We start from the raw sequence: 140,431 nt of genomic DNA, 5'->3' as shown, positions 1-140,431 counted from the left end.
TTCCTTCTCTGCACTGTTGTCAGGTGATGGGGACAGGGAGTGTGGAGGTAGCTGCAGGCTCTCTAACCACACAGCCCAGAGGCGCCCTTCACCATCTCTTTCTCTGCCTAAGGCTGAGGCTGGGATTTTTTTTTTTTTTCAGACGGGGTCTCGCTCTGTCGCCAGGCTGGAGTGCAGTGGCGTGATCTCGGCTCACTGCAACCTCCAGCTCCCTGGTTCAAAATATTCTCCTGCCTCAGCCTCACAAGTAGTTGCGATTACTGGCACGCGCCACCACGCCCAGCTAATTTTTGTATTTTTAGTAGAGACGGGGTTTCACCATGTTGGCCAGGCTGGTCTCAATCTTCTGACCTTGTGATCTGCCTGCCTGGGCCTCCCAAAGTGCTTGGATTACAGGCGTGAGCCACCTCGTCCAGCCTAGGTGTGTCTTTAAGGCCCTCCCTCCGCTCCATGGCTGCACAGACGTTGCTCTACAGCAAGACATTCCGCAGGGTCCACGGAATGCACAGCTGGGCCTGAGCAGAGGTGGTGAGACCTGCAGCTGACAGGGTCTATCCTGTGAGAAGGGGATTTCATACTTCAGTGATAAAACTTGGAGCAGGCCGGGCATGGTGGCTCACACTGGTAACCCCAGCTCTTTGGAAGGCTGAGACGGGCAGGTTGCTCAAGTCCAGGAGTTCAAGAATAGCCTGGGAAACATGGTGAAACCCCATCTCTCCCCAGAATACAAAAAAAAAAGCAGGGTGTGGTGGCGTGACTGTAGTCCCAGCTAATTGGGAGGCTGAAGTGGGAGAATCGCTTGAGGTCTGGAGGTGAAGGCTGCAGCGAGCTGAGATCCTGCCACTGCACTCCAGCCTGGGTGACAGAGTGAGACCCTGTCTCAAAAATAAATATATAAAAATAATAAAAAATTTAAAAAAACTTGGTGCAAACATAGACGGAGAGCTGAGAGTTGTCTGTGTGTCCTTCATTAGCACTGAACAAGGGAAAGAGAAGCAGACCAAACCCTGAGTGAGTGCAGAAGCAACGTAGAGACAGCCGAATCAGGAGGCACCTGGAGCTGGAGCAGGAGTCTTCCCCAGGCCTGGACTGGCTGGGGCAGGGTTGGATGTCCATGGTTGACTTCCTTGCACAGGGCTCACGGTCACTCTGTGGTGGGGCTGGAGTGGCTGGGGCAGGCTTGGATGTCTGTGGTTGACTTCCTTGCACAGGGCTCACGGTCACTCTGTGGTGGGGCTTCCTCTTCTTGTGCAGAATCCCAGGTGAGATCATCTCCTACAGAGACTGAGCCAGGTCTGTACACCCAGGGAATCCAGCCTCTCAGACACTAGTACTTGGACAGGTGGGAAAACGTATTGGAGCTAAAGACGGTGCACAAAGCGTTTTCAATCCCACAAGGGGGGAGGTGGGGGTGGCGGCATCCATGAGGCCTCCTCAGATGCCTATGCATCTTCAGCTTCCAGCAATAATGCAGCTTCAGCCACACACGTGCAGATGCTCAGCTCTCTTTCACACACACCTGTGCATGGCTTAGGACATTAAAAAGAGGAAACCTCTGGTATTAGCAAGGCTAATAAATTTGGAGCAGGCCAGGCATGGTGGCAGCAGGTTAAAACCCAGCAGTGTTATATGAATGTGCAGGTTTTCTGACCCAGGGAGATGTGGCCACCCATGAAAGGGGCAGGCACAGAAGGGTCCCAGGGCGGGAGGGCTAGCAGTGGCAGCGTGTGACCGTCACCCGCATGTGTAGGGAGTCGCAGGAATGGACGGGCTCGCGCAGCCTCCGAATGCTCCGTGGCCATTTAACCCCGAGGAACATTTGAAAGCACCTCCATCGGCGAAGGACTTAGGACAGTCCCAGAATGTAGAAAGTACAATGATGTCATTTGCTATCTGTATTTTGAAGGTTATTTGTGATATGTTGTGTGGCAACATTAATACAGGACAAAATAGAGAAAGCAGAGCTGTAAAAAGAAAAGCGATGATTATTTCTCATGGATAGAAGACAGAATCTATGTTTTAAAAAAGAAACATTTCCATGTCACATCATAAAATATCTAAACACACAGAAGAGCTGTAAAAAACACTTGAAAAAACAAATGTAAATCACAGTAAAAACTCTTGGCATGCAATGATGACTCAATAAAAATGAAAGTAAATGATGATAACACATTACATGGATCATTCTATAATATATGGGACCAAACACGTAAGTAAATACCTACACATCAATATTCGCATACAGATAGAGTTTTATACTATATATCTGAATAAAATGACTTGTCAAACATTGATGGGAAGCTCACAAAAGTTGATACTAGGCCATAAAGAAAATGTCAAGAAATTATCAAAACATACGTTGATAAATGTATCTAAATATAGAGTTTTATACTATATATTTGAAGAAAATGACTAGTCAAACATGGATGGGAAGCTCACAAAAGGTGATACTAGGCCATAAAGAAAATGTCAAGAAATTATCAAAACACATTGATCAATGTATCTAACAGTAAAATTAATGAGGAGTTTAGTAACACAATCTCAAAGTTTGTTTTCCATGGGAAGGGTAAAAACTTCAGTAACATTAGTTCAAATAACTGGTCAGGGAAGTACTATTTTTTCTGTCATGATTGTGTGTATACGGCTAATAGAGCATTTCTGGATATTTATTCTAACAACATATAAAATGTGATAATTGGCCAAAGGTATACTTTAAGGTACATTCACAGCCTTAAGATGAAAAGAAAACAGTATATTAATATCCTGTCAATTGAGAAACTTAGGGAAATAATGGAAAATACTGAATAAATCAGGAGGAAGGGAATAATAAGGATGAAAGAAGAAATTAATAAATTAGGGAACAACTGAATTTATAAACATTGATTGTGCTGTGTACTTTAAAAAATAAAAATCTGAATTTCCTAGGAACTCAAATCATAAAGCGAAATAAAACATGATAATCACATAGATGAGGGTGAAATGTATACATTTAAGCTGTATACAACTGTCAGCATATTCTAATAAATTAGGAAAAAAGTTCGATACATGTATGCTATTTCCAAAAACAGAAATGATCAAATGGGTTCCAGGAAATGGAATTCCCACAGGGCTCCCTCTGCCCGACTCCCAGGGCAAAGGGGAAGAGAGTTAGGTTCAGAGCTGACTGCCTAGAGATACTTTGTTGAGAAAGTAGAGAAAATGCCATGTTAAAATTGTTAGCAGGAGGGCTGTGCATGTCTAGGGTAAGCCATTGCCCGGCTCGTGGTGAAGGTCCAACACCTCTCTGTTGAATGAGTTGGGTAAGTGGATGGATGAGTCATGGTTGGCAGAAGGGACAATGTTTAGAAAAATCTTCACAGTGGATGGATTTGTGTGGGCAGCCAGTCACAGCTCAGGTTAGGAGCCCCTTCCCCGCTGCGTGGAACAGAGCTCACCCTGCTGCACTGCACCAGCCCAACTCTCCTCTCTGAGCAGCAGCCAGAATTAGAGAGGAAAAAAATGCCTTGGACCTTCACTGTCGAGGCTGAGAGCTTTGCTTGACCCCAGAAGGCATCGTGGCGACCAGGAATTGATCAGTTCTGCAAGGAGTGGTGTTATGGGTGGGAGGGACTGGAGGTGAGAGAACAGGAAGTAGCTGGGGAGGGGGAGGCAGAGAGCCCTCAGGGAAGCCTCCTCAGGGCAGGGGTCTGACCTGACCCTAAAGTTCTCCCCAAGCTCCACGTGACTCCACGCCCAGTCTGCGGGGACCTCGTCTACCCTGAGTTGCAGAGGGGACTCATTTCCAGGGCCTCTTTCTGTTTTCAGCTTCCCTTCTCTCAAGGGGACCTGTCTCTTTGGGCTCCCATGTAAATCTGCACCATTCACGATGCTACATTTGCATCTCCACCCATTGCATTTTTATAATTATTAGTTAATTGTTTCCCTAAAAAATAAAATGGTGAGCTACACGGAGGCAAATGACTGTGTAGTTTTCAAGGTTTCATCCCAGGCTGTCCCATTTATCCAAGCATTCACCTACTGTTGAATGAATGAGTGAATACACCTCCTTCCACCCTGGCCCTGGTCCAAGGTCAGCCCCGACAGTCCGTCAAGTAGATCATGTTCTTGGGACCTCAGCCCTGGGTGGGGTCTGGAGCCCCCACTCAGCAGGTGGGGAGTTTGGCGACTTCCAGATCTGATGTTCTATGACTTTCAATCGGGGTCTCCCAAAAAGTGCTTCACCATGTCCAGAAAGGCACAGACTAGGGGCTCAGTTGGAATTGCGGGATTCTTTTTATGACTTTCCTGATACCGAGCAAAGCATTGTTGGCGTTCAAGCTTTCTTAGAGAAGCCTATACGTGGCTTGATGCACACACCTGATTGCTCATTACCTGTGGGGTGGATTCCAGGGAGGCGGCCAGTGTGGGCCCCACACAGCAGATGGTCACGGAAGCGCCTCCCTTCCAGCTGGGCGTTCTCTAGTCCACCTCACTGGAGGGCTATTTGATTCCACCTCCTGGGTTGATGGATGCATTTTTGTGCCTTCAAGCTTTAGGGGTTGGGGTCTTTTCATCTTCTCCCATCTTGATCACTCATGAGAAGACCAGCCTAAAATTCACTCAGCCACGATAGAAAGACATTAGCACTGCTTTGTTTGCCCCACATCTGCCTGTGGAGTGAGGACGGCCCTGTGGCTGGCTGCCCGCTAAACGGTGAATGCTGCCTCCCCAAAGAGCAGAGACGCAGCCCCCGTACTCCCCTCCCTCACCTAGTGCCACCTCCCAGGTGCGATGCCGCTTGCCCCTGACGTGATGTGAAGGCGGATTTTCCCAATTTGTTATCTCTATTGCAGCTTTTCCAGGAGCACTTCCACCCGGGGAGGGCTGACACAGGGAGGCTGGGTCTGGGTGATAAATGAGAGACCACCTTCCCTCATTTGTCTTTGTTTCGTGTTTTTATTTAATGATAAGGGAAACTGGTCTAATACAGGATGGAGAAGGGAATAGCAGAGTCAGCACGCACTTCCACCTGTTCTACTTATGGCTCCTCCTGGCTGGAGCAGCTGAATTAGAAAGAGCTCCTTCTGCAGAAACACGGCTGGGAGCCGGGTGATTAATGTTGTACTGGGGAATCGCGAGGCAGGCGGCAGGGAGGCAGTCTTGTTAGGAAGAGCTGGAGCTGGGCCGGCTTCCCGCTGGCGCATCTCCCCACACTCCTGAAAGTAGCCTGCCGGTTCCCAGCGCCTTCTTGGGGATCCTGTTGGAACGAGAACCTGCTCACTTCCCCTAATCACCCGAGCACTCTTGCTGCATCCTGCTGTCCGCACTCAGCACCGCCACCAATCACAGGGAGTCCTGGCAGTGCTGGGGTTTCTGTTTCGAAGTGGTGAACTTCTGGAGGCTTCCCGAATAATTATTCTTCAGGCATGGCAGAGGAGCAGTTGAAGGGCTGTGTGGCCACACAGGCAGTGCTCGAGACTGAACGAGTGAAAAGCTGGACGCCGACTTTGCTTGGGCACAGTGATGGCGAAGCTGCCAAGCCACAGGCGTGTGGACTGAGGCTGAGGGTTTCTGGGGGGGGATCAGCGTGGCTGACATTCCCCCAGTTCTCCAGGGCGAGTGGGATGCTCTTTACTGTTGCCCTCGGAGAAAAAGGTAAATAAAACTAGGTTTCTCGATTTGCATAGTAAAAGTCGCTGAGTGTAAAGTTAATGCATTTCTAACCTGCAGGTAATTTCCACTCACTGTGAAGCTTCAGGCCACCGGGTCCTCCCCAGTTCTCTACTCCAGGGTGGGGAGGCCCCATCGCCAGTCCTCACCATGAGCATCCAGAGCCTCTTCACTGTCTCCCTGTGTCCTGTGGAAGCCACAGTGAGCCTTTATTTATTTGTTTGTTTGTTCATTGAGACACAGTCTTACTCTGTTGCCCAGGCTAGAGTGCAGTGGCACAACTGTGGATCACTGCAGCCTCCACCTCCTAGGCCCAAGGGATCCTCCCACCTCAGCCTCCCAAGTATCTGGGACCACAGACGTGCACCACCACCCTTGGCTAATTTTTATTTTATTCTTTGTAGAGACAGAGACTTGCTATGTTGCCCAGGCCAGTCTCAAACTCCTGGGCTCAAGCCATCCTCCCAACTCGGCCTCCCAAAGCACTGGGATTACAGGTGTGAGCCACTGTGCTGGGCAGGAATCCTTTATATAAAGCAATGATGTGGCCCCCTCTACTCAAAACTCTCCAGCCCCTTCCTTCCTTGTCAGGACACAGCCAGTTGGGTCTCAGGTCCTGGACGCTGTGCTGCTCTGGTCCCCTCGATCACTGGGCCCCAGCTACGCCCTCCTCTGTGGAGCCGGCAGGGTCCTCTCTGGTCCCCTCAGTCACTGGGCCCCAGCTATGCCCTCCTCTGTGGAGCTGGCAGGGTCCTCTCTGGTCCCCTCAGTCACCAGGCCCCAGCTACACCCTCCTCTGTGGAGCCATCAGGGTCCTCGCTCACTGCTCCTTCAGCTCTGTGCCTTGCAGGACCCCCGGCTCCACGCATCCTCCCCCAGGGCTCTGCCAGTCTTTCTGAGTGACTGCTTTCTGTCTCCTGAAGCCCAGCAGTCCTCCTGAGATGAGATTCTCACATAGACCTGGTCCAGGGGCCTCCTCCCAATCTCCAAGTGGGGTGGACATCGCTGCCCAGGGGCCTGGGAGAGCTGGGGCCGGTGTGCCCAGCGGGACACAAACCACAGTCAGGGGAGGTGGCTTCGTGACCGAGGTTGCACCCAGCAAGGCTGCTCCAGAGCCACAACCTTAATTACGTGCCCCAGACGCCAGGCCTGCAGCCTGTTTGCTGATGGTGACTGGAGCACCGGTTTCCAGAGCGTGGCTTTGGGTGTGTGTCCTTCTCACCCGTCAGAAGCTCCATCAGCATGGCCCAGCCTGACCTCCTGTGTGACCTCACATCGGGGGCTGCGGGATCCAGCACTCTGGCTGTTGTTCTCCCCTGGGACCCTTCTCCTCACACAGAGACCACGCTGGCAGGGCGGTCGGAGGCTCAGTCTCGGGAGGAGTGAGCGGGGCAGCACTCACCAAAGGACTCGGCGCAGCCAAAGCCCCATAGCCACCCCCAGACAAGGGAGGTTGCCCGGATGCCACCATGGCTCACGGTTCCCGGCTGGGCCCTCCCTTCTCTCTGAGCACCTTCCCAAGGCCACCCCACCCTCATCCACTTCAGAGTTTCAGCTCTGACCCCGCCTGCAGCAGCATGATGTCCCAGCAACACTCTCCAGTCACAACCCTGCTCCCCATCATATCCCATGGCTCACTCTTGCCTTCCACGCAGAGCGGCAGGGCCTCCTCCAGGCCTTAGTCCCTCTCTGCCACCCGGGCTCTGCTGAGACTGAGGCCCCCGGCTCTTGATCCTCTGTCCCCATGGTGGAACACGGACGGTTGGATCTATCCCCTGCCTGCACGTGAGGTCCCCGCCCACCCTGATCTATCCCCTGCATGCTCATGAGGCCCCCGCCCACCCTGTGTCTTTGCCGCTCAAGGTCGGCTTCTTTTCCCCTGGGGTCCAACCTTGGCCATGTCCACTCCACACCAGGACACCCTGCTTTGAGGCTTCTTGGCTGGGACATTAACTTTAGAGGAGTGAGCGGGAGGATGGGCTTAGAAGAGTTTCAGAAACACAGCACAAAGCAAGAAGTCAAGCACAAATGAAAATCTGGGTTGAAGGAATGGAGGGAACCTCAGGAAGGCTGGGAGGCCGAGAGGAAGGAGGGGTCTCTCCGTACCCTGCCCTCCCTCCCTATAAAAGTCAAAGGTCCTTTGGGGACTGAATTCATGGGATTTCCTTTAGAACAAGCAAGGTGAGGGAGGCTCTTTTTGGAGGCTGTTGGCTGAGTGAGTGCCTGAATTTCACCCTCACCCTCCAGCGAGAGGCGGAGCCGGGAGGACAAGCCCCCTCGCCCGTCACCCTCGCCTCATTCTCACAGACCTGTCTCTGGCTCCTGCGCGCTCCTCTCCGTGTGTTTTATTTATTTCAATGAAGGGACCCAGGCCTGGATCTGTCTGGTTTTTTTTTTTTAATTTTTTTTTCTTTTTGAGACGGAGTCTTGCTTTGTCACCCGGGCTGGAGTGCAGTGGCAAGATCTCAGCTCACTGCAAGCTCTGCCTCCTGGGCTTCCGCCATTCTCCTGCCTCAGCCTCCCAAGTAGCTGGGACTACAGGTGCCCGCCACCATGCCCGGCTAATTTTTTTGTATTTTTAGTAGAGACGGGGTTTCACCATATTAGCCAGGAAGGTCTCGATCTCCTGACCTTGTGATCTGCCCACCTCGGCCTCCCAAAGTGCTGGGATTACAGGTGTGAGCCACCGCGCCCGGCCCTGTCTCCATTTCTTGGAACCTTGAGTTACAAACCCTTTGGGGCACTTCCTGTGTGGGTGTGGGCAGGCCTGGGCTCCTGTGACCTCTGTGGAGTGCCCGTGTTTAGAATGTAACAGCTCCATCCATCCCCGCCCCACATCTGCTCAGCATCCACAGCTCTGCTCACAGGGCAGTGGCAGCAGGTGCTTCAGGGGACAGAAGTGACCAGAGGGCCCTTCTCTTTCGTCCTGTTCCACCTTCTAGTTTGTCGGGACTGGGCTCACGGGTGCCACCTCTGTATCACTGCACTGCAGACCTGGATGGAGGTTAGAGGAGAGGGGCCAGGCACACAGGACGAGCATCCAGACACTCAGAATGGCCGCTGGGAGGAGACGGACCAGGCACACAAGGACGAGCATCCAGACACCCAGGATGGCCGCTGGGATCCCCCGGAGGAGGTGGGCGGCTCTGGACCAGCCACTCTGTCCATCCTTCCTATGCCTCCTTCTCAGGGCTTGTGCACAGTGCAAAGGAGGTGCCACCACAGCCCTCGCCGGGGAAGCCTGAGCCCCATCCCAGGGAGACAGAACCCAGCAGAGAAAGAGGCAGCCCCAGTGCCAGCCAAGGGGAGTCCTGCACATGGAGGAACCCCAGCCTCTCTAGCAGATAGTCCAACAGCTGGGGAAGAGGAGGAGGCTACAGGGCTGGAGTGCCTACAGTCCTGGAAAGTCCACCTGCTCTAAGTCTCTTCTTCTATCCCCAGGGGAATGTGTCCTGGGAAAAAACATTTTGCATTGATACAATAGGAAAAAGTGTAAATTTACAGAGAGGCTGGGCAAGTGCTATCTGTGGAGTGCACCCTACTAATACTGTCAGGAAGGATGCTTGGGGGAAGCTGCGTTTCCCAAGGTCTGGCCTCTCTGGCTCGGACGGCAGGGTTCTTGGGGGACGTGTTCACAAGGCAACAGGTGCAGCTGCCTAATTTCCAGCCTGGGCAGGGAGGGGGTTGGCTGCAGAGATGGCACCAGTACCTGCGACCGGACAGATGGCCTCTGGGTTGGACTCTGCCCTGACACCTCTTTGCTGTCCACAGTTGCAAGACATGGTGTCGAGTTAATGTACTATTTATAATGCCGTATCATTACCAAGCTATGAGCCAGGGGACGCCTGGACCGAAGGTATGTGCCAGGGGACGCCTGGACCGAATACAGCAAGATAAGCAGTGGGTAGCACGGGACCGCCAGCATGGAGAACACACAGCCTCTGCTCTTCTTTGTCCATGCTCTCTCTGTGTGCGCCTGTGTGTAAGCAGCATTCCGGCTTCATTTGCAAGTTAGACCTGGGTGCATCGGTGATAGCTGCAAGGTCTGCTGGCGCGGCTTGACAGTTTGGTTTGATTCTATTCCTTTTTCAATAAAGGCAAAAGAAGATGCCTGTATTCTGGGTCGTCTGTCCTTATCTCCAGGACCATAGGGCAGGCACCATCCATCCGTCCACACTTGAAGGTGAGCAGCCTGCTCTTCCCAGCACCTGCCCCTGTGCATGCTTGCTGGTGTCTCCCAGGGAGGACCATGGCCCACCTCTAACCACAGCGTGCTCTGCCTATGTGGGGCTGACATCGAGCCCCTCCTGGAGAACCTGTCCACAGCCTGGGCGAGGCCACGGCTCAGAGCTCTCCTTTAATCTGCTACATGCAGATGAGAAGCTTGTTCTACTGCCAGGGTTGAAAAGAAAAAATAAAAGAACCAATCTCAGCATATTAGAGCCCAGGTTTGAGAAGAAAAAGACTTTGTACTTTCTTCAAGTCAGAATCGTTCTGGACTGTCTGGGGAGTCGGCCACACGCGATGCCCTCAGCCCCCACCGTGCCGATCGGTGGCACCATTGGCGCTTACAATCTGCCTCTGCCATGCCTCCGCGTGCCTCTTATCTCCCCAGCCAGCTGGGGCCTCCTCCAGGAGAGGGGCCTGGCTCACACTTTGAGCCCCAGAGAAGCAGAACATCTGTGGCCATGCACACCTGTTTCCCTGAACAACAGGGAGGCGTGCTCAGGGGAGCCGGGCTCCTGCGGCTTTCCCTCCACTCAACGCAAAGACAAGTCCTAGCTCAGGTCACGAGGTTCCTACGGAGCCTGAGCCCAGGGCAGGATAAAGGACGGGCCTGGACAGCCCCAGCACTGCTCCAAGTGAATTCCCGGAAGCAGCTGGGCAGTCACTGCACGTTTGACCTGCAGCTCCGGGCTCACGGAAGGCACCCAACATCCTGCAGGATGAATGACTGTGGATAACTCGGCTGTTACGCCCCATCAGGGGACCCATGTGTCTCCCCTTGCACCTGGGTTGGCCGCTGCAACCACAGGCAAGGCAGCTGCAGGCAGGGCCTCTTTCGTCATTCATTGACAGAAGCAGGAGCCACCAGACCACCAGAGAGGGACCTGGAGCTGGGGAGAGTGGTCTCCTATCAAATCATGATCGTCATCAGACCCAGGTGTTCCTGGCAATGGGTGGTGAACCCCGAGTCGTGGGTACCCCTGTTCCCACGCTGACTGAGCCGGTGTTGGTAAGGCCAGACTATCCAAGAGGGGCCCACATACTGGTGGATAAAGGAAGGTTCCCTGGCTTTCCTGCACTTGGAATTGAGTCAACGTGAAATGGAGAAGGCTTGTCATGTGGACCTCATGGCCAAGCTCTTCAGCTCTTGACATACTTCATGGAGGGAATGTCAGCAAGAGGTGACGGGAGGCTGGGGCTCCAGGGCTTCTCCCTGCCCTTCCTGTGAGGTGGGACGTGGGGGATTCCGCCGGGAGGCCTCACACCCAGAACCTGGGTGGAGCCCTCGTGCCTCTGGGCCATCTATGTTAGTGAGGCCTCCTTCAGCCGCCAGGGCAGCAGGGACCCTGGGACTTGAGCAGGGCGAGTGGACACAGAAGGCTATGCTGTCACCACGGGGGAACGAGACCACCCAGGGTCCTGCCACAGAAACAGTAATCCCTCCCCCCCTGACTTCACTGTCCCTGTCAGGGTGGATGCCGCGCTGCTTGGAGGGAGCCCTCCAATCCCGTCTCCACCTGACCTCACTCTCTTCCTCTCGGGGTGGATACCGCGCTGCTCGGAGGGAGGAAGCCCGGCTTTTCCTTCTCCCTGAGTTCGGCGTCCTCTCCTCCTTCCGAGACGGAGCTGGGACTTGTTATGTGTTGATGCAAACTTCCGGGAAATGCACAATCCACTGACATATTCAAGGGACTGAAGAGTTGGGGGGTCCCAGAGTGGGGGCTCTGCCAGCCTGCTCCGCGAGCTCATAGGTCCGGCCCCTCCCGCGTCTGCAGAGTCTGAGGTCCATACCCAGATTACCCTGTGGTCCCAGGAGTGTAGCTGATGGTGGATCATTTCCCTTCTAACCCAGGATTCATCAAAGCTCGTGGGTGGCCAAGGGCAGCCACGGGTGGCCGTAGGTTCTCACGTCTCTGTAGGGTCCCCCATCAGTGGTCTATAGGACGGGCCTCACTCAGGAATTGTCTGATTAGTTCTGAATGGGTCGATGTGGTTGAGCAGCTCCTGGTAGGAATTCTGCAGAGTGGTGTGTTCACTTCTGACTTCCTGGCATCTGCGGCCGTCCGGACAGGTTGTCCCACAGCACAGGGAAGCAGCAGAGCCTCAGGCCCAGCAGTGACCGCGATGTCTTCTCCCTGGAGAGGTCTCTTTTCCCTTCGTAATTATGACTCATCTGTAGGGTGACACCAGAGTCCAGGGGAATGACCTCCTTTCTGCCACTTTTCACCTGGGGTCTGCAGCAGCCCCTGATGATCTCTGCACAGCTGGACTCTCCCTCAGAGGCTCACATGTGTGACTGCAGTGCCACTGCGTCCTGCATGAATTAGCTGGTGTTCTTCTGAAGGGAAGACCCTTTTCTCCCTTCCTGTCTCCTTCTCTGCCTCGCTCCCTTCATCCTTCTCTGCCTCCCTCCCTCTCTCCCTTCCTTCCTTCTTTTCTATTTTCCTCTCTTATTGCTTTCTTTCCTTTTAAAAATGTTCCCAGTTTGGCCGGGCATGGTGGCTCACGCCTGTAATCCCAGCACTTTGGGAGGCCGAGGCAGGCGGATTACTTGAGGTCAGGAGTTCGAGACCACCCTGGCCAACATGGTGAAACCCAGTCTCTACTAAAATTACAAAAATTAGCCAGGTGTGGTGTCGGGCTCCTGTAATCCCAGCTGCTCAGGAGGCTGAGGCAGGAGAATCGCTTGAACTCGGAGGGCAGAGGTTGCAGTGAGCTGAGATCGTGCCATTGCACTCCAGCCTGGTGACAGAGCGACAGTCTGTCTCAAAAAAAAAAGTTCCCATTTTTATTACACTACGTTCTTGGGTATATTCTCATGTGATCTAACCCATTGCTGTCATATTTTTTTGTTCAAAATGGGCCAAATTTGGCCAGTGAGCACCTCCCTCGGGCCGGCTCCTGTGCCGTGGGACAGGGCCCACTTGTCCTTGGACACTTCTCTGCCTTCGGGAGCCGAGCGCTTCGGCTCACCTTGCTCTTCTTCTGGCCTAAGCCCTGGACTCAGCTGCTTCTCCAAGGAGCCCTCGCCGCAGTGAGCAGGACTGGCATCGATCGGCTGCGATCCTGGCACTCACTGCTTCTGCTCTGCCTGCCTGCTTTAGACCCTTTCGCTGGACAGATAGGAAAATGTATTTTGTAAAAAGCTCAACTCCAAGATCTCCAACTTCAATCCAACCCACCACAGTCTTCCTTAACTTCTTCACTCCAGAGCAGCATTTACTCAAGGGCTTCCAAGACACAGACTGCTTCTCACTGAAAACTTCACTCTCCCCCAGCCCCTGCTGAGATGGGGCCTTATCTCTGCCCTCAGGGAGGCCTCTGTAGTTCACGGTATCTTGAAGATGAGGTGGGATCCTCTAACTTATGGTTGTCTGGAAATGTCACTTTATCCAAGCACAGGGATACCCTCGTTTTTATCCTTTTCATATCACTTTGACCATGTTTTGTTCGCAACTCCCTCCTGTAACACAGACCGCAGAGGCACCGGTGAGCTCCGATGGAGGGAGGGCACACAGAAATGACTTCGTAGAGGACAGGCCTTCTGGGGAATGTGTACCCTTGAGTCACACAGGCATCAGAGGCCCCACCTGGACGCCCCAAACCAAGCCTTAAACAAGCCTGTGAATGGGAGAGCTCCGCCATAGCACCAGGCCCGGCTCCCACTGCCTCCATCTGCTCTTCCCAGAGTCCAAGCTCGAGACCCAGTGGCTGGACAATCAGAAATCCATGGACTGATGAATGAGGGCAGCATCATTCTGTTTTGATTGATAACCAGATTGGAAGATTCTTCCAGGAGACACACCTGGTACTGCAACTGCATTCCCTCCGAATCCGTGCCATCCCAAGGATGACGTAACTTTGATGGTTTGAGGCGCCCACCTTTGTTCTTGTTAATGTGAGAACCAGGTAGTGACCTAATTTGAAGAATTTAATTGAGACTGTCTCTTTGCTTTCTGCCCAGCCCTGTAGGCCCTGACAGCTTCTTATGTTTTCCCCTCTCTGACTCCAGCACATTACGCTGTGCCGAGTCAACCTAGATGTCTTTGATTTCTGATAAATGCCACTGGGTAGAAGTTCTGATTTCTACTGAAGGACGCAACTCTTTATCTCCATGACTCACATCTGTCCTTGGTAAGTCCTGTCCACAGGCCACGGCAGCCCCGTCAGCATCCTTAGAACCTCGTCCCTTGATGGGTTCTGCAGGACGCATGGCTTTGCGTGGCTGGAAGGAGCCACTGAGTGTCTGAGGAGTGCATCCAGAGCAGCAGAAAACAGAGGGCTTGCTCCATCATCCACGTGCTGGCCATTCCCCATGATGTTCAGCCCTGAGCCAATATCCCACGGTTAAACAAAGGGCTGGGAGCTGGAGAATCTCACATGTGAGGCTGCATGGGAAGAACCCAGGTCTCCGGGCAGCTGTGGTTGCAGGTACCTGTCATGCAGGGAGAAGCTTCGGTCTGAGGTCAATGCACAGAATCTCAGAACTCAAAGAGGTATGATATGGTGTGGCTGTGTCCCCACCCAAATCTCATCTTGGGTTGTAGCTCCCATAATCCCCACGTGTTGTGGGAGTGGCCCGGTGGGAGGTGAGTGAATCATGGGAACGGGTTTGGAGGGACCCAGTGGGAGGTGAGTGAATCACGGGAACAGGTTTGGAGGGACTGAGTGGGAGGTGAGTGAATCACAGGAATGGGTTTGGAGGGACTGAGTGGGAGGTGAGTGAATCATGGGAACAGGTTTGGAGGGACGGAGTGGGAGGTGAGTGAATCACAGGAAGGGGTTTGGGGGGACCTGGAGGGAGGTGAGTGAATCACGGGAATCGGTTTGGAGGGACTGAGTGGGAGGTGAGTGAATCACTGGAATGGGTTTGGAGGGACTGAGTGGGAGGTGAGTGAACCACGGGAATGGGTTTGGAGGGACTGAGTGGGAGGTGAGTGAATCACGGGAATGGGTTTGGAGGGACTGAGTGGGAGGTGAGTGAATCACGGGAAGGGGTTTGGAGGGACCTGGAGGGACGTGAGTGAATCACGGGAAGGGGTTTGGAGGGACCTGGAAGGAGGTGAGTGAATCACGGGAAGGGGTTTGGAGGGACCTGGAGGGAGGTGAGTGAATCACAGGAACAGGTTTTCCCGTGCTGTTCTTGTGATAGTGGATAAGTCTCACGAGATCTGATGGTTTTATAAAGGGCAGTTCCCCTGCACGGCTCTCTTGCCTGCCACCATGTAAGACGTGCCTTTGCTCCTCCTTCGCCTTCTGCCATGATTGTGAGGCCCCCCCAGACATGTGGAACTGTGAGTCCATGAAACCTCTTTCCTTCATAAATTACTCGGTCTCAGGTATGTCTTTATTAGTGGCATGAGAACAGACTAATACAGGGTGTATCATCATTTTTAATTTGCTCTCCACTTGATTATAATAGACAAATAAAAAATGTATATTTAAGGTATACAATGTGATTTTTGGTATATGCACACATTGTGTAGTGACTGCCACCACCAGGCTGAGTCACACTCTCATCACCTCCAGAGCTTTCTTTCACAGCTGTGTGGGGGATTCCGGGGATCTATGCTTGGCACATTTCAAGTGTCCAATACATTATTATCAGCTACGGCCACCCTGCTGTCCCTTAGAACCCCATATTGTGTTCATGCTGAATAACCAAAATGTTGCACCCTTCAAACCATATTTCCCTTTTTCCCACCTCCAGCCCCTGGGAACAGCCATTCTCTTCTCTGCTTCTAGGAACCTGACTTTTATTAATTCCACAATAAGTGAAATCATGCAACATTTTTCTTTCTGTGTCTGGCTTATTTTGCTTTATCTTAACATCCTCCAGATTATTCATGTTCTCACAAATGCCAGGGTTTCCTTCTGTTTTAAGACTGAATAGTATTCCCGTGCATGTGTACACGCATGTATGTCCACACACCCACTCTGTACAGAGTTGCAGTCGCAGTAGCAGCACTGATAGTCACAGCTGCAGTGACAGCGTCTGCTTTAGGCTGGCCAGGTGGCATCTGACAGTGGCAGCCGTGATCATGATGATTACACTGCAGCGGTGATGCCATTCATAGCAGTCATCGTGATCATCACATGATGGCCAGAGTGAGCGTGACGGCTGCCCTTTCCAAACCCTCCCGCGTGGCTGGTGTCATCCTCACTGACTGCACATGAGGACACACAGAAGTCCTGTGACTGGCCTGGGGCCATGTCGGAGGGTGTGGCTGGGGTCATGGCTGAGGCTGGAGGAGCTGCCGTGTGTGAGAGGCCAAGCCAGAACCAGCCTCCCAGTTACCCTGGGCTCTTCCCTCCTCCACCCACAGCCAGGGATGGCTGACTCCACTGCTCAGCCCTGAGGCTTCCAAGAACCTGTCCTTTGCACCCCATGTCATGAGAGTCACCTTCCAACCACCTGAGCTCCACTGACAACCCATACCAGACAGTGCTGGCCACAGGGCCCATGTATTCAGTCAAACATTACTTTGGATATTTCTGTGAAGGCTTGTTGTATATGGTTAACTCTTAAATCCATGGACTGGGTAAAGCAGATGACCTCCTTAATGTGGGTGGGCCTTGCCCAATCAGTTGAAGGATTTCAGAGGAAAAGACAGACCTCCCTGAGAAAGAAGGAATTCTGCCAGCAAGGCCTTGGGACCCCAACTGTGTGTCTCCCTGGGTTTCCATGTGAACAAATCTCTCTCCCCCACACATGTGAGTGCACATGCGCACACACACAAATGCACACACACAAATGCACACACACACAACCTTGCACACATGTTGTTGATTCTGCTTCTCTGGGGAACCCTCAATAACACACAATCTCACCTCTGTGAGAAGAAGGCTCCCAGGGAATGTCACAGAAACACTGGGTCATGGTCATAAAAATTCAACTCCTTAAGTCAAAGAAGGGAACCCAGGACCAGTGGACATGTTTCCAAACAAGGCTCAAAGATGGTTACTTTCTACTCAGCCCTGAGTGACCCAGGCTCTTCCTCACCCTCGACAACTGTTAGAATACCATGGAAGCCTCCCCTGCTAAAGAGGTGTAGACACACAAAGCACAGCACAGAGACACTCACAAACCACCTGGCCAGGGCAGAGGCTGGACTAGGACCACCATGTGATCCCTCAACCCTGGCCCAACCTTGTATCCTCCAGCCTTGGGGAATCAGCTGCTCCCAGCTCATGACTTTGTGTGTGGCCACACTTTGCTCACTGCAGAATCCCGGACCTGCCTTTGCCTCTGGGAGAGCTCTGCTGTCTGCTTCAGAGAGTCCAAGGGTCCTCCAGGACTTGTTTACTATGTGTCTCACAGTGCTCAGCAATGCTGTTCATTGTTTTCCTGACCACTCCCCACACTGAACTAAGAGTCCCTGGAGCCCAGCAAGCACGGCTACACAGAGAAGCTTAGAGAAGAGAAGGATGGATGGGTGGGTGGAGAGTGAAAGGATGAATGGATGGATAAATGGTAGATAGATGAATAGATGGAATGGTGGATGGTGGATGGATGGAAGGCTGAGTGGACTGATGATGAGTGGATGGATGGGTGAGTGAGTAAAATGATGGATTAATAGGTAGATGAATGGATGGATGGATAGATGAATGGTAGATAGATGGATGGATGGATGGATGGATGGATGGTGAATGGGTGGATGGGTGGATCGTGGATAGATTAATGGTGGGTGGACGAATGGTGGAAAGGTGGATGGGAAATAAATGGATGGATGGATGAATGGATGGGTTGATGGGTGCCTCCCAGAGGCACCATCTGTGGATACAAACACACTGGGGTTCGGCTTCAACAAGTGAATTTGGGGAGACAGAATTCAGTCCATAGCATTCAAAGAGGCTTTGTTCAGTGCAGAAGCCGTCCGAGTTTTCTGGTGACAAGGAAGTCCTAGAGCCTAGAGGCTGCTCCCCTCCCTCTGCTCCTCTGGGAAGAACCCACCTTAATCAGAGCTGTCTCTGGGTGTCCTGCCTCTCCGTTTGAGGAAAAGCTGGGATTCCCCTGGGTGTTCTAACGAAGAATGCAACGAAAGCACTGTGCGCTGTGAGCAGAGAAATGAGGTGACTAGGGGCAAACACGTCCACGGTGGGACGTGTCTGATGCGACTCGCTGGGGACGCGCCTCTCCCTGGGGACAGAGGTTGGAGGCTGTTAGCGGAGGACGGTGCTTCCAAGAGGGCTTCCTCATCCTGAAACCGGCCCTCTACCTCTGCACAGCGGCTCTGTGGGGATTTATAAATCCAGCTTTGAGTCTTCACTTGGAGTGAATCTGAGAACTGTTAGCATCTCTGATTTTGTTGCTTGATGCCAGGAACTAACGCTGACCTGAGCAACCCTTTGTTCAAAGAGATCCTTTGGGGCATTGGCTCCAAGAGGCATTTCTCTGCCTGCAGCTTCTCTTCTTTTAATCTGTTCTCTGCTGTAGAAGACAAAGCAAGGGAGAGCTGCTTTGCTAACGCTGGAGTTGGCAGTGGAACAGCTGGGCAAGAGCTGGGTCTCGGATGCCTCTGGCACGTCCATGGTGGTCAACCTGGCCAGCTGTGGCTCGGCCCCATCAAGTGGGGTGTGGGTGCCACATTGTTGGCATTCAAGATGGGACCCATGCCTCTCACTGCAGACACTTGCGGATGTGCACAAGGAACAGGCGCCGGAATGCTCCTGTGTCTCCCTGAGCACCTCACCACGGAGAATCCTACCCAGGCTCTGACGGCTCCACACTAGGGCTCCACGAGGTGTCCCTCAAATTACTGGCTGAGCAATGCCCCCAAAAGCAAGACTGCAAAGGGATAAGGAGGAAAAGCGAAGTGAGAAATGAAGTGAGGGGGCAGAAAACCCAAATAAGGGAAGCAGACATGATGGCCCGGCAGGGACCACGGCCCCCTGGGGTGCACGAGATAAATGACTTGGTGCAAACAAACAGGATGGTGCGTCATCCCCACAGCACGCCTCCCACGCGGCAGCGTCCACCCCTGTCCTCTCGCAATTCCAGTTCCTTCTGCGGCAGGCGCCGGAGGATGCTTCTGGCTGCCTGGATGCACCATGGCTCTCCCGCTCCATAGGGTAACGCCCAGCCGGTTAACTCATCACAAAGCCTCTGCCCACTTCCTGCCTTACCACCCTCGCCTCGTACCACGCATACAGCGTGGAGTCGCGCCGCCGTGGAGCAAGCGGAACTGTGACACTCGGCTTTCACAGGGCCAAGGTGTCCTCAGCCCCGTCCTGCCCCCGGAGTCCTCAGACCAGTGGGCTCCTCTGCACCCCTCAAGGCCCCTTCCCACCCGCCTGCCCCCAAAAGTCCTCTGCACCTCCCCCATGGGGCCCCCCTGTACTTGCTGCTGTGTTTCCCAGCCCTGTGCACAAATCAGCCCCGAGCTTTCCATGGGAGGGGCGGCCCCCAGGGCCAACGGGAGCTCCAGGACGTCCCTGATGGCTGACGCTCTCCTCTGGGTCACTGAGGTGACAAATGCTGGCCTGGGGGTTGGGAGAGCAGAGCCATTGTCCTGCTTTGCTGCTGGGCTGCTCTGAGCACTGAGTGTGTCCCTTCCCCTCCTAGACTTCGGCGTCCACGTGGGTCAGACAAGGTTGGGCCAAGGCCCCTTCACTGCCCTGTAGGATGCTGCTGGGTCTACAGCTGCCACTTGCACGCCTGCCGTCCTCCGGGGCCTCCTCCGCTTTCTGTGTGTGTCGTGCGGTGGGTGGGACCCCAGTGACGCCGCGGGCCAGTCCCCATTTGTGGCCTGTCAGCTGGCAGATGGAGCAGTGCTGAGAAAAATGGCTCCATTACCCAAAACAATCACCGTCTTCTCCTTTATACTTGACGGGAGACCCTCCTGGCACGACTTCTCTATCCACCCTGCTCACTCCTTGCAATAATCCGCTGGGTGGGAGTCGTCGCCTACGCTTTGCGGATAGGAAAGCAAAAGCCAAACGAACTAGAGCTCTTGCCGGGGTCTTCGCTTGGCCCCTGGGAACCCCTTATGGCCACTGCCCTCCTTTGAGGAATCTTTCCCCAACTGCCATAACCAGCGTCCTCTGCTTCCTCCGCCTCCCACCCCTCAGTTTGTTCTGTGCCTCTGCAGTCCTTGCTGTCGAAAATTCTTTGAAACACAGATGTGCCGACATGGCTCTTACGGCCTCTGCTCAGAGGCACGCCCCTTGGTGTCAGGAGACCCGGCTGTGTCCTTCTTGAGGGCTGCCCAGCTCCTCAGCCCTTGCCGGCCCTAAGAGGGCACTTAGTTGCTGTTTGTTGAATGAATAAGTGAGGGATATATGGATGAGCGTCCCGCAGCTGTGAGGGTGGGGCCTGGACTTGCACATGGAGAACCCTCTCGGTCGCCTGCCCTGTCCCCAGGGCGACGTGGTTAGCAAGGGGGAGCACGTGGCGCCGAGGGGCTCTCAATTGCGAGCTCAAGCTCAGGGTGGGTGCTGTGCGGAGAGTTCACAGGTGAGTCAGAGGCAGTCAGACGGGAACGTGAAGGAAGACGGTTCAGGGGCTCCTTCCACATCCAGGGGATCAAAGCCAGTGGCAGGGCCGGTAGGAGCGCCGAGCGTGGGCCTTGGCATCCTCACCCCTGTTCTCTGCTGCACTCCTGGCTCTGCCTCACAGGGATGTGGGAGGAGGTTGGCGCAGATGACGGGGGAAAACAGAATTAGGCTTGCTTTGCCCCAGACTGCTCTGGATTCGAATCCATCCGGTAACGATGTTGCCCCTGTGTGATCCTCAGGGTTTGGCCGAGGCGTCTTCCTGGGCCTCATCCCTGGCAGATGCATGGCCTGCGTGGGGCTTGTGAGTTCGCCCGGATGAGGGTGGAGCTGCATGGGTGATTCCAAGGTATTGACAACTTGTGAAGTCCTAACCCCAGGGCAGAAATGGCATTCACCTCGTCTGTGTCCTGCTGACCCTGATGAAAGCCACTGCCAAGTCATTGATCGCTGTTGACCAGTTCCTGGGCCCGTGCGCCGGCTGCTGGAGCTACGGAGAAGATTCCCCAATGATGAAGAAGCCATCGGCAGAGGGGCCATGGCTTCCTGCCCACATTAAGTAGTGTGGGAAGTCCAAGCCGCCCGGACATCCTGTGTGCACAGGGTCCTGTTGGAGTTGTAATCGCACATGCTTACCCCTGGGCCTGCATGCTAGTGGGGAAGAGCTGCCGGGAGTCCAGCTTCCCAGACCAGTCCTGTGGGCAACGGTCCCTCCTGATCCCTGAGCCTGCGTCTCAGGTGGTGCTTCTGCCTCGGCCTTCATTCATGCAGTCCAGAAATGGCCAGAAAGCCTGGGGTGCCAGAGCTGACAAGACAGGAACGCCACCCTCAGGGAGCTGTGTGGCAGCGGGATGGGGCCAGCCACGAAAAAGCTAGCACAGCAGCTGCAGCGTGGACGAGGGAGTGGCGAGGCCTGGTCAGCAATGGGCAGTGTCCTGTGTCCACTCGCTGGGCCGTGGGACCCAGATTCCTGGTTCAACACCAGTGCAGAGGCCGCAGTGAGGGTGTTTCTTGGACAAACATTTAAATCAGCCGACTTTGAGTGGAGCAGTTCAGTCCCCATGACATGGGTGAGCTGCCACCAATCCGTTGAGGTGCTTAAGACAAAAGGCTGGGGTGCCCCCGGAGGAGGGAACACTGGTTCCGGGTGGCCTCAGACTTGGGCAGCAGCATCAACCCTTTATCCATCCTGCCAGCTTGGCCTGCAGGCTGTGGACTTGCCAGTACCCCCTGTCACATGAGTCAATTTCTTAAAATCTCTCTTTCTCTCCATATATGGATATACGCAGAGAGGGAGACAGCCCCTTGCTCCCGGAAATTATCATATATATATGTATAAGATGTACTAATAGGCTTTATATCTATATGTAAATACATATATCTATGTACATATGTATACATTTACATATATCCATACATATATGCATACATTCACATATATGCATACATTTACATACATGTATACATTTACAGACATGTAGCATTTACATATATATGTAAAGCCTATTTGTACATCTTACACATATATATGTATAATTGTATACCTGTGCATGGGTGTGTGTGTACATGTGTGAGTGTGTGTGTGTGTAAAGCCTATTTGTACATTGTATACATATATGTATATTTGTATATCGGTGTGTGCATGTGTGTGTACACGTGTGAGTATGTGTGTGTGTGTATCTGACTGTCTGGAGAACCCTGATAAACACAAGGACTTTGGACAAAAGTAAATAAATCAGGGAAGTGGTGTGTGGGGTCAGGAGGGAGGTTAAACCCGGTGAGGGCAGAGAACCAACAACTACATTTGCAGCACAGACATCACTGAAGGCCTTGGCGAGCCCCGTTTCCATAGAGAGATGCCGGCCGGGCAGTGTGAGTCAGGAGAAGGTGGAGACGGGAAAAGGCTACCGACTACAGGCCCCTTTCTGGGCATTTTAACGTGGTGGGGAAACAGGAGCAGGGAGGTGGGTTGAGACGGAAGTGGGATCCACAGGGGCTGGAGGACCTGGGACAGTCCAGGGGTTTTGTGAGCAGTGGGCGGGCAGAGGCGGCTTCGCCCAGCCGGAGGTCCAGGAGGTGACTGGAAGGAGCTCAGCCACTGTGCCTGTTTGATGGACGCATGTCTGAGGAGAGGCCATTCTTGGAGCTGGAAGAACTGGGGGTCCTGTGTGCTGTGGCTGGGCCATCCCCCTACTCGGGTCAACCCCAGCTAGGCTCCAGGTAATCCCACATGTGCAGAGGGAGCCTGGGGTTTTGGGATGTGCTGAGCACTCCCCTAGGTCTTGCTGCAGGCACGACCCCGTGGCCCCATGCATAGGACCTTTAGGGTGGTGAGCCGTGGGGGGAGCCCAGGACCACACTCAGGTCTTCCTGCCACTGCACGTCACTGGCTGTCTCACACACCTCCTGTGTGCAGCTGGCACCAGCTCCTGATGGCTCACCCAGCCTCCCATTCCAGAGGTGGATCTGCTTCTTGGCTGGGGCAGGCATTGGCAGAAAGCTGGTATGAGGAAGAAGACAGCTCCCTCAAAACCAGCAGGGGGTACGGGGGGACGGCGGCCTCCACTACACTCAGGGGCTGGTCATGGGTCAGGAGGACAACTCTGCAGCCCAGGGGCAACACAGGCGGGGCCAGGGCACCCCCAGGGACACAGCTGGGACGGAAATTCCTCTTAGAGGGTCCACAGCATCTCCAATTGCATCTCCATGACTCAGGGACTCAGGCTCGATATCAGGAATGAGGACCACAGTGGGGTGACCCCGTGAGCAGACCTCTCAGGGTTAGGACAGGCACTGCCTGTGCCCTCCAGGAAACGTGGGGCAGGGCTGGAGCCTGGGCGGCTTTGCTGGAACCACAGAGGCTCCCAGGCAGTGTATCTCTGCCCTGCCCCGAGGCTGGACGTGGTCCAGGACACAGTTCCCATCCCTGAGCCCCAAAAAATGCTTCGACCAGCAGCAAAGACCACAAAGAGGATCACAGGATGCTTCCCTCGTTCATAACAGGGTCAAGGACAGGAGTCCCAGAGACAGGAGGCCACACAGTGCAGCTGATGAGGGCCCGACCTCCGGGGGGACAGAATTGCCAGGGATGGTGGCTTCCCGGAGAGAGTGGGAAGCCGGGCTGTGCAGGGCTCACCTCCACAAATTCTGAAGCCACAGGCAGGGAGCCAGGGTGGGTAGCGCCTGCCGTGGCCACGGGGCCGCCGAGGGCCTGGCGGGAGGAGTTAATAGATCGCGGTGGCGCTGACGCAGCCGAGCTAATGGATGGAAACACTTGGACCGTGGGCATTAAACAAACTCGTAAAACCCCCAAAACAAAAGCTGTGCTGAGCTTCCAAAGTGACTCGAACAAATAGCAAATACAAGTCTAAAAATATTGGAAAGCTTTTAAGGTGATTGCCCCAGAGGCCCCATCCGGCCGCTCCAGCCCTCTATAAAGACATTACGCCTTTTTTCTGACATCATGGTTTTCATAAGAAAACATTTGGCAACATTTCCCGCCACGGAGCTTATCATTTTAGGTCACTTTTGGAACGGAAGGTTGATTTTTAGATAATTTACGAAACAGCTGAGGGATGAGGCGTCCTTTTCATAATGTGGCCACATCCAGCACCTGCAGAGGGGCGCCCCGCTTGGCAGTGACCGCTCAGGTCCTGTCTTCTCATTAGCCCTTAGCAGGCAGCCACCCCCTCGCCCACACTGCACAGAGGCAGGAGACCAGGCGTTCTAGGCAGGTGCGCTGTGGCTGCTCCCACCATGAGCCGTTCCGACGCTGTCCCTGTGTGGCCTCACCACGCGGCCTGCTCCATCCCCTGTGGGGAGTCCAGCAGGAGCTGCTCGATGACTAGGGAGCCAGCCAGTGTCTCGGGCCCACAGAGGATTCAGGGGCCAGTCTGCCAAAGGAGCTTGGAGGATGTTAGCCAGGGTGAGTTCTCAGAAGCCCTGGGCCCAGCGGGGAGCTGGGTCCCCCTGACCCCTGAGCAGATATCGGTCAGCTATGGGAAAACTCAGCAGGACTGAGGAGTTAACTCTGAGGATTAGTCCCCAGGGGCCCTCCTGAGGCTGGGTTCCAGAGAGCCGGACTCTTTCTGGGCTTGACAGGTGAGTGTCCACCGTCCTGAGGGCCGGTCCTCATCCGTGAGTCCTGGAGGCCAGGTAGTGCAGGATGAAGGCTGTCTGTGTCCCTGGCTGAGCGGGTGGGGCCCCCCCAGCTCCCCCATGTCGGTTCTGTGGATGCTGACCAGCTTCTCCAGTGGTCAGGTTGAGATGGACGTCGTCCATGCCGTGATGTCCAGGGCTTGGGATCATCCCAGAGAAGTCGGTGCATGAAGGAAGGGGCTGTTGCTCTCCGAGGGCTCCTGATTCAACGGTGCAGAGACTGAGCTCGGATAAGCATCTCATGGAGGCTACAGCACCCCAGCAGGCTGTGGAGAGTCCACATGGGGCTGAGAGGGGAGAACTCAGCCATGGGCACCATGGGCAAGAGCCTCTGCACCCATCTGGGCCTGGATGGAGCTCACACTGGCCTCACTGTGGGGTCCTGGCTTTGTCGGCTTCCTGACACACAGGCCACGGACTCCACGTGATGTCACACAGCATCAGCATAGGGCTGGGATTCTGAGTGATGTCCCATAGTATCTGCACGGGGCTGGGATTCTGAGTTGGTTGATGTTTGCCGGTTCCTTGGCATCCCCAGGGAACTCGACACCTCAGAATCAGGGAGGGCCAGGCCGTCCCGGCCATTCAGCCTGTGCACCAGGCATGGTGGGTGTAGGTGCGTTTTCTCCCACCCCGTCCAGCTCTAGTGGCTTCCAGTTCTCCAGGGCAGCCTCAATTCACGACCTTGGGGAGCTTCACTCCTCTCTGACGGTGGCAATCCCTTCACCATGGTATGATAAAGCCACGTTCATTAAACACCATTCACTCTGGCCTTGGTGGAAAATCTACCTGTGCTCTCTTGGTGAATTCCTTAATGACCAGGCAGTGCCTACACCACCCAGACCCCTTCATTTGGTGGGGCTTGGGGCTGCTAGTGCATGAATCTTGGAGGTGAAAGATGAGATTGTTCACTCAATGGCGCCCCTTCTCTATCTCGCGGAAACGTTTCCTCACCCATCGAAACTCATCGCCCAAGACGCTGAGGTAGAAGCTTTATTTTTCCATCTCTTTTACATTCAATGATTCTATTCATTTGTAAGAGAAGTAAGCACACCACTCCAACAGTGGAGAAAGTCAGACTGATTAAACAGGTGTACCAAACACGTAAATGTTTTTGAAGAAGGAAGGGGCAACTCTGGTGAGCCCCGCAGAGGTGCACAGGACTGTTATGAGACAGCAGTGTCCAGTCCATCACTGAGGGCACAGAGCAGGTCCCCACCTCCCTCAGCCATGGCTGCAGCTGGGGCCCTTCTTGTGCCAGCCCCAAGCCCCCCACCGTGGCCTTCATACCATGCTGATGTGTGTGTGATGTTCATGAAAGGGCTGAAAAACAGGAGGGGCTCTTCCCACCCCTGCTGCATGTGTGTGTTTGTGGGGGGACGAGAGTGCTTGGAAATCTCCTGCCATAATAGTCCTCACTTTGCGGGCTCTGGTAATAAACGCTCTTACACTTAGAAGACCGATCAACTCAACGGTGGAAGTCATTTGATGGCTTTGCTGGTTCAGCTGGCTGTCATTCCAGGCAGAGTTTGGAGCGTCTAGGCCACACCCGTGTTCACACGCACACGGGCAGGGCTTGAGTTTCTCCACTTCCTGACACACTGGGCTAGTTTCACAGTCAAGCGGAAGTGCATTTTGGAAGGAGGATGAGTCTGATGAACTTTCAGAGCAAGGCACACGGGCTCATCTTCCTTAAGGTTCAATTGTATCATGAAAGAAAGTATTCACTTCATTCATAAAATGTATTTTCAGAGACTCAGGGGTAGCCTGAATTTTGAATACTCCTTCCAGCATGTGAGGACAAGGACAGAAGGCACAGTCCATGAACCAGATCTTGGGCCCTCACCAGGCACCCAATCTGCCATGGCCTTTATCTTGGACTTGCAGCCTCCGGAACTGGGAGTCATTAATTTCTGTTGTTTATGAGCCTCCAGTCTAGGGCCCTTTGGTGTAACTGCCCAAACGAACTAAGGAAGAGACCTTCTGTAAGGAAGATGTGTTCTGTCTCCCCATCAATTTATGCATCCAATTCTTGTATTGGATCAAATCAATGCCCCGTACTTGAGTCTGTATTGATACATTGGATCAATGGATAGCCCATTGACTTGACCATTTCTACACTGTATTCCTTTGTCAAGACAAACCAAGCCACTCCTTCAACACCATGCCTACAGATTGCCTCAGCCAAATATCAAATTTTATTGTTCACAAGTTCCACCTTCCACAAAACACTAGGACACAAACACAGTTCAGCCAAGTTCTTTGCCATCGTGTAACAAGGACAGCCGTCCTTCCACTGTCTGGTAATGTGTTTCTCACTCCCACTGGCACCTTGCCAGAGTGGTCTTTATGATCCCCATTTCTGCAGCCATTCTCCTCAGGGTTACTTAGATGCTCTCTAGGAAGGAGGGGGCTTCCTCCAAGCCCTCCTTTCTTCTTTCTGAGCCCTCATCAGGATGGCGTTTGAAAGTTCATTCAGGCCAACATAGGCTTTTTATTACATGCACTTCCAGACTCTTCCGCCTCTACCCGTCACCCAGTTCTAAAGCCACATCCACATTTTTAGGTACCTATTGGAGCAGCATCCCTCTCTCGATACCAATTTCTCTCTTGGTCTGTTTGGGTGACTGTGACAAAATACCATAGACCGAGTGGCTTATAAACAACAGATATTTATGTTTCACAGTTTTGAAGGTTGAGACATCCAAGACCCGGTTGCTGGCAGATTCATCATCTGGAGACAGCCTCCTTCTGGCTGTGTCCTCATGAGGTGAAAGGGGAAGGGGTCTCTCTGGTCTCTTTCATAATGGCAGTAATCCCACCAGTGAGGCTCCCTCTCATGACTAAATCACCTCCCAAAGGCCCCACCTCCTAATACCACCACCTTGGGATGAGTATTTCTAAGTAGAAATTTTGGGGAGACACAAAAACGTTCAGTCCACAGCAAATTTGAAATAATATATGGAGCTTCTCTCTGCTCCAGGAAATGAAGCTTAGCTTCTCTTCTCTATGTGTGAGCTGGACTTCCTGAGTTACTTCCAACAAATAGAGCATAATCCAACAAATAGAGAATCATTTAACAAATATAGCATAATCCAGGAAAAAATAACTACCGTGGAGATGCCTTCACCAGGGGCGAACGTCACGTCTCCTGTTTTGAGAGGCGGGGAGGCAGCAGGATGAGCCGGGCACTTTAACTCTGGTGTCTGTCCCCCCAAACACTCAACACCAGTACAGTTGCAGGAAAAACAGGCGCCCCAGCGGAGAGACATTTTGGAGCTACAGTATTCCTCACGATTGTTAACTTACTAAAAAAAAATTTTAGAAAGAAGCAATTACAGCCTGAAGAAGCTAAGGCGACAAATAAAAGTGATCCAGTCTCCCGCATGGGGTCCTGGAACAGGAAACCACGCATTCGTGCAAAAACTGCTGATATCACAGTAAGGCATGGGGTTTCTTTGACAGCAATTTACCAATGTAAATTTTTTCAATTATGACAAATGTACCCCATGATTATGTAAAGCATTAGCGTGGGATAGTGGGTAAAGGTATTCAGAAACTGTCTGTACTATCTTTACAACTTTTCTATACATCTGAAATTACTTTAAAGTCCATTTTATATTTTAAAAGGAATCCTGGAGATGTATGAAAAAGCGGTTGCTTTTCACAAGTATATCATGCTTAGCAGAAGCCATCAGACATAAAGAGGTCAAATATTGCATTTTTATTTAACTGGAATAAGTACATTTAGCATAAGGTGATAGAAATTGCATCAGTGCTTATGTGGAGTGGGGACAAGACTTGACTGGGAGGTAGCAAGAGGGAATTTCTAAGGGAGAAGGAAATGTTCTGTGTTTTAATTGGGTGGACATTACCTGGGGAACGAACTTTGACAAAACTCACTGAAGTGTACAGTTAAAATTGGTGCATTTCATTCCGTGTTAGTGAGACCTTGATAAGTTCAATTTAACAATGTAAAGCATATATTATATTATGACCAACTGGAGTTTATTCCAGGGAAGGAAGTGTGAGTTAACATTCAAAAAAAAATCAAAGTAATACATCATAGTAACAGAAGGTGTGAAGAAAAATCTCATGATTATCTTGATGGAAGCAGAAACAAATACTGATAAAATTCAACCCTTATTCATGACTTTACAAAATAAACACACTTGGAACAAAAAAGAAATTCTTTAATCTGGTAAAAAACATCTACAGAAAATTCCAAAACAAACATCATGAGTGGTGAAATATTGCAAAAATGTCCCTGGAGTCTGCACTAAAAGGACAGCCATGGTCACCACACCTCTACTGAATATTGTCCTGGAGGTCCCATCTCTGCAGCCCACAGCAAAGAGAAATTTAAAGTATAAGGATTGGAAAGGAAGAGATGAAAGTGCTATTACTCACAGATGACGTGAATGTGTATATAGAAAATCCAGAAAGTCTACAGACAAACTGTTAGATTTTGCAAGTGATTTTACCAAGGTCACTAGATTCAAGGCCAACATAAAAAATCAATCATATTTCTTTGGAACAGCAACAAATGGAACACATTTTTAAATGTCACTGACAATAGCATTAAAACATCAAATGCCTATGAATTAAAATGGAAGATGTGAATGACATCGATAGTAAAACTACAAAACATTGCTGAGAGAGCTTAAAGAAATCTGGCATAAATGAATGGAAATAACACATTGAGGGATGACAGCATTCGGTACTGTAAAGATACTAATTCTCCCTGAAATAATCAAAACATTCCAATGTAATATCAATTAAAATCTTGGCAGTCTTTTCCCCCGGTCTTTGACAAGTTGATTCTAAATTCCATGCAACAGCTCAAAGAGACAAGAAGATTGCAGTCTTGAGGAAGCACAAAGTTGAGGATGGACCTGGTCAGATATCACGTCCACCCCCATATGACTGCAAATCTACAGGATTAAAGAGAGCAAAGATAAGCATGCTGGCCACTGAAATAAGAAAAGTCCAGAGACAGACTCAGATGCCATCCACTCATTTATGACAGAGGTGGGGTGGTGCCACGGTAGGAAAGGGTGTTCTTTTCAGTAATGGGGGCTTGAGGAATCAAAGACCATATGGGAAAAAATTAACTTCAAGTTCTACATCATAGCGTATCGAACATCAGTTTAAGATAAATTTCAGGTTTAAATATGAAAGACAAGACAATAAAAATTGTGGAGGAAAATATTCTTCTTTTTTTCTTTTTTTTTTTGTAAGACAGGGACTTTCTCTGTTGTCCAGGCTGCAACGCAGTGGTGGCAGTGTGATCTTGGCTCACTGCAGCCTTGACTTCTTGGGCTCAAGTGATCCTCCTGTTTCAGCCTCCTGAGTAGCTGGGACCACAGGTATATGACACCATGCCTGGCTAAAGTTTTATATTTTTTTGTAAAGACAGAGTTTCATACTGTTGCCCAGGCTGGTCTCCAACTCCTGGATTCTATTCATCCTCCCACCTTGGCCTCCCAAAGTGCTGAGATCACAGGTATAAGCCACTGTGCCCAGCCAGGAAAGCACTTTTGTAACCTTGGAGTGAGCCAAGATGAATGTCTACTCATAACAAGATGCCATTAGGAGAAGGAAAAACCAGTCCATGGGGGAGAGGCCATATTCTCAGCACATATGCCCAGCAAAGGACCGAAATCCATAACACGCAAGATTCCCACAAATCACTGAGAAAAAGCAGATCATTCCGCAGAACCAGCAGAATATTTGAGTGGATCTTTCACAGACAAGGAGATGTGAATAAAGGTACTGCTAGTTGCTCAATTTTTATAGACACTGAGAAAGTGCAAATGAACTTGAAACCATGGTGTGCACCACTGATGACTCACCAGAGTGGCTAGAAATAGAAGGACATCCCGTGTTGGCCAAGTGTGCACCAAGTAAACCCTGAACACTACTCGGGGGAATGCGAAATGTGAAGGGTCGCTTAGACTTTGACAGCATCTAATAAAGCCAAGCCTACTCCAAGACCAGCAGTTTGATTCTCAGGTATGTACCCAAATGACAGCCAACATGTACACAGCAGCACCTCCTATCCCATAATAACCTCAAACTGGAAAGAGTCCGAATGCCCCTTGAACACATAAGCCAGGGCACATCATCTCACTGACGGCACTTCTACGGCCGTGAGGACGTGCGGTCTGCAGCTGCGGAGACCATGTGGGCAAATCTCATGGGCAAAATGGTGAGTGATATGGTTTGTCTGTGTCCCCACCCAAATCTCATCTTGAATTCCCACATATTGTGGGAGGGACCTGGTGGGAGGTAATTGAGTCATGAGGGTGGGTCTGTTCTTGTGATAGTGAATAAGTCTCACGAGATCTGATGGTTTTAAAAATGGGACCCTCCTTGCACAAGCTCTCTTCTCTTGTCTGCCACCGTGTGAGACCTGCCTTTCACCTTCTGCCATGATTGTGAGGCTTCCCCAGCCACGTGGAACTGTGAGTCTATTAAACCTCTTTCTTTTGTAAATTGCCCAGTCTTGGGTATGTCTTTATCAGCCACATGAGAACAGACTAATACAGTCAACTGGTACCGGTAGAGTGGGGCGTTGCTGAAAAGATACCCAAAAACATGGAAGTGACTTTGGAACTGGGAAACAGGCAGAGGTTGTAACAGTTTGGAAGGCTTTTGGAAATGTGGAGTTTTGAATTAATGCTGAGATGAGTTAAGACTTTGGGGGACTGTTGGGAAGGCATAATTGGTTTTGAAATGTGAGGACATGAGATTTGGGAGGGGCCAGGGGCTGAATGATATGGTTTGGCTTTGTCCCCACCCAAATCTCATCCTGAATTATCACATATTGTGGGAGGGACCTGGTGGGAGGTAATTGAATCGTGGGGCAGGTCTCTCCTGTGCTGTTCTCATGATAGCGAATGAGTCTCATGAGATCTGATGGTTTTAAAAGGGGAGTTTCCCTGCACAAGCTCTCTTCTCTTGTCTGCCACCATGTGAGACATGCCTTTCACCTTCCACCATGATTGTGAGGCCTCCCCAGCCACATGGAACCATAAGTCCAATAAACCTCTTTTTTTTTGTAAAGTGTCCAGTCATGGGGATGTCTTTATCAGCAGCGTGAGAACAGATTAATATAGTGAGTGAACGAGGCTAACTGTGGAGGCCTGCACACCTCATAGGATATGCAGAGGTGGATGGAACTCATCTAGGGGTTTAGAAGCCATTGTGATGTTGCCCCCAGGGGGCTGAGGTGACTGGAGCCAGCAGGACGGAGGTTCTGAGAGCTGGTGATTTTCCATTTGCTCCTGCAAGTGCTGCTGACTCAACTGTCTGCAGTTCGTGAAAATCCAGAGTTCCACGTTTGTGAGATGTGCATTCTCCTGAATGTGGACTATTCTTTAATAAGTTTTCTTTTATCCATGCGTTTTTTTGCTTAAATTTGATCCAAAATATCTCCTTGGCTTCTTGATGCAGGAGACGGGACTCAACTCCAGAGGCAGGGCTCCGACAAGGGACTGTATTGAGGATTAGCTAAAACAGGGCTGGGGTGGAAGCAGTTTTCCATAGCATACACCCACCAGCGTGCCCTGTCAATCTACCATTGCCATGGCAACAGCCAGGCGTTACTGCCCCTTTCTATGGCAATGACTCAATGACCCGAAATGTACTACCCCTTCCCTAGAAATTTCTGCCTAAACCACTCCTTAATCTGCATGTAATTAAAAGTGTGTAGAAATATGACTGGAGAACCACCCTGAGCCGCTCCTCTCAGCTCAGCACACTGCCTGTGGGGTGGCCCTGCTGGACAGGAGCAGCCATGGACCTGTGACACTGTGGCTTTCATAAAGCTCTTCTATTCTACCCAACCACCAGCTTGCCCTTGAATTCTTTCCTGGGCAAATACAAGAACCCTAGAGGGCTATCCCCCGTTTGGCAGCTCTCTGACTTACGGGCAAGCCAGAACTGACCACAGTATCCAGTGTCCTCGGTGGATGTGCTGTGTCTATGTCCTCAGTGGAGTAATCATGCAGGCCTCTCCCTCACTGACCCAGGCTCTGGCTGTAGCATGGGCTTTGCCTGCAGGATGTTAGCACAAGTGGGTCAGGCAGAGGTTTGGATCATGCACCCCAACTCCTTTACTGCCCTACACAGTGGGGTTTGCTCACTGCACCCATCTGTCTCATTATGAGAACACGCCGGGGCTGGCCCAATGGAGGGATACACATGGGAGACACAAGGAGGCGATCAAGGCCATCCTAAGGCAGTAGTGACCAGCTCACCCCAAACATATAAGAGAACCCAGTCAAGGTGAGCAGAGCTGTCTACAGACTCAGGAATCAACCCATTTGAGACCAGAACTGCTTAGCTGAGTTTTAGACTTGAGAGCAGTAATAGACAGGTTACTGACCAGCCACTGAGATTGGGGATGGTTGCTACATAGCATCATCCTGGCAATATCTTACTGATATGCAATTGTAATGTCCTTATTGCTTCTGCAGATGTGAAGTGCTGGCTGTCCCTGAGATGAGAGTGCAGGCTACAGTGCTCCTCCTGGCTCCCACTCGTGTGGCTGGGGGCTGAGGGTTGCCTTCCTGTGCAGGTGAAAGAGCTGTGACATTTTCCTCTAAGCTTGTTCGGAAAGCATCATACAGAGGGAGGAAGCCAGCCTGCAAAGCCACAGCTCATCTCAGGCCTGACAGAGCCACTCTTGGTAGTGGATCCCTGTCTCCGGGGGTCACAGATATGCCTGCAGAGGCACCCGGAGTGGAGACGGATTTTCTTAGCATGGACATGAGAAACTCTGGGCAGGCAACAAGTCCTAGTGGCGCTGGGAATCCTTGATTGCAAAGCCTCGTGGCCGGGGCCAGCCTGGTGCAGGATGGATGGGCAGTGAGTAAGGTCACCCCTCAGACGACCTTATGCGTGCAGAGGACCGCACTCCTGTGATATTTCTTAGACAAGACAAGCCCTCGGGGGCCAGATCACCCTGGCAGCTGGCCCTCTGGTGTGGCCAAGTACTCTTGATTTAAAACTCACCCATCCCTGGGCCTGGAGACAGGATCCAGCCCTCCCATTGAAGATTGGCCTCTGCCCATTTCTCACCACCCTCCCTTCTTCCAAGGATCCACTGTGCTCAAGAAGAAGCGAGCTCCACCGCCCAGCGGCCTCTGGTTCTGCTTTCCCCAAGGTGAAAGGTGTGCTAATGTGAGTCAGAGCCTGGGATACAGGCTGGGCCACGTGGGTGGAGGGTATTCCTGTGCCGCCTTAGTCTGCACTGGCTGACATGACAAAATACCACAGACTGGATGGATTAAACAGCACTGATTTACTTTTTCACCGTCTAGGAGGCTAGAAGTACAGGATGGCGGCATGGGTTCGGTTGGTCCCTGGCGAGGCCTCTCCCTGCCTAGCAGACGGCCACCTCCTTGCTGTGTTTTCATGGATCCTTTCTCTGTGCACCTGCACCCCAGAGCCTCTTCTTCTTCTAAGGACACCAGTCCAATTGGCTTAGGGCCCCATCCTAAAGACCTCATTAATCTTAATTATGGCCCTATCTCCAAATACTGTCTCATTGGGGTTGGGCTTTAACATATGAATTCGGTCCACAGTGATGCTTTTAAAGGAAACCCTGTGCTGTTTTATTTTCTGTGATTATTCTTGACAATTCACTTCCACATCTGTTTACTCTGTTTCCTTAGGATCAACACTTAAAGGTGACTCTTTGTGGCAAGGCAGGAATTCGGGATGGGGCTGGCGGTGAGTGGACTCGGAGCCCTTGGACACCGGCTGTTCTTGCCTCCACGCCCGTGGTTCAGAGTACACGGGTGGATCTCCATGCCATGGTTCAGAGACACGGGTGGATCTCCATGCCGTGGTTCAGAGCATGCGGGTGGATCTCCACGCCATGGTTCAGAGACACGGGTGGATCTCCACGCCATGGTTCAGAGTACACGGGCGGATCTCCATGCTGTGGTTCAGAGACATGGGTGGATCTCCACGCTGCGGTTCAGAGACACGGGTGGATCTCCACGCTGCGGTTCAGAGACAGGGGTGGATCTCCACGCTGCGGTTCAGAGACGGGTGGATCTCCACGCTGCGGTTCAGAGACGGGTGGATCTCCACGCTGCGGTTCAGAGACACGGGTGGATCTCCACGCCGTGGTTCAGAGCACGCAGGCGGATCTCCACGCAGTGGTTCAGAGACACAGGTGGATCTCCACGCCATGGTTCAGAGACACGGGCGGATCTCCATGCCGTGGTTCAGAGCACGCGGGCAGATCCCACACCTGCTTCGTGTAGCTCGGTTTGTCTTCTCCAGTCCATCTTCTGCTCACTGGGGTAGCAGTGGGATTTCTCAGCCCACTTGGCTCTTGCTCCTTAGCAGGGCAGTGAGGGGTGGTGTGTGGGAAGAGGCAGGCCCAACACAGGTGGCACCCAGGTTCTCGCCTGGAGCATGATCACACCCTTCATTCCATTCCAGAGCCCGAGTCCCACACCCAGACATACAGGTGCCCAGCCCCAAGAAGATATTCAGAATGTGTAGGGCTGTGTGTTAGTCTGTTCTGGCACTGCTATAAGGAAACACCTGAGGCTGGGTAATTTATAAAGAAAAGAGGTTTAATTAGCTCATGGTTCTGCAGGCTGTACAGGAAGCATGGATGGCCATGATTGCCTTGGCCAAGGCCTTCCTGCCCCCATTACCTCTCCACACCCCGTCCCTGCCCCCATTACCCCTCCACACCCCCTCTGCACTCCCGTTACCCCTCCACACCCCCTCCCCGCCCCCGTTACCTCGCCAAGCTCCTGTCTCTGCACCTGGATGGTGCCTTCACGGTCTTTGTACAGATAGACCCCACCTGCAGTGCACTCTCCATGCAGTTCTGAAAAGTGTCCGAGACACAGGAGTCCAGGCAGCACCTGCTGAAAGGCCCAGAGGGTGTGAAAGGTGGGAGGGGGTCTAGGGCCAGAGGAACCAGCCTGGGCTAGGCCCAGCTGTGCTGAGATGCACCAAGCTTGGAGGCTCATGGAAGGCATCAGTGGTGCTGCTGTTGTCACCCTGGGACACAAACCTAGGAGAGTAGAGGGATGTCGTTTTGTTCATTGACCTATGTCCAGGGCCCAGATGCCCACACACAGCCAGTGATTAATAGGCCTTTGGGGGAAGAGGAAGGAAAGAGGAGGGAAGGAAGGAAGGAAGAAAGGAAAGAAGGAAGGAAGGAAGGAAGGGAGGAAGGGAGGGAGGGAGGGAGGGAGGAAGAAAGGGGTGGAGGGAGGGAAGAAGGAAGAGAGGGAGGAAGGAAGGGAAGGAGGGAAGGAGGGAGGGAGGGAGGGAGGGAGGCTGTCCTCTAAGGGGCTCCCCACAAACACAAGCATGGCCCTCCCACATCGAAGGCCATGTGAGGGCTGCACCGTTGCTGGAGTCAGCCCAGTATCGTCACCCTCACCTCTTTCCGGCACGCACGGGGAGTTTTGGTGGCGAACAGCAAAGCAGCAGGTCGTGGGGGGAGCAGGAAGGGGCTCCCCTCGGCTGAGGTTGGCTGGGATTCTTAGGCCAAGCGCATGCTCACCCATCCTGAGGGTCACCAGCAGCTTGGAAGGATGAGCTTCAATTTTCTCATGGAGATGTGCAGCACGATGGAGCTAGAGGCACTGCCTTCATGCCTTCCTATCAACTAATTTTGCAGGTTTCTGAAATGTTCCAAGAAGACAACATTCAGATGGTTTTAAACTGTGCACAGTATCGATGCTGTGACCGGCTGTGCTCCACTGTAAGATGTGGAAAGGGCTGCCAAGTGAGCAGATATAACTTCCCAGATAAGCCACCCAAAGTGTTTCTGAGAACTGCTCGCTGTGTTGAAAAACAACTTCGGGAAAGAAACTTCATCTGCCGAAGTCGACGTGCCTCGTCCTTGGACAATTTGTGAAGTTCAGTGATTCTCAGGGCTGATTTTGTAGGGACTGTCCATCCTGGAACCGTGGAGGATCTTCTGTGGAGGCTCGGTGGGCGGTGCTGGCTCGGCTCACCTGCGGCACGTCCTGTGTACTTTCACCCTGACAGGTGTCCTGTGATCAGCCTGAGGCTGGGAGGGACGCAGGGCTGTGCTGTCTCATCATTTGCTCCTGGACAACTCTTTTTGTTCTTTTAATCCAAAGCAAACTTTGAAAGACTTAGCAATGAGAAGTACAAATATTTACTCATAGTCCCCACATATTTATTATATATATATACGATTTATATATATTCATGTACATATATATATATATATATACATATATATATATATACACACATATATATATATATACACATATATATATATATACATATATATATATATATATATACACATATATATATATAGAGAGAGAGGTGTGTATCCATCATCTGTCTACCATCGAGGTATCTGTGTATCTCAGCCTGGATCTATCATCATCTCTATACAGAGAGAGGCACCTATCCATCATCTGTCTATCATCGAGGTGTCTGTCTATCTGTGCCTAGATCTATCATCTCTATACAGAGAGAGGCACCTATCCATCGTGTCTATCATCCAGGTATCTGTGTATCTGTGCCTAGATCTATCATCATCTCTCTTCGTATCCATCCTCCCATCAACAGCACAGGGCACTTTACCATGGCTGGTAGGCTCAGAAGGACATCCTGGCCTAACACTTCAGGGAGGACGCAGGGGCCTGGACATCATAGCCAGGGCGTGAGGATGGACACTGCAACACGGAGGGTCTGGCTGTGAAGTTTGGACTTTCTTCCCAAGGGGTCAGCAGCTGCCATGGAAGTTTCTTGAGCAGATGAAGGTTTTAAGAATGACCAGTGCGATGCCGACTGCAAAGGTTTTGCTGCGGTGGGGAAGAGCCGCTCACAGGAGCTCCTGCCTGCCGGCCAGCGGAGCTACAGGTAGGGCCTTCCTTGGGCTCCCCTTCGCAGGCACAGGGGCGCTCGCCAGGGGCCTTTTCCTGGGTTGACCAGAAATCCCTGTGTGTTCCCTGCCCGCTGAAGAATGATGTCCCATTCTCCCCTCTCTGCATCACTCTCCCTGGCCCCTGAACTACTGGATTGACAAGGAAAGTGCCCTGCAGTCTCCTCCCAGGAGCACCGGCTTCCATCCCAGGCTGTGTGGCGGTGGGGATGGGAGTAGGGGAGGCACAGTCTCTGTCCTGGGACAGCAGCCACCCTCACTGCGGTTGTTGGCCTGATCACTGCAAGCCCAAGACGGTGACTGGCACACACCTGGCTGCAGGTGGCCCTGGAAACAAATTGCAGACGGGTTCAGCCTGGTCCTGGGTGGGCTCCCAAAGCCTGGGCAGTGAGGGCAGAGCCGGGGGCCGAGCTGGAGTCCGTCTGGTGGGGTGTAGGGGTGGCAGGCAGGGGATTTGGCTGGCGGGGTTGGGAGGGGGATCCAGACAGAGAGGAAATGGAATTTGCAAAGTCCCGAGGGCATTTCTCAGGTGCAATAGTTGACGTTGGAGTGAGGTCCGAGCAGAGCCTGCAGCTGGGGCATCTGGGGAGAGGGGTCGGGTCTTGGACTGGGGGAGGGCTGTGGGTGGGGGCTGTGGGTGGGGCTGTGGGTGGGGCTGTAGGTGGGGGCCGTGGGTGGGGCTGTGGGTGGGGGCTGTGGGTGGGGCTGTAAGTGGGGCTGTGGGTGGGGCTGTGGGTGGGGCTGTAGGTGGGGGCCGTGGGTGGGGCTGTGGGTGGGGGCTGTGGGTGGGGCTGTAAGTGGGGCTGTGGGGTGGACAGAGGAGCAGGAGTTTGGGATTTTTGAGAATAGAACACAAACCTACAGGACTTGCTGATTAGGGAGGAAAGGGGAGCTGTTGAGGTGGAAATGACCAAGCCGTTAGCTGAAAGCCACAGTGCAGTGGGCACCCTGGCCGGCACCCCGTCCACCTGTTGGGGGCTGAAGCCTCCACCACACAGGAGACAGACAGGAGGTGTCGGAAACGGAGCCAGACAACTGTGTGGGGACTGGGGTGCCTCAGCCTGCACGTCCCCAGGGCTCCCAGCGGCCCGGGGTGCCTCAGCCTGCACGTCTCCAGGGCTCCCAGCGGCCTGGGGTGCCTCAGCCTGCACGTCTCCAGGGCTCCCAGCAGCCTGGGAGCCTCGTAGCCACGTTCTTCGCCTCCACTGTGCCTTTCTCTGCTACACCCTGACCAGGTCTTCCACTTCGGCTTCCCCTCACTGTCTTCCGGAAGCTTCCAAGCTTCTGATCACAAGTCTCTGGTGCCATCTTTCCTGCCCGAGGGGAGATGGCAGGTGGTACTTACTGGGGTCCCACAGCCGCCCGGTCACTCGGCCCATTGCGTCAAAGCAAGAAGGTCCCAAGTATCCTCGCTGGTCACAGAGTGGACCCCGTGGCCAAGAGGCAAGAGGGGTGTGCACCACGGGACACAGGGGTCTGGTGATCACACGTGGCCCTGGACATGCACCTGCCCTTCCTGCCCTTCCCCTGGGCTGTCCTGGGCTCTGAACCCATCAGGACAGCCTGGACTCAGATGCCCCCTTGTAATATCTGCATTCGAAATCCACATGACCATGCTGTGGACCTGAAGTGCGCTCCACGGGGCGTCACAGGGAGGCAACGGCCCCCGTGCTGGGGGCTTTATGCATCACCGGGATCCCTCAAGCCCATCTCCTGGTACAGCGACCTTGTGGACAAACCCACCTGCTGCCAGCAGCCCCCAGACAAGAACCCAAGAACTCCAGTGCCCAGGTGTGAGGAGGCCTTTGTCCAGCCACAGGCCTGGGAAACATGAAGCTCCTTCCTGCCTCCTCTCCCCATGATCTTCCCCTTGGCGGGTGCTAGGATGGGGTGGTTTTCATGATGAAGCTTCAGGCCCCAGATCCAGGTTTTGGGGGGAGCTCAGTGAGGCAACAGAGGCCAGTCGGCATTTCGTCTCCTAAATGATGCCCGCCTTGAATGATGGCGGCTCCCAGCCAGCCGTCTGCCCCGATCCCGCCTGCTGCTCATTGGGGCTCATTTCCGGTGTAGGCAGCAGCTCCAAGCCTGCATCCAGCAGCAGAGGGAGCGTCCAGCAGGCAGAGGGGAGCGCGGGGCAATTACTGTAACTACTGTAGCATGTTATCCTATTAACAGGGAGCACAAAAGTTTCTGAGCTTTTGCTTCCAAAATGTCATGTCAGACAAGACCTGGATTTACTCCCAAAATTTTTAATCTTCCGAGCAGAGAAGGCTGGTGCCTGCTAATAGGATGGGTGCAGCAGTAGCCCATTGGTGGCCATGGCGTGGCTCCGCTGCCTTCTCCTAGCACCAGCTCCAAAGAGCCGGCAGCTCCTGGGATGGTGTCAAAACCGAACCTCATCTCAGGGCCTGGATGTTCACACTCAGCTCGGAAGCTCAGATTTTGCAAGGCCACTGCTTATTTAGCAAAATTAGGCCAATGGATTTACAGCCCTGGATGGCGTGCAACTGAATGCGGACTCCCCGTAGCTCTGCTCTAGGATGGTACGCCCGCCCCATGCTCCTGCCACCACGAGCCTCCGCCGGGGAAGCCCGCCTGCAGTCGCCCTTCCTGCTGCCTGCCCTGGGCTGCACCTGCCCAGGTGTGCACTCATCTCTCAGCCAACTAATTAACACTTGCTCAGAAGCCCTGGGAAATAGCACAGGGCACATGCCAGTGCGTTTCTTTCCATCCGTTTTCCCAGACGTCGCATATTTATAGAGTTGTGATGATCTCCTTACAGAATCTACAGATTGTATCTTCCAGCCAAAGTGTAATGTAATTTGGATGCAGGTGAACTGCTGGGAGTTCGAGGGTCACGCAGTCCCTTGCTGCACAAGGCCTCGCATGACACGAGGCCATCCCCTTTGCTCATAAGTGACGTTTCAATAAACACGTCTGTGCATACACCTTTTAAATGAAAGTCTTATTTTAGGATGGTTTGGGATGCATAGGCGTGGTTGTGAAGGTAGTATAGAGTTTCCATCTCCCCACACCCAGTTTTCCCTGTTATTAACATCTTGCATTAGTGGTACACATTGGATATAGTTAATTAACCAATATTCATACGAAAGTTCAACTATATTGATCAAGAGAAATTCATACTATTTTCGGGGCTTTTTTTTTTTTTTTTTTTTTTGACAGAGTCTTGCTCTGTTACCCAGGCTGGAGTGCAGTGGTGTGATCTCAGCTCACTGCAACCTCTGCCTCCTGGATTCAAGCAATTCTCCTGCCTCAGCCTCCCGAGTAGCTGGGACTATAGGTGCCCGCCACCTCGCCCAGCTAATTTTTGTATTTTTGGTAAAGACAGGTTTTCACCATGTTGGCCAGGCTGGTCTGGAATTCCTGGCCTCAATTGATCCACCTGCCTCCGTCTCCCAAAGTGTTGGTATTACAGGCGGGAGCCACCGTGCCCGGCCTTTTTGGCACCTTCAGTGCCTCCCAGATGTCATTTTCTTTCCTGCCCCAGGATCCCGCCAAGGTTCCCACATGGCATTTGGCTGGGACAGTTTCTCAGGGTTTCCTTGTTTTTGATGACCTGGACGCTGGGCAGTGTAGCGGCGTGCTGGCCAGGGGTTGAGTAGGTTGTCCCTATATTAAAACTAGTGCGATGGTTTTCTCATGAGTAGCCTGGGGTTAGGTATTCTCAGCAGCAGGACATCAGAGGTGAGGCTGTTCTCACCACACTGTGCGAGGGCCCAGACCATCCGCAGGGCCCAGCACAATGGGCTTGACCCTCGTCGCCTGGCTCAGGTGTGTCCCTCAGGTGTCTCCTCTGCAGAGTCACTTTCCCTCCCCCTCCCACACGGTGCTCTTTGGAAAGGTTGGGGACCATCCCCAGCTCCCGAGGAGGCCATACGCTTACCCTGCACCTGGAATTGTGCACCGATGCTCCCTGATTCTCGGAACACCCCCTTGGGCTGCATCACAAGCCTTGGCATGACCCGGCCAGAGGATGCGCTTCGAGTTCAGGGCTCCAAGGTCCATGGCGCTCCCCTGAAGGAAAACTGGGGGGTACAAGGAACGCATGAGAGGGGGCCTCTGCCTCAGGGGAGGTGGGAGGTAGAAATAGGCAGGGAGCAAAACACAGCATGCAAAACCGTGTTCAACACCGGAAAGATCTGAAAGTGAAGAAGGACAGAAGGTGGGTGAGTCCGTCAGTGACTGGGGGCCACAGGTGTTGCAGGGGGTGGTGCAGGAAGACCCCTCCGAAGAGGGGAGGCCATGCAGGGAGAGGGCAGGATCCATCAGGAGCAGCCCATGGTCGGGGCAGAGGGAGCCGGAGGGGCCGGGGCTCTGAGCTGGGATGTCAGGGCCAGCAGGGAAGGTCTCTGGGCCGACAAGAGCTGGGCCCTGGGCTTTGGAAGCTCAAGTGTGGGTTCCCGAGGTTTTATTCTATGCCCTGTGCACGATCCCAGGTCCCTGTTTCTACAATTTGGGGGACTTGAGGGCAGATCACAGTGTCCTTATCACCTTATCATGCTTCCTGGAGGGTCCAAGTCTCAGAGAATGCAAGCCTGGACACATTGGTGGTCTGGGGAATGTCTTGGGGCCCGGTGGGGATGCAATATCCTGTCCATGGGCACCGTCCTGTGGCCCTCAGTCCTGTAAGTCAGCTGGGCTGGACCTGGCAAGGCAGCCCCTCCACCCGCAGCCTTTGGGCGTTCCAAGCCACACAAGCAGAAAAAGGCGGAGGCTCAGGTCACCTGCCACAGGGTCACACCTGGAGCGGGGGGGCAGGTCACCTGCCACAGGGTCAAGCCTGGAGAGAGGGGGGCTCAGGTCACCTGCCACAGGGTCATGTCTGGAGAGAGGGGGCGCTCAGGTCGCCTGCCACAGAGCCACGCCTGGCGGGGGGAGGCAGGTCACCTGCCACAGGGTCACACCTGGAGCGGGGGGGCAGGTCACCTGCCACAGGGTCACACCTGGAGAGAGGGGGGCTCAGGTCACCTGCTACAGGGTCACGCCTGGAGTTGGGGGTGCTCAGGTCACCTGCCACACGGCCACGCCTGGAGAGACGGGGTGTGTGGGTGGCTGCCTTGATGGGTGTCAGGGGAGGGGTGGGTCTGTGGTGCCACACACTTGGCCCCTGGCCCATTCTCTGGCCCCTGGCACCTGGTGCAGCCTCTGCCTGCGGGGAGCTACTCCAAGGTCCTCGTGCCCAGAGAGCGAGCGTAAAGCCAGAAAGTGATGGAAAGATTACATCATGGCTAAAATAAAACCAGCGGGGAAAGAAACAAGGTTTCTTTTTTTCATTTTTTTTTTAAATAAAAAGGTCAAAGAATATAGATGAAACAAGCTAATTGAATTAGGCTGCAGACTGAACTAATACAGAGAAATTATTCAACGTACATATCTGATGAGACCTCTGCTCTGGCATGTCAGGGGCCCTGGCAGCCCCACCCTCCAGCCCTTTCCCCCACGTGGCCCATGAATTACACACAGAACACGGGGCTGTGCTCTATTATTCAGAAGCCTTTTCGTCTCTTGGAGAAATACAGCCTCATGCCTCTGAACCCTGGCATGGCCGACCCGCCCTGGCTCAGATCGCATTTGAAATTCCTGACAAGCCCAAAGGTCCACCTGTGAAAGGGACGCAGGGGTCATCCCCATGGTCTCCACAAACAGGGGCAGGTGTCCTTTGATGGTGAAGCAGGAAGGATGGGGAGGTGGATCCTAAGTTGAGAGGTGAAACGTCTGAGCTGCAGTCACACCTGCGCACCTGCCAGCCACAGAGCCCCAGGTGAATGCAGGTGAGGGCATGGTTAGTGAGTGTTCTGCAGGGGCAGAAGAAGGACCTTTCTCAGACTGCTCCGGGATGCCCACCTTCCCAGGACACTGTTGAGGTGGAAGTCCCTGCCTAAGGGAATGCTGGCGAGCCCTGGACCTTCCTAGATAAGCCTGGGCTCAGGGGTCCCACAGTCCTGGCTTCGGCTCCCAGTTCCATCCCGCCCTGATGGACAATCTGGTGAGAACACACAGGCAGTGTGACCCCAGGCTCCTCGTCTGTGGAGGGGGCAACCTCTTCAGCCAGATGACTAAGGCACTTTATTGAGACAGTGACCAAATGGAGCAACGAGGGGAGCAGGTGCCAGCTCCATTTCCCCAGTTGCTAACCAGCCACACAGCCCGCCCCATGCCTTGGCCCCCTAGAGCCTCTGCTCCCCCACATGGTGATTGTGGAAAGACTGACATACATCTGCTGGGCCCCAGGCTGGGGCAGACCCACAGGCACCCCTGAGATCCTGAGCTGCTCCCCGTCTGGGCCCCGGGCCGGGGCAGACCCACAGATGCCCCCGAGATCCTGAGCTGGTCCCCGTCTGTCAGGAAGCCACAATCACCAGCCTTGCATGCTGGAGCTGCTGCCCTGGTGAACAAGTCTGTTGCCAGCACCTCCTCCTGGGCCTTCCGGCCTGGGAGCCTCATGCAGGAGACTCAGGCGTCAGGGGAGGAAGGAAGGGCAGCACGAGGTCTCTGCTGCCTCAGGCTGGGGTTGCAGTGGGGAGGTTCCATGAGACCCATTTCCCAATGACAATGACGGCTCCAGCGCTCCAAGTCCCGGCTCAGCCACACCACAGGGTGCCAGCAGATGACAAGGTGCCAGCAGGTGACAGGCACCAGCCTTGCAGTGACCTTTCAGGACAGCCGATTCTTCCCGAGCCTCAGATACAGAAACTGAGGCTCTGTAGACCTTGGCAGCCAACCCCGTCTCATGGCACTAGGTGAGGAGTCCAGGGTGGGAGCCGAGATGCCCCTTGACTTATGAGGGGGCATGCCTGAAGGAGCCCTTGTGAGTGGAAAATGTCATAAACTGAAAATGCTGTGGGCACACAGAACCCGCCAGGTGTCATAGCTTAGCCATCCCTGCCTTAAACATGCTCCAAACACTTACGTCAGCCTACGGTTGGGCAAAATCATCTAATACAAAGCCCGTTTTATACTGAAGTGTGGACTATCTCATGTAATTCATGGAATACTGTACAGAAAGCAAAAGTTAGAATTTCTGTCCTCAAAGCACAGTTTCAACTGAATGTGTATCATGTCCACACCATGGAAAAGTTGGAAAGTTCCATGTGAAGCCATCGTCAATCAGGGACCGTCTGTATTATGTGGCCCCAGAGCCTGCGCCTTCTACCACCCGATGGCTTGGTGGAACCCCCTCATAGGTGGAGAGGATGGATTTTGATTCTGGGGTATTCCAAAGAAAAGGGACACATCTCTCTCAGAAACCGGCAGGTGATTGACCTCCCGAAAGGTGCCAGGCATTTGCTGTGGCCCCTGCCACGCAGCACCAGCTCCTCACAGAGCGGCCGCAGATGGGAGCCATGGCCACACACAGACACGGCAGCTGGGAGCTTCTCAGGCCCCAGACTCAGCACAAGCACAGCAGCATTCCCTATTTTCCATTTCATCTCTTGCCATTCATGCCAGCATCAGAATACACGGGAAACAAGGTGGACGTGGCCTTTGCCCTCAAGAACTCACAGTCCAGTGAAAACCAACCACCTTCCATGTTAAACCGGCTGCTCTCTGTTAAACCGGCTGCTCTCTCTCCACCATCCAGACAAGAGGCACCGACACTCACCGTTCTCCCACACCTGGTGCCCACACGTCACCTTGGCTCTGTTCCTTCTGCCCTTCCTGCATCCTGCATCTGCAAGCTCCCTATGTCCATCCCTCCTCCGTGCCCAGGGCCACCGTCCTGGCCCAAGCTGCCATCTCCTCTGCTGTGGGCTTCTGCTGTTGCCTCTTCAGGGCTCACCTCAGCTTCCAGAGTCGTGAGGTCTGGGAGAAGCTGGAGACCCACAACACACCCGGCCACAGCCCTGGGGTGGCTGTCCACAGCCTGCAGAAGCCTGGCCCTCGGAAGGCAGCAGGTGAATGAGTGAATAAATGGATGGGCAGATTTACTAATGACAAAATTAACAAAGGCTAATTAAGGGGAAATTAATGAAGGCTAATTAAAGAGACATTAATGAAGGCCCACCTTTCCCATATGGACTTTTTAGTATCCTGTTATATCTTCCCCATAACCAAAGTTAAATGTGTTTTTCAAAACATTCTCTCCAATGTTCTTGTCTAAAAAAATAATACTCAATGAAAATCTCTCAATGAGCAGAGTCTTTTTCATTGCTTTCCCTGGACTTTTTGATTCTGCAAAGAATCACGTGCCTTAGGCGGTGCACGTAGCCTGCTGAGCCTCTAACACTGAAGGGCTAGGACCGGGACACCCGACCGTCTCCACAGCTGGAAGAAGGATTCCAAGCCAGTGCCCACTTCCAAGTGCGCCTGGGCGGATGCTGTGGAGCTGCCAAGGTTTGGGCTACTGAAGCTCTAAAGGCAGGTTGTAGGACAAGAAGCACTTGAGGGCAGGGCACAGTGCAGGAGAGAAGGGGGGCTGCCCCCACTGCCTGATAGAGGGGTGGGGCTGGCCCTCATCTATCCGTCCATCTGTCCTGCACTCCGCTCTTCCTCGGAGCAGGGAGGCAGACTCAGCTCACTATCTTCCGCTCCTTTATTTGAAAGCCACCAATAATACACACGGGAGTATTAGGTTGGAGCCAAAACAGGTACCCAGGCTTGGACGAGAGCCAGACTGCTTATGAGCAACAGCTGGGAGCCAAGCGCTTGTATTTACACAGCTAAGGCCACAGTCCCTGCAACGGATGAGGAGGGAGCCGTGTGTTGAATCACAGAGAAAATTAGTTGTTTATGGTCATTTACGTTGGGAATTATTCTTATAAAATCTGCCCTTGTTTCATTTGGCTCTGATTACATGTTGATGAGATTGTGGACAACTTCGTCAAGGTGCACCAACATGAAGCCCTTTGTTGGAAAGGGCTCAGAAGAGAGATGGAAATGATTAATGGTTGGCGAACACAAGAATCTTAGGGTAAGGACTGGGGCCTGCTTACCATGGAGCCGACAGGATGGAGAGATAAATTAATGTCCTCAATTATAAAGGGGCTTGAGATATGGAAAACTGCTGTCGACAGGCCTCCCTCTGGAGGAGGAGGACGAGGGGTCGGAGCTGCACAAAGTCATCGACTGCCCCAAGGGCCTCCTGGAGAGAGGAGAGGAGGGGAGCTGTCTCGGATCTGGGGCAGGGGCATTGGAATGAACGCCCACCCCTCTGAGTTGAGGCTGCTGAGGGTTCAGGAGGCACAGCCACCCATCAGAAAGGGGTGTCAGCATCCTCTGGTCTCTCCCTGGTGGAGCTGCTGTTGGATCCTCTGGCAGAACACTAGGGCCTAAGCAGTTTGGACAGAATGCCCCAGGAAGTGGGGAGGGGCTAAGAAAATCATGTGTGCAGAGTGGGAGGGGCTGTGGATATCACGTATGCAGAGGAAATTGTGTGTGCACTGTGGGAGGGGTTGTATAAATTGTGTGTGCAGAGCGGGAGGGGCTCTGGAAATCGCGTGTGCAGAGCGGGAGGGGCTGTGGAAATTGCGTGTGCAGAGCGGGAGGGGTTGTATAAATCGTGTGTGCAGAGCGGGAGGGGTTGTATAAATTGTGTGTGCAGAGCGGGAGGGGTTGTATAAATCGTGTGTGCAGAACGGGAGGGGCTGCGGAAATTGTGTGTGCAGAGCGGGAGGGGTTGTATAAATCGTGTGTGCAGAGCGGGAGGGGCTGTGGAAATCTTGCATGCAGAGCTGTGAGGAACTCTGGAAATCTTGTATGCAGAGCCCCACTTCAGTGTCTGGGGTTAGAAGGGGAGCCGGTGGGTGCTGGAAGGAACAGCGCCTGGACTGCCTGAGAACGTCTGGGCCTTGTCCGGGCACCTTGGTGATTTTCCATTACCTCCCTCATTCCCTTTCATCTTCACTTGGGGTTTGAGGAACCGCAATTAGCAGATGGTTTGAGGTCTATTAGCCAGTGCCTCCCCTCACCCCCTCCAATGCCACTGGAATCAGAGATTGGATTTCTTAATGAGAGAAGAATTAAGTAATAGGCTTGAGCAGGGCCGCAGGCAGCCGTGTGAAGCCATGTGCAAAATTGATATTTCAACAAGCCTGATAACGTATTAGGGCAATGGCCCTGCTGTGTCGCAGAGCCACATGATGAATCTTCCTCCAGGTGCCTGCAGGTGCCTGTCACGGGGTCGGCGGGCACTCACGAGGCCCCTGGCCACCCAGGAACCTGTCAGTCCCTTCTCAAAGTGTGCGGGAAACAGCAGGTCCCCAAACTGTGCGGAGGAGGGTGGGAGGCGCTGAGTGGACCCACAGGGGCTAGTGGCAGGGACAAGGCATTTGCCTGTCCCCGAGGGGACTTGGGGGTGGGGGCTCCAGGGTTTGTGGGCTTGGGTTCCACCCTGTCCCAGGAGCTCTGCAGACGGTGGCCTCAGAATTCCAGGCCTGCGACGCGTCCGCTATGGGCTCCGGACCACGAGGTCGTCCGTAGCCGTCTCCCACTTTGATTTGTAACATCAAACTGAAGTTCAGGGGCCCCAGACAAGATGCTGGGTGACAATTTTATGAAGATCAATGTTATTAAGGACTGAATTCTTGTCCGAAATAATTTGTATAAAATATAGTCACATTAGATGAGAGACTGTGCTGAATTATCAGCTAATGGGGTGTGGAATTGTGAAAACCCCTGGCTTTTGTCGCAGAATAATTGAACACGACGTCTTCTATATTGGACTGTGAGGCTCCTGAGCACAGGAAGGGGCTCCGGCTGGGACGGTGCCTCCGGGGCAGTTCTCTTTGCCCCCCACCATGGTCAACGTGTCCTCAAAGGAGCAGGGAGAACCCCTGAAGCCTGGGCCGCCCCCCACCGCTGCCAAGACCCCTCCCCGCCAGGCCTGCACGCCCCAACCCATCCCGGTGAGCTGCCCATGGCGTGTGGGGCCCCGCATGCTCTCCCCTGGAAGTCCTTGTCCTGCGTTTCGTACCCCATGTGTTCTTCCCGGGATGTCCTTCTTGTCCTGGAAAACCAGCAGGTACCATGAGTCTCTTCAGTCCTGAACCGCCACCAGCTCCTCTCCTGCACCTGAGACCCCGCCTCCCCCCAGAGCAAAGTCTCCTGAGGACGTGAGACCACCCAAGAAGGGGGTGTCCTGGCCCCACTGCCCTAAAGCAGGTTCTGAAAGGAAAAAAGAGAAGGGAACGTGTGGATGCAGCATGTCTCCTCTCCCCTTGGCGCTTTCCCGGGGAGCCCCCACCCAGGAAGGACCCCACCCTCTTCACCCTCCCCAGGCCCCCTGGGGAGCCCCCACCCAGGAAGGACCCCCACCCTCCCCAGGCCCTGGCCTTACTGGGTCTCCGGGGCCCTGAGGTCTCCCCTGCAGCGGGGAGGAGGCTGGCCAAGAAGGACCCCCGCAAGGCTGATACTCAGGGGCACCCACCTCCCTGCCCCTTGCTTAGGGTCCCCGCAGTGACTGCTAAGTCGGGGAAGGAAGCCCCCACTGGTGTCTCCAGCTCTGGGAGTCTGTGTCCTCATGACATACTTTGGCCGTGCACAGGGCGCCGAGCCCTGGGGATGGCACTGACTAAAGACCTGCGGGTAGCCCCTCCTCCCACCTTACCCACACCCTGCAAAGCTTTTCCTAGAGTCTCATTGAGCCCCAAAATGAAAAGCAAAACAAACCAGAACCCTTGCCCAGGGTTCTTTTATTACTTGCACTTCAGAGGTGAGGATGGGAGACGGTGAAGGGTTTGAGCCCACAATTGTTCGTGTGTTCCGTGGGCAGGAGCATTGTGAGCAGGTGGTCCCAGCAAGCACCTGTGGGCCCCAGACCATTGCAATTGATCCCTTGGCCTGCACCAGTGGAAGGAGGTTGCCGGGAGGGTCCAGTGAGGGGGTCTCCGCTGCTCCCCACCACTAAGTCACCACTGTCTTCTCTCTTGGGCACTGGACAGCCTCATGGCTCGCTGTCCCTGCAGCCCTGGCCTGGGGTTCTTGGCAGGGACCCCGCTAAGCATCGCATCAGTGCAGGTGTGTGCGGGGAACCTGATGGGAGCAGCCCGCAGGTCTTCTGGGCACCGGGAGCTTCCTGGTCTTACAGGTCCCGGGGCAGCTCTGTGATGACGATGGCAGGGGCTCAGGAGGGGACACCAAAGTCCACACCTGTGCCAGGCTGCAAGCGTCACATCTGCTCCACTCCCAGACCCAACTCCTGTACTCAGCCCTTAGCCCAGCCCAGGGGGAGCCTGGAATGGGAGGAGAGGCTTCCCCGGGCCCACTGGCTGGTAAGACTGTCACTCCTCGGCCCCCAACAAGTTAGAGAACTGCAGCAGAGGTAAAGTGTCCACACCGCCTGCCGGCTCTTATGCGGTGCAGCCCACCCACACATAGGGTTCTGCTCCCCGTCCAGCCTGAACCCCACCTGGAGCTCCAGGTGCTGGGAAAAGCACCCGCTCAGGGAGTGGTGGGGAGTGGCCAAGACAGGGGTGGGGGCACCAGCTTCTGGGAGGTATGAGCACAAGGCGGGGTCCTGGGGCCCTGAGGCAGCCTGCAGCTTGATCTTTGACACTGTCCTCTCCTGGTCCTTGGAACCCTAGGGGCCCCCATCCCCCCAGCCAGTGGGCCTCGGGGAGGAAAACTCACTTAGCACAGCTACTGGGTGGCAGGTGCATCTTTGCACCCTAAGATACAGAAGCAAAGCCATAGTGAGGCAAGGCCCTGGGAGGGGGTGACAGGGAGGGGAGAGGTCTCCTAAAGGGGAGAATTGGGAGGAGTTCCTCTGGGAGCTGCAGCCAGATGGCAAGATCCACATACATAAAGAGGAGATAACCCCTCTGAAGCCCTGAGAGGGCCTGTGGGGGAGGGAGGAGGGGGTGGCAGGCACACAGAGCCCTCCTCCCTGCGGGCACAGCGGCGGGGGTGCACACCTGGAGACTGGTGGAGTGCCGGGCCATGCGCAGGGGCTGGCTTTCCCCTTAGAGGACCGGCAGGGGGTTTGGGGGGCTTTCTGGGCTGAGTCCACTCCACTCCCAACCACCAGCCTCGGCCCGGTCAGGGGGTCTTCCTGCCTCCCCCCTGGCAGAGACCTCTCTTCAGGGAGCAGAAGATGTCCCAGTGCAGCAGGCCTGCTGCTGAGAGGGGCTGGCCTGGGGGCTGCAGAGACCCCGCCCCCAAGACAGGCTTCTTCTTCTTTCTTCCTGGGGCAGATCAAAGGTCAGCCTGGGGCAGAGCAGCCACCACAGAGAGCCTTCAGGAAGCAGCACAGGCCAGGTGGCTGAAAACAGATCCCTCCTCTCACAGTTCACAGGGAGAAACCTGAGATCAAGGCAAGGACCGGCTGTGCCCCCGGGGACTGCAGGGCCCTTCCCAATGCTGGTGGCTCCTGGTGCTCCGTGGCCTGTGGCTGCCTCCCTCCAAGCTATCTCTGTCTTCCAACAGCGGACATCTCCCCTCAGTGTGCTCATGTCCCTGCTGAGTGCCTGTCTCCCCACTGTGTGCCCGTGTCCCCGCTGTGTGCCCGTGTCCCCGCTGTGGCTGTCCCAGGCCACCCCAATCCGACACCCTCCCCTCCCCTGTCAGAGCAGCTCCACCCTCACAGCAGGTTGCAGGACGGGGAGCCCCAGTGACTGAGAACTTCAGGCCCCTCCGCAGGCCCTGGGGTGGGTGGCCCTGGCACAGCTTGCCAATGGTACCCAGACCCAGCAGGCAGGAGGAGCTGGCCATGTGGCCTGTCCAGAGAGGGGCACAGCACAGAGGCAACTGTCACCCTCTGGTCACCCTCCAGGCACCGGGGAAGCCACCTCAGCAGGGGCCCTGTGGGTGAGGATCTCTCAGTACTCAGGGGCTGCCCACGCCAGGTCAGAATCAGCAGTCTGGCCGGGACACAGGGGCCCAGCGTGGGGACAAGTCCTGCCTCCAGTGGGACACACAGGCCCAGCATGGGGACAAGTCTTGCCTCTGGGAGGCTTGGAGAGGCCCCTCCCTCGAGGCTGACCCCCGGGAGGAGGCACAGGAGGACGCGAGGGCTCCCTGTCACTTCCTGCCCTTGCCACATTCTGTCTCTTCTCCCCGCTCCTGTCACTGTCCTTCCTCAGGCTTAGATTCCCCTGGCACTGCGCTCTGAGGCCCTCAGGGCCGGGCTGCACCGGCTTCCCCCGGACACGCTGAGTCTTGTCCTGTCCTCCCAGCGTTGCCACAGATGGTGGTTTAAGCCCCTATCACCCAGCAGAGATCCCAACCTCCCCGTCAAATGGCCCACCTGCCCCTTTCATGGGGGTTCCTGGAATGGAGTCAGGTCTGAGGAGGGAGACCGGCTTCGGGCAGAGGAGCAGGGTAGAGAACAAACACCCATACCCGGGAGTGTCCCGGAGACGGACCGGCTGGAGCTGGGAACTGGAGCTGGGAGCCCACCACATTAGGGTTTCTCGGGGCAGCTGGCAGTGAGGCAGATGTCTGGCCTGGAATGGGCCGGCCAGAGCTGGGAGCCCACCAGACCCGGGTTTATGAGGGCAGATGGCGGCGAGGTGGGGCCCAGGTGTCTGGCACCCCACGGCGGCTGCAGCCCCTCCTTCCTCTGGTGACCTCGCCGGCCTCCTGGTTCCCAGCGCTGTCTCCCCTGATTAACGAAGCCATAGCTCATTCTCCATGCGTGACGCTGCCTTGGCTTCTGCGGCTAATTCTGCCACATAATGGAACTTGAACACTGCCTAATTTCCAAATTAAACCCAGATGGATGGCCTGGTCTCTCCTGGTGGCACAGGCTGTGGGGGCAGACGCGCTGCCCCTGGTGGTTTGAAAGCAGTGACGGTCACAGGAGACCACCCTGGAAGGTCCCACCTTTGATCCTCCTGGGACCCTGGCCCTCGGCTACAATTCCCTGTGCCTGAGACCGGATGCTTTGGGGAGGTGAGGGTGGCAGAGGCTGCACCCGTCCTGGTATCTGCCACCTGGGGCCCTCCTCAGGGCTCCAGACAGTGTTGGCCTCAGCGTTGGGAAACTGATCCTTCTTGGAAGCGATGTACTCCTGCTGCCCAGACGCTCTGAGCACCCCAGGGCCTCCCTACCATGACCCAACCCTCCCTGAGTGGGGCAGGGAGGCAGAGACAGAGCCGGCCTTGTGTGGACAGCAGCACCCAGAGGGCCCTGATCAGAGCTCTTGGAGGTGAGTGGACTCAGCTGGATGGAAGGTCCAACCCCGGCCTCCTGCAGCTGGCCTGGGGTCTCCTGGGAAAACCGGCAGGAACCAGACACTCAAGGGGACCCAGGAGTGAACAGAGCAGGAGGAGCCTTGAGCCCTGACTCGCTTCCGCCCCCAGACTCCAGCCAGAGTGGCTGACCTGCCCAGGCCCAGCTGTGTGGAGGGAGCAGGGTGGGTTCTGGAGCCCAGTGGGGTCCCGTTCGCCTCCCCTGGTCTCTCTGGCCAGGCTCCTCTGCTCCGTGGCCGCACAGCCAGGTCCCAGCCAAAGGCACCTGGCCGGGCCCTGGACGGGAAGCTGATGTTGGTCACTCATAGCCCTGCAGGCCTGTCTGGCCCTGTATATAGGCCTGGGACTCAGCCTGCCAGACACAGTCAGGATGTGAGGAGCTCTCCTCCTCCAGGATGTGGGTGGTGGCAGGTGCCCAGGTAACCCGTGGGGCCCTCCAGGCAGCCGAAGGACGTCCTCCTTCCCAACCCAGCTGCCCCTGCCCTGTGTTCCCTCATGGTGCTACCCCTCACTGCTGGCTAGTGAACCTCCCTCCAGGGTCCTCCCTCCCCTCCCCAGCCTCCTTCCCTTCCCTCCTCTGCCTTCCTCCCTCCCCTGCTTCTCTCTGTCCCCTCCCCGCCCCCATCTCCCTCCCTCCCTTTCCCTGCTCCTTTTCTCCCCTCCCCTCCCTCCCTCCCTCACCTCCCCACTCCTTTCCCCTGCGGACAGGAGGACCTGAGCAAACTCAATTTCCCTTTGAGCCCTGAAGCCACAAGATCTTATTCACCTTCCCATTCCCTCCCTCCCTCCCTCACTCCCTCCCTTCCTTCCTTCCTTCCTTTCCTCCTTCCTCCCTCTTTCTTTCTTTCTTTGGGGTCTCCGTATGTTGCCACTCTGGCCTTGAACTGCAAGTGATCCTTCCTCCTGGCCCTGCAAAAGTGCTGGAATTATAGGTGTGAGCCACCGTGCCTGGCCTTCAATTACCCTTTTTGAAACCTCATTTTGAGTATACATTTGAGGTGGTTCTGTTTTTTGGCAATAGGCAGGCTACTGTGAACATTCTTGTGTCTGTTTTTGGTGGGCATTTCTTTGGGCACGACCCTAAGACTAGGTCCTCTGAGGAAACCATATGCGTATGTTTAAAGAAAGCAGGTAACACCAAAAACCCTCTAAGGTGCGGGCACCGCCACCTGCTGATCAGCAGAGCTCAGAGTCAGAGCTCGACTCACTACCTTTCCTGTAGCATCCAGGTGGCTGTGCCAAGGGGTCTTGCTGCCGCTTTATGAAGGGGTTCCTGGTGACTGATGTGCAGGCCCCTCTCTGCCGGGTTCTCTCTCTGCCTGCACTGGTCTCTCTGGTGATGCGGGGATGCTCTGTGGGGAAGGTCTCCACTGGGCTCTCGCTCCATCTGCACTGGTCTCTTAGGTGGTGAGGGGTTCTCTGTGGGGAAGGTCTCTGCTGGGCTCTCATTCTGCCTGCATTGATCTCTCTCGTGGTGAGGGGTTCTCTGTGGGGAAGGTCTCCGCTGGGCTCTCGATCCATCTGCACTTGTCTCTTAGGTGGTGAGGGGTTCGTTGTGGGGAAGGTCTCTGCTGGGTCTCATTCTGCCTGCATTGATCTCTCTGGTGGTGAGGGGTTCTCTGCGGGGAAGGTCTCTGCCAGGTTCTCCCTCCATCTGCACTGGTCTGTCTGGTGATGTGTGGTTCTCTGTGGGGAAGTTCTCCACTGGATCTCATTCTGCCTGCATTAGTCTCTTAGGTGGTGAGGGGTTCTCTGCGGGGAAGGTCTCTGCCAGGTTCTCCCTCCATCTGCACTGGTCTCTCTGGTGATGTGTGGTTCTCTGTGGGGAAGTTCTCCACTGGATCTCATTCTGCCTGCATTAGTCTCTTAGGTGGTGTGGGGTTCTCTGTGGGGAAGGTCTCTCTACTGGGTCTCCCTCCATCTGCACTGGTCTCTCTGGTGGTGTGGGGTTCTCTGTGGGGAAGGCTCTTCCTGGTTGGTCCCTGGCTGACTCTGTTCTACCTTTCAGGATTCACAGCTTCCCTGCCAGCCTTCCCGGGACTGCTGGGCTGTGGCCGTGTGCACCCTCCACCTCAGCTCACAACTCCTTATCTGATCGCCCATGTCCTCATCACTGAATTGAAAACAACTCCCTTCCTCCTGGCCTGGGGTCCTTCCTCATGGTCTGGGGTCCCTGAAGCCCTGACACGCAGCCTCTTTCTCTCTGATTTCACCTCCTCTGTCCCCCAACTGGACACAGCACTGTGCCTTCAGGACCCACTGACCCCATCTCCTCACAGAGACCCTGGTGTCTGGCTCTCATGGGCCCAGCCCCCAGGAAACGTAGGCCACTGTCCTCACAGCAGGGGAGGAGGAGCAAGGACCGGCAGCCGGCGTTCTGAGGAGTGAGATCTCTGAATGGAGAAGGAGGCAAGCCTGCAGGCCCAGCGTGCTCCTGCATGATGGGCCACAACAGAAAGCTCATATGTGATATGGCTTTAAGCAGAAAACCAGGGCGGCAGGACAGCAAAGGAAGGGTCTTGGGGAAGGCCCCGAGCTGGGCAGGGACTTTGGAGTTGCTTTGTTGGGGGGCTGGCTTGTGGGAGGCTGCTTTGTGGTGGGCACGGAGCATGGAGGTCGGGCTCAAAACCATATTTTACAAGCCAGCCTCCTCCCCACTGCCAGGTTGGGAATTTGGGAGAAAGCGGCCGCAGAAGGCATCTGGGGTCTCGGGAGATGAGGCCGCGGACGATTGCACTGGTCCTCCAGGCTCTTCCCCCAGCTCATCCTTCCAACCGTCTTAGTTACTATGGTAGCAAGAATTTGTCATGTTCTCTTGCTTGTTGAGGGCTTTTTTTTTCTTTTTTTTCTTTTTGATTTCTAAATAAAGTCTCAATCTCACCATGAGCTCCTGTCCACACGGATTTGCTTCTGGCCGAGGGCTGCTCAGGACCTGGAAGGTCTGTGCGGGGTCAGCACGGTGGCCGCAGAGCCCCGGGCCGGGGGAGCCTGTGTCTCAGCCCCTCCCCACTCACACTGAAAGGTCCTCTCCTCGACCCAGAAGCAGGGGAAGGGAGAGGTGGGGTCAGGAACATAGGCCCCTCTCTCCCACACTGGAGTTCAGACCTCACACATCACCTTCCCCTGGAGGACAGGTCTGTCCTGGCTTCTGTCTGCCTGGCCCCTGCGCCCGTCTGTTCCATGGGTCAGTCATGAACCCAGAGTGCACAGCTGGCCCCTCAGCCTGCCTTTCCTTTAATGGAGCCCCCGTGAGTCCCGACCCAACACCTGCGGAAGCTGGAAGAGCTCTTATTCCTCCTCCCACGTGGGTGGTCAGCACTGTGGGGGCTTCCTTTCTGCCCGGGTCCTCTTGGCTCCAAGCCCACCACTCCAGGACTTGCCCCTCTGCACCCCCGCAACACAGATGTTAGCACTGTGGGCCCCCTCTGGCCACTCCCCTCCACCGTTATCCATCACTGGCCCTCTCCACCCAGACAGGCTGGAGCAGAGACCCTTGGTGGGCACAGCATTCCTCCAGTGAAGTGAATAAGGAAAGGGGAGAAAGCTCAACCTCTCCTGCTCAAAACACCAGGCAGCTCCCTCCACGGGTCCCAAGGTGGACGCTCACATCCTGGAGGCCGTCCCAGCACCTCTGGCCCCCAGGCCAGCTCACAACAGCCCAGTCCTGAGTGGACCTGGCTTACCCCACACACCTGCAGATGAGCGAGGGGTCCTGAATTCTGAGCTCCACTCCTGCAAGAAACACAGCAGGCCACTGTCTATTGCAATTACTCCACGCTCATTAGTTTTAACTTCAGGTATTTAGCAGAAGCTTTCACACTCAATAGACATATATTTGAGAAATCAGCATGTTTTGGACACAATGTCTGTGCTAGACAGAATTCTAAGGTGACCTCCAAGATTCCTGCACCAGAGTACACCCTCTGAATAAGCGCCTCCCCACCAGTGTGTGTGGGAAGCCGGGGCTGGGAATATGATGAGAAACCACTCCAGTGATTAGCTACTAATCCATTTGCTTTGAGTTAATCAAAAGGGATTGTCTAGGTAAGCCTGGCCTAATCAGGTGAGCCCCTTGAAAGAAGGTGAGGGTCAGAGAGATGTGGTCTTGCTGTCCTATTTTGTTTTTCTCTAAATGCTTTTTATTTTTGCTTTTACATTTAGGACAATGATCACTTCAAATCAATGGCATGAGGTAGAAATGAAGATTCCTTTTTCCATGGGGATTGACTAAGGCAATTTACTGAGGCACCCTTCCTTTCTCCGGTGAATCTTTGGCATATGTGTAGGTCTATTTCAGGCCTTCACATTATGTTCCATTGATTCATTTATCTAACTTCATGCTAATACCATGGTGTCTACATTGCTTTGGCTTTACGGAGAGTCTTGGAGTTTGGTGGTTGGTCTTCCAATGAGTTATTTCTTCCAGTGGTTGTCTTGTCTCTTCTGTGTCACTTGACTTTCCTTATTCACTTTAAAATCACCTTAGGTGTTTCTACAAAAGAAATATGATGGAGTTTTAAATGAAATTATATGAATCTGTAGCTCAGTGTGGGAGGAACTGACATGTTGATACGGTGTCTTCCAATCCATGAAGATGGTACATCTCTACATTTATTTAGACCCTCTTAGTTTCTCTCAGCAATATTTATTTTTCTTTAATATAGATTTCTTGCACATATGTCAGTAGATATTTAATTTTCAATGCTATTGTAGGTAGTACTTTTTAAAGTAACTGTTTAATTGTTTGTTACAAGCATATGGAAATAATATTTAGTTTTTATATTGGCCTTGATAAATTCACTAATTAAATCTAACGACTTGCTTGTAGATTACCTTGAATTTTCTTCACACATAATCATGTCATCTACAAAGATATTACTTCTTTTTCTCTTTCTATTTTTTTATCTCTTTTCATTTTTCTCAACATAGCACTGCCAAGGACCTCCAGTATGATGTTGAATGTGAGTGGCTCATTCCTGATTTTAGGAATGAATGCACTCACTTTAACAGAAAACAGCCCTGTGAGGCTGGGAGGTCAACTTGCAGTTGTAATTCAGCCACACACAGAATGAGACTCTGGGTTTGGGTTTCACTCTCAGCCCTGCAGCTACAGGAGGGAAGGGTTTCTTTCAGGGCAGACAGAGAAGCTTTCAGGTTATTCGTGTAGTGATTGAGTTGGGAATTCTAGTCCCTGAGCTCATCCTTTTCTTTCCCCACTTTGTCCATCAACATTAGGCGAAACCAGTAAATCTCAATATACTCATTATTTGGACAATAATGCTCAAAAGTATAGTATACACAGTCCCCCAGAACCTCGACTCTTACGAGTATTGGATTAGGAGCATCCCATGGTGATATTCTGCATTTCTCTCTTGCCACTTCATGCATAGACAAGGACTCCCTCCTCGACCAAACTTCAGTCAGGCTCCTGAGAGTCCTCTTCCCAATGAGGCCTTGGCCTGAGCCTGCTCCCCTTCCCAGCTCAGTTTTAGCAAAGAATCCCTCAAAGATAATTTAACAAGAATCCCCCCTCCATTACCAAATTCTGGCCCCACCCCTCGCTCTTGATGTCTGAGGACCTCTCCCTGCCTTACGAAGCGTCCTGTTGAGTCAGTTTAGCAAGAATCCTCCCATACTTGCTACCTCATCAACTTCCTCTTGCTACTTTTCCATCCGATGATCTCCTCACCATGCCTGCTGGTTCAAGTCTCCAGCTGTCTTTTCTGTAGTCAGAGTTGATTCAATTTCTCTCCTCCATTGCAGCCATGTTTAATACATTCATTCGTGCCATGTTTAAACAAATGTCTGGTATAATTTTTTTACTCAACACCACAGACTATTAGTGGTCTCCTCACTATTGGAAATAGAATCATTCATTCATGGTTTAAACCTAATCAGTTTAGAGAACTAAATTCCAGAAACCTTAGAACAAATTCAGAAAACTCCGTCTTAAGATTTGGTTTCTCTAGAACCAGTCTCTGTCCCCAAGTCTGTGTTGGAGTTCTCCAGAAAAACAGAGCTAATGGTCCAGATGGAGACAGATAGATGATAGATGATAGATGGATAGATAGGTGGATAGATAGATAGATGATAGATAGCTAGACAGACAGACAGACAGACAGATAGATAGATAGATAGATAGATAGACATATTAAGGAAACCGGCTCACACAATTCCACAGGCTTGCAAGTCTGAAATTTGTAGGGTAGGCTGGCAGGCTGGAAACTCTGGCAGAGTTTCCATGTTGCCATCTGGGGTTACAATTCCTTCTTCATCAGGAAACAGTCTTGATTCTTAAGCTTTCAACTGATTAGACAAGGCCCACCGGCATTGTGGAGGGTCAACTGCTTTACTCAAAGTCTACTAATTTAAATGTTAATCACACCAAAAAATACCTTCATGGTAACACCTTGACTGCTGTTTGACCAAATGATTGAGCACTGTAACCTAGCCGAATAGACACAGGAAGTTAACCATCACAGGTGGAGAGCTGCAGTACTTTGACATTAACTGTAATGCTTGCAGTAGGTTTTATTCATAGATGCCCCTTACAGAATTAAGGACATTTTTTCTATTCAAGTTTACTATGAGTTATCTTAAATTGATTTTGAATTTTATTGACATTTTTTCCTGAAATATGATAGCTCCCCCCTTTATTCTAATAAGGTAGTAGATTTCATCCATTGATATTTTTTCTTAATCTTGAACCAATTTTATATTTTTTGGGTAAATTCTACTTGGCCAAGACATATTACCCCTTTTTACATATCTCTGGTTGTGATTTGCTCATATAGATTGTAGAATTTTTGTGCTATGTTTTTCAGTCAATTTTAGTTTTGTTTACTATTATAATTTATTGATTAGCTGTTTAGTACTAATTTTTACTAAGCACTATATCATAAGAATTTCCCCATAAACTTTGAGAGGCCAAACCAGAATACTCAGACGGCCTTCTCACGTGCAAGCGACAGAAAGCAAGTCCAGTCCAGCCATTTGAGCAAAAAGAAAAAGAAAAAGGAAAAGAAATATATTCCTCTTGCATCGCTTGCAGCCCTTCTGGAAGGGCTGAGAAACCAGGCGTGGTGGCCACGAACTCAGGGCTGCTGCCCAGGATCAGAACCCCTGAGACAGACAGAACCACAGAAAGACAGAACCCCTGTGCCGCCGGACTCATCCCGGAGCTTGCCTTCCTGTGCTGGCACCATGGATGCTGGGCGCTGCTGCTGCTCTGGGCAAAGCCAGCCTCCCAGGGTCTTTGCCAGCCCCTGGTTGCTCGGCCCTGCTGGGAGCATTGACTGGCAGGACCTGGGCCACGGCCCATTTTCTCTCTGCAAGGAGGGCTGGAAAACTGGGGCTCTGACCTCTACATAAGAGAGTTCCTCCCAAGACTTATGCAAAGAGGCCAGAGTCCCCTAACCCATTTAGGGTTACAGATCCTAGGGCGGGGACCACATTTAAAAAAATATATGTATGCATACCCATTCATATACATGCACATATACATATACACGTATAGGTGTACCCAGTAGCTCAGAAATACTGATCAAATGGCTACATCACAGTTTATATCATCTTTCCATATTTTTGGACATTTAGATTATTTCACTTGTTGAGCTGTTCATAGAGCTTTGGATAAAAGTTTTATTTTACTTAGAATTATAACCTCAATATTTGTCATTAGAATGCCAATACCAAGGCAAAATGAATAAGTATTTTAGAAATTCACTCCCATCCTCCCCACAAGCGGCACAGAAAGAGCTGTCTAGAATGGACAGAAGGAGCTGTCTAGAATTGGAGGTATCCAAGCGTATGACATTCCTGCACTCACAGACCCGGAGACAAGCCCGGAGACCACCGCAAACCCTCCTGTGCTTCGCCGTCTTTGGTTTCCATCCGCCTGGCTGTCCCATGTGGTTCCACGCGCTGCCTTTGCGCCTTCGTGCTGTGCGTAATCTGGCCATAGCCACCATTGGTGTGTGTCGTTCTCATCCATGGTGATTGTCGACCTTTTGCCAGGTTTGCCATGCATGCAACTTTAGCTTTTTTTTTTTTTTTTTTGCCTTCTAGGATTGGTTATCTGCATGTTACGTATACACTGAGTTTTACATTTTTGTGCATTCTGACCACATTTTTACGTACTATTTCCTTGATCATGTGTAATCTTAGTGGCAGGAACAAAACAGATAATTTTAATGTCACGTGGAGATGTTCAGCAATTCTAGGTGAGGAAGCTCAGCTCAAGGATGTTTTCCTGCAGGCAGGGACGTTGCCGCCAAGTCTAGAGGGTCGAGCGCAAGGGAGAAAGGCTTCCAGAGAAGGAGAGCTGAGCAGTGCAGGTGGAGGCAGCAGCTAGAGCCGCAGTGCAGAGGCCAGGAGCCTGCCGTGTACCGGCTGTCTGCGACCAGCGTGGCACTGGTGAGAGATGCATCCAGTCGGAGCAGGGCAGGTCTCCCAAGGAGAGTGCAACACATACTTGGATGTCAGAGAGTCATCCAGGCCAGACTGCAGGTAAGGAGACCCTCTGGAAGCTGAGCACAGGGGAAGCCCTTGGGAATTACAAATGTTAGGAATGAGGGGTGCATTTGAGAAGTACTTGGGAAGTAAAATTAGCAGCACTTGGGGACAGAGGAAGTTGGCCTGATGCCCAGGCTTCTGGTGGGATCATCGCAGAGACAGGGGTTTAGGGTTTTATCCACCAAAGTGGCACTACAAGGGGACAGGCTTAGGGGAACCTATTTCCATGCAAGATGGACTTAAAGGGCAGAGGAAGGTAGACGTGACGTGAAGGTAGCATTGTGACAGAGACCAGGGAAGGCCTCAGGGGTGGGCAGGGGGCACGGGTCTGATGGATGGAGCTTTCCACCTGCCCGGGCTCCAGACACTAGTGGCTTGGGCCAGTGCCAGTGGTCCAGATGGAGAGAAATTAGTGCCTTTCGGAGACATCCAGGATGTGAAATAGACAAGACTTACGGATGTTTGGGATATCAGGGGACAGGAATAAAGGCGACCCGAGTTGGAAGCACTGCCAGGTTGCTGGGCTGAGTTACGGAGGAGGAGGACAGCCACAGACCTACCCCTGTGTCCTCCCTCACCTCACAGCAGGCAGGGAGCCACCTCAGGGAGGGTTTCGCAGCTGGGGGCGGGTCCTGAGCTTCGCCAAGACTGTGATGGAGGGACCGTCCACCCCTCAGCCCTGACCCCCTAGGGCTGACCAGAGGCCCATTTCTGCCGCAGACACCATCCAGGCCTCTGACGCCTCCTGAGCTCATTCCCGGAGGCACTCAGGTATCCGCTGAAACCACCGCTCTGCAAGTCCCCACCCGTCCTCTGCATTTGCTGTCTGGGATTCCAAAGGAAATGCCGCCGGCCTCCTAGGACAGCTCTCAAGCCGCCGAGTGGCTTCCTATTGATTGCAAAGCACGCCCATGCTCCTCCATCAGCCACAGAGTTGCACTTCTTCTTCCCCGAGGTATTTCTTCAAACAATGTTTTCAAGAGGGCAGAAGGACCTGGAGCAGGCATGGGAAGCCCTCAGCTTTACTCAGGGAGAGGCTGCCCCCTCCGTTACAGCCCTTGCAGAGTGGACCAGCACTGCGATGAACAATGCCTGGCCCATCCTTGCCCCAGCTGCCCCCAGCCGGGCTGCATTTGCTGCAGTGGGGACTTTGAGGGTGGGGCGCTTGCGTCAAGAAAACAATTCAATATAATTTAAGATGCAACAGAGACACAAATAACATCTCTTTCTCTGTCAAGACTTCGTCTAGGTACTATTTTTGAATGAAGCTGAGGAATTGAAGAAAAACCTGAGAGAAAATTCTGAAATATAATAAAATTGAACTAACATCAAACTACCTTGGAGGCCAGAGAAGTTAATTACATCAACCTAGAGCTGTGCAGTCTGCAGAGACTCGGAGCTAACGTCTATTTTTCCTTCTAGAGCAGATTTCAGGCAGCAAATTCAGCTGGGAATTCTAGTGCAGGATAATAGTTCTTTTTTTTATTGACCAAATTGGGCAAATTAAACAAAAAATGTATTGAGTCACTGCTTTCTGCAGACATTGTGCTTGGTGTTGGGACTGAGATGAATTGAATGTGGCCTCTGTCTTCAGGGATCCCGAGTCCCTGTGGGTGGGACATGAAAGCTGAGGGCCACTGTCAGGGGTGGATCGACACATGTCCAGAGTGAGGGGCCCCAAGGGAGGGAAACTCACTCGCCCTGGGCAAGGGCATCCAGGGGGACTTCCTGGGGGAGGCAGCCGGGCAACTGAGTGAGGAAATCGGACACCCCAGGAGGTGCCCATATGGGAGGGACGGCCACAGCACCATTATGCGCCCAGCACACCTGTCTGCACTTTCCCTTCTTAGCAGATGGCTATTGATTGGTGTCGGAATGGGGAGACACAGGCCAGTGTGAGGGCTGCAGGGTGCAGCTTCGGGGTGCGGCAGCCTCTGTGGGCTGAGCCCCGTGTGGAGGGTGGAGGTCCCTGTGTCAGGACTCCCCGGTGCTGGGGCCGTCACCACTCCCACCCCAACCTCGATGTCTCCCTTGTGAGGGGGGATCAGTTGGACAGAACTGCAAAGCCTCAGGGCCAGCACGGCCTCTGCTTGTAGGACCAGGCTGCTGTGCAGCCTCCTGCAGGCCTGTGCTCCCCAGATGCAGCCTACACAGTGTCTCCTGGGCCCTGTCCTGAGAAGCCCCAAATCCCACCACTCATGTGAGGTTCAGAATTCTGCACGTTCTACACCAATTCTGAGAAATCTTGCCGGAGACTCCTTCCCTGGCAGACCCCTCTAGGGATTCTAGGAAAACCAGTTGATGCCCCTTAGACATTCAAGCAGCAAATGCTCATTGAAAATCTGCCATGTGTCTGGCACAAGTGCCCACACGCACACACACACACACAGATGCAATGTTGTGTCTGAATTGTAGGTATAAAAGTTTGCATATCCACCTGTCTAACCCTTTATCATTCATCCATCTATCATCTTTTTATCATCTATATTTATCTCTTATCTATCTGTTACTCACTGATCTCTGTATCTATCTGTCTATTATCTGTGGATCCATCTACCTCCATCTTTATGTCAGTCTGTATCTGGCTGTGTATCTGTCTATCCGGTGTGTGCAGCTTAATCTGCTATAACTGAAAATGAGAGTGGCCAGAGCTGGTGTGACAAGTGGGGGTCCCCTGAGCTTTCTAGGTTTTAGTTTCTCACTCCACCCTCGATCCCCTAACCATGCTTGCCTTCTTTCCTCTGCCCCCTTACCTTTATGATCACATGATACAGGACAAGACTGCTGAGCTGTAGAGGCAGGGCCTCAGGTACACAACAGAGCAATCAGGAAGCAGGAGCTCCATAAATCCCCCTTGGATGGATGGATGAATAGATCAATGGATGGATGGATGAAAAGATGAATGGGTAGGTGGATGACAGACAGGTGTGTGTGTGGATAATGAATGGATGGATGAAAAGATGGATAGGTGGGTGGATGACAGATGGGTGGGTGGGTAGAGGACAAATGGATGGATGGATGGATGGATGGGTATAGGGATGGAGGGATGGATGGGTAGGTGAAGGGATGAATAGATAGATGGATTGGTGGATGCGTGAATGATGGATGGGTGAAGGGATGGAGGGATGGGCAGGTGGGCAAATGGTGAAGGGATGGATGGAAGAGGATGGCTTCATGGATGGACTGATAAATGGATTGATGGATGGGTAGATGATGGATGAATGGATAGGTGGATGAATAGATGGATGGAGGGATGCATGGATGGATGGATGGATGGAGGGATGGGTGAAAGGGTGGATGATGAATTGATGGATGAGGGAGAGATGGATTGATGGATGGGTGAATGGATGGATTGATTGATGAGTGAATGATGGATGGATGAGTGGAAGATAGATATATGGAGTGGGGATGATGGATTAATGGTTGACTGGATGATGGATGGATGGATGGATTGATGGATGGGTGGATGATGAATGGATTGATAGATGGGTGGATTATGCATGGCTAGCTGCATGGATTGATGGATGAGTAGATGATGGATGGATGAATGGATGGGTGGATGGTGGATGAATGGGTGGATGGATGGGTTGATGGATGGGTGGATAATAGATGAGTTGATGGATGGGTGGACGATGGATGGGAACAGGTATTATGGAGTTTGCCATTGTTGCCCCCCTTTGTTGAGAGGGTTTGAGTGAGAACCAACAGAGCTGCCTGTGCTCTGCGCCCACCAGAATTTTGTCCTGGCTTCCTCAAGGGGCCCCTGCTCCTCCTTGTCCTGAGGAATCTGAGCTGCTTGAATTAGACACTGAGAAAGACACACCAGCATTTTCAGTGTAAAGATTTGGACAATAGGAAGAAAACAAGTGAGTTACAGTTGCCTTTAAAATAAAATTTACTCTGGGAAACAATTTGCTAAAATGACCTCAACATAAACATATTTTTTCTCCAGAAATAAAGCTTAGAATCAAAGGCCCTCAGAGCAATTGGAATAATTGCTTCAATCTTTTCATTTTACAGATGAGAGACAGGTCCAGCAAGGCCAGGAGTGAGCTGAGCAGGGTGGCCATCGGCCATTGGTGTGTGTCCGGGGCTCACATGCCTCCCACACATGCCTGGGCCCTCAGCATCTCACCACTGCTATGAGGAGGACTGGACATCCACCGCAGAGGATGTGCTGGCTCAAATGCATCACCATCAATCCCAATGTGGAGACCCACAGTGGAGGCCCATGGAGGCCTGGCCAGTCCCCTTGGCAACAGAGGAAGTGATGAGAGCCAGTGGGGGCATCCCATGTACCCCTGTTAGAGGAGGGGTATTCCCGAGGCTGATGTTCCTCCTCCAGAGTGATGCCTGCAAAGGCCGCCCTCCTTCTGACACCCACTGCACCGCCTGCACAGGGGAGAACAGCTGGTCTGGCCAGAGCAGGAGAGCAGGTGCACAACCAAGCATGTGGCCTGCCCCTTCCTTTCTCCCTCTGGGCTCAGCCACTGCAGGGCCCCCACAGCTTTTCCAGGGACAGGCTCTTTACCACCACGTGGGACTGCAGGCCCCAGGCAGTTTCATTCCCAGGGAGCCTGCTGAGGGCTGGGACTCACTGTTCCCTGGGTGCAGGGCCTAGGCTGTTTCAGTCCTGGGGAGACTGCTGAGGGCTGGGACTCACTCTTCCCTGGGCTGCTTGTCAAACACATCCGCGCCTTTTCTTCCAGCCCAGCCTCTCTCAGTAACCAAGTCAACGGCTTGTCCCCTAATCGTCTTCTGAACTGAAGGAGGCCACAGGTTAGAAGGGGGCTGGCAGCGGGGGCCATGGGGTGGCCGTCAGGGCTACACAAATGTGCTGTGTCTAAACGCAAGCAAAGGATGCAGCTCCCTCTTGGACCTGGGTGCCACAGTAGCTCCCACTTTCAGTCACAACCGCAGAGATGCTCTGTCTCTACTCCCTCTGCTCTCTCTAGAGGAGACCATGCAGGCATCCTCCTCGGTCCTTCACCCTCAAACTCAGCAGGTTTCCATCCTCCCAACAGGCATCCTCCTCGGTCCTTCACCCTCAAACTCAGCAGGTTTCCATCCTCCCAACAGGCCTCCCTCCTGTGGCTTCTGTGAGGTGCCCCCGCTCTCCTCTCCTTCACCTCAGGCTTCAGGGCAGGTCCCCGCCTCTTCCCAAGGACCCTCTTGGCAGGGACCCTCCTCTGCTCTCCTGCCCACTCCTCTGGAGCATCCCCCAGAAACCCTGGCAGCTGGCACGGGCTGACTGTCCATTGCCCACGTACAGCCCACACGCCCCCCTGGATTCTGGGACGGTCTACCAGGCCGTCAACTCAACACTTCCTCTTGGCTTCCTGTAAGCCTCGCACATCTCACTCTGTAATCCCAGCCTCCTACGGATCCAGGACAAACTGGAAACACATGCAAGACCCAGGAAGTCCACGTCCATGTCTTGGTTTTAAAATTTACAGTCACCGGCAAGAGAAGACGGAATGCATGCGTGGCGGTTGAGAACCTGCATGAAGTGTTGGACTGAAGCACTGGACTGTGACTGCAGTTTTTCCCTCAGCTCGGGGTGCACTGGGCTCCCCTCCCTCTGTCACCCCTGCGTGGCCACCCCCATGAGCCACAGCTGGGCCCATGTTACTCCTAGACACGCAGCCTGCTCCCTAAACCCTGCCCAGCGTCTCGTCCCAGGGAGTCCGAGCAGCCATAGGCAGCCGTGATGTTTCCTCCTGGACGGTGACATTACACTTCGTTTATCTGTAGTTTTTTTCCATTTATCTATAGTTTCCAAGTCCGTTTCTTTCCATGTATCTATAGTTTCTAAGTCAGTTTCTTTCCATTTATCTATAGTTTCTAAGTCAGTTTCCACAATGAGGTTGTAATGTTTAGCAATAATTTTAAGTCACTTTACATTTTTCTAAGGCCAAAACTCAGTGAGAAAGGAAAGAGGCCACCTCATTTGCATCTCTTGGATAGAGAAGAAGCCACAAGAAAAATAAAGGCACCTCAAGAACCTCAGTGACTGGGGGTGTGGGGCCTGGAGTTTCTGTTTAGGAAAATGCAAATGCTAAAAACAAAGCAAAACAAAAACAAAACAGACAGGCATATTAACACCCTTCTAGAATTTTAGAATTTTAGGTGAAAAGTAGTAAACTGGCACGAACATATAACATTGCATGATTATAAGAAGCACGGCTTCCAAAGAAATTTTAACAGTCACAAAACTTCGTGCATGCACCAAAATATACAGCAGCTGAATGAATAAAGCCAAGAGGATCACAAATACAAGATCTGGATCAAAGGAGCGTCAGCGAGAAATTCTGTCTGTTTCGGAATCAAATATATGTCTGAGATAAAAACTAAAACAGACAAAAGAATTGAATTGTGAAATAAATACACTCAATTCAGCAATTAACACAGATTGAACCTTAATCAGAGGCTATCTGGTTGTTTTATTTCATGTTTGGGGATTGTCTTCAAAACCAATCATGTATTTGACAACGAATACCGTAAGTATAAAACTCGGTTGTGATTTTTACAGGCCTTTTTCTCCAATTCTAACCCCCGATACAATTAAAAATAGATAATAAAATGGTGAGCAAAATTGTCAGCCCCATAGAAAAGAAGAATTGATTTGTGGACATCACTTGGCCCAGAACCCAAGACATGCCAGAAGTTTCAAACTCACCACAAAGTGAGGAAGCAAAGCGCTTACTCGCCCGACAGCTCAGAGGAGAACGTCACAGGTGCTGGAGGAAGATGGAGTGTCGCCCTGGTTAAAGTGGAAAACCATACACTTAGGTATTTAATAATAAAGAAAGGCAGTAAAACACCAAATAAAAGACAAAAGGGAGATTCACAAGATGAAAGTTAATTAATTTCAAGACAAAAACAGTCTTAGAAAACATGCATAAACCCAATAATTGTTTCTTTGAACAGATGCATGAATACAGGAATCCTGCTGAACCTGATGAAGGACAAAAAGAAAAAGAAAATCAGGCGTGCAGATGAGAACGTAACTAAAATGACAGACACACGCAATTAAATGGTGAAGCCGGAGTTTCATGCAATCTGCAACTGGCCTGTCCCTGACAGTGTTTCTCATAATTACTGTCACCCTAAGGAGTGTTTTAGGCTCTTTTTCCTAATCGTGATCTCCTTTACTAATTAAGTTTTGAAACCACAAATATGCAGTATCTGATTCATGCATGAGGGTCTCCGCAGTGCCCCAGGCCCCTGTGATGTGTACGATCTGTTGCCCTGGCTTGAAATGCATGATGTAAGTGAAGGCCCACGTATTATATGGTGAAGTATCTTACAGGGGTAAATCAAGCTCACTAACCATGAAAAGACATTTGTATCCTCACGCCTCAACCAGAGCCCCCTCCCTCACAACCCAGAGGAACAGGGTCGAAGCTGGATTGTTGGGGCTCTCAGCGCCCTGTGCCAAGTGTGTTTAGGGGGCCCTGGAGCAGCCCCTCTTCCCGGGCAATGGCCGCCCTCTGCCCTTGCAGTGTTAATGCCCAGTGGGTTCACCTTGCCCGCTGCCTACACCCAGGAATAAACAAAGACAGTTTAAAAGTTAAAAGGAGGCCGGACGTGGTGGCTCACGCTTGTAATCCTAGCACTTTGAGAGGCCGAGGTGGACAGATATCGAGACCATCCTGGCCAACATGGTTAAACCTCGTTTCTACTAAAAATACAAAACTTAGCTGGGCGTGGTGGCAGGCACCTGTAATCCCAGCTACTGGGGAGGCTGAGGCAGGAGAATCACTTGAACCAGGGAGTCGGAGGTTGCAGTAGCTGGGATTGCACCACTGCACTCCAGCCTGGGTGACAGAGCAAGACTCTGTCTCAAAAAAGAAAAAAAAAAAAAGTTAAAAGGAAAATGAAGTCAGTTAGGTCTAATCTATTTCACTAACATAATTTTCTCAATTATAGTTTTTGCAAAGGCGTTTTCAGCAGCTTTCCCAGGCTGTGCACACAGCATCCTAGTCCAGCCTGCAGAGAGGGGACCCATGAGACCATGGAGGCCACAGAAGCAGGAGACTTGCTGGAGGACCCCTGGGGCCCTGGAGAGCAGGCTGGAGGGAAGGAGGAGCTACAGCCACCCAGGTCACATTCCTTGACCTGAGACCACTTTGCCTCACACGGGAGGCTGGAGGAAGGCAGAGCCTGTGAATTGAGGCACTACGCGATGAGAACGGCATGTTTATGGAAATAAAATTTGGACCACAGAGGAAGCAACTGCCCAGCCAACTATAAATCACCAGCATCAGCCCAAGGGGAAGCAGGGGGATGACAAAGTTGGTCCGAGAACATCACTTTCAATAAGGCATCATGACAAACGGTTTCACAGATGAGTTACACTTGACTTCAGAGGCAAGGACATTACAGTGCCGGTGAACAAACACTGTGTCACAGGAAAAGGTAAACGGTGCCTGATCTCACTTTTGGAAGCAAGCGTAACTGGACAAAGCAAGTGTAACTGTAACATCGTACAAAAGAGTAAATTACATTGTAGCCCCAGTGTTGACATGAATGTCAGGAATTCTACGTATCGGGATGGCAAATAGAATATGGAAGTATAACAGAGGAATAGAACAATTGAACAACGTAGTATTTTTTCCAGAAACATAAATGGGATTTAATATCAGGATATTCAACAATCTAATTCATTCCATGGATAAATCAGAGGAAAAATAAAATGATATGAACAGATCCCCAAAAGACATTTTGCTAATTCAGAAAGCAGTCTAATACACACTATACAATATAAGAATACAAAGAGCTGGCTCATGCCTGTAATCCCAGAACTTTGGGAGGCTGAGGTGGGAGGATCATCTGAGGTCAGGAGTTTGAGACCAGCCTGGCCAACATGGTGAAACCCCATCTCTACTAAAAATACAAAAATTAGCCAGGTGTGGTGGCAGGCTCCTGTAGTCCCAGCTATTTGGGAGGCTGAGGCAGGAGAATCCCTTGAGCCCAGGAGGCGGAGGTTGCAGTGAACTGAGGTGGCACCATTGCACTTCAGCCTGGGTGACAGTGCGAGATTCCATCAAAAAAAAAAAAAAAAAAAAAAAAAAAGGAAAGTCCAGGAAAAGAATGGAAAAGAGAAAAAGAGGAAAGGAAAACAGTTGGAACAAACAAAAACGAAAAAGAAATAGTAAGATGGTGGACCTAAAACTAAACACATCAATAGTTATGTTAAATGCAAACGGCTTAAACACACCAATTAAATGATGGACAGTGTCAGAATAGATAAAGAAGCTTGGCCCAGCTGGTCATCATCTATAAGAAACTCACTGTAAATCAAAAGACAGCTAGAGTGGTTATATCAACATCAAACAAGGGAGACCTCAGCGTAAACAACAGTTCTGGGCATGAAGAGGGACATTGCACAGTGATAAGGGGGTTAGTTCACCAGGAAGACATAACGATGCTCAGTGAGTATGTGCCTGATAACATCGCTTCAAAATAAACAGAACTAAAAGAGGAAACAGACAAATTCACAGATAGAATTGGACACATCAACATTTCCCTTCCAGAGACTGGTAGAGCCAGGAGACAGAACGTTGGAAAGACCAAAAGAGGCCCGATAACACCATCGGCTAAGTGGCCCTAACCAGCACTTACGGGACGTGCCGCCCAGCAAGAGCAAACACATGTGCTTTTCAGGTGCACCTGGTGCATTCCTGAGAGGCCATATCCTGGATTATAAAACAAACCTTAACAAACTTTAAAAAACAGAATTCATAAAAAGTGTGACTTTATACCGGTTGTAATGTAATTAAACTGACAATAACAGAAAGTTGACAGGAAAACATCCAAACATTTGGAAATTAAGGAACCCATCTTTCAGGAATCCATGAGTCACGGACACAGCCTCAATGGGAATTAACATATATTCTGACCTGGCTGGGCGAGGTGGCTCACACACGTAATCCCAGCACTTTGGGAGGCCGAGGCGGGAGGATTACTGGAGGTCAGGAGTTCAAGACCAGCCTGGACAACATAGCGAAACCCCATCTCTGCTAAAAATACAAAAAAAAATTAGCCAGGCGTGGTGGTGGGTGCCTGTAATCCCAGCTACTCAGGAGGCTGAGGCAGGAGAGTCGTTTGAGCCTGGGAGGTGGAGGTTGCAGAGAGCTGAGATTGCACCACTGCACTCCAGCCTGGGTGACAGAGCGAGACTCCATCTCAAAAAAACAAAACAAAACAAAATCCTGACCTAAAAAAAAATGAAAATTTGTGATATCCAAATGTATAGAACATAGCTAAAGTGGTGCCAGGAAGGAACATAGAGTATGTTTTCTCTATGTAAAGTGTTCTTCACTCACGGTAGGAAGGAAAAGGGTCTAAAATCAATGACACAAGCTTTAACTTTAAGAAATGAGAAACAGATGAGAGAAAACAAACCAAAATCAAGTGGAAGGAAAATAACAAGAATAAGAGTAAGTTATGTTTCTATATACCAGCAATGAACAACTGAAGTCTGAAATTAATGAAACAATGCCATTTACAATAGCTCAAAAGGAGATTCTTAGGAATCAATCTAATGAAACATACAGAATCTTTGTGGTAAGAATTAGAAAATACAGATAAAAATAATCAAAGAAGACCTCATAAATGAAGAGATATACTGTGTTAATAAGTTGAAAAATTCAGTATAAGAAAATGTCAGTTTCCCCTTAACTTATCCACAGATATAAATTAAGTCATTAAAATTCCAGCAAAAATTTTTTTTGTAGACATAGGGAAGCTGGTTCTAAAATTTACATAGGAAAAAAAAAACCCAAGTAGAATAGGCTAAACAATTTTGAACAAAAAAATGAATTAGGAGGAATGGTACGACCTTATTATTAAGACTTGCTTTGGGCTTCAGTCATGAAGATTGTGTCATATTGGTGAAGAGATAAACATGTAGATCAATGGAACAGAATAGAGAGCCCAGAAATAGATCGACAGAGATGTGACCAATCGATAACAATGGCACAAAGGCATTCGATGGAAAATAATAGTCTTTCAACAAAAGATGTTGGGACAATTGGATGTTCATTTACCAAAAAGTAAACTCTGATCTAAGCTTCACACCTTCTGCCTAAGTTAACCCCAAATACACCGTAGACCTAAATGTGAAAAGTAAAACTAACATTTTTAAAATAAAATATGGGAGAAAAGTTTTGTGACCAGGTTAAACAAAAAGTACTTAGACTCGGCACCAAAAGCGTGATTCCTAAAAGTCAATAAATGAACAATGGAGGCCAGGTGTTGTGGCTCACGCCTGTAATCCCAGGACTTTGGGAGGCTGAGACGGGCAGATCCCAAGGTCAAGAGATTGAGACCATCCTGGACAACATGGTGAAACCCCGTCTCTACTAAAAATACAAGAATTAGCCGGGCGTGGTGGCACTCAACTGTAATCCCAGCTACTCGTAAGGCTGAGGCAGGAGAATCACTTGAACCCGGGATGCAGAAGTTACAGTGAGCCAAGATCATGCCACTGCACTCCAACATGGTGACAGAGCGAGACTCTGTCTCAAATATATATGTATAATAAATACAAATAAAAATAAGAAAAAATGGAAAATTATCAATATTAATAGCTATTGCTTTTTCAAAGATGCAGTTAAGTGGGTGAAAAGACAAGTTACAGACCGGGAGAAGATATTTGCAAACCACATATCTGACAAATACTTGTGTCCAGAATACATAAAAAAAGCTGGAAGCTCAACAGTAAGAAAACAAACAACACAATTTAAAAATGGGCAAAACACTTGACCAGAAACTTCAGCAAAGCAGGTATGCAGGTGGCACAAAAGCACCTGACAAGACGTTCGACATAATTGGGCATTAGGTAAGTGCTAGTTAAGCCAGGTTGAGGTACCACAGCGCGTGGTGCGCACGGCTAACATGGAAACCACTGGTTCTCAGTGCTCAAGGATATGCCTAGAATCACCATGTGGGGCTGCTGAGAGGGCGACATGGGATAGCCATGTGGTTAGGCTGTGCAAAAGTAATTGCGGTTTTTGCCATTAAAGGTCCTTCCTTCCACAGGGTGCGGTGGCTCACACCTGTAATCTAGCACTTTGGGAGGCTGAGGTGGGCAGATCACAAGGTCAGGAGTTCAAGACCAGCCTGGCCAAGTTGGTGAAACCCCATCTCTACTAAAAATACAAAAACTAGCTAGGCATGGTGGTGGGCACCTGTAATCCCAGCTACTTGGGAGGCTGAGGCAGAGAATTGCTTGAACCCGGGAAGCGGAGGTTGCAGTGAGCCAAGATTGCGCCGTAGCACTCCAGCCTGGGCGACAGGGCGAGTCTCTGTCTCAAAAAAAAAAAAAAAAAAAAAAAAAAAAAAAAAAAAAAAAGCCTTCTTTCCTTCCTTCCTTCCTTCCTCCCTCCCTCTTTCTTTCTTTCTTTCTTTCTTTCTTTCTTTCTTTCTTTCTTTCTTTCTTTCTTTCTTTCTTTCTTTCTTTTTCTTCTTTCTTTCTTTCTTTCTTTCTTCCTTTCTTTTTGTTCAGATTATTTTTATTTTATAAAATGAAATGTTGCCATTAAAAGTACTTTTAATGCAAAAACCACAATTACTTTTTCACCAACCTAGTAAAAATCAGTTTGCAGTTTCTTAGAAAGTTAAACAGACATGTGCCCCTCGATACCTCTTTCGAGTGTTTATCCAAAAGAGATGAAATGCATATTCATATAAAAATGTGCATAATGCTTATGGAAGCTCTATCCATAGCCCGATACCGGCAACAATCCAAATGCCTGTCACCAAGGGAATTGATGAACTGTAATCCATACTCAGGGATACCCTGATGGAACGCGGTGGAACCCACACACTGGCATCATGCAATGCATGCCACTCAGCTGGAATGACAGGTGCGATATCGATACAGACAACGACTTGGAATAATTCAAAAGAATTATGCTGAGTGAAAGAAACCAGCCTTGAAAGCTTACATATCCTAAACTTCTCTTTGTATGACACTCTTGAGAAGGATGATGATGGTGGCGAGAATGGATTAGGGAGCGAGGAGGGCGTAACTATGAAGGGTGATGTCAGGGAGACGTTCGTGGCGACGGAAGGGCTTCCCTGCATCCTGATGGTCTGGTTGCTTAAGACTCATAACCGTACATACATGTTCTAAAATCCATTCTACTGCATTTTAATTCAAAAATACATAAAAGTACCAGCCAACAAACTTTATAAAATAACAATGGTCGGAATAAATGGAAAGAAAGAGCATGTTTTTCTACAGAATAATTTAATATCATATAATTAAATAAGTTGATATTTACTTAAAATATTAATAACCAAAAAAGTAGTGTATAAATAAAGAAATAGAATTGAATGAAAATCAAAGTAATATGAAGAAAATAAGATAGAAATCAATGAACTTGCAAATGAAGACCAACTGAGTTGCGTGGTGGCTCTTTGAGAAGAGCGATGGAATTACAAATTCCCATGAAGACTGGGCAAGGAAACAAGGCTAAACCACAGTACAGACTATTTTTTTTTTTGAGTCTCGCTCTGTTGCCCAGGCTGGTGTGCAGTGGTGCGATCTCAGATCACTGCAACCTCTGCCTCCCAGGTTCAAGCAATTCTGCTGCCTCAGCCTCTGGAGTAGCTGGGATTATTACAGACGCCCACCACCACGCCTGGCTAATTATTTTTTTTTGTATTTTTAATAGAGATGGGGTTTTGCCATGTTGGCAAGGCTGGTCTCGAACTCCTGTCCTCAGGTGATCCACCCGCTTCAGCCTCCCAAAGTGCTGGGATTATAGGTGTGAGCCACCACGCCCAGCCCACAGTACACATTTTTAGGAATGAAAAGGGTCATAGCTTTAGAAGCAGCCAAAATTAAAAAGATAACACAATAATGTGAATCATTTCACATGAATAACATTTAAAATTAGGTTGAATAGATAAATCACAGGAAAGACAACAGATCTGACTGAAGCAGAGGTGAAAAAAATAATAGTAATGGGTCAATTCTCCATTGATGAAATTGAATCAGAGATAAAAATTCTTTTCATAAAGAAAGCACAAGACTCAGCTTTTTAAAAGGCAAGTTTGACCAAACATTTATGGAACAAAAGACACACGTGTCATCCTATGCACAGTGACTGTTCCCAGCTCATTTTAAGGGACTAAGGCACCTAGAGAGTTGATCTGGTTTGGCTGTGTCCTCACCCACATCTCATGTTGAATTGTAGTCCCACAGTTTCCACGTGTTGTGGGAGGGACCTGGTGGGAGATAATTGAATCATAGGGGCCATTTCCCCCATGCTGTTCTCATTGAGTAAGTTTCATGAGGTCTGATGGTTTTATAAGGGGAAAGCCCTTTCACTTGCTTCTCATTCTGTCTTGCCTGCCACCATGTAAGATGTGCCTTTCACCTTCTGCATGATTGTGAGGCCTCCCTAGCCGCATGGAACTGCGAGTCCATTAAATCCCTTTTTCTTTTTGTTTTATTTTATTATTTTTTATGGTACTTTAAGTCCTGGGATACATGTGCAGAATGTGCAGGTTTGTTACATAGGCATACACGTGCCATGGTGGTTTGCTGTACCCATCAGCCCATCATCTAGGTTTTAAGCCCCACATGTATTACGTATTTCTCCTAATGCTCTCCCTCCCCTTGTCCCCCAACAGGCCCCAGTGTGTGATGTTCCCCCCTCCCTGTGTCCCTATGTTCTCACTGTTCAACTCCCACTTATGAGTGAGAACATGTGAAACCTCTTTTTGTTTATAAATTACCCAGTCTCGGGTATGTCTTTTTCAGCAGTGTGAAAACAGACTGATACAATAGTAGAATAGCATTAATGTCAAAGAAGACACTTCCATTATGAAAAAGGTATAAAAGGGACAATCTCATCCATAAATACAGACACACAGATCTCAGTAATAGCAAAAGGATTGCAACAACATGGAGAAAGAAATCTCTCTTGCCACCGAGTTGAGTTTACCCCAGGAATGAGAGGGCGGCTTAACAATAGAAATCAGTTTATGTATTTCTCCATAGTAAGAAATTAAAGGAGCAAAATCATATGATTTCCCGAATGGATTCACTTAAATTACCTGATAACATTCAACATTTGAATAATAAAAGATATAATATTTACAATAAGGTCAAAAAACGTAAAGTGCAAGTAATCAATCAAAGACAAAGTATAGAACACATTTTTGTGGAAAATCACAAAAGTCTCAGACAAAATTAAATAAGGCCTGACATTTTGTAGAGATGTAGTCTATGTGTGAACTGCACATTTATTTTTATTTTATTTTATTTTATTTTGAGACGGAGTCTTGCTCTGTTTCCCAGGCTGGAGTGCAATGGCATGATCTCAGCTCACTGCAACCTCTGCCTCCTGGCTTCAAGCAACTCTCCTGCCTCAGCTTCCCGAGTAGCTGGGATTACAGGTGCCCACCACCACGTCTGCCTGATTGTGTTTTTAGTAGAGATGGGGTTTCACTGTGTTGGCCAGGCTGGTCTCAAACCCCTGACCTCAGGTGATCTGACTGCCTCAGCCTCCCAAAATGCTGGGATTACAGGCGTGAGCCGCTGCGCCTGGCCATATATATATATATATATATATATATATATATATATATATATATAATTTTTTTAAAGACATTGACTCCCTTCAAGATAAATGAGAAAATCAGTAAAATTCTAATAGAGGGAAATTAATTCAATTCTAGTAAAAATCCCATCTTTTCTTTTTCTTTGTTTTTCTCTCCCTCTCTCCTTTCCTCCTTTCCTTTGGTCCTTTTTTTCTTCTTCCTTTATTTTTAATTTTTCTTTTTTGATAAGAAGCATTGAACTAACTACTGCATTTAAAATGGGACAGAAGTCAGGCGTGGTAGCTCACGCCTGTAATCCCAGCACTTTGGGAGGCCAAGGCAGCTGGATCACCTCAGGTCAGGAGTTCGAGACCAGCCTGGCCAACATGGAGAAACCCTGTCTCTACTAAAAATACAAAAATTAGCTGGGAGTGGTGGTGCATGCCTGTAATCCCAGCTACTCAGAAGGCTGAGGCAGGAGAATCGCTTGAACCTGGGAGGCAGAGGCTGCAGTGAGCCAAGATCGCACCACTGCACTCCAGCCTAGGTGACAGAGGGAGACTCTGTCTCAAAAATAAAATATAAAATAAAATAAAATAAAATAAAATAAAATAAAATAAAATAGGACAGATTGAGACTGGAAACAGAATTGTGTACCATAGCTTAATAAAAGAAAGAAGTAGAATTGTCACTTAGATGTTTGAATAAATGGTGCTGGTTATTCTCAGTGTAAAAAATGAAATTTGATCCCAATTTCCACCATATACAAAAATTAATTCAACTTGGATTAAAGGCTAAGATGTGAAAGATAAAGTCACAAGTTTTGTAAGTCAATACAGGAAAATATTTTAATGCCTGTGGGATGGGGAGAGATTTCTTAAACAAGACACAAGAAGTACAAACTAGGACACAATACACTGATGATTTTAACTACATTAAAATTGAGAAACACTGTTCTGCAACCGTGGGGAAACTGAAAAAAGTATGTTGCAAAGGGGGACAGAATAATTGCAAAACACATGATTGACAGTAGATTTGTACCAAGAAAGTGCAAACATTCCACATACCAGAAAGAAAAAGAAAAGAAAGTTCAGTACAAAAATGTCATTCGGGCATTAGCTGGTGCAACTGGACACATTCGTGTCCTATAATCCAGCATTTCCACCTGTTAGTCTATACTCTAGAAGATCTCGTATGTGCAACTAGAGACATGTACAAGAATGTACACAGCAGTGTGTTTCATGGGACCAAAAAAGCTGAAATCAATGTCCACACCCAGCAACAGCAGAAAGAATAAGTTGTTTCCCGGAAACACGGCGCTTGCTCTGACATGAAGCAGCCTCAAGGTCTCTCTGACTTTCCTCCCGACTCCCAGGATCTTCTGTCTCTCCTGAAGCACAGGATGAGGCTGTTGCCTGAAGTTCCCTTATCTACCTACAAACAGGACCTGCCAAAGGGAAACACAACAGCCTGAGTGTTCATGACCTTGACTCATGTTACAGAAAGACTGACTTTTGTCAACACACCTGATCTGGGGCCCAACAGACTTTGTTCAAGACCGGTGTATGCTCTCCAAGCCCATTGAATCTCCCTAAAAATCATCTATCTTCCCTCTCTCTTTCATCTATGGAGGAAGGTGCATCACCTTCTGAGTAATCATTCTCCTGCAATTCCCCTGTGCTATGGACATTACAATAAATTTCGTAGGTGTTTTTTCCTACTACTCTGCATTTTGCCAGTTGATTTTCAGGGTCCTTTCAGAGGACAAAGGATAAGTTTTCCCTTGGTCTCTACAGAGTCATGTATAGCACCTCCATAAAATATAATATTGAAGTAAAATTTAATGTATTTTAGCTACAAATATCAAACATTGATGATTCTCAAAAATGTGTTAGTGTTATTTGGGGGAAAAACAAGTCATAGAAAAATACACTCAGTATGATTTCATTTATATGAAGTTCAAAACAAGCCAAATGTAAATAATATATTATTTAGGGATAGGAGTTACAGGTGTCAAACAATTTTGTGTAAAAAAAAAAAAAGGAGATGATTAACCCAAAATTTAGGATTGTTTTTCTTTCAGGAAAAAAGCAGCAGCTTGTGACCATGGAGGGAAAAAGTGCTGGGAAAAGCCCTCATCTGTGGCCAGGGGAGGCACGGGGATGGAATGGATGGCACTGAAGGGTGGACAGGATGCCTGGTACTGTAGTATGGACGGGATGGATGGCACTGGGGTGTGTATGGGATGGATGGAACTGGGGTGTGGACGGGATGGATTGCACTGGGGTGTGGATGGGATGGATGGAACTGGAGTGTGGACGAGATGGATGGAACTGGAGTGTGGACGAGAAGGATGGAACTGGAATGTGGACGAAGGGATGGAACTGGAGTGTGGGCGGGATGGATTGCACTGGGGTGTGGACGGAATGGACAGAACTGGATTGTGGAAGGGATGGATTGCACTGGAGTGTGGACGGAATGGATGGAACTGGAGTGCAGATGGGATGGATGGAACTGGAATGTGGACGAATGGATGGAACTGGAGTGTGGACAGGATGGATTGCACTGGGGTGTGGATGGGATGGATGGAACTGGGGTGTGGACGGGATGGATGGAACTGGAGTGTGGACAGCATGGATGGCACTGGAGCCTTACCCTGGATGATGAGGAACCTGAGCAGATACAGAGGGTGAACGGATATTGAAGGTGGGGGATACACTCATTGAGCAGGGCTCTTGCTAAACCTGGATTTCGTAAAGAAATGCCCACATAGGCCTAGGAGAAGGTTCAGGAGCATGGCTAACAATGGGGGAAGCAAAGAATTTTCATCACTGCACCTGCTGGTGGATGTTGAGCCATGGTCACTGAAAGGAAGAAGGCACTGAAAATACCATGGGCAGCCAGATGGAGGCTGGTTTTTGGAGTGGAAGCTGGCAGGTGACACTTACCTTGACTGAGAGTGTCTGGAAGACAAAGCCTGGGTGTTACCGCCTCATCCCCTGTCCCTGTGCCAAGCTGAGCCTGACCACAGTTGCCTTTGGTGAATATTATTTAATAAACCCTCTTGAGAAAGTCCTCTCTGAACTCAGTCCACTTTCCTTCCATTTGCCCCCACAAATAGGCGATTCTGCCTGCTTACTTCACGGCCTCCATGTATCCATTCAGGATGTAGAGCTTAGTACTTCCAGAAAAGCAATTTCAGAATAGATCAGGATAAAGATGACAGCCTTGACACTTGGCCTGAGATGATAAAAGAGAAGACGACGAGAGAAAGCAAGAGTGGAAACCTCTAGAAATTGAATTAATGGTTCTGTTTGCAGCATTGGTCAGGTTTTTCAAAAAAAAAATGATGACATATTTCAAACATGTAAAAGAGTACCAAGAAAAAAATAACAAGTACTTCCATGTCCACCACTACATTCAACATGCCAACATTTAGTCATATTTGTATCCAAATCTTCCTAGGAAAGCTCTTTTTAAAGAGTGAGTAACTATGGCAAAGTTGGCTTGCATTCACCAACTCTTGAGTTTTATACTGTGCTACATGTCTATAACAATTTATAGTATATTATAGTGCTTTACATTTCAAAAATCAGTCATAACCTCCTCGGAACTTTGTTTTTTCATTCAACATTATAGGTGTTTATTTAATCATTTATTTTAATAGTGTATGAGTCTGTTCTTGCACTGCTATAAAGAAAGACCTGAGGCTAGGTAATTTATAAAGAAAAGAGGTTTAATGAACTCACAGTTCCACAGGCTGTACAGGGAGCATGGCTGGGGAGCCTCAGGAAACTTACAATCATGGCAGAAGGCAAAGGGGAAGCAAGCACATCTTCACATGGTGACAGGAGAGAGAGACAGAGAGAGAGAGAGAGAGAGAGACAAGGGGGAAGTGCTACACACTTTCAAACAACCAGACCTTGTGAGAACTCACTCGCTATCATAAGAACAGCAAGGGAGAAGTCAGCCCCTATGATCCAGTCAACTTCCACCCAGTCCCTCCTCCAACCCTGCGGATTACAATTCTAGATGAGATTTGGGTGGGGACACTGAGCCAAATCCTATGAAATAGTGATACACAGCATCCCATTATATCAGTATACAGTCTTTAATTTACCCATTCTCTTAGGTTTTCTTTCTCAGTTTTTAAATCACCATCATTTTTGTAAACAGGAATTTTTTTGTAAACAAGAATAAATATTCTTGCATGTGTGTCCTTAGGAGAGTGTTTTAGGTTAGTAGCCTTTAAGTATCTTGTTTTTCTTTTCCCAAAAGAGCTTTGGAAAGTGATGAAACCTCACAGTTTCCAAGGTGAAATCCAAACTTGTCATGTATTTCATAATTTCCTACAAGGAGTATCTAACAAAAATATGTAAGACGTTTACACTAAACAGTACAAAATACTGTGAAAGAAATTAAGAAAGATTTAAGTAAATGGAGAAGTATGACATGTTCATGGATTGGAAGATCAAATGTTGGGAAAACGCAACTTCTTCCCTTCATTAGTCCATGGCTCATAGTCAACTCATCCCTGTCAGAATTCAGGCAACATGTCTGTGTGGAAACTGAGCAAACTCATTCTAAAACTTATGTGGATATGCAAAAGCCAAGAGCAGCCAAAGCAACATAGAAGAGGCAGGTGTTTGAAGGCTCTGTGACCACCTCCTGGTCTGGTGATTTGCTGGAAGGACTAAGCCAGCTCAACATAAATCATGGTAAAGGTTGACTCCAGTAACAGGAGTCAGGAACTGGACAGGAGTCCAGTAACAGGAACTGCAGGAAAATGACAGGCTTGGGCGGAAGCTAGAGAGACCCTGGGCAGGTTTCTCAGCCCTCCCTCAGCCAGGGCCACGCTTTTCCCCGCAGCTGAGAACCACAGGCGCCCGTGTGAGATGCCTCCATCCCAGGAAACCCCTGCAGCAGTGGGACCCAGAGGTCTTCAAGGGCCCCATCATGAAACTTCAAGGCTGGCTGTGGTTCCAACCCCAGCCCAGGCCCTGTGCACAACATAAGTCTTAATGTTTATATTAGATAGTCTGACAGCCGAGTCCATCTTGACTGAGAACATTCCAGAATTTTAATTCTTGGAGTATGAATGAGAGTTATCAGTAAGGCTGTGAAGATTAACCCAGAACTAAGTAAAGCAGATTGGCTATTGTAAAAGGAAAATCTTGGGGCCCCAAAATTACTATGCTAAGGGAAAAGTCAAGCTGAGAACTTGACAATCCTGCCTCCCATTCTATTCCAAGCATCCTTCTGCTCACTGAGATAGATGCATATTCTGATTGCCTCCTCGGGAGAGGCTTAGTAGAAACTCAAAAGAATGCAGCCATCTGTCTGTCACCTACCTGTGACGTGGAAGCCCCCTCTCTGCGTGGAGTTGTCCCCACCTTTCTGGGTGGGACCAATGCACTTCTTGCATATATTGACTGATGTCTCATGTCTCCTTAAAATGTATAAAACCAAGCTGTGCCCTGACCACCTTGGGCATGTGTTGTCAGGACCTCCTGAGTCTGTGTCATGGGCACGCACCCTCCACCTTGGCAAAATAAACTTTCTAAATTAACTGAGACTTGTCTCAGATATTCTGAATCCACACTGTTCTAACCACCTTCTCTGATATCCAGGCCTACAAGGAAAGTGTGGTATGGAAGAAAGGGCGTGCTGAGGTAAGGCAGGAAGGACATGTTGATGCCCTAATAGGTGGAAAGCTTGGAGCAGGTCCACGTCTGTAGGATCAGACCCATGCCCAGGGTGACAATGCATTGCAACAGGGAATCTGGATGCAGAGGCAATTGACTATTCATACTGAAAGTAAGCTCTCTCACACCATGAACAAAAATCACTTCCAGAAGAAATGCAGAAGAAAAAACATGTCCATGAATTGAACTAGGTGACGATTCCTTACAGGGAATACAAAGGCTTGAGCCACATATGAGAAGATATTGAACTATGTAAAGACAAATAACGCCTGTGCATCACCTACAAATAAAAGGATACCCACAGAGCAAAGATGTCTGTGATACAAATATCCAACAAAGGCCTCCTAACCAGGATCTATATTTTTTAAATCAACATCTTACACATTGGTAAATGCCACGTAACCTGATAGACAAATGGGGCAAGGACTTGAACAGGTGCTTTCTGAAGGAGGGAACCCAAATGTCCGTAGACACATGGACAGGGGTTCATCAGTCACCAGGAAAGACAAAGGACACCCAATACGACACCCCTGCACAGGCATCAAAGTGACAAACACACAAAGTGGCTGTTGTGCCTCCTCGCCCTCCTTCCTGGAATGTTTCTCCAGCAGCTCTACAGAGCCCAGGCAGTTCCTCTCACGCTGTGCACACCAGGGAGCTGCCTGGCACTGAAGCCAGTGTGATTCCTGGAAGAAACCCACGCCTTCTCTCCAGTGATTGCTCCAGGAATCTGCTCATGGGACAGATTAGGACACGCTCCCTGTCAGACCTAGATTCTCTGAGCAACACAGGACGGTGTGTCGCAACCCGCGGGGCTTGGTTCTCAGGACAGGCTCCTTCCCCTGGGAAAGCAGACGCAGTTCCTGAGCGTGGCCCCCGCAGGCAGATGCTCTCCAGGACTAAGGAATTCCAGGGCTGCAGCCCAGGCCTCCAGGGAGCAAAGAGACACACAGCAATTTCCAGTGCACCGCAGGCCGCTGAAAGCGGGCTTGGCTGAGTTTCTCATTTCATCTCTTGTTTAAAATTGTCAATGACAAAAGATAGACTGCTTTTCACTCTCCTTTCCTGCTGAGCACAATGAAAACCCCTGGGCATTTTAACAAAGCAAACTTGGGAAGACCCCAAAAGGTGGAAAGGGAAAGGCAGCCTGGCTGAGTGTCTCAGGAGCTGGACTGACTGGGTGGGAGCCCCCTGTGGCTTCTTCCTGTCTCAGGTAACCAGGCTGGGAGCCTAAGAAGCCAGCAGCCCAGAGAGCAGCCCACCGCACACCTAGGCCATAAGACACAGCCCACTGCACACCTAGGCCGTAAGACACAGCCCACCGCACACCTAGGCCGTAAGACACAGCCCACCGCACACCTAGGCCATAAGACACAGCCCACCGCACACCTAGGCTGTATGACACACCCCACTGTACACCTAGGCCGTATGACACAGCCCACCACACACCTAGGCCGTATGACACACCCCACCGCACACCTAGGCCATAAGACACGGCCCACCGCACACCTAGGCCGTAAGACACGGCCCACCCCACACCTAGGCCGTATGACACGGCCCACCGCACACCTAGGCCGTATGACATGGCCCACCGCACACCTAGGCCCTAAGACATGGCCCACTGCACACCTAGGCCCTAAGACATGGCCCACTGCATACCTAGGCAGATGTGCTTCTGTGAGCCCCAGGAAATGGTGGGGAGCGAGCATCTTTGGCTCCGTAGAAGAAGCCCTTCCCAATGTTCAGTGTGTGCACACCTGGGGCCGCAGCTGCAAAGGTGAGCACCTCCCACGGGACACACAGAAGCTCAGCAAAGCCTCCAGTTGGGGGCTCTGTGTGGGGAAAGGACTTGAGACTTCTGAGTCCGATTCAAACCGAAGGTGCCCGTCCTCTGTGCCAGGGATCAAGGGAATTCCAGCTCAAATCACCCACAAGAGATCATACCATAGGCCCACGAACGAGGCTGGTTTTGCTCAGATCCCTGCAGTAATTGTCCTTTGTTCTTCTGGGGCATCTCACGGGCTGTGCACAACTCCAGCGCCAGGGTCCCCCAGCTTAGGCAATATTTGAGAAACTAATTGAAAAACCTACGTACACGGCATCTCCGTGAATTTTCATTTTCACCCCTGCTTATCGGAGGTGAGGACTCGGGGCGCAGAGCCTCTCTGCATTTATTACGGAGTCTCGGCGAGGAGGACGGTTTCAAGGTCAGGGAGAGCCCGATCTCCAATGATTGCCGCTGCCAACCAATCTCCGGGCCCCACATTCCCAATCGGGAGCTCTCTCAAGCATGAACTATCAAATTATTGTCAATTCCGGCTGATTTTCTAACAGACAATGGAAAATCTTCGGTGGACTTCATATGTGATTTCTACCCGCTTTCTTACTTATTCAACAGTAACAGTGAAAGGTCACGGGCCTGGCATATGCAGTTAGCTCTTTGCTGTTTATTGAGTTTTTATGCTTGGTTTAAAACTGAATTACTGGGGCAGAAAGTGAAAATGCATTTATGCCCTTCAGGAAAATCTCTACATAAAAATTAAATTATATTATGAAACGCAGAGAGAGCCATGTGGGACGCTCAGAAGAATTGATTAGGAGATCAAAGCGCCTGGTGAGGCTGTGTGATAATTACTCGGCCTTGTCACCCTGTGTGTGTTTTTGTTATTTGGAGTCTTCACCGGGGGCCTCCTCTTTCCCATCTTCCCGGGGATGCATTCCCTGTGGGTGCCCAGAGGGGCTGGCGACCTGCTGGAGGGGTTGGCACACAGGGCATTGTTAATTATGGGATCAGACCAGGCGAGGCAGCCAAAGAGACTCCAGGGAGAGCCCCTGGCCCCATCAGGCAGCTGTTTTTCCATTTACCGACCAGAGCCCTGCCCAGGAGCTCAGAAAAATACAACACCTAGGCCCTGCCCCTGGAGACTCCAATTCCAAAGGTCTGGGGAGGGCGCTTGGGTCAGGCAGTGCCCAGAGGTAATGCTGGTGATGTCAGACGGACACTGAAGAACCCTGGGGACTGGGCAGGCTCTTAGGGACATGTGGCTGCAGTGCCAGGGCCCAGGTAGGCTGCACAACCCCCTGAGGCCAGCATCCAGGAACAGGTAAATAAGGTCAGAAGTCATTTTATCATAAGCTCATGTTTCAGAGTGGAATACAGACCTCACACGGCCTTGAAGGTAAGAGGAAGTGAGCTTTCTCCCTGAGGATGTCTGGGCAGGGATAAGGTGAAGGCCTCCAGCCCCAGCCCCTGCCTCAGCCCCGACCCCTGCCCCTGCCCCTGGCTTTTCCCCAGCCCCGACCCCTGCCCCTGCCCCAACACCTGCTCCAGCCCCAGCCCCTGCCCCTACCCCTGGCCCTGCCCCTGCCCCTGCCCCTGCCCCTGCCCCTGCCTGCACAAGGTCATTAGCTTCCAAAGGGCCTCTCAGATGCGAACACCCTACAGGCCTGCAGGCATTTTCAAAAAGCTTTTCTTAGGCTTCCCCACTTCAGCACATACTTGGGAACCCTCTGTCTGTAGGGACCCTGAGCATCTCCACCAACCCAGAAGGAAGGAGCTGCCTTCCTCTGTGGATGCCGGGGGCCGAATGCTCGGACCTGCCACCTCCACTTGTGGTTTCCGTGGCCCGAGCGCAGAGCCTGAATGATCCAGGGGACATGGGCCCATATTTCCACGCATCGTCACTGGCCTCCTGCTCCACAAGGCACGGAGCTGGCGGGCTCCTCCCCCTCCCAGCACATGGAGGGGCCCCTGGTCCCCTTCTCAAGTCCTCTTCCACAGTCCCATGAGCAAAGTGGGCAAGAGCCCCTGTCCGTAGCTGTGGGGGCAAGAAATAGCATCTGGAGGGCCTAGCCCCCGTGTGTCGGCCCCGGGGACCACAGGAAATAGCATCTCCAGGGCCTAGCCCCCCTGTGCCGGCCCCAGCGACCATGAGAGGAGTGGCTGACGCTCAGAACCTTCTTCTTCCCTGGGTTGTTTGGTCTTAAGTTTTGTGTCCCTATAACTTTAATCTGTGTTGCGTAAATCTAAATAGGACGCCAAACATCATGCCAGGGCCATGGGTGCTTAAGACACCTGAATTTAAAACGTGCATCGAGGTAAGGTCGTTTACAGAAACACATTAGCAAGGGGCAGTCCCGCGGCAGGCAGTGAGAGGAGCGAGAGGAGGCCGGTGACCCTCGCGTTCAGCAGCCATGCTTTGGGAAACAGGATTTGCCCAGCCTTCTCATTTTATGAATAAAACCAGGCCCGAGAGGAGCGGCCTGAGGCATTGGTCCTGTCCTCCTGCAGACAACAGTTTGGAGACACAGCTACTTCCCGTGTCCTGACCGGGCCGCCCGCAGCCTACACAGCAGGGCACGCACACGGGAGGGGAAATTTGCTGAGTCCACGCACATATGTGCCGTGCCGCCTCCAGTTGCTCTTCTGAAATGTGAATGACTGTCAGCGATCTAACACCACTGGCCAGGCCGCCCACTGAGACACCATCTATCGGGCTGGGCCTTGGCCTCCTTCCTTGGCCAGTGAGACCCAACACCAGAGAGAAACCAAATTGCAGGACTTTGCTTTTCCCTCTAAGAAAAGCTGCTGTTTCCCAGTAACAGGATGACTCTAAAGGTGAAGCTCTTTCTTAGCGGACAGAAGACGTTGCTCACTCCCTCGGGGACAGCTGTACAACAGGATTCCACCACCCACGAAGCACGTGAACTCCGTGAGGCTGGCTCGCTCCTGGGGCCTTCGATCGAGGGGGAATATCTCACCCCTTGCCTGGCATATTAACCGATCTCCGCCTGGCCTTTCCGAGGAGTTTATGACTTGGAAACGACTGTGGTGTACTGACTTTGCATTCATGAAATTAAAGCAGGGCTGTCTGGCTAGGGCTGAGAATTAGTTATGCAGAAGGGTTTATTCCAAGCTTCTTAGAGGTTTACAGGTGACTAACTCCTCACCTGTAACTGGCAGACTTGTTGCAGCAAAAGACAGGTATTAACACCTTGGACAGATTCGGATTTAAATCCTGGCATAGCAAGGATTCACCAGACATTCAAGACAACACCAGTACAGACGGGAAAACAGGTATTCACGTGTGCAGAGTTCTGGCTCATACGCTGCCCCAGAGCTAGGATGATCATCAGTGTTGACAACGATGACAGTGATGACAGTGATGGTGATGACATCATTTCTGCAGGTCCCGATGTCACTGGTTGGAAGATGTACGCATTTGCCCATGGCTTCTTGCCCATTAAAGCATTATTAAAGCTGGCCTTGCCTTTCTTGTTGAAACTCAGACACACTCAACTGTGATTTACACTCATGTATTTTGATTTTTTTTTTCCTGAGATGGAGTCTCTCACTGTCACCCAGACTTGAGTGCAATGGCGCGATCTCGGCTCACTGCAACCTCCACCTCCCAGGTTCAAGTGATTCTCCTGCCTCAGCCTCTGGAGTAGCTGGGATTACAGGGGCCCACCACCACGCCTGGCGAATTTTTTTTTTTTGTATTTTTATTAGAGACGGGGTTTCACTACGTTGGCCAGGCTGGTCTTGAACTCCTGACCTCGTGATCCACCCGCCTCAGCCTCCCAAAGTGTTGGGATTACAGGCATGAGCCACTGCGCCTGGCCTACACTCATTTATTTTAAGTAAAAATTAGCATGATTTGATAGCAAAGTCAGACCATGTCAGTGCATAAAAGGAAAGAACTGAGGGCTGATATCTCTCATGAACTTCGATGTGAAAATCTTCAACAAAACATTAGCAAATTGAATCCAACGACATATAGAATTACGCACCGAGGCTAAGCAAAATTTCTTCCAGGTGTGCAAGGGTGGTCCAATGTTCAAAAATAAATCAGTGGGGCCACCACATCAGCAAACTGAAGAGACATCCCGCAAGGACACCCACCGATGCAGAGAAAGCACCCGATAAGATGCAACAGCCGCGTTTATGATGAAAGCTTTTGTCAGGTTAGGAATACAGGGGAATTGACTTGACAAAGTGCACCTGTAAAAATCCTACAGCGAACACAGTGAGAAACATGGGAACTTCTCGCTTCCCCCCGAGACTGGGAAGGAGGCGAGCTGGTTTTTCCTCACCACGTTATCCTAGAAGCTGTGACAAGTGCAACAAGGTAAGAAAAATAAATAAAATTTAAAAACCGCGGAATTACAGGAAGAGTCTCAAATGAAATGCTGCTACCTGGCCTTTCCCTAATGCTCCCATCCATCGCTGGGTCCCCTGCTGTGAGTTCCAGGGGGCAGCTTGTGGGGCAGTGGCTCCTGACTGGAGAATGAGGAGGTTTAGGGATAAAGGGAGTCCTAAATGTGGCACACTCAATCTGCTGAAATCACCACTGAAGGCTAATTTTTCATCCTGGGGTTTGGCGTCAGCCTGCAGGTGTGAGCATCGAGCTGCAGCCTGTCCTAGAGTGGTCCCTGTCCCTGGAGTCCCGCCTGCATCTCAGGGTGTGTGCCAGGGCCTTGGGCATTTCCCTGGATGGAGCCTGGGGCGGGGTTGGCCAGACAAAGCTGGTGGGACAATCTGGTGTCTTTATCTAGTGGACAGCAGGCTACTGCCGCGCTGGCTTCACCTTGAAGGGGCCGTGGGACGCAGACACATGGAGAAGAATAGCATCTGGACAGACACGTGGGTCAGGAGCGGACAGAGAGTAAGGGCCGGTCACTGCCAGTTGTCAGGAAGAACAGAGTCAGCCCTGTCGCAAACTCTTCAGCAGGTGTGTGTGTGTGTGTGCACTGGTGTGTGTGTGAGCGTGAGTGTGTGGGCTGTAGCCTGTGTTTGCATGTGAGAGCATGTGTGGGTGTGATTGCGTGTGAATGTGCGTTAGCATATGTGAGCGCTGTGAGGTACATGTGTGTTCCCTGTGTGTGTGTGTGAGTGTGTGGAGCAAGCATGTGTAAAGTATACACACAGCAGCAGGAGGGTGGCCACCCAGCACCCTTCTCTGCTGAAGGGACCCCGTGCCAGGTGGCTGCTGAGACATCACCAGTGCCAGCCCTAGTGTGAGCCACTCGCCCCAGGCCTGGGTAGCTGAGGCCCCTGTGGTTCTGTGGAGGGCAGGGACAGGGCAAATGTGACCACAGAGGCAAATGTGACCAGTCCAGCCCAGGAGACCTACAGCTGGGGCCAGAGAGACACAGACCCCAACCACTGGGCCCAGTCCATTTGGGCAGAAGCCTGGTGACAGGCGGATTCCCCCAGCGCACGCACAAAGCACGGGGCTGGCTTGAAGGCCCATGTGGCCCAACACCATTTTGGACCAGTTCTGTCCCTCTTCTAGAACATTCTGCTGGTTCCCTGGACCCAGAAATTTCATACCCAAACATCTTCCCTGAGGATGTCCCACCTTCCCACTGCCACCTCCACCTAGATGTTCACCAGGAGGCGTAAGCAGGAGTGCCCAAACCAGCCCCTGACCCCACAGAACCACAACACCTGCAGCACTACGTCTAGAATAACACCTGTGTTCTTCCTCTCCAGGGACCAGAACCTTCCAGCCATCTCACCTCCTCTTCTGGCCACACCACACTCTCATCAGTGCTTGCAGACCTGCCTGTGAAATGCACCCAGGGTCTGACCCTTCTCCCCGCCCCACTGCCCTGCCCTGGCTCAAGCCCCCTCGGGGCTCCGGACTGTATGGCTGCAGTGGGTTCCACCCTGCTGCGGCCCCTTCAGAAACCAGCCACACCCTCCTCTGCTCAGCACCCTCCCAGGCCTCCGTTTCTCACTGCTCCCAGGGCGGAGCAGAAGCGCCAGCCCTCCCCTTGACCCTGCTCAGCCCTGCTTGCTGGAGCTCCCTCACCTTGGTCCTCTCAGTCCTCCTCCTCCTCCTTCCTTCCCAATCCCCCTCCCCAGCTGAGCAGCCTTCTCAGTGTCCCCGGCCCCACCCGGCACTCCCTCCTTCAAGGTTCGAGCTCCCTTCTCATCCTCTTCAGTTTTAGGCCAAATGCACCTTTTCAATCGCTCCCCCCAACCCCATCAAAGACTCCAGCTCAGCCTGCTCTGTTCTCCTGAGAACCTTATGACCATCAGCTGTTTGGTGTGTCACTTTATCAAATGCTTGTTGGACATATGTCCTGTCTGTTTCCACCAGAATCCAAGCTCCTTAAGGGCAGGGATTGTTGTGGGTTTGTTCACGACCGGATCCTCAGCGCCTGGAAAGGTGATGGGCGCGGAGCGCACACTCGTGACACGTGCCGGGTGAGCAAACATTTGCAAGCGCGACTCGCCATCCTCCTCCCGTGGCCGGGTATAGTCATGTGCCTTGACGTAAATAACTCAATCCCCAGCACCTGAAGAGCATTTTCTTCTCTTTAAAGATTTCAGTGTCTTCCATATTTCTAAAACAAAAACAAAAACAACCTCCATCTAAAAAGTTTGCTATGAAGCTGAGGGCAGCGGCGCATACCTGTAGTCCCAGCTACTCAGGAGCCTGGGGCGGGAGGGTCTCTGGAGTCCAGGATTTGGAGGCTGTAGCGCGCTGTGATCACACCTGGGAACAGCCACTGCACTCCAGCCTGGACAACAGTAAGCCTCTGTTTCTAGAAAGAGAAAAATGTTGTTGTTAGTGTCTTTTTTCTTTTTTTTTTTTGAGATGGAGTCTTGCGTCCCTGTGTCACCCAGGCCGGAGTGCGATGGTGCGATCTTGGCTCACTGCAACCTCTGCCTCCTGGGTTCAAGCAATTCTCCTGCCCCAGCCTTCTGAGTAGCTGGGATTACAGTCACCCACCATCACGCCTAGCAAATTTTTGTATTTTTGTAGAGATGGGGTTTCACCATGTTGGCCAGGATGGTCTCGAACTCCTGACCTCAGGTGATCTGCCCACCTTGGTTTCCCAAAGTGCTGGAATTACAGGTGTGAGCCACTGTGGCTGGCCTGTTGTTAGTCTCTTTTGAGAGCTACCTCGGACCAGGGTGACAAGAATGGCTCTGGACTGGATAATTTCTCTCTGGAGGTGTTTGGTGTTTATTCCCTTTGACTGTGGCAGCGGACTTTAATTATGCCAGCATTAACCCTCGTGTCAAGAAGGGAAGAATGAAGAAGCACTCAGGCACCATCCTCCCCAACCTTTCAAAAGGCAGTTAATCTCTGCGTGAGCCGACACTTCCAAACAAGCCTGAAATTAGTGGACATCAATTGTGCCGAAAACAAGGGGAGATTGTTTGCGACTCGGGCCTGTTTGCTTTAAAATTCACTTTGGTTCCCTGTCAAACACGCTGCGCGGGGTGTGAGCCAGGCCTGAGTCTTTGAAGGACTGGCTGTCGTGCCGGGTTCCAAACCATTGACTTTGTCAGCTAGTGACTTGCAGAGGACCTGAACGCACGGGGCCCCTGGTGTCTTTCTTACCCTCTCTGAGACATAACAGGATGCCAAAATCGCCAGGTTCAAAATGGTGCTTCCAATTATTTTCTCTTCTATAGTCTTCGATGTGCTATTGAAGTCTATCTGCTCATCGATCCCCTCTCTCCACTTTCAACATTTCCTAATTGCCTCATCAAAACTCCTCGACGATTCATTTTATGATTTATTTAGTCACCAGGCTCTGCTTGTGTAGGTCTGATGCATGAGGGATACCTGCGCGCCTGGGCACTGCGGAGGGGAGAGGGAGGAAGGAATAAGAGAGATAAATGCAGCCTGAACTGAGTCCAGAGACCAGTGAGGAAGGAGCAACACCCACGTGTAAAACTCAGAGTTGTAAAAGGTGAGTCACCCGGACCTGGGCTCGAACCAAGGCCTGTAGCGGACATGTGGGGGATCCTACAGTCTCCCTCCCCACTGGGAGCCCAACAAGCTGTGTAGGTGAAATTGGCCGTGTTCATCCAGGTATCACAGAGCCCTGGTTGGCCCAAATCTGTGTAACTGGGTTTGGGTGAAGAACTATTACATAGCCCTGGGAGTTTCTGGGAGAGAGAAAGATAGCAGACGAAACTTTATGAAAGTTGAGCTGCTGGATCAAACCAGTCCTGAAGTTGTTTATCCTGCCTGCATATTTTACTTATTGAAGATAATACATTCCCAGATTGTCAGGTTTTTTTCAAGATTTTAGTAAATTGAAATCAGGAGCCCTAACAGGTACACTGATAATCCTGGGAGAATTGAAGAGTCAGGAGCCCTAACAGGTACACTGATAATCCTGGGAGACTTGAGGAGTCAGGAGCGCTAACAGGTACACTGATAATCCCAGGAGACTTGAGGAGTCAGGAGCCCTAACAGGTACACTGATAATCCCAGGAGAGTCGTTTTCCCTCTTTGAACCACAGCAGTCCCATCTTAAACTTGGAAATGAAACCTGCTTTGCAGCTTTGGTACAACAGTTACGGAGGAGGTGGTGTGAATTTCTCAGTGACATCTGGTGCACTGCACTTGATGAATGGAACCAACTCTAGTGATTAAAGGTTCCCTTTACCCCAGTGATGAGTTCCTGAAATGTTTCACATGTCATGGTTTCTATGTAGTTTTTAAAAATTGGTCAGTCAAATTTTGTCTGCACCACCTCAAGGGAACTAATCTTTATTAAAATGTACTTAAAGGGAGGGTACTATACAGATTACACACAGGTGTGGGCACACAAGCATCTTGTTCCACACAGTCTGTTTTTATTTACTTACTTGTTCTGCATTGCCCTCCATCCTCGCCACCCAGTGTCAGGAAACCATGTTACTGTTTTAACACACATCTTTAGTTTATTTAAGGGCTCTTGCTAAAATATGTGTTGTTGTTTTCCGTATGTGTATTTTATATTTGTAATAATCAGCTTATCTAAAGCTCATGCTTGCAACACTGCCTTTGAGATCTGTGTGCTCCATTAAGTCCTGTAAGACCTTTCCCCTGCAAGATATCTGAGGAAGTGCCTGTCCGCTCTGCAGGGAGAGGTGGTCCAGGTGCTCCGGGGCTACAGGGGTGGGGAAGGGATGCCACAGCTCCCAGGACCACAGAGTCCATTCCTGCCAGCAGTCCAAGTGTCCTCCCACCTCTGTCCTCAGCACCACCCACATCACCTAGCTCTATGGCACCTGCCAGGTGAGTGGGACCCTGGAGAAGTCCCTGGAGACATCACTCCCATTTCTCCCGTAATGAACATGCATCTGGTGTTGGCTTCCTCTCCCTTACAAAGCCTTTTTACATCGCTTCCCCCCTTTCTCCATTTAAGCTCCTATTTTTATAAGTTTTCTTTTTCTTTCTCTAGCTATGGATTGTGTATTTATTCCAGATTTTGCAAATAACCTCCCCCAACTTGCCACCTGCCTGGCGGATTTGTCCACAGTGACCTTGGCTGAACCACCTCATCCTTCACTGTCCAGCAAACGGACTCAGAGCACAGCACAGGGCTCCGGGGCGCTCGGACGTGATGGGATGGGTCCCTCACCTAGCAGGTTCTAAAAGCCTGGGTGAATGGATCAAACAGGCCTTGGCTGAGCCCACCCACTGCAGCCGATCCCCATGGGGGACCCGCTCTGCCGCTGGAGCCCCGATGGCGCTGAAAGCCTGAAACGCTGGTGTTGCCCTGACTGGCTCTCCCGTCCAGCTCCTGGCCGGCCTCTGACGCTGACCTGAGTCTGGGAGCACAGTGTTCCCACCCAGGCATCCCGACAGCATGTCCAGCTTGAGTTCGCCCTGCCCAGGTGTCCTGTCTACCTCTGCTGCATTCCCTCCATCTCTGCCCAGTGGTAACAGCGCCACGCCTTGCCATGCCTGGGCAGTGCCTGAGGGCAAAGGAAAAATATGATCTCTGCCTGAAAATCCCAACAGATCCTCCAACAGACCCACATGGACAGCACAGAGGCACAGGGGCAGCTGCAGATAACCACTGTACAGACTCTCCAGAAGCAAAGGGAGGTCCTTTGGTGGGAGGCACAGGTGCAAGTGAGAGAAAGGAGGCCACGCCAGCACCACCTGCAATGCGGAAAGACAGAGGCTGGCAGTGGGTGCGAGAGAAGGACTGTGGGGGCCGGGTTGGGGTCCCAGCCAGCGTGAGGGTGACGTGGCCCTCGCCCCCCTCCATCTGCACACAGGTGATCTGCATGGAGAGGCGCTGAAGCTGAATGAGACAATTCGGTTCTTCATCCTCCTTAGGCCTGTGAGAGACTGGATCTGGGGAGTGAGGATGGTGAGTCTTGGCTGAGCCGGTGCTGACGCCTCGCCTGTCAGTCAAAGGAGGTTGCGCAGCCCCCAGCTCTGCTGAGGGAGGAGGAGCCATTGCCCATGGAGGCGACTGGCCTCGTTCCACGCCCCTCGTGTGAGCTCCAGGAATCAGGTGCGTCATACTTGCTTGTGGGTGAGGGTTGCAGGGCAGGACCCTCACACCCTGCAATTGAGGCAACAGCTCTCGTACACGGGCTCCGTGGGATGACTGGAAAGAGGCCCACAGGCAGAGGCACAAGGAACTGTGCAGGGCCCCGAGGTGGCTTCCACCAACACCTGCCAAGGCAGGGCTGGCACCACTTGGGTGCTGCATTGCACAGGGCATCCTAGGCTCTGGGCATAGGGGCTGCAGCAGGGACAGAGCAGCCAAGACCCTTACCAGGGGAGCTTCATCCCAATGGAGAAAGGATGTAAGATGCGCATCCCTGCAGCATGTGTCCAGTGGCGACCCCTGCATTGTGGAAAAGAATAGAGCCCAGGACAAGCCGAGTGAGGATGCAGGCAGCCTCCAGCATGAGCAGAGGCCTGGCAGGTGCGGGAGGAAGCTGTGTCAGAGGAAGACCGAGGCAGAAGGGCACAGAACCCAGAGAGGCCATGGATTTTATTCTGGGACCTATGAGGCACCCTCGGGGGTGGGGGACAGGGAGCTGGGACCTCACTTGTGTTTTAGAACAATCCCTCTCCCCTGTTGGGGAGGGAGGACTCCTCGAGGCAGGCAGGCTGGGGTGGGTGCACCTGGCCTGTCCAGGAGAGGGACATCGGGGGCTGCAATGAGGGGTAGAGGCTGAACTTGACAGGAATTACTGGAGGAGTGCGGGTGAGGTGGGAAAGAGAGAAAGTGGAGCAAAAATTCGGAGACTGAGCCTGGACAGGGGGCAGGGCTTGGAGGATGGAGGTGGCTTTAACCCACGGGGTTTAGGGCAGAATTCAGACCGGATAAACAGTGTTCCAGAGAGTCAAGCTGCATTTCTTTGTCTAAAAAATCAAGATTTGTTTGTTGAAGGATGCACGTGTGTCTACACAGTTAAGATACTTCAAGGCTGTTACGCTCAGGATCATTAGAAGCAGAAAGGGCATGTGTAATAACATTCTGAATTGAGAAAAAAAAACAGCTGGTGAGGTATCCAAGCAATGACAGTCACTCCAGGAAATGTTCTTGTTGGATCTAATTCTTGCACCTAGGAGTTCTCAGTGACCTGGTTTCTTGGGAAGATGGATGAATTTTCTTATCTTAAACCCTGGGCCAGCCCAGACAGACGTTCCCTAACATGCCCAGCACTAAACAGGGCCTCGCCACCCTGACTCCATGGAAAGGCTGCTTGAGAAAGAAGGCTCAGTGGCTGTTTCCAGGCTGAACAGGAGCCCAGTGTCTCCAGGAGGGTCCCAAGGGCTCCCTCGTTCTGTAGGGGATTCCCCTCTTCAGGGCCCAGGGCTGCCATCCTGGAACCTCTGCAGCTGCCTGACCCGTCCCAGAGGCATGTGAGGGAGAAAGGGTGGGAGGCAGGCCCAGGGCAAAGCTACACAGGCCACCTGCGGAGGGGAGAGGCCTGATCTACTGGGACCCCTGTAGCGCCAAGTTTGGAACTTGCCCCTTTAAGAAGAAAATGACTGTCACAGAAGACTTCAGGAGGATCCTGAAAATCTTCCAGGGGCTCGAGCTCTCCCAGCCCAGCAGGATCCCTCATGGGACCCATCAGCTCTAGCACCTCCTGCCCCAGCCCACCATCCTCCCACCAGGGACTGCAGCTGGCTCAAGGGCTTGGCCCTTTGGCCATGGACAAACCTGGCCAAATACCGTGGGTCTGCCGGGTTGCCTCCCAAGTCATGCCAAGCCCCAGGGTGAGGTGTGTTGACCTACTGATGTAGTTCAGCTCTCAGGCTTTAACCCCTTGGCATTTGGCAAACAAAGAGCCGGACAGAAAGCCTGGGCTTCCTCCAGAGGTCCATGGTAAGAGGAACACAGTTTGGTTCTGAGAATGTAGCCCCAGGGAGCTGGCCTGAAGAGCCCGGCCATGCAGGCCCTGGCAGAGTTAATGAGCATCCGCCACGGCTCCCTGCCTGTGCTGAAGGCTCCTCACTTCTCAGCAGTAGCAGCAGATGCCTGGGAAGGAATGTCAGGGTCCAGAGAGCTTGATGGCCTAGACTCAGGCTTACAGCGACTCAGGGCTCAGAGCTCGGCGCCTTCCAAGGTCCCTGTCCTGCACTCAGGACATTAAACAGAGGCCGCTCCTCTCTGGAAATCAGGGAAGAAGAGTGTCTGGGTAGGCTGACTGCTGGTGCTGGGAGGAAGGAGGGCAATCAGCAGCCCCTGCTCAGGACGGAAGCTCTACCAACCTGGTTCATTGCCCGACAGTAGATGCAAAAGCTCAGAAAGTGCCAGGTGCAGGTGTGTAAATATCAGGGACATTGTTCAGTGCAATTTAACAAGCCTTAATTAAGTGTCTCTCTGCAGACATCCCACTAATCACCGGGTTAAAAAGATGACCAAGGCCCTGCCCCACCATTAAGGTGAGCAGAATCTGTCATCAGCCTTCTCATCATGGTGAGAGTTAATATGTATTTACAATGAGCTTTCTCTAAACTTAAGAGATGCCTGACTGATGCTCCTAGGGGAGGCAGATGAGGGAAGCTTACTGGGGACCAAGTTTCCTGCCTCCCTTCCCCACTGTGCTCTTTGTACATGGGCATGGGAGGTGTCACCTGTACTTCCCTCTCCCACCCCAGGCTGCAAGGGCAGAGGAGGACGTGAGCTCAGTGGTCTCCTGAACTTGTGCCTTCAAGGTGAGCAATGCCTGATGACAGCTCCCCTCCCCTTCCTTCGACCATTCCCCTTTCCTGTGGTCCCAACAGTTCCTCCCAGGGTGCTGCACCGAGTCCTGTGCCCAGAAAGCCGAAGACCGGTGGCTTCGTGCAAAGGTTAAACTGTGAGACCACCATGTCCTGCTGTCAGGACCCCCACCCCTTGGGAGTTTACTTAGGACCCCAGAGCTTCTTAAGGAGATATTTATCCTCTTTGATATTTTAATAAAGAATGTCTTTTGTTACTCAGTGTTTCTTTAACATTATTTCCTCAACAATCTGCTGATTTTTCACTAGGGTCCCACACTTTCCCAACGACTTGCTGTATTGACTCCTCAGATTTTTCAATTGAGTAACTGATGAATTAATAATCCCAAATAATAGATGGCATTACGGAGCGTTAATGCACCTCTATGGCATAAATGAAAGGCAGTGTCTACTCAGGGAAGGGGAGAGGTCTCCAAGCTTATTAATTTAGCAGTCTAAATGCGAGTCAGAATTTCAGCCTGAATAAATATCAGGAGTTTGTTTAGGTCCCTGAGGTGTTTGAAAAAGTCCGCTCCCGAAAGGCTGGCTTCAAAGCTTTTAACCTCAGCTTAATTACCATCCGGCTCACTACCATTTGACTTCCATTAATCCAGATTTGTAGCAATTTTCCTGCTGTCATTCATCCAGGTTAAGTGAGTTGTATTTCTTAATAATTGTGTCCTAGTGATATCAATGCAGATAAAAGAGATATGATGTTAGCTGGGACCCATTCTGTTATAACCAGGCTTTCCCCAGACACTCCTTCTTCTGGGTCCCTGGACATCATTCCAACATTGTATCACTTTAAAAACAGAGCTTTGCGTAGAACTAAATAACCACACACACTCACACTCACATGCACACACCCACACTCAATCACACACATGAACACACACACATTCACACACATATACACACAGTCACGCACTCACACAGGCATACAGACATGCACACACACACACGCACACACACTCAGGCACATGCACGCACATCCATGCACACACACACACACATACACACACTCATCCACGCTTTCACAAGTGCAAGCGAATCTGGGGAAATCTGGTTAAGATCAGTGGATTTTGTCAATACTGACATCCTGGATGTGAGGCTGCTATATTACGACCACTGAGGGAAAGAGGGGGAGCCCCTGGGATCTATCTGCATTACTGATCACAAATACCTGTTGATCTACTATTACCTCAAAATGAAACATTTAATTAAAAAATGTTGGTCCTCACACCCAGAACCGTGATCCTGATGAACCCATTGCCTTATAAATTTCCCTTGGAATTCTTCCAAAAGTAATTTCAATAGGTCCTTTGAAGTATAAAGATACATATATATATATACACATATACATATATTTTATGTTTATATTTATATTTTACATAAAATATATATAGAAAGATTTGCATTGTAGCTTTTACTCATTTATTTCTGCATGACGTTGTACAAAAGTAACCAAACAAAAGTCTCTGTTCTTTGAGACATTCCAGGTGACTGGAAAATACTTATTGAAGTTTTTTTCTGAACAGTATGTATTCCATATGTAAAAGGAATTCCTGGATCTGTACTCAAATTCAAGTTGGCATTTCTGTTCATTTGCATTAGAAGAGGGGTTGGCAAACTCTAGCTCTCAGACCACATCCAGCCATGGCTGCCTTGTAAGGGCTGTTTTCCTGGGACACAGCCCCACACATCTGCTTCTGTATGGCTCTGGTTGCCTTGAGCGACAGAGGAGGAGGAGTTGCTATGGAAACCCTCATGGACTGAGCAGCAGAACGTATTTACCATCTGACTCTTCTTAGAAAAAGTCTGTGGATCCCTGCATTAGAACATCAACTCCTACCAGCCTTCTGAAAACGCCCTTTTATAGATTTCCTAATGTTCCGAATAGACGAGACTTTAGCACCTTAGGTTTACCCCCTACCAGTGCAATACAGGATGTGGGGAGGGGCTGAGCTCCCTCACTGCTCATCTGCTCAACATCTGCTGCCGATGCCACCTGGAGCAGGTGCAGAGCCCGGCGCTCACTGCCCCGAGCCTGCTCCATCTCGTCCTCTGAACCTCCGAGCGTCTGGGCTTCTACACCTGCCTTGGAGGCCTACGTCTCAATCAGGGACTTAGAGGGTGCATGACAGCACAGAAAGGAAGAAGGGAGCAAAACAAAACAACGCTTTCCACTCAAAATGTGGTTTTGTCTCCAAATTCTAAAATACACAAAGAAAACTAATTTTGAGAAAGACGATAAACAAAGAATAAAAAATCAACCCATTAATAGACTGTAGCTGAACGTTTTTGACAGATATTTCAAATAAGTGCATTGGCGATGTTTAAAGAGATGAATGAATGCATAACTTCCACTTAAAAATGACAAACGAAATAGGAATTTTATGAAAAAGTTTCAATTAGGAAATGTTAGAAAAGGAATATAGACAGGAATGTGAAGTTCCACAGGTCAGATAAGCATAGTCCCATATGGTCCCACAAGTAAAATAGTGAATCGAGAGATTCAATGGATGCTTTCCCCTAAGAGGGCATTGAAATAGTAAAGAAAATAGTGCTGAGAGAACTGGAGGAGAAGATCATGGGAGGGATGACGGAGAAGCGGTGGCAGAGCCAATGACTGAGAGCTGTGTAGTAGAGACAGGTTTTCTCCATGTTGGTCAGGCTGGTCTCACACTCTCGACCTCAGGTGATCTGCCTGCCTCGGCCTCCCAAAGTGCTGGGATTACAGGCATGAGCCACCGCGCCTGGCTGTGACCTCATTTTTACTTGGCCTCCTCGGTAAAGATTCTATCTTTGAATAAGGTCACGTTCTGCGGTGCTGGGGGTTATTACTCCAACATTTGAATTTGAGGGAACATAACTCAACCATGACGGTGACCAAGACCATAATCCCAGGTGGGAGGAGTCCCGGGTGGGAGGAGTCCCGGGTGGGAGGAGTCCGTGCCCACAGGCGCTGGCACTATTTGCCGACACGGACAGCATGCCAGCCCAGCGTCCTGGAGCACTAAGGTGCCGGTTAGCGGGCTTATCTCCCGGCCTTGGAGATCCAGACGCCTTCATCGAGGGCCTCACGCTCCTCTGAGTGCCCTTTCTATCCCAGACGCCTTCATCGAGGGCCTCACGCTCCTCTGAGTGCCCTTTCTATCCCAGACCCCTTCATCGAGGGCCTCATGCTCCTCTGAGTGCCCTTTCTATCCCAGATGCCTTCTGGTTGGTCCCATCACTCCAGAGGCAAACACAGTTAGCACCTGTGAAGGTGAGTGGTTCAGGACTAAAGAGTGAAAATGCCATCTGGGAAACTCGATTTTTGGTGGAATTGAGGTTTTTGGCTATGATCGTGGTTCCTGACTGCCCAAGTGATTGGATCAGCCGTGAGGATAATCAAATCCGGGAAGGTGTGTGTCAGCCAGGCCCTCCGCCTTGCTGCCAGGGCTGCGGGCTCCTCAAGGTCTCAGGAATAACAGGGCCCCTGTGCCTGTCTCCTCTGCAGGGTGAGGCCCTCAGCCCAGAGGGTGTGGACTGGCCTGGTGGGCGCAGGGCAGCAGGACACTGTGGTTCGGAACCTGCAGCATCTGCCTGGCCCCCTCAGGTGGGCAGAAATGGCTGCTGCTTCCCTTGGGTCAGGGAGGAAGCTAGCAGGACAGAAGCCATCCCCACTGCCTGAAAACCCTTTTCCTGACCTGCTGAAGGCAGAGACCTAGGCTTGATTTTAAATGATGCAATTAAAAATTCCACCTCTGAAACACGGTAATTGTAATCTGTCTCATCTCTAAGTGTAATTACATTAAACTCCAATTTTCCCTCAAATATGCATTCCAATTCAATTTTCCTTTTTTTCTCTTCTTAACTAAATCTATTATCATTCCCTCAGTTAAATTATGCTCATTTAATCTTTGATGAGGCCTTTTGCTGGCAATCAGTTGTTTTAAATTAATGCCCCCAAGTCTTGGGGAGTGTTGGGGCTCAGCTCCCCGAGCCTCTAGGGGAGTGAAGAGGGTGCGGAAGCTGTGATTCCTGGGTCTCTGCCTGGGGGGGCTTCCTCCTGCACCTCCTGCCTGTGGGGTCCCCACCAACCGCGTGTTCCCTGGGGAGGAGAAGACAGCCTGTGAACAAGACGGGGACTCCCCTGGGGTTAGACCTGCAGGGGGACGGAGCCCACCCCAGCCTTCCAGTTACCCCAGTGGAGAGGCCCAAAGCACATCACCTTCCCCGACCACCTGGAAAACGGTCAACCTCTACAGACCCCCTGCAGCCTGGGGTCCCTCAGAGGCAGACCTCCCTCAAAGGAAACATAATTCTTGCAGAATCCTAGTGTTGGCCTCAATAATTCTCATTAGAACACCATTTGTTAGGCTTAAATCCCTTCGGTTTATAGCTTTTCTGCAGCCACTAAGTCGAACTAATGTATGAATTAAATGCAAAAATAATCAGCTGAGTAAAACAAAAGCCGTCCCGTCCTAGTCACGCCCTTAGCTTAGAGACTGGCAGGGTTTGAGCGAAAGGAATTGTTTCCAGGGCGGGACGCGGTCTGGGGCTGCTCTTGGCTCCACTGCCCTGAGTAGGATGCCAACCCACTCCTTCCTTGCCGGGTGCTTCTGCTGAGAAGGTGTGTGCTGCAACTGGGGGTCCCTGGCTCCCGCACCTCCTCCTTCGTGCATTGGCGCCTCAGCTTGTGAGTTTCCTGCTGGTCCCAGCTTAACCACAGCCCCGGTACGCGGAGGCCTTCAGACACCGGGGCTCTCTGGGGGATGAAAAACGGTTTAACACAGACATATGAGGGCCTCCTGAGCCCCTCAGCACCTGCTCCCCTTCTGCAGGGGTGTCCAGAAAAGGAGGGGATACAGGTGCATTGGGGGCTGCTGCCTGTCTAGGCACCTCCCACAGGACATGGGGCAACTCCCATTCCAGCATTAAGTGGTTGGGTCCAATCTGCCCCCTTGTCCGGGAGGAGACTGGTCCCAGTTCTCGGGAACTTACCCAGTGCCCTCCCGTGTTACAGGCAGGCAGCCTGGAGTTCAGGCCGCCTGTTCCCAGTCACTCAGGCTTGCAGCTGGGTTCCGGCCTCCCTGGCCGTGGATTGTCTGCTCTCAGGGCAGTGTGAGGGCTCAGATGCCTGCAGTCCCATGGACGCAGCTCAGTGGGGACTTACTGGGTGACCCGCAAGAAACAGGGGGAACAGGGACGCAGAGGCAGACCCAGATGATTCCTCTAGCCTCAGCTTCCCTGACCACAGATAGGATCTCCTGAGAGTGACCATGCCCAGCACCATGCTCAGCACGGCAGACCCCTGATGAGTTCATTCATTCATTCAGTCATTCAGTCACTCATTTCTTCACTCCCAGCTCACTCAAGGGAGCCAAATACCACAACATTACTTCCAGGCTCTTTACCATCCAAGTGTTGCTAATGTAGATTCCATTGTGTCAGAATCTAAGGATTTATTTAAGATAGGCTAACGTTTCTTCTTGCTACTTCTATAAACACAGAAGAATCACAGCAGGGTCTGGAGAATCTGACACCCTTCCAGGGAGAATTCGGGTCTCTGCAGCCTCACTGGTGGCTCCTCACAACCTGCCTGGTGACCTGTGTGCCTCGCTCAGCAGCTCTGCCGTTTAGAGCTGTGGCCAAGGCACACCTCGAGGGCTTGCATGGGCCACCATGCTGTCCCTGCATCCCTCTGTTCCTGAACCTCCACACTCCCACAGCCTCCAGGAGGACTGGACTCACCCTAGCCTTGCAGATGACAAAGGATTAATGTGTTTTCCCCCCCATTAGCCACCACAGGCTAATATGGGGGAAATGCCAGAGAGCAAATATGCACCACCCAGTTGGACAGGGATGCTGGGAACAGCAGCGAGTGTGAGTCACCGCAGGGCACGCGAGAGTGGCCCAGCATGTCCGCTGCCTGAGTGTGAGTCACCGCAGGGTACGCGAGAGTGGCCCAGCATGTCCGCTGCCCGAGGAGCTGCAGGTGCTCAGCCTCACCCATGCCCCTTCCTGGAGGAGCCTCAGACATCCAGGAGGGAAGGCTCTGGGGCAGGCCAGAAACTCAAGGTTCAGGTGGATGTTCCTCTTCAGTTTTCCTCTTAAAGCCTTCATGATGTGATAAGGCTCACCCAACTGCTCAGGGGTGATCTCCTTTACGGAAAGGCAACTGATTGTGGGTGTTGAGCAATCTACAAAATACCTTCACAGCAGCGTCCCAGGATGCCGGACACCACAGCCCAGCGAGGTGGACGTGAGACTCGCCACCTGGGTCCACCGCCTGTCAGCCCGACACCATGCACCTCTATATACGTCTCCCTAAAACATACCTAATTCTGGCCGGGTGCGGTGGTTCACACCTGTAATCCCAGTACTTTGGGAGGCTGAGGTGGGTGGATCACAAGGTCAGGAAATGGAGATCATCCTGGCTAACACAGTGAAACCCCGTCTCTACTAAAAAAATACAAAAAAATTTGCCGGGCGTGTAGTTCCAGCTACTTGGGAGGCTGAGGCAGGAGAATGGTGTGAACCCGGTAGGCGGAGCTTGCAGTGAGCTGAGATAGCACCACTGTACTCCAGCCTGGGTGACAGAGCGAGACTCCATCTCAAAAAATAAATAAATAAAAAATAAAAAAAGTATCTAATTCCCAAACAAAGACGATCCCCTAACATCATAAAAGCATTCTGTGTGCTCCTGAAAACACACTAACCCTTTCCCAGAAGAGCTCTGGGTGGTGTTTCCTCTTCTCCATGACATCCTGCAGCACAAATGCTGTGATATAAAGTAACAATGCTTAGAAACTACGCTCTGAAGTCAATACATCTTATGTAACACCATAAGGGGAGAAGAGAGGGAAGAACAGATTTGCTTTGTGTGTGTGGTTATGTATTCATACACAAAAACACATTAATAATAAATAAGAATATTTATAATTTACCATGATGACAATTACAGTCCTTGCTTCTGTGATGGGCCCGGAGGGCACCCCTGGAGCTCACAGCCGCCTTCTTCTCTCCCATACAATGCTCCCTTTCCCCTCGGCAGTCACGTCAGTTGGTCCTGCTTCTTTATCTGGTGGGGAGACCCAAACCTTCATTCCTGAAGGGTCTGGGCCATTCGTAGTCCTGTCTGGATTGGGTTGTTGTAATTTCCCATGGCAGTATTAGGAGACACCCTGCGGGATCTCCTGTTTGTAGACACACTCTTTCTTACGTCCCCATGGAGCAGCGGTCAATTTCCCCTTGATAATCTGGACTGATACCCGCAGCCAGGATGGAAATTCCCTTCTTAGCCTGTTGACTCAGAGACATGAGGAGTCCAATGCGGCCAGGCAGCAGGCTGAACTTCCAGGACAATAATATCATTGTTGTGTCTCCTGGTGGAAGCACTTCTCCCTCTGGAGTAAGACTTCTAGGCCAGCAGAGTATAAAGTCATGGGAACAGAAAGCAAAAAAATTTGCTAGTAGGTCACTAGGGGTGATGGCGAGTGGCGCGCTTCCATTTCCACCCCTTGGTTCCTGGACCCGTGAGTCCTGGCTACGGGAGAGACAGCAGCACATGCTGGACACTGATTCAGAACATGCGCAGCCCAGGAGACCTCTCCCAGCCCCCGGAGGTACCATCACCATCAAAAGGCCATTCCCTGGCTCTATCCAGCCCACTGCTCCAGGCTGGAGCATGGTAAGAGCAGGGAATTCCATGAGCAGGGAGGGACCCATGGCTGCTCTTTGGCTGTGAAGTGAGTGCCTTGACCAGGAGCAATGTCCTGTGGAAAAGGCGTCCTCCAAGTCCAGAGACGGCGGCACTCCCAGTGAAGCTGCCCTGGACTTCAGCTCACGCTCCCACACACACAGCGTCCTCAGGCAGAGAGCTCTTTCTGCTCAGCTCCCAGGACCCATGGACATGACCTCACAGGCTTCTGTGATGGGCTGCATCCAGCCGGCAGGCTCCTGAACACAACGGGGCGCTCAGACCTGAACGCTCTCATGGAGGCCATTTCCTACCTGAAGGGAATAGCAGGGCCATGGCCTGGTTGGAGAAAGAAGAAATTAAGCGTGGCGGGAACCTCATGAACCCATTAACACGTTAGAAGACAACAGACGATTTAGGAAAAAGGACAAAATTCAGCAGCGGAGCCTGCCTGTTCCTGCTGTGGTGCGTTTTGTTCCTGGAACTTGGTGCTGAGTCCACGGCATGGAGAGGCAGACGGAGCAGCCGGCCCCCTTAAGTGCTCGTATCCGCATTCCTGCAACACTTACATGTAGATATTATTTTAATTGCAAAAACACACTAACCAGCACATAAAATAATTAAAAGTGCTTTGTAAATTGTGACATCCCAATACTGCCCAGTGAAAACTGATTATTTAAATATTGAGTCTAATTGTCACTGTAATTCCCATTCAATAGACGGCCAGACAGTTTTCAAATGAATGAAAACGTTTTATAAAATCAATTCATTATGTGAGAGCCACACATCACTAAGTTGCTGTTACACTATCATCATCTATCTGGAGAAAGCCCAGGCTGAGAAGTGCGTTCCTTCCACACCTCACGATAACATGTTTTCAATACGTGCACATTGCACTTGCCCAGAGGGACCTGGGGACTCTTTCCAACCTGGGAGCAGATGGCAGAATGGCCAAGGAAGGGCTGTGAATTTTCAAGTTTCTGTCAGATGAGCAAAAGGAAATGGAAATTTCCTATAAATATTTACCTTTCCACAGCAGCAGGAATAACAAGGCCTCAAATATTGTTTGAGGCCAGTGAAACTGAAAACGTGGGGACCCCTCGCTCGAAGGATGAAGCATTTCAGGTCAGTGACAGCAACGCATTAACCCAGGTGTGGGTCCTTCTAGTGCGGGGCCCTGTACACTGCAGGAGGAATCAGTTGACCAGCTACGAAGGCGGGCCCAGCAAAGCTGGAATGGCCCCACAGGGCTGCTGAGAATCTGCCCGAGGGTACCACAGATGCCCTCATTCCATCAGGGCCCAAGGTACTGGGTTTTGGCGTGTTGGACTAAACACCAATGAAACTGTACAATCTTGTGCTTATGCCTGTGTGTGTGTGTGTGTGTGTGTGTAGATTTGTGTGTGCAGGCCAGTGTGTATGTGACTATATGTGAGTGTGTTCATATGTGTGTGTGTGTGCACCTGCATGTGTGTGTGAACGTATGCATGTATGCATGCATGCCTGTGTGTGCTTTTGTGTGTGTTCATGTGTGTGTGTGTGTGCACCTGCGTGTGTGTGTGTGTGAATGTACGTATGTATGTGTGCATGCCTATGTGTGCCTTTGTGTATGTGGGTGTGTTCACATGTCTGTGTGAGTGTGCACCTGCATGTGTGTGAATGTATGCACTTATGCGTGCATGCCTGTGTGTGCTTTTGTGTATGTGAGTGCGTTCACGTGTCTGTGTGAGTGTGCACCTGCGTGTGTGTGGCTGTGTGTGTTTGCATACCTGTGTGTGTGCCTTTGTGTATGTGAGTGTGTTCATGTGTGTGTGAGTGTGCACCTGCGTGTGTGTGAATGTATGCATGTATGCGTGCATGCCTGTGTGTGCTTTTGTGTATGTGAGTGCGTTCACGCGTCTGTGTGAGTGTGCACCTGCGTGTGTGTGGCTGTGTGTGTGCATACCTGTGTGTGCGCCTTTGTGTATGTGCGTGTATGTAAGTGCATTCATGTGTGTGTGAGTGTGCACATGCTTGTGTGTGTGTCTTTCTGGATGCCTGAGTGTGCCGTGTGTGCATGTGTGTTGGGGAGCACTTGGGATGAGGGTGTGCACTTCTGGAATGACTTGTCAGTGGCCCTGCTGGGTCCCGTCTTGACCCCACCTCACCCGGCCTTGCTTCCAGGTGGGGCCCTGCTGCTTGCTGAGCTCCTTCAGCCCCGGCCAGTCCTTCACAGGTGGAGGAAGCACCCGCTCTCCAGGCCTGGTTCCACGGCTTCCATCCCTGTGACACCTGAGGCAGACCCTCGCCCCAGCCAGGCCGACCTCAGCGGGGGCTCCAGCCTGCACCCAGGCTGGGAAGGCCTGTGAGCTGCTGGGCTGTGCTGGTGGCGTAAGGGACCCAGCCGTTCCTCCCGAGGTGCCTGCCCTGCCCTTCCCCGGGGAGAAGCGTCCCTCCTGCTGGAGGAGCCCCGGGGCTGTATGGCTGTTCCGAATGCTCGCGGACGGGGTCTGTCTCCTTTCTGTGGCCTCCCACCGACCCTGCTGTGCCTCCCTGTTCTGGGAAAGCCGGTACCTTGTTTGAAAAAACGGATTTTAACAACATATTTCTCACAGCCTGCTTCCCAGAGATCTCGCCAGGATTTCTGGTCACTCCTCGGGTTCAGAGAGCCTCACAACAACGCCGGGAGTGGGTTTGGGAGCAGATTTGGGAGTGGATTTGGGAGCCCCTCTGCCCGCTGGGGAGGAATGCCTCACCTCGGGGCTGGGTGCCCACCACCACAGGCCGGCTGAATTCGCCCACATGCGCCCCTCTGGTCCCGTGGTGACACGGAGCTTCGGGGAAAAGTCAGCAGACAGGAACAGGAAGCAAGGATCCTGCCCCATCTGGGACACACAGCGTGGGGACCTGGGAAGCGTCACCCACCTGGCTGAGCCTGGGTTTCTCCGTCTATGTGAAGGTGTCAACGAGGGCTCTCACCCAGGCCCCTCCTGAGAACGCAGCCAGAGACTCCTCTCATCCCATCATCGTGAACCCGAGACCACACCTGTGAAGGGGGCCCCAGCCCAACACCGAAGGACTCCAGAACCCCCAGAGAGCAGAGACTTCACCAGAAGCTCCTTTCTTTAAAAAAAAAAAAAAAATCCCTTTTAAAACATTTTCAGCCACGTGATCAAAAGTAAAATTTGCCCATCTAATTTATTAAACTTCCACCCAAACTTAGACATCAAATGTTTTATTAATATTTTCTATCATCCCTACAAGTTAAACCAGCCATGAAAATTACCTTCAACAGAAAAAAAAAAAATGTCGAAAATGTATTCATTTATAGGAGCCACACAGCGGCCCTCCTTTGGCAATTTAATCAGAAATGACTGAGGTGTGCCCGAATACGTTTTCTCTGATACAAATATTAAAATATTTAATTAATGTCAATCAGGCCCAGAAGAAAGAACTGTTCACAGCAGCCATTTACCCAGAGCAGCTGCCAGGCCGAGCCTCAGGCCCAGGCTCAGTGCCCCCTCCCCGGAGCCCCCAGGCAGAAAAGGAGGAACCACCCTGAGGCCACCTGCAGGTCCCTGGCAGCCCAGAGCGTGCCCGGATGTGATGTGTCCTCTGTGGGTGACAGAGCTAAGGAGGTACCTGGGCACACCGTCCATACCCCCTCCCTTCCATCCTTCCTCTCTCTATTTCCCTCTCTCCCTTCCTAATTCCTTCCTTCCTAATTCCCTCCCTCTCTCCCTCCCTCCCTCCCTCCCTCCTTCCCTCCCTCCCTCCCTCCCTCCCTCCCTCCCTCCCTTCCTTCCTTCCTTCCTTCCTTCCTTCCTTCCTTCCTTCCTTCCTCTTTTTAAATTCTTGTTGACTTTTCTTCCAGGAGACCTCATGTTGTAGACTCTGGGAACCCAAATACTAAGGGTGTGGATATTTTCAACAAAAATAAAAATGCTCTCCCGGGGCTGAATTGAGCTTCGTGGGTTGCTATGACCCAAACACCCCTGCGTCTGTGAGCTCATGCTGTGGGAGCCGCTGCCTGCGGGCTCCAAGTGACAGGTGTGTGTGCCCAGGAGGGCCTCTGACTGGCTCACAGGTGTCTCCAGGCAGGGTGCTGGGGGTGGGGGGTGGGGGTGCCCAACACGAAGTGCATGTGGGTGCCACAGCCCATCTGGTCCTCAGAGCGAGGCCGGCGCCGGGATGTGTGCAGTCGTCTGCGTGAAAAAGGCAAGACACAAGCAGGGGCTTCTGGAAACTGTGACACCCCTGCCCGGGCCTGTGGGCGGCCCTGCACGGATGCTGTTAGTGTGAAGTTGTCCTTGGTGTGCAGTGAGGCCGGGGGCTGTCCACAGAGTCAGCTCTCCAGGCCTCTGCTCCTCCATCCAGGACACCAGGGCCAGGCCTGCAGCCACAGCGGGTCTGGGAGGTTCTGAGGAGGCCGCTGAAGGGGGGCCTCTGACGCCCTGGGCTGAGTTTAATGTGCATGGAATTTGGCACGGTCTCCAGGCGTGGGGACCGGTGGGGGCCTGTCTACTTCTCCTGCAAAGCTGGGCCCTCGAGGACCCTGGATCTCCGTCTCCAGAAGCACCCAGAAGCTTCTCCCACAGGGCACCTGGGTGACAAGGCAGGTGGGAGGGACACGACATTTGTACAGGACTTTGAGGGAGGAATTATTTTCTTCTGGAGTAATTCCCGTTATGTTCCCGTCTCTCAGCCTTCTGCTTGGTATATGACCTGATGTCTTCTCCGCCTGAAATGCAATAAAAAGGCAGTTTCCCACAAGTCCTGTCATTTCGTGATTGCCGTCATGGAGGAATGGCAGCCTCCGTGCCGGGGCTAATCCTCAGTGGAAATAAAGCATGGGCTCCTTGGCACCCTTCAGCCGTTGGAGTAGCCCCTGGGAACTGAGGAACAGGCAGATCGGCACCTGCCTCGCCCCTCCCCAAGCAGCCGATACCCCCACCCAGGCGTCACCCCAGAGACCAGGCTCGGACAGACTCCTCATGCAGCTGATATCTCCACCCCGGGCGTCACCCTAGAGAGCAGGCTCAGACAGACTTGGAATTATCTCTCGCTCACATTAACAAATGCCCAGAGGTGGAGCACGTGGGTGACAGTACACGCTCCTCCACTTCCCATGAAGCCTCCTAGAAATTAAACTCACAGAGGTGGGGAGGAAGCTCTCGCTGATGGCTGTGGGCGGGAAGAGGGGAAGGTCAGAGGATGCTGAAACCCAGCCTACGTTGGGGTCGCAGCTACCCACAACCCAGAGTGGGCTGGATCCACACAAAACTCCCAACAGCCTGGGGGCTCCTGGGTGCCAGGTGTGGTGCCCACTGCCTTTAACACAGGTGGCCTCCACCCCTTTTACAGGCCAGAAAACTAAGGCTCAGTGAGGTCACGTGCCTCACCAGGTCCCACCGAGATCTAGCTTTAAACCTGACTCAGACTCAGCCTTGTCCAGCCCCAGTAACCTATGAGTTCACCACCACTCAACATATTCGTCACTGGACTCAGGGCCCCCGTGGCCTGGCCAACCTCCTGGCCTTCCTGGCACACCACAGAGCCTCAGGAGCCTAGCCTCGCTGGGCCTTCTGCCCACCCCTCCACCCCCACGTCACCAGGTCCCCAGCTTCCCAAGCGCCTCCTCACTCACTGCCTGTGCGAGCCTCCAGGACTCCAGGAAATTCCACAAACTGGGGACCTAAAGCAACAGAGATGCCTGCTGCCACAGTTCCAAAGGCCAGGAGCCTGACACGGAGGTGTCCCAGGGCCACGCCCCATCCCCAGGTCTGGGGGAGGACCCTTCCTGCCTCTTCCAGCCTCTGGTGGCCCCAGGAGTCTCTGGGCTGCCCAACTCCACCCTCTGCTCTGGTGTGGCAATTTCCGTTTTTTTTTTTTTTTTTTTGAGACAGAATCTCGCTGCTGCTCTGGGCACATTGCTTATGGGGGGCCCTGCTCTTCAAGGAACACATCTCTGCAGCCGCTTGAATAAAGTTGTCTAACACCACCAGCTTGCTCTGGAATTCTTTTCTGGGTGAAGCCAAGAACCCTCCCTGACTAAACCCCAATTTGGGGGCTCATCTGCCCTGCATCAAGGTAGTCAACGAACGCACACATGCGCTGATATGGCTCAGCATTGATCTGCACCAGTGAGTGTGAGTCCTGGGGACCACCTCACCAGGCCAGCATCCGGGTGGCGGGGGCTGCGGCCCTGCGAGGCATCGTCCGAGTGGACAGAGGGAAGCAGCACTCCCTGCGTGGTCCCTCTAGGTGCGTGTGAATCTGCAGTTACCTCAATAAAGCCCCCAGTTCGGAAACACCAGAAACACGCCCCTGGCGTCGCTTTTGGGGCCCAGCATGACACGCCAGGTGCTCAGGCCACGCCCCACGAGGTGGCGGCCAGCATTAGGCATGGGGGCCCTGGGACCTGCTGCACTCAGGCAGCCACTGCCTTTGCCTCCTGGGCTACGGTCATCAGGGTTAACAAATATGAACAGAGGGTCCCCAGGTGAATGTGGGCTTCAGATGAACAAGGGACAGGTTTCTAGACAAGTATAGCCCAGCCAATAATTGCAATGCCTGGGACATACTTACGCCGACAACGATGGGTTGTTTATCTGAAATTCCAGGGTTCTATATTTTATTTGGGGATCCTTCTCTTGTTTCCTGGGGCACATGTTCCAGTTGGAGATCTGGACAATAGCAAATCAATGAGCAAATAAACACAATTGCAAGCAGTGGGGATTCTGCAGGAAGGACTTCACCTGGGCAATGAGAGAGAGAGAGAGAGAGAGAGACAGAGAGAGAGAGACAGAGAGAGAGAGAGCGAATGTGTGCATGCATCCGAGCTTGTGTGTGTGGTGTGTATATGAGTGGAGGGGGGAGCGCAGGCCGCCTGCACCTGTCTGCTGGGCAGCACCAGGGCAGACCGCTTTCCTCCGTTCCCAGTGTCACCTGCAGATGCTGGACAGGCCCGGCTCAGCAGATGTTCCGTGAATGAATAAAGTGGTGATTAAAGAGCCTTTTGGACCGGCCGTGGTTCCAGCAGAAGCCACCCTGATGAGCTGGGCTCTGCCAGGCTGGAGGACGCCAAGGTGACAACCACATCAGGGGAGACAGCTACAGCAGTGGGAGCTGCAAAGAGAGGGGCTGGTGACCGCCGGGTGCCCTGAGCCCCAGCACCCCAGGCTGGTCTGCTCTCGGGCACCCCAGCCTCACTCTGCAGCACCTCATGCAGCCAGCCTCATTCTGCAGCACCTTCATCCCCAGCCTCACTCTGCAGCACCTTCATGCAGAGATGCCCAGTGCCCAGTGGACTTGGCCACCTTAGTAAAGACGGCAGCTCTGCTGCGTCCAGGTCCAGCCCAGGGTCCTGATAGGGGCTTCCAAGGGAAATGCTAATGGCCCCATCCCACCAAATAGCACTTTCCACGCTGCACTCCACACTGAAAATCGCACTGCTGGAGATGGACCTGGGAGCAGCCTGCTCTGTCCTGGGGCTACGGCCGTGTCCTGCGCAGCAGCCCACACTGGATGCAGGAGCTGGAGCGGTTGTGCCAGTGTGGACACTTTCACGATGGCTGCAGAGAAGACCAGGGTAGGACACTGGCTGCTGCTCCATCCTCATGGTGGGACAGGGGCTGGGCTTCCAGGGAGCACAGCTGCTGGCTGGGGTCCTGTGAGCGCTGTCTCCCTGCGGCATGTACAGAATTAAGGCTGGCCACCCTGGGGGCTTCGGCCCGGCATTTGGACTCCGACCCCTTCCCGGCTCAGCTCCTGCCCCCCGGATCTGCCTGAGTTCCAACCCCAGCAGTCTCTCATGTTCCCTCTCTTCAAGTTCTACATAGAACTTGAAAGTTGAAAGTTGCACATCAACTTTCCCATGTGAAACCTGCCCCTCCAAGCCCCTGCTCTCTGCTGAGTTTTAGGCCAGTCTTGGGCACCAAATGATTTGCTCTGTGGGTACAGCCGGGGACTTCTGAATTGTCCTTATTCTCGTCAGCACCTCCTGCGTGCCAGCCGCCTCCACATTTGTATCGGATTCTCTCGGCCACCTGGTAGGGTTGCTGTCACCCCATCCCCAATTTTCAGAGGGCGAAACTGAGGAGCAGTCACTGTAAGTGGCTTACCAGGGTCTCAGCTGACAAGCAAGAAAAGCAAAACTCTATATGCAGTGCTCTCTTCCCGCCCTCCAGACGGCAGATGGGGCCCGAAGCCTCACACCGGCAGCAATTCTGCCCCCGACTGAAAACGCACCCCAGGGGAGGGGCGGGCCAGCCCTCCTGACAACCGGCTGACAGGAGGGGAAGACCTGTGGTTAGCACCCTGGGGGTGCCGCGCAGGGAGGCTCCGAGCAAGCCCACGTCCCAGGCTGCACCTTATCCAGGCCAGACGTGATGCAGCCCAAGGAGGCCCCTTCACAGCAGCATGGTGGTCACAGAGGGCTGTGCTGGGCCCACCCTGGGGGAGTCCGGGGCCTGGGCAGAGGCACAGGGGCTCTCTTTGCACAGACAGGTGGGGTCGAGGGTGTGGAGGCCTTGGTGCCAGACCCAGGAGTGTGACATCATAGGAGCCTCTGCTGGGGCAGACCCTGGAGTGGACGGAGTGATGATGGGGATGGCAGCGTGTGATGGTCACTGAGGGGCAGCACTGATGGTCACCGAGGGTCAGCCTGGCCGTGGGGACAGCAGTGTGTGGTGGTCACCGAGGGGCAGCCTGGCCGTGGGGACAGCAGTGTGTGATGGTTACCGAGGGGCAGCCTGGCCGTGGGGACAGCAGTGCGTGATGGTCACCGAGGGGCAGCACTGATGGTCACCAAGGGTCAGCCTGGCCGTGGGGACAGCAGTGTGTGATGGTCATCAAGGGGCACCAGTGATGGTCACCAAGGGCCAGCCTGGCCGTGAGGACCAGGAGGGGAGAGTTCACTGCCACTGTTCGTGCAGGTGCCCAGCACCTCTGCCCTCAGGGTGGAGAGGAAAAGCGAGAAGTCTATGGCACAGGTGCCACGGGGCAGAGGGGATTTGAGATGGGAACCAGACGTGACCTGGCCACGCCGCCCCTGCCACAGGCTCACGTGCTCACTTTCCAAAATGACACGTTCCTTAACCTGCTGGGCCTGGCTCTCTTCGCCTCTCCTCCTGCTCTGCTGAGCAAATTCCAACCTCTCATATGGGTGTGACCCCCTGTTGAAACACTGCTGTGTCCATGGAGCACATGATTATTTTAATTAAGAACACGTCGTGGAATGAGGCCGCTGAGGCCCACACACTGTGCCTCCCAGCACTCACCTCCCCTGCCCCCAAGCAGGTGGGTCTCCCAGTGGCACTGCCCAACCCCCTGCCCTGTCACACACAGAGCACATGAGGGAGGGCATGCCTCACGCCCTGCCAGGAGCCCGCCTCAGTTTCCCCCCTCTCATTTGCAGGGCTGCCCGTGTGCAGCCAGCCTGAGCCCCAGCACTCAGCTCCAGATTGGAGCCTGCAGCAGCTGCCATCCATCATGCTTGGACTGCGGCCCGTGGGCTGGTGATGGCCGTCCACTCTCGGGGCCCAGCCCGGCTGGAGACCCAGGGAGAGCAGTGATTGATTAACAAGCACACGCCGAATTACTCTCTGTAATGGTGATGAATATGGCTTGGACCTCGCTGGCATTCACGGTTGTTTATCCATTTTTAGATCCAGGGAACAGCAATCAAGCTCTTCTGCTGGCTGCTGGCCCCTGCGCCAGCCCTAGGGTTGGGGGCGATGCCGGCTCCCTTTCCAGGGCTCCCATCTGTCTTTGGGAAGCAGAGGAGGGCAGGGCAGTGCTCTGTTTCTTCCTGGAAAGAAATCCTTCCAGCGCAAGCTGCCCAATGTCAAATGGGTCCATGTGGAGGATTCTGCGGTCACACACACAAGCCTGCTGCAGGGAGAACCAGCCGCCCCGGGCCCCGCGTGAGGGTGAGCTCGCTGTGCCCACCGACCTGGCCCTCCTGGGATGGGCGCTGCAAGGCCCCTTTGCACTGTCCTGGCGGTCCTCCAGGATGAGATGATGTCCCCATGCTGGCCTGGGCCATCCCCTCTGAACCTTCAGGCTTCCCAGGCTCATAGCAACAGGCTCCTCGTGGCATCATGGATAGAGCATAAGCAGATATGACCACACTGAGGCAGAGCCTGGGGCTCCTTACCCAGGGTGAGTCTGGCTCTAAGGTCCAGGAGGGTCTCCCCGGCTAGGTAGGTGTGTGACCTGAGATTCAGGGGACTTTGCCTCTGCCCCCCTCACCTCAGTGTATGTGGATTCTTGCACCTACTCAGAAATGAGTCCCCAGCCCTGAAGCTCTGTGCTGGAAACTAGTGTAATCCAGGTCATGGAACAGAGCGAAGTAAATGCTTCATGGGGGCCTGGAATACGGCCAGGGGTTGTGGAAGTAAATAGGATTTTCAGACACTAGGAACAAGATACGCAGGCCTGGAGTGGAAATGATTAGTGAAGGGGAAGCAATGAGAGGGCCGTGTCCTCATAAGACAAGCACGCAGGCAGCCAGCCCTGATCCAAGACTGAGGGCCAGGCGTGTGTGTGTGCATGTGCGTGTGTGTGCATGTGTGTGGACGCCTGCCTGTGTGTGTGTGCATCTGTGAGCGTTTGGTCACATGTGTGCATGTGTGCATTGTGTGCATGTGTGAGCGTGTGCTCTTGTGTGTATGTGCATGTGCTGGTGTGTGTGTGTGTGCCTGTGTGGTTTGTGGGGTGGGGGGACAATGGTGTCTGGCCTGAGAGTAGACTCACCATTGCTGAGGACCTAGGGATGGCAAAAAACATCACAAACCGTAGCAAAGACACTCATCTTCAGTCACCATTGAGGAGAAATCTTCCCCTCTCCCCAGACTGACGAAGGCATCAGGCTTACCAGGCAGCCCTCGAGTGGGGTGCGTCAGGCTTACCACAAAGCCCTGGAGTGGGGTGGGAAGCCGGTCCTCCCAGTGTGAGGACAGTGCACTGTGTTGGCCTTTCCTGACTGACACAGCAGTCTCCTGACTGGCTCACACATGTGTGGTTCCACACAGCACCGGCCTCTCCCCGACGGCCTCCTGGGGCTGGAGCATCCTCACGGGAACAGCCACAAACATCTCCAGCTCCCATTTCTGCCCCGGAACTGCCCTGGACAGGCCCAAGTCCACTTCCCGGTGTGAGCCCTTTCTGTGGTCAGCAGCCCAGAGATCAGGCCCCACATCCCGCCCCCACTTCCTCACCCAGACTCTCTGGTCCAGGGGTGCAGGGGTGCACAGCTCCTAGAACCTCTGCCTAATATCTAAGCTTGCTCTGTCCTGGACGCCTCAGGGAGGTCCTGTGGTATCCAGGGAATCAGCACTCTCTAGAGGTGTGATCGTAAAAGAACGTTAAAACCACAGGACTCCCGAGATGAGAAAACATCCGAGAGGGCACCTGGACGCTCTGGTTTCAAAGGTGGCCAGGGTCCTGGGCGGGGCCTTTGAAAGGACAGGTGGCCCTTCTCCGTATTAGTCCCTTCTCACATTGCTATAAAGAACTGCCTTTCTTTAGTTGAGACTGCGTAGTTTATAAAGAAAAGAGGTTTAATTGGCTCAAAGGTTCACAGGCTTTGCAGGAGGCGTGGCTGGGGAGGCCTCAGGAAACTTACAATCATGACGCAGGTGAAGGGGGAGTGGGCAAGGCCCTCACACGGTCGAGCGGGAGAGAGACAGAGAAAGGAGGGGAAGCACTACACAATTTTAAACCACCAGATCTCACGAGAACGCACTCCCTATCATGAGAACAGCGAGGGGAAAATCCTTCCCCATGATCCCATCACTTCCCACCAGGTCCCTCCCTTCACGCTGGGAATTACAATTTGTCATGAGATTCGGCTGGGGACACAGACCAGACCCTGTCTCCCTCGAACCCAGCACAGTCACACTTTCTGTGCACAGTGTTAGAGTTCTGCTTAAGATCCCATTTACAGAAAGTGGCTGGCTTTTACTTCCTATGGAATTGTGACAGGCAGGATATAGCTCAGGTATAGAAGACGAGCATCCATGAATCTGTGAATGTACCACACGCCATGAAAGTGTTCACTTTAAAGTGGTTCACTTTGTGTTATGTGGATTTCACCCCTTTTAAAAAAAAAGAAAGAAAGAAAGAACAGCATTCAAGCTGGAGCCCAGCTCCCTGCGTTACAGCCCCAGGCCTTGTGCTGGAGGCATGAGCTCGATGCCTGGGGAGGTGTTTAGGGTATTTCTTCACCTAGGTCCTCCAGGGGACCATGGGGTTCATTCAGAGGTGAGCAGAGTGAAGACAGGATGCAGAAACGAGGGCTTGGGACGCAGAAGCGGCTCGTGGGCCCCTGTGGACTGTTATGCTCAGGACTATCGTTCATCTCGTTGAAGCTCTGTTTTACAGGTAGGGAAACTGAGTCACAGGACCAGACACACTCACCCACTCTCAGGGTTTAACCTGGACCTTGGACATTGCAGGGTGGGTTCAACCACCTCCTCCTATGTCTCTTTGCTGCCAGCTGCACCTGAGACCTGTATAGCCTCAAGATGCTCCCCTGAGCAGAGGGATGCCCAGCAGAAGCAGGGAGGCTGAGGGTCTGGTCTCCAGCAAGTGGCAGTTGGGGGACATTGTGGGGCCTCTCCATGTGTCTGTTGAATGAGGTGACAGGTTGAATGAGGTGACAAGTGTTTTGCTTGGCAGGGTTACCTATGAGGCATAGCCTTTAAAAAATAAAGGAGATGTGAATAATTATTGTGCTTGCTGTTGAATGTCCCTTGCTCTCCAGAGCAGGGATCCCCACCGAGGCACACTGTGTCCTCAGTAAGACCCTCTTTCTCAGCCCATGTCTAGGTCATAAAAGGATGAGGCACTGAAGTCCTCGTCCAACTGGTTGTAAATTATTCCACTTCTTCCAAAGATGTATTTCCTTCTGAGAACATTATCTTCAAGGAGGAATAAGGAACACTACTTATCTTAAAGCCATACAGGAAAACATGATATATGAAAATCTGGATCAACAAAGCAGATACATGTAGGGGACATTATTCAACTTGTAAAGAAGCAAGAAAATCTGTATCTTCAAGAGGGCACTCATAGATTTCCTTCAAAGGCAGCTGTCCTGTGGGTGCAAATATTTATTTAAAATTTATATATTCCTTGAAGATGAAGCTGTGGTGGGGGAGTGCGGGGTGTGGTGGTGATACTGGATACTGATCCAGTATCAGAAAATAATGGACCTATCAATAGAAGGATAGAAATTGCTTTGCATAAAACTTTTCAATGTGTCTCTAGCACTTGAAGAAAGGCAGAGCTGGCATGACTGAAGCCATGCCGTTGGTGCAGACAGGCACCACCAAGGAGGACCCAGTAGGAGCAGAGAGCCACTACCAAGGATGACTCCGCAGGTGCAGAGCGCCACCATGAAGGATGACTCAGCAGGTGCAGAGAGCCACCGCCAAGGATGACTCAGCAGGTGCAGAGAGCCACCACCAAGGAGGGCCCAGCAGGTGTGAGCAGCACGGAACCAGCTGTCTATACTGCGGAGAGGAGGCAAGCCCGATAGCCCCAGGACAGGCCTGGAGGGAAGAATTCGGCTAGGGAGAGCCTGGCTCTGGAATTCTCATTTGGTTTCCATGTCCATACAAAGCTCTTTGTAAATGGTCTTCCAGGAGAGCTGGGCTCTGCATACTGAGTCCAGAAAGAGACCCTGCCTGGGGGATGGAGAAGAGGCTGCCCCTGTGGGGGGCCGCCTTTGCCCCCGCTCAGTTCAGAGGTTCCTGGGCCGCCCAGCTGCCTGCTCTCTGAGCTGCTAAGGGGTATGCTAAGGATGGGTCGAGGCCTTCCAGCAAATCAGAGAGGGAGAGGTCTTGGTCTTTGTAACCCTCAGGGTCTGAGATGTCATCAGGTGATAAAGGGCAGGAAGTCCTCCCAGAGTGTGGAGGAAATCCAGTGACAGGCATTGTTCCTTCCTTCATTCATTCGCTCAGCTATTTATTAAACAACCCAACAGCAATGTCAGGAGAGGGGAGAGCACAAAGTGAGATGGCACGTGCAGCTGCTGGTCCTTCCCTCAGAGCCCCCAGCACCTCCTGCATCCAGGGAAGGCGGTGTGATGCCTGGGATCCCCGGTCCATCTGAAGGATTACCTGCTTCTCTCTCCATCGGCACCTATGGCATCTTTATCACGACACCCCCAAATCCACACCGAGGGTCCTCTCCCGATCATCCAGGGGACTCCTCACAGTCCTGGAGCACTGCCACTGACTCCTCTTCTCCACACTCTCTCCTCTGTCTTGGGATCTGCTCATTGGAACCTTGGCCTTTTCCAAAGCCGGTCTCAGGTCATCCTTCACATTCCCACACTGCACGAGACTTGCTTGATAGGATCTTTCATCTTCACACACACACAACACACACACACACACAGGCCGATGCACACTCCCTTCCTCTTCAATTAACTGATCAGGACAACTCTCTGCTGGGCTCTGCCATAGGCTCTTTAGGACTCAGGAATGTCATTAGGGTTATCCTTCCATCACAAGAAATCTCTCCCTCTCTTTATTTTCAACATGAGCCTGGAAATCCATAGCAAGAATGTATAATAATTTAGCGTCTTCTTGCTGGTAGGCATTAAGATTTGCGTCCGTCCGCGGTGACTCACACCTGTAATCCCAGCACTTTGGGAGGCCGAGGTGGGCGGATCATGAGGTCAGGAGATCGAGACCATCCTGGCTAACACAGTGAAACCCTGTCTCTACTAAAAATACAAAAAATTAGCCAGGCGTGGTGGTGGGCGCCTATAGTCCCAGCTACTCGGGAGACTGAGGCAGGAGAATGGTGTGAACCCGGGAGGTGGAGCTTGCAGTGAGCCGAGATCACGCCACTGCACTCCAGCCTGGGCGACAGAGCGAGACTCCATCTCAAAAAAAAAAAAAAAAAAAAAAAAAAAAAAAAAAGATTTGCGTCCTAAGCATCATCGTGCTGAGCGTTGCTTCCTGGACATTTCTATGCACCTGCACAGGTAGCTTGGTGCGGCGGGTTTGCAGCCCCCGTTCTGTCTCTTCATTTCCATTTCTCAAAGTAGAATCGCTCAGCTCATGTGCTGTCACTTTTTATATCAACAAGCAATTGTTTCCAAAATGACTTCACCAATCTAGCCTCATACCAAATGTCTCCTGGTGCTCCTGTTCCCCTGGAAACTCCCCTGAAATTAAATTATCCCTGGTTAGAAATGACTGCCAATGTGCGACGGCGTAACGACAGAGCCTTGTTGCATTTTGAGCTGCCGATTCTCCGGAAGACGCGTATCCTTCAGATGTTCACGGCCATGTGTGTGCAGCTTCTTCTGTAAATCAGCCGTGCACATTGCCTATTTGTCTCTCTTCTCTCATTGATTTATAGGCGTTCTTTATTTATTCTGAGTGTTAATCTCGTTCCTGTTTTATATGCTGCAATATTTTCTCCTGCATGTAACTGTCATCTGCTTCGTTTACGGTGGCTTTTTTTAATAACACTGTTGAAACTTTTTACATAACTGAATGTTGCTTGTGACATCCGGGTTTAAAGTTTTGATTTAGAAAACCTAACGCACTCCACACTTATGAGAGAGTCTCCTCAACATCTTCCAATGACTGTTCGCTTTGTTCATGTTCCTTTTAGAGCGTTCATGTCTCTGAGCTCCGTTTGGGTGATGTCTGACTTTATCTCACGCAGCCTCGGGTGGGAGGTAGGGAGGGTCTTCCTCCTGTATGGATGAGGAGACAGTGGCTCACAAAACCCTTTTTTTTTGGCTGGGCGCGGTGGCTCATGCCTATAATCTCAGCACTTTGGGAGGCCGAGGCGCAGGGATCACCTGGGGTCAGGAGTTCAAGATCATCCTGGCCAACATACAGTGAAACCTCATCTCTACTAAAAAATGCAAAATTTAGCTGGGCGTGGTGGTGTGTGCCTGTAGTGCCAGCTACTTGGGAAACTGAGGGAGGAGAATTACTTGAATCTGGGAGGTGGAGGTTTCAGTGAGCCGAGATCCCACCATTGTACTCCAGCCTGGACGACAGAGTAAGACTCCGTCTCTCAAAAACAAAACAAAACAGAACAAACCCCCCTTTTTTCTTATTTTCCCAAACCATTTAGATGGACTCATCAGAAGCAAATGGAAAGCCTAGAGCAGAGAAGTCTGTGTCACTGACTTCTGCAAACTGAGGTGGGGCTGAGGGCATGGGGGCTGCACCTCCCGGATCCCCTGAGCACAGGGACATCCATCCACTGTAGCCCTGGCTCCGGAAGGGGACCTCTCACTGGTCCAGAGCATTGAGGTCACCCTGCCCCCCACACAGTCCCAGCCCCTGAGACCGGCTCTGGCTCTCCCCTTCTTTGTGTGGCCTGAGATGGTCTCAGCAGAGCTGCTGTCCCACCACCATCATCCACACCCGCAGCTCCACGGCTGACGGCCTCGCTGTGTCCAGTTCCTTCACATCCACCCGGGCACCCACCCCTTCATGCGTGGCTGGATCCCGCAACTCTCCTAGGCGTGCTTGGCCAGAGGGAGGTCCTGGTCCCCACTTACAGGGCAGATGGGATGCCTCCAGGGTGTGAGTCCCAGCCCTGCCTGGTCACGGCTCCATCCTTCCTGGCTCTGTCTCCTAGCCAGGGCGGGGGCCACAGCCACAGAGGGCCTGTCTCCAGTGTCCACTGGGGGAGGAGGTAGCAGAGAAAAGCAGGTTCCCCAGGCTGTGCCCTCTCCTCCCTGCCATCCTTTCAGTTCAGGAAGGTGCCAGGGTTCATTCTTGGTGCACAGACTCAACACAGAGGGCCCAGCCCTGGCATGTGGGCACACGGGGCCCAAGGGAGACCCCCTCCTGCAGCATCCCAGCCATAGTGCATCTGTCCATGAACACAGGTTTTGGCTTCAGTTTCCCCTTCTCAGAGAAATACTGAGCAGAGGTGGTCATGTCCGCTGCTGGGGAAATGGAGGCCCGTGGCATGATCAGGCAGTCGAACTGTTCTGCGTCGGTTGTCCAGGCTTTGCTGCCCAAGGACGGAGCACAGGGAGCCACGTGTGGACCTGAGCCAGGCAGTGTCCGGGTGAGTCCCACGGGTAGTTTGGACACTTGGCGATGTTCGGCCACAGCGGACCCTGTTCTTAGACCGCCAGGCTTCCCACTGGAAGACAGAGGCAGTGTTCCTGCAGCTGGGGTGGCCGTGGGTTCCCTTGGCTCTTGGGGAGCAGCAGCCAGGCTGGGCTTAGTAGGTGCCTCCTGAGCACAGTGAGCTGGGGGTTCCAGCTTCTGCCTCTGAGTCTCTTTGACGTCTGCTTGCAGCTTTACACTCAGGGCACTTGGCAGAAGGAAGGATGGAAGGGGGTCTCCCTCATCTCATGGAGCAGGCCACAGGCCCAGGGGGCTGGAGACTCTGAACCCACAAGCACCAACAGGAACCTAACCTGCCATTCTGATGTCCCCTGCTTCAGGGCACACACTCCTGTCCGCAGAGCACACGGCTGAAATGCAAGGGGCTGTGGGATGTGAGGAGGCCTCCCCACAGGCACTAGGCCTGGGCAGGCTTCCTGGGAGGCGACCAGGGATGAGAGCAGCTGGAACTCAGCCCCTCCCTATCTGGGGCCTGGGCGGGCACACAGGGCGGGCACTGCTCAGTGGATCTTCTCATTCCTGGGGGAGCTGCAGGGAGCCCTGCCAGCCCTTCTCCTGCCCGTGAACCTCGGGATGGCCTGGGGCTGGGGAAGGACCATGAATGGAAGGCCCCCTTGCACCATGACCCTTTGCTGGAGGGGAACACTGAGGTCCACAGAGGTCTCTGTGACCAGGGCCAGCCCCTCAGTGATGGCCAGGTCTGCAGCCTGTTATAACCCTGAGCTTCTGGCCTGTCCAGGTTTCTGCCCCCACGTGCTGCAGGTCCGAGGTCTGGGAGGAGCCCTCCATGCATCTGACAGATGTCCCCTCCTCCCCTCCCCAACCCAGCCTCCCGAGAAGCCAGGGAGACCTTGGTTGGAAGCCGGGCCCAGGTGCATGCCGGCGCCACTCAGCCGAGGCGAGGGGCTAATGTGGACAGATTTCAGGGCAAGAAGAGAAACAAATCCATCTGCCTCCTAACCTGGCCATGTCAATCAAAATCTGCAAAAATCACAGAGGGGGGCTTCCTCTTGGAGCCTGCCTAGGGGAGCCTCTGGCCGGCCCCTAATGGTCATGAACCAGCCTCACCGGCCTTCATTACGGCCTGCTTCAGCCCAACCCCTGCCTGGAGGCCCCGCCAGGCAAGTCCCCACCACAGCCTGGCCCACCTCAGCTCAGGGGCGGGGTGGGGGGTGTCTGGGCCACAGCCAAGAAGAACGCTGCCTGGAGGTGAAGCCTGGAGGGGCAGGGACATCCCTGTGTCCCCTGGCAGTGCCAGCATCACCGCACATCTGGGCCTGAGCCCCCATGTAATATCCACCACGCTGGAACCAGAGGTGAGCAGTCCAGGGAAGCCTCGTCCTACAGAGCCCTGAGTGGGACCGTGAGTGCCAAGAGTGAAGCCCGCACATCTGCGGAGGACAGGATGGAAAGAACCCTGGTGCCAACCTCCTGCCCCACCCCATCAGCACTCGCACAGCCGGCTGCCAGGTACAGAGTGGACCGCCCTCCACGCAGCAGCTTTAGGCTGCAGGTTACATTTGTATCCAGGTATGGTGAGGCCGACAGGTCAGGAGATGGCTGTCACTGAAAAGATCACTTATTACTCACAGATCCAGAGAATGAGGCACCCACACCAGGCAGGGCCACGTCGGGAGGCTCCGGGGTGGCCACGGGCAGAGGGAGCTGGGGGAGCTGCGGCAGAACCTTTCCTGTGGCTTCCTGGGAAGAAGCACCAGGCCGGGCAGCAGGCTGAATGGGTTCAGAGCTGGGGAGTTTGAATGATTCCAGCTGGCTCCAGAGCATGGGGGCTGCCCCTAGTTGGTACCTGGCCCTGGTGATGAGGGCAGGGACCTGGTGTAGGCTCTGCTACAGGAGGCAGGTGGACTGTGGGCTCTGGGTTGGGGGGTTTGCATAACAGGAGAGTCCTTTGCCAGCTCTGGGACAGGCTAACCTGGGCTGGAGTGCCCAGTCCCTCCCTGATCAGCAGCCCCCATCCCCCCAGGTCCATGCATCATACACAGAAACAAGGAAACATGGTTAATACCTCACCAGGGGAGGGCCTCTCCTCTGGTCTCCTTCTGCAGCCCTAACGGCGATCACCTCGCTTCCTGGCTAAGGCCAAGGGGGCTGTGTCTCCCCCTCCTGCCACCCAGGCATGGGTCTGAACCTGGCACACAGCTGAGCACATTGTCCTCTGAAATAGATGTAGGGAGGACAGTGCTGGCGGGGGCCGGGCTGCGTACCTCCCCTTCATCCCGTGCATCTGCAGAGGCCGAGCTGCTCAAGTCACAGAGAAGCCCGAGGTCAGGATGCCAAGGCGTGCAGCTGCGGTGGTGACCTCAGAGAGCCTGCTGGCCGGGAAGGCAAGAGAGACGCCTGCTAACATGTGCACCCCTCAGAGAAGACGCCATTCTAGACCCTTCCACAGACAACCGTGGCCTGGAAATCCTAAAGGCACGAACGCTGGCGTCGTCCTCTTTCTGACACCCTCCCCGCTGTGAGGTGGATGTGCGGGTGATGGACGGCAAGGTCCACTCGCCCACTCAGGACCTCCTGAGCAAGGAGACCCCTGATGCCCTCCAGGCCCTGCCCACGCCGCCTGTGATAACAACGGGTTGCTTTTCAGTTGTCCAAAAAAACAAATTTTTTTGCAAATCCCAATCCCAGCAGGCTCTCTCTCATGTGGCCCAGTTAGTGAGTCCTTCCTGTTTATAGAATAAAAACCCCCATTCATGGATGGAATGCCTCTTTGGAGTCTGTGATTTCTGGGTATGGCAATTGCGGTCCCAGCCTTAGGAGGGTGCAGACCTGGGGCCTCCAAACGTGGCTGCCCTGTTCCAGTAAAGTCCAGGCTGGTGCGAGGCTGGGGACTGTGTGTGCTTGTGGGTGCCCCCACCCCGGGGGGCTTGTCCCTGCCGTCTGTCAGGGGCTCGTTCTGAAGCAGACGGAGACTCCCACATGCTGTCTGGTGTCTGCAGGTGACGATGGCGGTGAGCTGGCCCCTCAGGAACACAGCCTGCCCAGAGTGGTGGCCCTGCCTGAGACAGCTGGACCAGCTGCCCCCAGCCCACCCGAGTGACATGGCCTTCCCACCAACCTGCATGCCACCAGGCAGAGACCACCCACCCACGCCCTGTCTTCTGCCTCTTCAGTCACCAACCACAGGCCTGTGGCCATGAAGCAGGCTGCCCTGTGCCGCAGGGAAGGCAGGAGAGAAGAATTGAAGTCCCAGCCTCTCACTGACTCCATGGGGAAGAAGCAGGGCCAAGATCAGAACGTGGTTTGGGGACACAAGTCTGTCTACATGTGGGCAGGGGTTTTCCAGAACCCCTGTCCACAGAAGGTCCAAAGGCCCCGTCTGCTTCGCATGAAAAACACTAGAATCGTCCAATGCCCAAGAAGCAGCAGGAAGGTCTCTGGAAGACCCTGAGGTCACTGCTTTGTCTGGCCACTTCTCTGCAGCCTGGCCTCTTCCTTATGGCCATGAGGGGACAGGGGGGAACCCCCAGCACCGTGGACAGCTGGCAGCCCCCACCCTGCACCCAGCCAGTGGCCTCAGCTCCTGGGGAACCACAGCCAGTCTCTTCCTGGGGAGGCCTCGGTGAGCCAAGGGACCACTCCTCATCTGCACATCCCAGTGTGGGCTCACACGCCAGCCTCGAGCAGCCTAGACCAGAGGGCGCTCACTGTGTAACTTTCTCCAGAGGGGTGTTGATGGAGTTAAAATTGGATTTCTGCTCTGATTGATTATCTAATATGATAGAAAAATATACAGTCTGGGAGCAAATTTAGATTTCAGTGAAAAATTAAACTGTTATACCAACTTGCCCACTGAAGCATTAAATGCATTCTCTATGTAATTATATCAGCAGATCGCAGCGGCGATATGGCTGTCACTCCAGCTGCCTCTCCAGAGGTGCTCAGGACAACAGCCGCAGATGGCCAGCACCACCTCCCAAGGCTTCCGGAAGACAGGGGCCCTAACTGATTTCATTGGCGTCTTTTCCATGGAAAGCCTGCTGTCTTTCTCTGGGCTTGGGAGAAGAGGCCAGCAAATACCCTTCCTCAGAACGAGAACCTCTGGAATCAACTGGCTCCAACATCTACAGGTGGAAATGAAGAAAACCAACGCGGTAGGAATCGTGCGTGGGCTTTCAGGTGCCCAGAGGCATTTGGTGTGTGCTGAGTGATCCGCAAAGCCAGGAGAGAAGCCCTCCTTAAGTGACAGAGCCCAGGGCACCCTCCCCCACAGAGACTCAGAGCCTTAAATTCTTACCATCAGCAGCCTGGAGGCTCCTCGATTTGTCATCTCAGTCATTAGCGGTGCAGTAATTAGGTTTTGGGGTTTTTTCCCAGGCCTGGAATGTAGGATCAATAGCAGAGATGAGTTAACATAATTGGATTCTGGATGGGTCTTTTCCTTCTCCCTTCGTCATCTCTAAGTGAAAGGCTCCTGGTGCCTCCCCCTCTGCCTCCCACGCTTACCATCCCCAGCCACTCTAACCTGGAGCACCTGGCCCCACCTTCCCTCACCACCTCCTGCGGGGCATCACGCCTATTTCCCAGACTGGGTTGGGTTCCGTGTGCTCCTTTGTAAAACTGTGAATACATGGAGAGATGAATGTAAAAAATAACAAGGTATGGCTGGGGATGGGTGAAGACATGAGGGAAGGTGGCTGTCACAGCTGTTCTCAGAGACCCATCTCTGGTTTGACTTGGAAGGCGGCCCCTTCGTGATGCTGCTGCGGCCACAGCTGGGACATAACACCTGCCCACTCCCTGCAGTGACTGGAGCCACTCCTTGTTCCAACCACACAGTGGCTTCTGCTGCCTCTAGCACTACCTGAATGGGCTTTGACATGAAAAGAATTAGGGAGGATTTGAAGAAATAAGACACGCCACAGCTATCTGTGTGCCTCACACATGCACACAGACATGCTCTCACCATCTGAGAGGGCACCTTTTCATGCCAACCAACACCAAGGAGTGGCTAGAACATTTTAACATTGCTGGAAACACACTTGGAGCCCTGGGTTTCACACCTGCCTCTCTGGGAAGGAGCCCCGTTTCTCAGGGGACACAACAGAGAATGTGCTGGATTGTCTTGGAAAGGTGAGAGGCAATTAACCACGAGAAGACAGGTCCTTCTCTTACATCTTTTATTAATCACCTGCTATTGTTTGCTCAACAAATCGCTCTGATTGAGGGTCACAGGGAGTTCAGAATTGCTAGGCAGCTCTCAGAAGTGTGGTTGCCTCCTTCTGACAACTTTCCCCAGGAGAAACTCCTGAGTCTGTAGGAACCTAGGGCTCACGTGGACTCGGTGCCTTTGGACTTGCTCACCTTTGTGAGCAAAATACCAGGATGGGTAAGGCTCACTGGATGCTAGCCTAGCGCCAGAAAGGAGCATAGAGTCAGGGAGAAGCAGCCAGTATGATGCTTGACTCCCGGCCTCCCCACTGGCCCGTGGCTGGACTGGGGCTGAAGCCTGAGACCCTTGACCACAGCCTGGTGTTTTCCCAGGACCCTGATTCTGCTCAGTGGGTTTAGCCAAAGTGTGCCTCAGTCACTGTATTAGGGTTCTTCAGGGAAACTGAACCAATAGGATGTACATATAGAAGGAGATTTTTTTTTTTTGAGATGGAGTCTCACTCTGTCACCCAGGCTAGAGTGCAGTGGTGCAATCTCGGCTCACTGCAAGCTCCGCCTCCCGGGTTCACACCATTCTCCCACCTCAGCCTCCCAAGTAGCTGGGATTACAGGCACCTGCCACCACGCCTGGCTAATTTTTTGTAGTTTTTTTAGTAGCGACAGGGTTGCACCGTGTTAGCCAGGATGGTCTCAATCTCCTAACCTCGTGATCCCCTCGCCTCAGCCTCCCAAAGTGCTGGGATTACAGGTGTGAGCCACTGCACCTGACCAGAAGGAAATTTTTTACAAGGAATTGGCTTATACAATTATGAAGGCTTAGCAGGCTCACCACGTGCTGTCCACAAGCTGAAGACCCAGGAAAGCCCTGGCGTAATTCAGGGTGAGACTGAAAGCTTGAGAACAAGGGGAGCTGGTGGTGTGAGTTCTAGTCTGAGGGCAGGAAGAGACTGATGTCCCAGGTCAAGCAGTCAGGCAGAGGAGCAAAATCTCTCCTCCTATGCTTTGTATTCTATTCAGGCCCCCAAAGTATTAGGCGATGCCTCCCCACACTGGGGACTGCCATTGCTTTACTAAGTCCATCTAATCAAACATTAATCTCATCAGAAACCCGCTCACAGACACACCCAGAAATGATGTTTCACCAGTCATCTGAGCACTCCAGGGCCCAGTCAAGTTGACACATAAAATTAATGGTCACTGCTACCTAGTTGAAAGACAATAATGATGTTGTTGGTGTTGATGGTGATGGTGATGATGGTGGTGGTGACAGTGATAAAGGTGATGGTGATGGTAATGATGACGGTGATTATAGTGATAATGATGGTGATCATGGTGATGATGGTGCTGCTGCTGATGGTGGTAATGATGATGGTGATAGTGATAGTGATCATGGTGATGGTGATGGTGATGATGATGGTGATCACGGTGATGATGGTGATGATCATGGTAAGGATGATGATGGTGATGATAATGGTGATGGTAATGGTAATCATGGTGATGATGGTGGTGGTGATAGTAATCATGGTGACGGTAATGATGATAGTGGTGGTGATGATGATGATGGTGATGATGATGGAGATCATGTTGATGTTGATGTTGATAGTGATAACGGTGATGATGGTGGTGATGATAATGGTGATCACGGTGTTGATGGTGGTGTTGATGGTGATAATGGTGATGGTAATGATGGCAATGGTGATGATGGTGATGGTAATGATATGGTGATAATGGTGATGGTAATGATGGCGATGATAATGGTAATCATGGTGATGATGGTGGTGATTATGGTAGGGATGGTGATGATAATGGTGATGGTGATGGTGAGCATGGTGATGGTGGTGTTAGTAATCACGGTGATGGTAATGACGGTGGTGGTAATGACGATGATGATGGTGATGATGATGGTAATGATAGTATAGCAGTAATAGTACTGAGCCAGCCTTTAATAGCCATAGACAGCTCAATCTTCATCAAGTCCTTCTTACACCACATCGAATCCCTTCCCGTAGCATGCCCCAGGTGGACACATTCTCCCACATAAGAACACAAGGCACAGACTGGGCCCTCTTCCCCTCGGCAGCTCTTCTGAGGTTCACAGTGGTGATCTTCACCCACCTGAAGCTCCCCTGGTCCCCACATCCCTGTGTCCCACTGTCCCCACTAGCCCTGGGTGGCCTGGTCCTGCCACTACATTGGTCGCCCTTCTCAGAGCAAGCTTCACTCCAAGCTCCTTCTCACATTCATTCATTCATTCATTCAGTTGGTCAGAGGAGATCGGGTAGAACAGGTGAGGCCCCAGGGCAGGTGTGGGCAGGCCAGGGCTTAGGCACATATGGCCTCCCTGGCCCAGCTGTGATGGTCCTATCCACGGCAAGACCACTGTGGAGTGACCATGTGGCATGGGTAATGGTTTGGACTTTGAGGCCAGTCTTCGCTCAAGGCTCCCCTAGAGCTGAGCAGCAGCAGAGCCATGACATCCCCATGTTACGGGGCTGGCCGGCTGCTTAGGGCCCTCTGAAGACCCCCAAAAGGTAACAGCTTGCAGAGCTTGAGGCCTCAATGTTCTTCCCCTCTGAACAAAAAGGGATCCATATTGAAGTCTACCCACAAACACACACCTTCCATATGCTCAGGGACACTGCTGAGGAAGCCCAATGCCTGTAAAGCTGACCTGACACTCCAGCAGATCCAGGGCTGTTCGCCCAGCACAGGTGGTAGGTAACTATTTGCCTGCCCTGCTTCACCATAAGGAACCCCCACCCCCGAGCCCACCAAGCCTCCCAGAAATCATGTCAGAAACGCCTTCTTAGGAGCTGCTACACACCCGTAAAGCCAGAATGAACAGATTTCCCATTCAGTTTCCTAGGAGAACCCACATTTTACAGGAGACCCATGGTGTTAGCCCCCAGATAAAATGTCCTCCATGGCTCCCCAGGAAAACGTGTCTATAATTGTCAGTAAAATAAACAGACTGACAATAGTGGGTGGTGGAGACAATGAACGTTCCCAGGGTCTCTGATTTTACTGGTAGAATCATAAACTGGCACAAAGCTTTGGGAAACTCTTAAGCATCATTCCCCAAAGGTGAGCATTCCCTGCCACATGACTGCCAATTGCATTTCTAGGCAAAGTAGACTCTTGAACGTGAACTAGGGGATGTGTACAAGAACCTTCCCCTGTCCTTTTTTTTTTCTTTTTTCTTTCTTTTCTTCTTCTTCTTCTTCTTTTTTTTTTTTTTTTTTTTGAGGTGGAGTCTCACTCTGTCACCCAGGCTGGAATACAGCAGTGTGATCTTGGCTCACAGCAACTTCTGCCTCCCAGATTCCAGCAATTCTCCTGCCTCATCCTCCTGAGTAGCTGAGATTACAGGCACTCACCGCCATGCCCAACTGACTTTTGTATTATTAGTAGAGACGGCATTTCACCATGTTGGCCAGGTTGGTCTCGAATTCCTGACCTCAAGAGATCCACCCGCCGCAGCCTCCCAAAGTGCTGGGATTATAGGCGTCAACCACTGCTCCCAGCCCCCTGTTCTTCATAGTAGCAAAAACAGGATCAACCACTCAGGCACCTGCAAACATTTTCTAAAAAGGATCAGATTGAAAATATTTCTGGTTTTGCAGGTCGTGTTGGCTCTCTCACAACCTCTCAACTCTGCTCTGCAATGCACAAGCAGCCAGAGATAATGCATGCAAGACTGTGCTCCAAGACAACTGTGTTTACAAAGACAGGAGGCAGCCAGGTTTGTCCCTCAAGCTGTCACATGTCGGCCTGCGACGTATGGAAAACAATGGTCAAAACAAATGAAGAGCAGCCATGTGATGAATGTCAGCAATCAAATATTTAGTGAAAAAGTACAATTGCTCACTACATGTTACTCTTTCCGAAAGTTAAAAACTGCACCAATCCAACAGTATAACACATGAATACATATTTAGAAATACACATAAATGGAATAAAAGTACATACGAGGGAAGAATGAACACTGCACTCAGGCAGAGTTTGCCCTTGGGGGAATGGAGAAATCAGGGGGTGGGTTAGACAGGACCATGTTCTTAGACAGATGTCATGATCAAGACCCTAGCAGGGACTTAGGGAAGTGTGTTTATGGGCTCTTCTTAGATTACTGCAGAATGATGGATCCTGTTCTTTGTACTTGAGATGCACCAAAAAGAGAAAGAAAGGCAGGAAAGAAGAAAAGAGGGAGGGAGGGACAGAGGGAGGAAGGAAGGAAAGAAGGAAGGAAGGGAGGTGGGAAGAGTGAAGGAGAGAAGAGGGAGAAAGGGAAGAAAGAAAAAAGCAAAATAAGAGAGCAAGAGAGAAAGAGAGGGAGAAACAAGGAAGAGAGGAAGGAAGAAGAAAGGAAGGAAGGAAAGGGAAGGGAAAGGAGGGAGGGATGAAGGAAGGAATGGAAGGAAGGAAGGGAAGGAAGGAAGGAAGGAACGAAGGAAGGGAAGGAAGGAAGGAAGGAAGGAAGGAAGAAAGGAAGGAAGGAAGGAACGAAGGAACGAAGGAAGGGAAGGAAGGAAGGAAGGAAGGAAGAAAGGAAGGAAGGAAGGAACGAAGGAAGGGAAGGAAGGAAGGAAGGAAGAAAGGAAGGAAGGAACGAAGGAACGAAGGAAGGGAAGGAAGGAAGGAAGGGAAGGAAGGAAAAACTTCGGATAAAATAATACAACAAGACAAAGACTGGCTGGAGCAGGGATAGGACTGCCCTCATCAGCAGGCAGTGTGAGGGTGGCCTCCGTTTATCAGGTTTTCAGCAGACCTTCTGTTTTGCCGTGAATTCCTCTTTGGTCTCTCACTCAGAGCAAGAACAAGAGACAGAAGCTAAAGACCCACAGCCCCAGGGAAGTGGCCTGCAAGCAGGAGTGCTGAGCACAGTCCTCCTGATGGCCATCTGCCCAGGAACAAGACTCCCGGGGCTCTGAGCGAAAGGGCTCTCGCCTGTCACTGTCAAAATGGGCTGCGCAGCTGAAAAGAGCCTGTCTCTTCCTCATTAGGATGTGTTTTTATCAGCTAAGTGCTTTTCAAGGGCTGAAAATGCCCTGAGACTCTTCAAAGGCTGTGGGAGGGGAGCCCGTTTTGCCTTTCTTATTTATCAGCTGTTGGGGTATCAGGGGGCAGGAGGGGGGCAGCTCACAGATTGCTCGAGGTGTCATCTCACTCTGTGGCTCCAGCCTCCTCTCCCCACCACAGTTCCACTCACAAGAAAGAGACCTTAATACAAATGCATTTCTTGGGCCTACGTGTTGAGTCAAAAAACGGCCATAAATGATAATAGTGGTATGTCCTCAGATTAGGAAAACACTTTAGACTTTTCAAAGCCCTGCCATGAACATTGTCTTCTTAATCCGGGCCACAGTCGGGGCAGGGAGAGACAGCACCGTGCTGGAACTGGGTCACATGGACCATGAGAGCAGTGGCAGAATTTCCAGGAATGCTGTGAGCTGATTGCTGAATTTAGCCCATTAAATCACATAAGCTTACAATGAAATAAATTATACTAAAAACAAGGCTAATGGAGTTTATAAAGAACTTCTACAACTCATCATCAACAAAAGCCAAACAACCCAGTAACAAAACGGGCCAAGAACTTGAACAGACATTTCTCCAAAGCAGATCTACAGATAGAGGGTGGGTAAATGCAGGTGGGCATCACATGACCATGTTTCTGCCAACCGTGGACTGAATAGACGGCAGTGGTCCCACAAAATTAGAATACTGGGCCAGGCGCGGTGGCTCACGCCTGCAATCCCAGCACTTTGGGAGGCCGAGGCGGGTGGATCACGAGGTCAGGAGACCGAGACCATCCTGGCTAACATGGTGAAACCCCGTCTGTACTAAAAATACAAAAAATTAGCCGGGCGTGGTGGCGGGCGCCTGTAGTCCCAGCTACTTGGGAGGCTGAGGCAGGAGAACGGCGTAAACCCAGGAAGCGGAGCTTGCAGTGAGCCGAGATCCCACCACTGCACTGCAGCCTGGGCAACAGAGCGAGACTCTGTCTCAAAAAAAAAAAAGAAAAAAAAACAAATTAGGATACTGTTTTCACTGCACCTTTTCCAGGTTTAGATAACAAATCCTTACCCTTGTGTCTGAATTGCCTGCAGCATTCAGTACAGTCCACGCTGCACAGGTGTGTACCCTGGGAGCACCAGGCTGTGCCACATTGCTTAGGTATGGAGTAGGTTGTGCCATGCAGGTTTGTGTAAGTCCAGACAAGGACTGTGATGTTCAGACAAGGAGAAAATCCCTTGAGGACGCATTTGTCACAATGTGTCCCTTTCATTAAGTGACATGACTTACATGACTTTCATGACTATACTGAAAAGATGTTCTGCCTCAGTAGTTGTTATGCAAATCACAGTCTCAAAGAAATACCACTTCGCACCTACCAGGATGATGTTCATCAGCAAAACAGACAATTGCACGCATTGGTGAGGACGGGGAGACATTGGAGCCATCGCGCTTTGCTGGTGAAGATGGAAAACGGCAGCCTCTGCAGAAGACAGGCAGAGTCATCTGTCGACCCGGCCATCCCACTCCTTCCTTGGCACATGTCCAAAAGAATCGAGCCCAGGGACTCAAAAAGGTATCCCCATGTTCACAGCAGCATTCGCCACGATAACCAAAAGGTGGAGAGAGCCCGGGGGTCCACCAGTGGGTGAATGGATAAACAGCATGTGGTCAGCACACAACATGGAAGTATTCAGGCACGAGACAGCAGGTGACAGCAGGGATAAACCTTTTCCACTCCACATGTGGAGCAAAAAGGCCCAACACGTAAGGGCAGCTGTGGCAGGATTCCACCTTCATGAGGCTCACAGGAAGGAGAGGCCAATTCACAGAGCCAGGACGGAGAGTGGTAGGTGCAGGGGCTGCCGCAGGGAATTCACAGAGGCAGGACGGAAGCACACACACACATTAGGAATGTATTGAATGCCACTGAATTATAAATTAAATGACAAAATTTGCATTATATATTATTGTATATTTTATTATATGTAATATTACTTTTAAAATTATATATTTATATGACTATATATCATATATAATGTGTTGTACTTAAGTAATTATACCAAAAAATTACTATATTTGCTTTTCTGTAACCTGCTGTTTTTCTCTTCCTAATATAGCATGACTGGATTTCCTCATTAAATATTTTTTGGCATTATGTAATACATTGAATGTGATATATATATACACACACATACAAGTATTTTGTATACCCACAAAGCTAGATAGAAAATATATGGTATACACACACACACACACACACACATACACATATACACATATTAAGTTTAAATGCAGTCATCCCATCCCACCAGTTCCTGCCTTTGCAGTGCATCTTACCATGACCTGCATCCTTGCGGTTGTTCACGTCTGTGAGCTCTTGTGTATCTGTTGTATCTGGACTCCATCCTCCAGCAACCACTGACCCCATGGGCTCTGCACAGACGGGCCAGAGTTGGCCTCAGGGACACAACCTCCTTAGAACTCCAGTTCACCTGCCTTCTCCTTCCAGGAATATATGTTTTATAGGAATGTTGAAAAATCAGCCCTGGTTACCCAGAGGGCAGGGAGGTCCCCACCCAGACTCCCGAGCTGTGGAGGCCTCTGGGACTTCCAGGTGGTAGCCGTCTATGTTTCAGAGCCAGCGCCATTTATATGGAGGCTCCGAAGACTCACACAGGACTCACTGTGAAGAGCAAGATACTGAGTGATGAGCGTCTAGCTTAACTTGACCCACACTTGTGTGCTGAGCCACACACAATTACTCCCATTGAACCGTTGGCTGACCTGTGCAGATGGCATGTTCACACGATACATCCTCATACACAGAACTTTGCACTTTCATTTTAAAGAAATAGGTGGTGTCCTAATTGAAGGAAACATACGTATTCCAGGAAAGCTTGAAAGTGCAGAATTGTACACAAAATAGACATTACTCAGCAGTAATTCCGCAGTCTTTCTTAACAACTGGCATATATTCTTAGAGACTTCTTTCCATAACAATATATCATGTCCCCCTAAAATTGGAATTGTGTTTTCTATCTTGTTTACAACCAGGTTTCATTAAATTTTCCTCTTTACAAAAAATAATATATATATATATCTTATGGGAAACACAGAAAAGCTAAAGAAAAAAACTAAATAAAAATGATTGTAAGGATTATTTGGGAGAATTTGTGTGGAAGGATATTTTGGAGAAAAAGTGAGTAACAAAGCAAGACTGAAGATCCTTGGTAATTAAATGCCTTCATCGGCAGGCCGGAGCAAGTTCGGGGTCCTGGAATGGATTGAGAAGAGAGGCTTTTAGAATGTGCTTAGAACCTCCCAAACCATCAAACCCCAAATATAAAAGGAAAACAGAAACAAATACAGAAATCTACCCATAACTCACACGGGCTGCCACAGGGCTTTCTACTCCAGGAGAAAAAGGAATTCAATACGTTGTCTTGAGCTAATTGGCAAATGATTTAGATCATCAACTCACAGCTTACCTCAATGCAAACTTCCTCTGGGTTAAAAAGAAAGGCCCAGAAGTCCTAGAAGTATGTGTAGGCAAAAATTTCTAGAATCTTGGGGGGCAGTGTGGAAGACTATTATAATAAGCAGAACAAATAAATAGAAAAAAATAAAAATACACATACAAAAAACAGACACATTTGGCCAAAAAAAAAAAAAAAAAAAAACGCGATTTCAGCGTTCATCAAGAAGACCATCTGTTATTCATCACCTTATCGGTGTCCCAGTGCACATGTTTTTAGATCTCGAGACTTTTCTGTTACAAGAGAAAGCTTTATCTGGCCCCAGTGGAATATTCTTCACAAGACTGAGGTATATTTGGCAGTAGTAGAATGTTCTTAATGCAGCCGAATCTGATTTTCCATTACTTCATGTGAAATGTTCACGTCTGAGTTCGCAAACGAGGTGATCTGTTTCTTCTCAATTATTTTAATTTTATTCTCCTTGTCTGAATTTGGAATCATGGTTGTGTTGAGTTCATGAAAGCAAGTGGAAATTTTTTTGTTTGTTTGTTTTTGAGAAGGAGTCTCACTCTGTCACCCAGGCTGGAGTACAGTGGCACGATCTCGGCTCACTGCAACCTCCACCTCCTGGGTTCAAGTGATTCTCCTGCCTCAGCCTCCCGAGTAGCTGGGATTACAGGCATGCACCACCACCTCCGGCTAATTTTTTTTTTTTTTTAGTAGAGATGGGGTTTTGTCATGTTTGCCCGGCTGGTCTTGAACTCCTGACCTCAGGTGATCCACCCTCCTTGGCCTCCCAAAGTGCTGGGATGACAGGCGTGAGCCATCGCGCCTGGCCAGTAAGTGGAAATTCTGTGCGCCTATCCATTCTTCTGATCACTATGTATAACACAAGCTTGTTCAGCCCACAGCCTGTGGGCCCCATGTGGCCCAGGATGGCTTTGAATACAGCTCAATGCAAATGTGTAAACTTCCTTAAAACGTGATGAGAATTTTTTGAAAATTTTTATTTAGCTCATCAGCTATCATTAGTGTTAGAGTATTTTATGTGTGGCCCAAGACAATTCTTATTCTTCCAGTGTGGCCCAGGGAAGCCAGAAGGTTGGACACCCCTGATGTGTTTGCTCTTAAGTACATGAAAATAATTTGCAGCTTAATTTTTCGTAAAGACTCAATAGGGTCCTCGTGCTTTTAAGGGGAAAATGCCATGATTGCGTCCTCCATGTCCTCCTTGTGGTCACAATATTTAATCTGGGGTGATTTTCCATCTATCCTTGTATGTGTGCTGGGGCCCACCGGCATGCAGAGAGAAAGAAAGAGAAAGGAGAAGGAAGGAAATAAAGAGACAGGAGACACCGAAGAAACCAGCCGTTTCACGGGAGACCCCGCTGTAATCTTGGATGTGGGGAGTTTTCTCTCCTTGCTTGAAAATTTCTGTGTTATTCTCCCTCCCCAGTTCCTGGATTTTGCCTGAAAGGGACTTGGATTTGCAAGAAATTCATTTACTTATTTTCTTCCTCAAAAAATGAATTTATTCTAATCGCCTTAGAAATTAAGGTTTATTTTCATTTTCCAATTTCCTATGTTGGCTGTTTAGTTAGTTGTTTTTTTTTTTTTTTCCTTTCTGTTACATGAGAAAAGTAATTAACCTCTAGGTACAGCTTTGGCCACATCTGCTGGAGTTTCATCGTGCTATTCATTTTCATTTTGTCCACATCCGCTATCACTGGTTATACACGGTTCACTTTCATTACTAAAAATTATTATTATTATTATAGGAGTGTTTCCTTCTAGCCCTAGCTCCAGTGTGTGATTGAAATTTTATTGTATCTTGGTGAATGTTGTTTGTGTGATTTCTATTTCTTGAATTAGCTGAAGTTTTCTTGGTGATTTTTTAAAAACATTTTTCAACACTGGGAAAAAATGCAGGAATTCATTCCTTTAACGAATATTTACCAAGCATTTACTGTGCACTTGTGGAAAAGTCCTCGTCAGTACCAAGCTTGATGCCATCTACTGCTTCTTTCCCTGGTTCCCCTCAGGGCAGCTTTGACAAAGACTGGGAACGTTTGGACTGTCCCATCCAGGAGGATGCTGTCTTACCCAGTGGGTGGAGGCCGAGGTGTTTCCAAAGAGAAACCGTGACAAGTAATTATTCCGGCCAGATGCCATGAGTGTTGCAGTCGACAAGTCCTGCCCCCACACCAGGAATCCTGTAGCCCTGGATAGCCTCACTCCATGTTGATCTACAGAATCTCACATAAACTGTTAGTCAAAAGAATCTTAGCACCTTCTCTGACCATGTCCATAAGTATTTGAAATGGAAGTTGAGGCTTGCTGTGGGATTCAAGGGAGTTGCCCCCTGTGTGGATTTCAGCATCGAAAATGAATGCCTGGTGTCTTCCACCTGGTGAACTCTTCATTACCCAGGCCTAGTGATTTTGTTTCATACAAGATAATCACCCTGAATGTGCGAGTTATAACTGCCCATCTCTATGTTCAAACTGGGTCATTTGCTTAATGTTATCTTTTCTAAACTCTACTCCAAAAAGGCTTTCTTTAAAAAAATCTGTCAGCATCAATATTTCTCAGTGGGAGGGGTGTGGTTGGAGCATTATATTTTGGGCATAACTGCTGTCTTTCACACTCCTGCTGACAACTGCTCTTACGTTTTTATGGCTTTTGACTTTCTTCTTTTGTTTTCTCCATTTTATACATAAAAAGTTTTATTTTAATCTACTGCAATGATTTTGATTATTTACAATCAATTTAAAATTTCTGTTTGGGGCCACATTTATGGTTCTGGAATCTGCAGGTAATGTTTCCCTTTGTAAATTCACAAATAAGGTGGTATTTATTGTAACATCCCTAGGTAAGTTAAGGAATTTTGAGTTTTGTATTACTCACACGCTTCTCTCATTATTAACTATACCTGGGATTGATTTATTTAATGTTAAGGCTCTCTTTTTTAAATGTTTTATTTGCATTAAACTGCCCAAGCACATGGCACAGTTGTTGCGTCTTATGTCTCATAGATGTACACTCTGATTTATGATCAGACATCGCATTCCTTGGTGGTTTACCTGGGACAGAGGAGGTGCCTTGGCCTGGGAGCCCCTCTGGACAGAGTCCACCCTGTCTGCACCCCTCCTGGGCGTTACTATCAGAGACAAATAAATCCAACAGAAGAAAAGTTACAAATGAACACAGAAAAATATCAGCAATGCTCCCCCCTGGTTCTTTCCTCCACCTTTCCCTTCCTTGGTCCTGTGTCTCAGTGTTGGTCATGTTACGAGATGCAGGATTGCATCCCAGCTCTCCTCCCCAGGTGCCCGGCACACCCCTCCCTGAGAGCAGCTCCCTCCCCACGGGCTCTGCACACCCCTCCCTGAGAGCAGCTCCCTCCCCAGGGGCTCTGCACACCCCGCCCTGAGAGCAGCTCCCTCCCCAGGGGCTCTGCACACCCTGGCCTGAGAGCAGCTCCCTCCCCAGGTGCTCTGAACTCCCCTCCCTGACAGCAGTTCCCCACCCCAGGGGCTCTGCACACCCTTCCCTGAGAGCAGCCTTTTCAGGTACCCTGGAAGGAGAAGTGTCCAGAGCCCAGAGTTTCCCCCCGGATTTCTTGGTAGTGCTTCCTCGCTGGAGCCTTAATGTTGGGCTGGGGAATCAGATCTGGCTGCATTTTATTATTTCCAGGAAGGATTCTCCCTCCACAGCTGGCTTGGATATGTTAATCTCCAATACTAACACCCAGGATGATTCTGGAGGCCGTCCCTGCAGAGTGAGTGGTGTTGTATCCAGCCTGGGGACTTCTATCCCAAGTGTGCTCCCCTGGGACACCAAGTTTACCCAAAGGTGCCCAACGTGGTGAGAAAGGAGACAGCATGGGACCAAGACACCCTCGTTTCCAGCTCTACCTCTTCAGGCCTCCCTGGGAAAGCACCTCCCCATGGTGTCTCCCTGTGGCCTTTTGGGTGTGACAGAAGCCACCACCTGCTCTGGCCTCCTGGTGCCTGAGGCTTCTGAGCCCCCTGCAGAGCTGCCTCCCACCGGGAGCCCCGAAGGGCCTCTCCTGTGTGCCCTCCGCCTGCTGGTGTGGAGCCCATGCACGTGGTTGATCCCATTTCCTCTACTGCTCTGTCTCCCGGACTCAACAGGAACCTGCATCTGGTCATTCCCTTTCCCCCAGGGCCAGACCCGACATCTGCACACAGTGTTTTCTGATTCATATGTAAATAACTCTTTTGTTTTGTTTTCTGAGTCTGTTTTCTGCTCTCATGACTCTGCTTCACCATGAGAAGAATCTGTGCCCGTGTTGTGGGAGCTGTTTCCTCTCATGTCTGCTGGGGACCAAGGGAAGGGCCTTGCCAGGCCCTGGCCTCCTCCCACCAGCGTCCGTCAGAAGGTGGCATTTCCAGGACCTTCCACGGTGGCTCCGCCTCTCCCGTCTATATCTGGGTGCTGGAGAACCACAGCTGCCATCTGCACCTGGGGCCAGGTGGAAGGGGGATCCGCCTCTCCCATTTATACCTGGGTGCTGGAGAACCACAGCTGCCATCTGCACCTGGGGCCAGGTGGAAGGCGGAGCCCTTTTCCCACTTCCCATTGCCTGCAGAGGTCACTGAAAGACGAGCTCCCATGA

The 140,431-nt window shown here is 51.5% G+C and overlaps 1 long non-coding RNA gene across 1 annotated transcript, besides 16 other annotated features; it reads right to left on the bottom strand.

The window, feature by feature from the left end:
* Positions 13,818-15,017: an enhancer, noted in NCBI's record as "P300/CBP strongly-dependent group 1 enhancer chr22:49583849-49585048 (GRCh37/hg19 assembly coordinates)". NCBI's record gives its function as "activates an origin of replication core promoter dependent on BRD2, BRD4, P300/CBP, MED14 and CDK7 cofactors, with strong dependence on P300/CBP, by STARR-seq in HCT116 cells {active_cell/tissue: HCT116}" and the evidence as "EXISTENCE:reporter gene assay evidence [ECO:0000049][PMID:35650434]".
* Positions 18,451-19,221: an enhancer, noted in NCBI's record as "H3K4me1 hESC enhancer chr22:49579645-49580415 (GRCh37/hg19 assembly coordinates)". NCBI's record gives its function as "activates a minimal SCP1, AML or CMV promoter by ChIP-STARR-seq in naive H9 embryonic stem cells {active_cell/tissue: H9 hESC(naive)}" and the evidence as "EXISTENCE:reporter gene assay evidence [ECO:0000049][PMID:30033119]".
* Positions 22,100-22,599: an enhancer, noted in NCBI's record as "H3K4me1 hESC enhancer chr22:49576267-49576766 (GRCh37/hg19 assembly coordinates)". NCBI's record gives its function as "activates a minimal SCP1, AML or CMV promoter by ChIP-STARR-seq in naive H9 embryonic stem cells {active_cell/tissue: H9 hESC(naive)}" and the evidence as "EXISTENCE:reporter gene assay evidence [ECO:0000049][PMID:30033119]".
* Positions 50,015-50,580: an enhancer, noted in NCBI's record as "H3K27ac-H3K4me1 hESC enhancer chr22:49548111-49548668 (GRCh37/hg19 assembly coordinates)". NCBI's record gives its function as "activates a minimal SCP1, AML or CMV promoter by ChIP-STARR-seq in primed H9 embryonic stem cells {active_cell/tissue: H9 hESC(primed)}" and the evidence as "EXISTENCE:reporter gene assay evidence [ECO:0000049][PMID:30033119]".
* Positions 51,714-52,271: an enhancer, noted in NCBI's record as "H3K27ac-H3K4me1 hESC enhancer chr22:49546439-49546996 (GRCh37/hg19 assembly coordinates)". NCBI's record gives its function as "activates a minimal SCP1, AML or CMV promoter by ChIP-STARR-seq in primed H9 embryonic stem cells {active_cell/tissue: H9 hESC(primed)}" and the evidence as "EXISTENCE:reporter gene assay evidence [ECO:0000049][PMID:30033119]".
* Positions 69,136-69,305: an enhancer, noted in NCBI's record as "experimental_63621 CRE fragment used in MPRA reporter constructs". NCBI's record gives its function as "activates a minimal promoter by MPRAs in K562 erythroleukemia cells, with activity observed for both the introgressed and non-introgressed 22:49529444 or rs111526938 variant alleles {active_cell/tissue: K562}" and the evidence as "EXISTENCE:reporter gene assay evidence [ECO:0000049][PMID:34662402]".
* Position 69,220: a transcriptional cis regulatory region, noted in NCBI's record as "Neanderthal adaptively introgressed variant 22:49529444 (GRCh37/hg19 assembly coordinates) or rs111526938 in the experimental_63621 CRE". NCBI's record gives its function as "modulates activity of the experimental_63621 enhancer by MPRAs in K562 erythroleukemia cells {active_cell/tissue: K562}" and the evidence as "EXISTENCE:reporter gene assay evidence [ECO:0000049][PMID:34662402]".
* Positions 95,188-95,357: an enhancer, noted in NCBI's record as "experimental_63615 CRE fragment used in MPRA reporter constructs". NCBI's record gives its function as "activates a minimal promoter by MPRAs in K562 erythroleukemia cells, with activity observed for the introgressed 22:49503392 variant allele {active_cell/tissue: K562}" and the evidence as "EXISTENCE:reporter gene assay evidence [ECO:0000049][PMID:34662402]".
* Positions 102,763-103,760: an enhancer, noted in NCBI's record as "H3K4me1 hESC enhancer chr22:49494904-49495901 (GRCh37/hg19 assembly coordinates)". NCBI's record gives its function as "activates a minimal SCP1, AML or CMV promoter by ChIP-STARR-seq in naive H9 embryonic stem cells {active_cell/tissue: H9 hESC(naive)}" and the evidence as "EXISTENCE:reporter gene assay evidence [ECO:0000049][PMID:30033119]".
* Positions 104,307-107,284, bottom strand: LOC105373086 (uncharacterized). Its single transcript, XR_938333.1, has 3 exons — positions 107,196-107,284; positions 106,080-106,237; positions 104,307-105,609 (listed from the first exon to the last, which is right to left on the bottom strand). It is a non-coding gene; the product is annotated as an uncharacterized LOC105373086 (long non-coding RNA).
* Positions 104,730-105,229: an enhancer, noted in NCBI's record as "H3K4me1 hESC enhancer chr22:49493435-49493934 (GRCh37/hg19 assembly coordinates)". NCBI's record gives its function as "activates a minimal SCP1, AML or CMV promoter by ChIP-STARR-seq in primed H9 embryonic stem cells {active_cell/tissue: H9 hESC(primed)}" and the evidence as "EXISTENCE:reporter gene assay evidence [ECO:0000049][PMID:30033119]".
* Positions 105,230-105,731: an enhancer, noted in NCBI's record as "H3K4me1 hESC enhancer chr22:49492933-49493434 (GRCh37/hg19 assembly coordinates)". NCBI's record gives its function as "activates a minimal SCP1, AML or CMV promoter by ChIP-STARR-seq in primed H9 embryonic stem cells {active_cell/tissue: H9 hESC(primed)}" and the evidence as "EXISTENCE:reporter gene assay evidence [ECO:0000049][PMID:30033119]".
* Positions 106,140-106,311: a silencer, noted in NCBI's record as "fragment chr22:49492353-49492524 (GRCh37/hg19 assembly coordinates)". NCBI's record gives its function as "represses an EF-1alpha promoter that drives an FKBP-Casp9 reporter gene in an ReSE screen in phorbol 12-myristate 13-acetate-treated (for megakaryocytic differentiation) K562 erythroleukemia cells {active_cell/tissue: K562(+PMA)}" and the evidence as "EXISTENCE:reporter gene assay evidence [ECO:0000049][PMID:32094911]".
* Positions 118,077-119,276: an enhancer, noted in NCBI's record as "MED14-independent group 3 enhancer chr22:49479476-49480675 (GRCh37/hg19 assembly coordinates)". NCBI's record gives its function as "activates an origin of replication core promoter dependent on BRD2, BRD4, P300/CBP and CDK7 cofactors, and independent of MED14, by STARR-seq in HCT116 cells {active_cell/tissue: HCT116}" and the evidence as "EXISTENCE:reporter gene assay evidence [ECO:0000049][PMID:35650434]".
* Positions 118,153-118,653: an enhancer, noted in NCBI's record as "H3K4me1 hESC enhancer chr22:49480099-49480599 (GRCh37/hg19 assembly coordinates)". NCBI's record gives its function as "activates a minimal SCP1, AML or CMV promoter by ChIP-STARR-seq in naive H9 embryonic stem cells {active_cell/tissue: H9 hESC(naive)}" and the evidence as "EXISTENCE:reporter gene assay evidence [ECO:0000049][PMID:30033119]".
* Positions 125,061-125,619: an enhancer, noted in NCBI's record as "H3K4me1 hESC enhancer chr22:49473133-49473691 (GRCh37/hg19 assembly coordinates)". NCBI's record gives its function as "activates a minimal SCP1, AML or CMV promoter by ChIP-STARR-seq in primed H9 embryonic stem cells {active_cell/tissue: H9 hESC(primed)}" and the evidence as "EXISTENCE:reporter gene assay evidence [ECO:0000049][PMID:30033119]".
* Positions 125,620-126,180: an enhancer, noted in NCBI's record as "H3K4me1 hESC enhancer chr22:49472572-49473132 (GRCh37/hg19 assembly coordinates)". NCBI's record gives its function as "activates a minimal SCP1, AML or CMV promoter by ChIP-STARR-seq in primed H9 embryonic stem cells {active_cell/tissue: H9 hESC(primed)}" and the evidence as "EXISTENCE:reporter gene assay evidence [ECO:0000049][PMID:30033119]".

Source organism: Homo sapiens, chromosome 22 (genome assembly GCF_000001405.40).
Source record: "Homo sapiens chromosome 22, GRCh38.p14 Primary Assembly".
NCBI classification, from domain to species: domain Eukaryota; kingdom Metazoa; phylum Chordata; class Mammalia; order Primates; family Hominidae; genus Homo; species Homo sapiens.
Note: the sequence above shows the minus strand (reverse complement) of the source record. Positions and strands in the feature narration are given on the sequence as shown.